This window comes from Gymnoscopelus microlampas (assembly GCF_963454915.1).
Source record: "Gymnoscopelus microlampas genome assembly, chromosome: 20".
In the NCBI taxonomy this organism is placed as follows: Eukaryota; Metazoa; Chordata; class Actinopteri; order Myctophiformes; family Myctophidae; genus Gymnoscopelus; species Gymnoscopelus microlampas.
In genome coordinates this window covers 27,475,139-27,600,921 of record NC_139957.1, presented here as the reverse complement: position 1 = coordinate 27,600,921, position 125,783 = coordinate 27,475,139, and the positions used below count along the sequence as shown (strand labels likewise).

General features: G+C 42.2%; 5 protein-coding genes and 1 long non-coding RNA gene across 9 annotated transcripts; 3 read left to right on the top strand and 3 right to left on the bottom strand.

The window, feature by feature from the left end:
* The first annotated feature begins 15,384 nt into the window (after positions 1-15,384).
* LOC311035890 (xaa-Arg dipeptidase-like) lies at positions 15,385-19,341 on the top strand. Of its 2 annotated transcripts, none has more exons than XM_084044362.1 (7): positions 15,385-15,691; positions 16,060-16,208; positions 16,753-16,895; positions 17,716-17,870; positions 17,980-18,106; positions 18,908-18,982; positions 19,103-19,341. In XM_084044362.1, the coding sequence occupies exons 1-7, from the start codon at positions 15,479-15,481 to the stop codon at positions 19,243-19,245; spliced, it is 1,005 nt and encodes a 334-aa protein (XP_083900488.1). In that variant the 5' UTR covers positions 15,385-15,478; the 3' UTR covers positions 19,246-19,341. The 2 variants fall into 2 exon arrangements, with proteins under 2 accessions (XP_083900488.1, XP_083900487.1); XM_084044361.1 differs by having other exon boundaries at positions 18,875-18,982.
* Positions 19,342-20,519: 1,178 nt separating this feature from the next.
* On the bottom strand, positions 20,520-41,396 carry LOC311036351 (gamma-aminobutyric acid receptor subunit rho-1; the record flags this gene model as incomplete). Its single annotated transcript, XM_084044993.1, has 10 exons — positions 20,520-20,831; positions 21,869-22,065; positions 22,574-22,726; positions 27,442-27,582; positions 28,145-28,227; positions 29,423-29,646; positions 29,892-29,959; positions 33,297-33,403; positions 33,517-33,570; positions 41,281-41,396. The coding sequence occupies 10 exons, from the start codon at positions 41,394-41,396 to the stop codon at positions 20,520-20,522; spliced, it is 1,455 nt and encodes a 484-aa protein (XP_083901119.1).
* Positions 41,397-45,664: 4,268 nt separating this feature from the next.
* Positions 45,665-67,400, top strand: tonsl (tonsoku-like, DNA repair protein). The gene is made up of 28 exons (XM_084045390.1): positions 45,665-45,968; positions 46,082-46,177; positions 47,579-47,721; positions 47,970-48,153; positions 48,613-48,742; positions 49,294-49,465; positions 49,589-49,703; positions 49,825-49,970; positions 50,197-50,349; positions 50,917-51,042; positions 51,554-51,755; positions 52,193-52,245; positions 53,321-53,410; positions 53,665-53,737; positions 53,874-54,037; positions 54,689-54,812; positions 55,466-55,695; positions 55,916-56,405; positions 56,951-57,138; positions 60,242-60,348; positions 60,581-60,737; positions 61,268-61,346; positions 61,824-62,131; positions 64,471-64,642; positions 64,911-65,086; positions 65,519-65,595; positions 65,817-65,950; positions 66,832-67,400. The coding sequence occupies exons 1-28, from the start codon at positions 45,944-45,946 to the stop codon at positions 67,023-67,025; spliced, it is 4,308 nt and encodes a 1,435-aa protein (XP_083901516.1). The 5' UTR covers positions 45,665-45,943; the 3' UTR covers positions 67,026-67,400.
* Positions 67,401-70,551: 3,151 nt separating this feature from the next.
* LOC311035764 (antimicrobial peptide NK-lysin-like) lies at positions 70,552-81,226 on the bottom strand. Of its 3 annotated transcripts, none has more exons than XM_084044186.1 (5): positions 81,136-81,226; positions 79,424-79,482; positions 71,535-71,624; positions 70,831-70,991; positions 70,552-70,734 (listed from the first exon to the last, which is right to left on the bottom strand). In XM_084044186.1, exons 1-5 carry the CDS (start codon positions 81,182-81,184, stop codon positions 70,704-70,706), a joined length of 390 nt encoding a protein of 129 aa, XP_083900312.1. In that variant the 5' UTR covers positions 81,185-81,226; the 3' UTR covers positions 70,552-70,703. The 3 variants fall into 3 exon arrangements, with proteins under 3 accessions (XP_083900312.1, XP_083900313.1, XP_083900314.1); XM_084044187.1 differs by lacking the exon at positions 79,424-79,482 and adding an exon at positions 72,590-72,648 and having other exon boundaries at positions 81,136-81,202; XM_084044188.1 differs by lacking the exons at positions 70,552-70,734; positions 70,831-70,991; positions 71,535-71,624 and adding exons at positions 77,343-77,548; positions 77,641-77,795; positions 78,181-78,276.
* A 4,796-nt stretch (positions 81,227-86,022) lies between these two features.
* Positions 86,023-91,861, top strand: LOC311036242. The gene is made up of 3 exons (XR_014599824.1): positions 86,023-86,240; positions 88,035-88,100; positions 90,018-91,861. It is a non-coding gene; the product is annotated as an uncharacterized lncRNA (long non-coding RNA).
* Positions 91,862-114,267: 22,406 nt separating this feature from the next.
* LOC311035765 (antimicrobial peptide NK-lysin-like) lies at positions 114,268-122,565 on the bottom strand. The gene is made up of 5 exons (XM_084044189.1): positions 122,494-122,565; positions 122,170-122,228; positions 121,515-121,604; positions 120,991-121,145; positions 114,268-114,489 (listed from the first exon to the last, which is right to left on the bottom strand). The coding sequence occupies exons 1-5, from the start codon at positions 122,540-122,542 to the stop codon at positions 114,459-114,461; spliced, it is 384 nt and encodes a 127-aa protein (XP_083900315.1). The 5' UTR covers positions 122,543-122,565; the 3' UTR covers positions 114,268-114,458.
* Positions 122,566-125,783: the final 3,218 nt, after the last annotated feature.

The following is a 125,783-nucleotide window of genomic DNA, read 5'->3' as shown; positions in this document are numbered from 1 at the left end:
CATTTTTTTTAATGTCCTATTTTTCAGGAGTGTTGACAGATGGTGATTAATTTGGAGTGACTCATTTGTGTTAGACTCAGCCATAAAACATCATAGTGCATGTGTTGTAGGATATAAATACATCTTTGCTGTCAGTTATTTTTATTGTTACAGGCTATGCTTAATTAAAGTAAATTCTTGCTGCACATAACTTGGTATTGTGACCTTTGAAATATAAATCAATATATATCACGCTCAAATCCGCTTTCTAACAATGTAGGTTGAATTCTTAAAACAATTTGAATGAGTCTATTTTAAATGAATAAATGTTGCTTGCATTTATTTATTTAACCATGATCTCCGTGGATATATGCACACAGCAGCAGAGTGTAAAGTTAGTTATTTTATGCAGTCATGGAGACAAAGGTATTGGAGATCCTGAGAGAGCTGACATTAGAACAGACTCTAGTGGTGTCTGGCTGTCTCTGATATGCTTGTGTTGAGGGAATGAAAGGCAGGTATGTGGTTCCTGCACTGTCTGTACAGAGTGCATGGACCTCTGACTTAGACCTTCTGCACATATAATAGCTACTACCTTTAAAACACATTTGAAATCTGAGTCATAGCAGCAAATAATTCACAATAATAACAGCACATCGGCACATTCACAATAATACAGCTTTGAAATCTAAATCACACAGAGGTGCTGAATGAGCATGCTGGATTTAATATTCAGTTTTTAATTAATATTTAATTTAATTACGGTATATGTTGGGTGATTTTTCGGGTCTTTTTTCTCTCCCTCCCTATCATGTGCATTGTCACACACACATACACAGCTCTGATATATACAGGTATAGCTGTGAACATCTCATCCTACATGCCATTACTTTTCAATTTCATGAACAATTGACTAGACTAGCAATAATGTCAATGACATTACAGAGTTTACTTATACTCTGGCAAAGGACTTGCAAAGTGAGTGTGGGGTAGCGAAAACCCGATACTTACATTCTGAATCACAACCATTGTTATACAAACATAACTGACCAAAGGAATGAACAATCAGACCTTGAAGTCTAGGCCTACAGTCAGAGACATTTTTTGAATGTTCATTTTTATTCTTTTTCATATTCACACAAAACAGACAAGTAGAACAACAATCAAAACCATACAAACAACAAATCAATCCCTCCATTCCTCCCCTTCCCTCACAAAGAGAAAACAACAAAACCAAAACAACCAAAAGAAAGCAACAAAGCATACAGTACACAGCAGACACAGACAACAACACTGAAACAACTAGACAAAAAGAACAGAAAGAAGCTAAAATTAAAGGCCAATAGGGGAATACAGAAGATTAAATTAACCATACAACTGCTCATTTGCAAGTTATTAGGTTCTGCAACACTGGGCCCCATATTCCATAGAATTTTACCAGGCTACCAGTTCGAACCTCAGTCTTTCTGAATGTGAATGAGTCCAGTTTCTACAGCCTCAGAATGCATATCTTGGCACTAGTCATACCATAACTGTTGGGGTTGAGTCTTCCCATTTAGACCTGATTCCAAAAACGCCTTCTAAATCCTGACCTACGTTTTCTGAAAAAAATCTAATATTTATTCAAAAATTACGAAAAAAGGGTCCCGGTCTATATGGGTTAAGAACAGTGTATTGTCCAAGCAAGGTCAGGTGTTATGTGAATGTCAAGCACAGTATGATTGGAATATAAGAGATACAGTGGTTATACAGATTTTGTCCAGAAAAGATGGGCTAAAGTACCGTGCTTACATCTACTACACACTGGTGATAGAGCAGGAAAGATTCTATGCAGTTTGACCCTTTGAGTAGTATAAACTGTGTATTACTGTGTAAACCTTGTATTGGATCAGTTGCAATCTGGCATTAACAGAGCTTGACTTAATACCTGCCAAAGCACCATCCCAGAAATTATCATCTAGCTCCTCCTCCCAGGCTGGTTTTATGCGAGATATGTTATTGTTTAAACTACAAAAAAAAATACCCACAAAATCTGAAACCACATTTCTTTATTCTGGACGATTCAGCATAGCAGTAATTTATTTAGGTTGTGATTCAAATGACTAAAAAAAAGTGCCCTTTGGGTGTTTGGTCTCTTCCTCCCTGAAAGCCCCCCACACACCTGCACCCACACCCCGCCAACCCACATAACCCCACCCCTCCTTACCCCCTCATCTTCCAAGCAGTTCCTACGTGAAAGACCCCCTACCCCCTACCCCCACATACCCACCCCCACACATGCACCCGCCCACCCCGCCAACCCCCATACCCCCACCCCTCCTTACGCCCTCATCTTCCAAGCAGTTCTTACGTGAAAGACCCCCATACCATTGACAGAAATCTGAGAGACAGATGGAGAGGGGTAGACAATGAATTTGTATGAGAGAGACAGGGAGACTGACAGACAGTAGAGACGATGTACAACTGGTAATCACATGGTTTATGTTTGTAGTCAGAAATTTCACTGCATAGATTGCTGTTATGCCTCCTGGCAGAGATTTGTGCTCTACTGAGCACACGTACCTTTCTAGTACTATTTATTTTCCTTCCAGTCACAAAGCCTGTTCCCTACATCTATGTTGCTCCCATTTCAGACCATCTAGTTCACATTCACACCTTATTTTCTCTCTTTTACAGACAGACAGACAGACAGACAGACAAACGCACGGACGCGTACACGCACGCACGCACGCACACACACGTCCTAGTGTACCATGTAGTGTCAGTTCCTGAATTATAGTGGTGTGATGTAACAGTTTAGTTCTGGTTACATCTGCTCTGTGTAGTAAGGTAGGTTCAAGAGAGTGAGGAAAGAACGACGAGTGAAATATTCCAGAAGTGCAAAATACTGCAAAGCACATCTGTGTTGTAACGGATTACCACCGTCAGGGTCAGTGGATTTGGTAGAACCTCCTTCATGCACCATTTGAGCATATAAAAAAAACACTTTTTGTATCACCAGTGGCTGTGAACAACTGTCGCGATCACAAAGACTTAGCAGGTGCTTCAGTGAACGCTCACTAGGGCAAGCACTGTACAAAAGACGCCAATGGCATGCATTATCAAGTGCAGAGCAATGGTGGGGGGTGAGTGGTGGGGGTAAGGGATAGTATTAACCTTGGACCAAGACTGACAGAGATTTATTTTTTTATTGATTCTGACATTGTGTATACAAATGTCAGAATCGATCAAAAAGAAATCTCTGTCCGTCTTGGTCCAAGGCTAGCGTACTATCTGAAAAGCAGATCTGCGTATAAGATAGATCTTAAATCATGGCTTCATTTAAATACTAATTGAGCTTGGATAAACTTATCCCCTGGCGGGACTGTTCCTTGGCTGCAGATGGCTCACTTTGGTGTGCCTCTGTAAGTCGCTTGTCCTATGTGTATTGTGTACTGTTCTTAACTGTATTTATTTGTGTGTTTTATGATTGTTTGTATAGTCTGTAATGTGTTGTATGTCTCATAGTGGCTTAGAAAAGATCACCAGCACTCACTTGATCCTTTTAGAATTTCTTTTTTTTGCAGCAGATAATACACGACGGACATTTCGGCCAGTGGCCTTCCTCAGTGTGAATGAAACATTTCAGACATAGATGTCACTGTAGGCTATGTGTGTCACTTATAAAGGGGACCTAGGTGACTCGCACAAAGTGATCCGAGTGAAAATACATGTCCGGTTGTCATATCATAGTTATAGAACAACATAATAATATCACACATTTTTCTCACAATTTTGGAAAAAACAGTCTGTGCGAGTTCCTAGAGAACCCCTATATAAAAGACAGATTCAGTTTATTTTTTTGAATACAAAATTGTATGCAAAGAACAAAGACACAGTTTAAATATACCAAAGTATACACAGTATAAAAATAGAGACGCATAATCCCTTATTTGAATATTTAAAAAAACACAGCATACCAACTTATTACACTGGCACAACTTATTACATGTATCAAGTTCTAGCTCTATTAATGCACCATATTATTCTGATTTATGAAGGCCAAATTTGATTTATAAAAAACAGCCAAGCAACAGTTCCTCATTGAGCCCTTTAGGGTATTCGGTTTGTAAGGTGTGTATCCACCAAGCCTCTCTCTGTAAAATAAATCTCTCTCGAGTCTCGATCCCCGCCTCTTTTTAAAGGCTGTACTGCCTCTATACTCTGGAACCTTAATGAGCAGACGTCGTCAACAACACAATATTTTTTTGATATATATGTAACAATAATGACACAAAAGGCACAAAAAGAAGAACATTGAGTGTATAAAAAACTAAACGGTTCACACCCCTCACTGTTATACAGGACCTCAGCATTTTTACAAAGGGAAACTAAGATTTTACCAGTCAGTCATCATCAGCTATAGCTGCATTCTTCAAGTGAGCACTGGCCAACTCACCCATGAAATTCTGTACATAATTCGAACCCCTCCATGCCTTGCAGTGTCACTGACTGACAGCCAGAAAAGCTTTTACCCTCACACCCATCTCCATGGCTTCTGAAACTGACTGTTGCGAATTTAGTGGACCCTCGATGTGGTCCTAAGAGTAATCCTTTATTATGGGTGGTGAGTGGTGGTGATTCGGTTTGAAGCGTTCATCTGTAGGCTAAGCAAGCAGCGAGCTCGGAGAACATGATGACACCAAGGCAGTTCTGAAGTTTATTAAACACATAGAGAATATATGAAGCATTGGTTATATTATTGTTAGGTGGTAAACTAACAAGAAAGCTTAAATTATTCTGAAAATGGTCCCTTAGGACACAGAGAGATAAAGGAAAGCAATATTCACTTCCCCAACAGTGAAGAATCCAGATAACTCAGTAAATTCTTTCTTTCTTTCTTTCTTTCTTTCTTTCTTTCTTTCTTTCTTTCTTTCTTTCTTTCTTTCTTTCTTTCTTTCTTTCTTTCTTTCGTTCTTCTAGATGTGTCTAAAACGAGACCCCACACTTTTATCAGTAATGTCACATGAAGGGCCATTTATTTCAGATGACTCCACCCTCCTCTCAAAACATCACAGTGGGAACTGCTAGAATCAATTTATTGATTGATTGCCACAGAGATCATAAACACCCCAGTGGCAGCCAGCCACATATAATCAGGCTAAGCTTGGGGGTAGAAATTATTCATTCAATTTACACCTATAGTCTGGCATTAGCAGTTCCCAGCTTGTGGCATAATTGACGGCAGGCTACAGCAACTGTGAAGATAATTTATTGTGAGCACCATATTTCAATAACATCACAATATTGTGTCATCCCCGATTGGAATTCTCGTACCCGGACACCCAATATTAATTAAACAATAAAAGTGTTTACACATGGCAATTTGTGAGGGCCTCTGTCCCAGGTCCCTCAGTGTCATACTGACATTGTGACCCTTTGCAACAGCAGGTTTATTATTATTATTATTATTATTATTATTACACTTCAGCAGAAAATCCAACTCTCCACCCATGATTCTACTTATTGAATCATGAATTATTGGGCGGTCAGTGCCAACCTATCAGGAGACTGAACAGCTGAACTCAGTGCTGCAATAAGCAAACTGATGCAAGGCAAGTCTACCTGAGTGCAACATACTTGGCTCTGCGAGTTCTTCTCGTCTTGTTTCCGGAGATCCAAGCTCCCCAAGACCTGGCTGCTGTCATCATAGCCCAGCTGAACGGCTATGACAGATTACCTGTAATTCACCATTATGCTGGTTCAAAGTAGTACAGCAAATGTACTACAAACTTGTTATGTTTCCAGCCTTTCCTTGTTAATTCACATCAATGTGACATTTTCTAAACAGCACTCATGCTGCTTTCTGGCCGTTCTGAAGAAAAGTTAAGCCAACTCATGATAGGGAGAGATGAAAAGAGATAACACAATCGTTTGAATTTTGTTGCTAATGCAGGCCATCCAATCTCTATACGCCTAAAATGAGAGCTGTGTCCAGGTTCTGAGCAGTAAGTTAGATTCGTACCCGGTCAGGGTTGGGCGTCAGCCAGGGCTGCGCCATGTCACCTATCCTCTTTGTGATATTCATGGACAGGATTTCGAGGTAGAGCCTTGGAGGGGAGGGTTTGTGGATCGTGAGCTGAGCATTGCATTACTGCTTTTCGCAGGTTTACACCTGATGGCTGCGGCCTTCAGCACTCACTGGATTAGCTGGCAGCCGAGTGGTATGAGGATCAGCATCTCTAAAGAAGAGAAGAGGTGTTTATTTGTCACTCACTCATACAGGTTCAAGCAGCTAAATATTGGTGTGACATGGTCTGCAAGACTGTGCGACAACAGCAACACAATATACAAGATAATAAGAATAATACTGGACTGTAATAGAATAAAAGAAAGAAAGAAATAAGAACAATAAAGGATAAAAACAAAAATAGGTTTAACACTTTAAGAATAGCACACACTCTTTAACCACTTGGACCCTAGTGTCCCTATTATGGGTGAACATAGCAAAAGTAGCAGTTATACAAGCTCACAATGCTCAGAATGTAAATTGATCTGACCTTGTGTCCACACCAGACTTTAACACATGAAAACACAGTCATGTACTAGTGTGACACTATGCACATAATGGATATTCTGTATTTCTGATGCCATATTCAGAAGCTGTTTCACAAATAGTACATTTATCACTTCCCACTTGGCGCATCACTCCCCTGGGTCCTCTGCGATACATACGCCAATTTGTGAAGTAGAGTGGTCCCACTTTACTATCGGTCGGATCTGCGGTTCTGGACTACCGGATCTCCATTATGCCTATATATGGGCGTATTGGATGGATTGGCGGTTCTGGACAACCGCCTAACCGCCAAACTCAACATCGGGCACGGTCAGACGGTTCTCAAGATACGGGAACTACAGACAGACACACGGACAGAGATTTCCACATATTTATAGTAGGATTATTATTGTCCCTCTGGTAATGGTACTATAGCTCTGCAGATAGCTACTGTATTTTGTTATTTTATACAACAAAATATTTCAGAGTTACAAGCGGGGGAGAATAGAAAGGAAGAATGCAGTTTCATTATTAGGTATCAGGAATCAGGTATGTCACCATGGAAACTCTGCTTCACCACAAATACAAGGTCACCTTGTATCTACAGTAGCTTTCACAAATGTTTGTACGCGTGCATGTATGTATGTGCATGTAAACTCCCTAGAAACGGCAATAGACATTATTGTAGGTTTTAATAATATTGCATCAGTAAGGCAGTGGGTGGATGTTCTGCGTGATTTTATGATCAGTTTTTATTTGCTTCGTGTCTGCCTATATTAGGCCTGGTAGTTAACTGAACCCATTGACTCATCATGATTTTATATTAGGTTTAATATAATCTCACAAGCTAGATTGCTTTTCTGTTTACTGGTGGTGTGTGACAGTTTGTCTGTCCGTATGCTCTGCTGCTTTCATTCAACAGTGCATAGAGCCAGAAAGTCAGCGACGTGTTTCCACTATAAGCCTGGCACACCATTATCACACTGTTGCAGGCATTAAGCCTGTATGTAATGCTTTGTCGCATGACTGTGTCAATCCTTGTATAACTGGTTTTCGACAAGCGATGCCATAGCGCGACAAAGCCTAAATTAGTCTTTAGTGATGGCTGGATGATTGGCCTTGGCAATGGTTCCAGCACTAGGAATATTATATATATATATATATATATATATATATATATATATATATATATATATATATATATATATATATATATATGGTGTATAGGGTAGGCAAGTGTATGTGCTTCACATTTCATACACAAAGGCAATTGAAAGTTCTTTACATAAGGCATGAAAAGTCATTTAGAAAGAAAGATACAAAATTAATTTAAATTATTGTTTTCCTTACTCTGACTTTTACTTTACTGTCATTCATCAGGATTATTGTAGTCAGTAGGACCATTTATCCTACTGTTCCCTACATGTGGAGGGGTCCCTGTGAATTCCCAACCCCTGAATAGAGCTTGTGTATGCCTATTTCCTCCTTCCTAATTTTCTTCCTCCTCCCTTTGACTACAATATCGCACTTAAAAATGCATTTGTTGTAATATGCTACTGATTGATTGATTGAATACTTTTAACAAGTTTTCTAACAGATAGTACAGTCAACTTTATGCGAAAAGGATAACACAAAAAGCCCCAGGGTCTTGTTTCCATTGTGGTCCATTGTACTCAAGTCATCAGTAATACATATAATACATACAATACATATCGGTAAGAACCTCAGTAGCATCCGAAGGTATATTTACAGAGAAAGGAGTTGTGGGAGGGCGGGGGACAGAGGATGCCACTGCCAAGGTGTTCAAAGGGGTTCTGCTAAGCCCAATTGTATTTTAAGGCTTGCCATTCTTTTAGGTCAGTTTTGAGCTATAGGTTTGTCACTCAGCAACTGCATCGTCCAGCCTAACATTACTAATGCCATTTTATATCAGCTGGGCGTTTGCTACTTGGTTTTTCTCAGTCACGGGTTCACCAAAGTTCAATCCTCATCAGTCAAATTCAAATCCACGTCCACGAGTGAGGTCAAAGGTGGTGACCAACCGCCACAGCCTGAGAGTTCATTGTTAAGTTGTGATTGATTAATGTACATGTCAAAAAAGGAACACCTGTTCCTACAATGAAATCAGCATATTATCTTTTCTTATTAAGCCCAAATGTCTCTCATCATCATGAAAATGATGAGAAATGTTTGCCTTGCCTTGTGCATGTGTGCATGCGTGCGTGCGTGTGTGTGCGTGTGCGTGTGCGTGTGCGTGTGCGTGTGTGTGTGCGTGTGCGTGTGCGTGTGTGTGTGTGTGTGTGTGTGTGTGTGTGTGTGTGTGTGTGTCCCTCTCCCTCTCTCTCTAGTGTTTATAGCATCAGAAATGGGCGTTTGAATTATCTCGCTGATGTATGAGTTACGGGAGTTCAGGGAATGTTCTATAATAAACCGATGCTGCATGTCCACAACATCACACACTCCAGAACATTATTGAACTGCGAACTACACTTTTATTTGCCAAAAGAATAGACACAATAGGTAAAGGGCCTCATCTGACACATGTATGTGCCTACCTTATTTTGTATCAAGCTGTTGTTATGAAGCTATTCCTTTCAGTAACCACTGATTACAGGAAATTCACTTCACAATGGGTTTCCATTTTAATCAGCTAGTGAATAGAAGCCTGTGGTGAAGATCATTTTGTCTTAGCATCCTGTGAAACCAGTCCAATTTTGGAATTAGTCTGAAGCCTGATTTGTATTGGGTCTTACGACAGAGCATAAATTAGGCATGGGCCATATTAACTTCCTTGTGGGTGGGGAAGGGGGTAAAACTGCTGTCAGTAACATTAACTGTCTAGTGTCTGCTGTGATTCAGACAATAATGGCTTGCCAAACGGAGCAATATGAACACTTAGAGAACCCATCTAAGTCTGTATCAAATATGTACAAGTACAGAGTTAGCTGTTTATGATTTGTTTTATGATTGAGTGAATAATAATGGTTTGATCCATACTCCTTTTGAATAATTTAATCTGAATTAATAAGAAGCTGTTAAATAATGACTTGAATGATTTTTCAATAAATCGAGAAACTGTTTCATAAAGGTCTGTTTATTTAGTACATCATGCCATTCCATACAAAAGATTTTCAGCCGTCCGGCCTTCATATCAGTGTGACACAATGATCTGATGTGTCTGAGCTGTGATTGGCATATGTGTAGTTTGCTGTGATTAGTCTTCATTTGTGGTGACTGTGACTAGACCAATGATGTTCTAGACGGCTGGCCCCTTCAGTGCACGGCTGGCCCCTTCATCACACTTTACTTTGACAAAAGATATTTTCCTACTGAGAAGTCAGTTCAACCCCCTGATGCACCCACAGTTTCACCCACCACTCATGACCACCACTTGATGTTGACTGTGTGGAATGAGGCAGATAGAGGGGGCATACATCAGAATACTTAAAACCCAGTAGAAAAACAAAGCCATGACAAGAATTTATTCTGCTGTCTCCAATACATTACAATATTATTCAAATGTGTCAGTTGGGGTTTAATTGTTATGCTCCTTGTGCATTTCAGTGCACAACAGGACACTAGAGTCTCTCGTCTTAGGGAAGAATATTAAGTATGTTCATTACTCAGGAGTAGCGATGAATCTGAAAGAGCCATGGTAATCACAACACCAAACATCAAGGACATGGAAGTCTCCTATAAGTTCCCGTGGGAGAGCTTCCAATTAACACTCAAGCTTTCACCCTGACATGGTGAATGGCTTGAGTACAAAGACAGACAGACAGATAGAGAAAGATAGAAACCAAGAGTAAGTAGAGAGACTGAGAAAGAGGATGGGGCCTCAGTATGCTGAAATGAGAGAAAAACTGTTTTGTTGTGACTGTTACCGTAAGCCTTAATTTGAGCCCTTTATCTGAACATTGTGCATGGCCTTATACAGTGGTTGTTGTGAAATATGTATGAAGTGTGTATCATTTGGGGACTGTGTGTGAGAAATGGGGGGGGGGGATCAAAATAATTACATAGAACGGGCTGGGACGCTAAAGAAATGTGATGACTATATGGTGGTGGTGGTGACATATTTAGATTTCAAAAAGAAATGTGTGCATGCATTGTCTCATGTTTGTAAATAATGCTGTTAACGTAATAACAGCAGGGGTTCCATCTGGATCTCAGACTTCCTGAGGCCAGTCATGTGTCTATGATGTATGACTCCATATTTGGGCAAGATTTCAGGCCAATCAGACTGCCAATGACATCCAATTTAAAACTTAAGTTAATGTAAATTTAAAAAAAGGAAACACAGTCCTCTTAAGGGATGCAGGGATGCAGTTCTTTTGAATTTGTGTCCCTTTAGCTTAGCTGTTTTAGTCATATGTCATACTTACTCTTCCTGCAATTGTAGCAGAGGAAAATACTATGGGATTGAAATGAGCAAACATGATGTCTGTGGAATAACCACAACAACATTCTGAGATGTGGTGGTTGTTGAAAAATAGCATTTCACTGTTGTAAAAGGCTTTCAATTAATTTTGTTTTATTCTCAGTGTGTGTGCTGTGTGTTCTCACACACCTTTCACCCACCCCTGATGATTCCAACTAGTGTGGTGTTTAGGGGACTTCTCATGCTCCCCTGTTCCACAGACGATCAATTCACCTGGCTGTTGACAAAGAGACAACTGTATGGGAGAATTACAGCTTTGTCAACTGCTAGGGTGTGGAGAAACAAAATCAGATGTCACAGAATGTCAAACTGTATATTGTATATACATACAATATAAGTGTAAGAGTAAGGAAACTTTACAGATGGATATGATATAGTTCAGGTTTTTGTTCAGTAGAAGATCACATGCATATTCCTGGAATCTTAAAATAGTGTTGTTGCTTTTCGTTCCAGTAAAGAGTCTATTATTTCATAGCCTTCTCCAACACGTAACACATAAAGCTACCATATGGGCAAATGGAGTAGAATAAACCCTCCGAGAAGCAAAGATGCAGAAAAACACGCATAACCTGAGGTGTTAATATATTCCAGCTCAAAGAGAAAAGCCATGCCATGGAGTGCACTGATGTGACATAATTGACAGGGAAGGAGATGTCAATTTGCACATGCAAGCAAACACACACTCTCAACTCAACTCCATTCCACGCTCTTTCTCTCTCTTTCTCCGACACGCGCACGCGCGCGCACACACACACACACACACACACACACACACACACACACACACACACACACACACACACACACACACACACACACACACACACACACACACACACACACACACACACACACACACACACACACACACACACACACACACACACACACGCGCGCGAAAAGCCCTGTAGGGTATATCATCCAAATACCAAGCAAACTGCTTGTTGTGGGAAATCATGCCTTGAGGGGTGTTTTCTTTCCGGGTCCCCTACATGGCTGTTCCTCCTTTAATAGTGGTGGTGACAGGTCAGATCAGGCATGGCGGACACATTGTCAGTTCTCCTCAGCCGACTGGAACCTCATGTTTAAAATGAGGCACATCAGCCGTGTGTCTGGGTTTGTGCACAAACTATCTGACTTGAGGTTAAGGGTGGAGGTGAGCCACAAACACACATAGATAAATATGTTCATACAAATATCGACATAAACGCACGCCCGCCTGCAGTCATGCACACACAAACATGTCCATTATAATGGACTGGTCACTGAACACTTGATGCTCTCTAGCATCTCTCTGACTCAGGTTCTTCAATGTCTGCACTGCAGCAGGAAGCTACTTGAAATGTGTGTGTGTGTGTGTGTGTGTGTGTGTGTGTGTGTGTGTGTGTGTGTGTGTGTGTGTGTGTGTGTGTGTGTGTGTGTGTGTGTGTGTGTGTGTGTGTGTGTGTGTGTGTGTGTGTGTGTGTGTGTGTCTGTTTCATCTCCCATTACAAAGAGAGAGGAACATCCATTTGTTGTAACTGTCAAGGCACCATTCCTAAGGGACATACTCTTGTTGTGATGCCTTCATTTGCATATTATAGCTCTCTGATTTCTCTCTGGCTTGGTGCTATCACCCTGATAAATCACCTTGGTGAAAGATCACGTTTTCATCTCATGGGATACTTAAAATATTGAATGTTTGCAAAGCGCATGCGTGATGTGCTGAGAGATACATCATGGAACAGATATATTATATGATGCATCACATGTGATTGATATTTGTCATTTAAAGCTTTCCAGTGTAACCCATGTGGTTTTCAGCAGCACCCGTATTTTCATTTCAGACTTCTACCTCACTCCATGTACTGTAAGTTCAAAAGATATTTAGATCACTAGTGAAACACTGACACCTTGAGACCGGTTAAGCTGTGACTCAAAATAATTAATTAAATGTGTGTGTTTAAACCAACCACAGAATGTAACTATACATGCTGTCTATTAGCAAACCTCTGCAACATAATAAATAAAGCTATTATCATGTGGGTTCAGCCTTCCTGTACCTGAATGTCACAGCCGAAAATAGAGGCAGATCTGAATCGAAAACAAAAGTGTACTAACTATCTACTAAGAAGTGCTGTCTTCAAGTTCTCTGTTTGTGCAAGTGTTGGCTGAAAAAGTCAAAAACCGGATGAGTCGTGTGAAATAAACCACATGCTCACAACGCAAATCCCTGAATAAGATAATAGTCAATGCATGAGTGACTCCCTTCGATGTCACTTAATTGACACACAATGGACAGTGGCTTCAGTGAAGCGTAAACTAAGCTGACAGACAGGCCATGTCAGCTTGGTGACAGCTTGCTTGGTGCTGTTCGACAACATGTCCTCTTGTGAGTGACAGCGACCCCCCAATTAACCTCAAGCACATACAGGGACAGACACACGTGTATGCACAAATCCTGTCATGAACAACACACTACAAACAAGCACAGGCAAAAAGAAAGCACATGCACAGGTAGAGACAAACTCTCTTCTTTCTCTTATACATGTCTCCCAGCCCAACCTCTCTCTTTCTCTGTCACTCACTCACTCAATCTCTCTCTCGTGCATGCGCGCACACACACACACACACACACACACACACACACACACACACACACACACACACACGCGCGCGCGTGCGCATGCGCATGCACACGCAGTCACACACACACACACACACACACACACACACACACACACACACACACACACACACACACACACACACACACACACACACACACACACACACACACACACACACACACACAGGGTATGTGACAGCTGTGGACTCTTGTCCGCATTCATATGGCACTAATTGAGCTTGTTCCACTTCTAGGTCAGATCTCAGTTCTCAGAGTTCATCCTGAGTGATTGTTTGTTGTGTGAATACTGTCAATTCAATGGCCATGAAAAGATGATTGCAGGGGCAATCTGAGCCTTATATATTTATTTATTTTACTATTCATACATTCGTGGTTCGTTTTATTGACTGCAAGATGAATGTTGGTAGTTATTATTTTACAAACAACAAAAGACCCAATCTTGAAAAAGATAGGATTTTTTAAATTTGTAACACTGAAACTTGTATTGATTTTTGACATTAGGTATATCAACAATTGTTGCAAATGAGTATAAAATAAATTATTGGATTTTATGTATTGAGCCATGCTCTCAAATTATCAATGGTGCTCGTGACACATGGGAGAAAAACACTCTGGCACCCTCTATTGTGTTAGCAGAGAAATTAACATATTATATGGAATAGAAGCAATCATCACCCACCACCTTCCTTGCAACCATCTCCTCTATGATTATTTAAATCACATAGGCCTGGTGAAAGGCTTATACATTATCCCAATAAAGTATATCATAAAGCGAATGCTTCAGAGTTATACTGTCTGTTTTGATTTAACATAATCTCCCACACAATTGGCCCATGTTAATGTTAATATAGGCAACACCGTGCGCTCCCAGCCAGCAGAGGGCGATCAGCCTACGTACCCATATTCAATTATTTTCAGTCTCTTATTTTGTTCATTCTGTGTGGTGTTGCTATGACAACAGAATTTCCGTCGGGATCAATAAAGGTCTGTCTGTCATCACTTGGCTGTCCTATCCTTTGGTCCTATTCTATTCTGTCCTGTCTTGTTGTAGCCCTGAAAAATTACATATCTTCTCGTGGGACAGTCATGGATACACTTCAACCTGGTGTTTGCAAAATCTCCATTTGCGGCCCGTGCATCTACATAAACGTTCAGATTTCAAATATAAAGTGCTTACCCATGGCCACGGATGTAACAATTATGTATGGGCCCTCAGAAGTACCCGTATCTTCCGTATTGTTCAATAAAAAGCATTTGAATCCGATTGATGGCCATTTCCTTCGTATTTTTGCCATATGCTTTCAACAACGCAACCCTATCGGCTGGGAGGTGTATTGCACCCTGATACAAAACTCTGACAAAATGGCCACCGACCGGATTAAAATGTTTATTTTATTTTATTGAACAATACGGAAGATACAGGTACATCTGAGGGCCCGTACCGAATTTCAACATCCGTGGCCATGGGGTAAGCACTTTATATTTGAAATCTGAACGTATATGTAGATGTAGCCTACGGGCCAAAAAGAGAGTAAGTGCAAACACCAGGTTGAAGTTCATCCATCGTGTATCCATGGTTTGGCTGGTCTTGTAGCAGCAGGGACATACGTTTTTTCAACTACTTCCGTCCTGGTCCCACTGGTTGCAGACAGCCCAACGGTATATTCCCATCATCAATCATCAACCACGTCTACTCCAACAGGGCACCATGCAATCTAAGGCCATGAAAAACAACCTCCAGCTCTGCATAGACAACCTCCACAGCATGTTGTTCGAGTTAAGTCGAGACCTGTGGAGCTGTCCAGAACTCGCATACCAGGAGAGACAAGCTCACGATAGACTCGTGAGATTCTTCTCCACGGACGATCATGCTTGGACTGTCGAAAGTCACTATATGCTGGAAACTGCCTTTCGAGCCACCTGGGGTCCGTTTGGTGGGAAAGAGGGAGACGGGGTTTTGAACGTCGCGTTCCTGTGCGAGTACGACGCGTTGCCAGGCATCGGGCACGCCTGTGGGCACAACCTGATAGCTGAAGTGGGCGCTGCAGGTGCACTGGGGCTCACATATGCATTAGAAAAAGAAGGACATTTTCCTGTTCGTGTAAAGGTAGCCTACTTATTGTAGTTGTTAGAAGAAAACAACTTTTTGTTTTTGTTTTAAACAACACACGCACGCGTGCGCGCGCACACACACACACACACACACACACACACACACACACACACACACACACACACACACACACACACACACACACACACACAGTGGTGGAAAACATATTACATTTTTAAAAGTATCAATAGTGCGATGTAGAAATACTCTATTACAAGTAAAAGTCTTGTATTCAGAATTGACTTGAGTAAAAGTACAAAAGTATTGGCATCAAAATGTGCTTAAAGTACCAAAAGCAGAAAGTACTCATTATGCAGAATGTCCCCATTTCTTTTTGATACATAAACCATGTCGTCCTGCAGGTAACAGTCCTGGGTACTCCTGCAGAAGAGAGCATAGGAGGGAAGATTGACCTGATAAAGGCAGGAGCCTTCAGAGACATAGACCTGGTGTTCATGGCTCACCCAGCTCAGCAGGATGTTGCCTTCCTGCCTTGTACTTCAATCATAGAGTAAGTAGATTTAGAAATGACTTTGTTTACTGTGTCAACATGCATTTCTCGACAAGGTTTTTTTGTGCTAGAGATGTTGGCTGATTGGTGGCGCTAAAGGAAAAGCCACATACATTCAATAGGGTTACAAGTAAGTACAATCTGCCCATCCCATTAGGTGATGTGTGCAAATTTGACATTTTGACCTGAGGGTGGTACTAGAGTCAAGCTCATGAGGCCAATCAGTTGGGGGCTGGGGGGGGGGGGGTCATCCTCTCAGGATCATGAAGGTGCACAGCAAATTCCATGGAAATACAGCCAGTCATTTTCAAGATGTGTTGTTTGGGAACAAATTGGAGGACAGACATTGCCGCTAGGGCTGAAAATGCACTGCGATGCACCCCACAGTATATGGATGCACCGCATTACTTGATTGAAAATCAGTTATTTATGGAGACACGCCGACACTGGCGTGTGACAAAGTATAAAATCAGGCTTATGGTTTTGCCATTCTTCCAGTCGACCCTAAAAGCTGTTTTTTCTTTTCTTTTTTAATCTTGTGTAGCGTGACTGTAAAGTACCACGGGAAAGCATCCCACGCAGCTGCCTACCCTTGGGAGGGAGTGAATGCTTTGGATGCTGCTGTGTTGGCCTACAACAACCTTTCTGTCCTCAGGCAGCAGCTCAAACCTAATTGGAAACTCCACGGTGAGGAGAGAGCAGGCGCATTTGAAGTTCTAGTTATTATAGTAGGGATGATCAGGTAAAGGTGCCTACTGTAGAATAAATACAACATCAGTTTATGGTGCCTTCAGTCACTGTGGTCTTTACCTCTTACCTCTTTTCACAAGCTTTTAGTTAAAGGCAAGACCACTTTGGTAGAGGTTTGGTTTGTGTATTTACCTTGCCATGGTGTAACTCCAGCAGTGGACAAGAAATCAAAAATAATTTCTCCATTGATTAGAAATTGATAATTCAAAATATGCTCCTCATTGACTTACATTGATCACTGAAACAGCTCTCAAAGTCACTCTTTTAGCACATAAACAAACGCAAGTTGACTCAGACAATATAGAGCATCACAAAATGTTTTTGTAATAGAAATGTTAACTTCCTGTTTTTCCTGATTTTTATTAAGAAGACACGGACTGGATCCCCGGATCCGGATCTTCAAATAGTAAAATCAGCAGGAAGTTGACATTTTTATTAAAAAAATAAACAGTACTGGGTTTGGTGATGTTCCATATTGTCTGAATCAGCTTTGTTTGTGTTTGTTTATGTGCTAAAATAGTGACTGTGAAAATGAGAGCTGTTCTACCGTACAATGTAAGTCAATGAGGAGCATATTTTGAATTATCAATCTCTAATGAATGGAGCAATTATTTTTGATTTCTTGTCCACCTTGGAGTTACTTCATGGCAAGGTAAATACACAACCCAAACCTCAACCAAAGTGGTCTTGCCCTTTAAGCAACATTATCATAATTTACAGTATCCTTTGCTATTGCATGTTTGCTTTTCTTCACTAGGCATCATCAAACATGGAGGGGTGGTGCCCAATATTATCCCTGACTACACTGAGATGGTGTTCTACCTCCGCACACCATTCATGAAGGAACTTTCTGATCTTAAGGCCAAAGCTGAATCATGCTTCAGGTCAGCCGCTATGGCAACTGGTTGTGAAGTACGTATGCATGTATGTATGTATGCTTCAAAACTGTGCTCTTGCTTCATAATGTTAGCTGTTTTGCGCTCTGTCTATCTAACTGATAATTATCTAATAATATCATTAGGTGGAGATAACCTACCCAAACCCTGCCTACTCTAATATCTTACCCAATGTCACCCTGGCAAACCTCTATGAAAACAATGGGAAGGCGTTGGGAATTGAGTTTCAGGAAGAACCAAATGACTTCTGTGGTAGGTATAAACAAAAAAAAGTGTCCTTGAGCAGTGAAGTACACATAGCAATTCAATTCAGTACATCTGCAAAGATGCAGGACCAATAGATTTAGAACTACTTTTGTAAATATATGTTTTGTGTGTGTGTATGAACTGTGTTGATAAGTGTTTGTTGATATTGATTTGTTTATTTATTTAACAGGAACTAAACTGTTGCACCAGAGCCATGTAGCTAATTTGCATCTTTTATTGTATTTACTGCTAGCTGTCAGGGGTGGATTTATGTATGGGCGACATGGGCAGCTAGGGCGTGATGTCTTAAGTCAAGTCTTAAGACCTGGTACATAAGAGGCGCAAAATAGGGCCCTTACAGTACGTCTCTCCAGAGTCCCCACTGGAAGCACAAGGTATTGGGAGCAAGGGGGCACCTATCAAATAGCATACTGTACCTATGACTTAATACAATACTAAATCGATACGAAAAAAAGTTCTAAGATATCGTGTCTAGTTTAGGAAAAAGAGGAAAGAAGAGGAGAAATACATAAAATATAAAGGTATGCAGTAATGCAGCTATGTAATCTCTTATTCTCGCCCAGGGCAAGCTAGAACCGCCACTGCTGGCTGTGCGACAAATTGCCCTTTGGGAGTAAGAAAGCTTACCATGACCTTGACCATGACACTGTAATGAGTGTTCAAGGACTGAAATGTAGATATTTTTGACAGGTTGCACAATGTCATCCAATTCCAACCAATATTCCTGTTGCATTCATAATAATTATCTTGCAGGTTCCACTGACTTTGGTAATGTATCGTTTGTAGTACCTGGTATCCATCCCTTCTTCTACATTGGTTCAGATGCACTGAATCACACTGAGGACTACACCAAAGCAGCTGGTAAGTTACATAATGTACACATTTGTTATTTTTGGAACAGGTGTGTTCATTCGCTTAGCTTTTTTCCCCCTCCTTTCCAGCCCAGCAACTTTATGCATTTTCATACTCTTTTTCCTCCAGGAGCTGAAAAGGCTCAGTTATACACCCTGAGGACCGCCAAAGCCCTGGCTATGACAGCTGTGGATGTTCTGTGCTGCCCTGATCTACTTCTGAAGGTGAGAGACGACTTCAATCAAGCTAAAATGAAGCAAGAGGTGAAATGACAGAAAGCCAGTGATATGGCTCTGTATTATTTATAATCAATTACTGTAAATTCAGTATCAGTTTATGGCCACGCCCTGATTTACTCAAATGTTTTGATATATAGACATTAATCTACATGCTTATCCAACTCCAGGCACAGGATTGTAACCTAGAGGCATACTGTACCTCAAGTTTATTTCTAAAATGTAAATGTGCTTGCATGCAGGGAGTGTTGCATATAAATAATGCTGGTGCCACTGTTCCATGGACACTGCTAATAAGTCCTAATTAAATACATATCACCTTTTCAGAAAACATCACATTTATTACATAAGGTTACATAAATTCTCTTTTTTCGGGGGTAGTACTTAAATTCTCATATAACCTGTAAACCCGAAGTGAAAGGCAATCTGCCAGAAGATATTTGTGTATTAAGCTGAAAAATACATTGTAAAAACTAACAGCTACGTATTAGGCTACAGTGAACCTAAATGCACTAAACAGAGATGAGCTTCAGTTTTATAAAAAAAAAAAATCTATGTATAAGTGAATAATGGTATATTCCTGTGTACTAATTAAAACTTCATTTGTCATTTCACACTAAAGTGGTACAGTGGCCTGACGGCAAAATAATTGCATTGATACAAAGATCACTCGAAATTGATAACACCTACTGAATGATACAGTACTGTTGAGGTTGAGTATTACCTGACCATCAGGTTTTGAGATTTCTGTTCGGATCTCAATGTATGAGATCCACATCGCCAGTAAAAGGTAACGTGCACAGGCAGCATTTAAAAACAAAAGTTAAGTGTCGTTGTACACTGTTGGGCATAATGCTCTCTGCTGTTTGTTTTGAGAATCACTGCACGTAGACCTGATGGACAATGTAGCATGTACAGAATTATATGTCCATGTCTGTGATATAGCCTTTAGGACAATCCCAGGCAACGATGTCCACCTGTATTTCCATTTCCAAAATATTTACAACCACAAATTGAATGGTTTGACGGAGTGCCAAAGCCAATGACGTCGACGAAACTAATGTGTCAAATGTTTCTTGAACACATTATTGAAGATCATGTTTAGTGATCGGTTTTAAGTGGCTGGGTCAACAAGGCAATTGTCCCTTTATGTCTCATGAGCAGTCTCTTTGTTTCCGTTGCCTCTCAGAAAAACATTGTGAGTATGCAATGTCATCTCTGTTGCCTTCCACATAGTCGCTGGAGTTCCACTGTGCATTGCAGTGTCTGAAACAGACAAGACTCCTCTAGACATTCTCCTGGACCCAGGGTTACGAATAGATGGACCAGTAGATTATATTAAAAAGTACATATGCACTTGGAAACATCCATCGTGAGTACTTGTCTATAGCATGGGTATCTATCCAAATGTTCACATAGCCCCTGGATGGCTTGACTTGACAGGCGATCTGGGCGATCTGGGGGTCATTCAATGCCACCTGGGCCAACATTCTCTCCTGGCGGCCACCGTTCTCTGGCATCCCATAATTCCCTGTGTTGTTGATGTCCATGGCGCCATATCCTGTGATTCGGGGATCCATCATCATCTCGTCAGGGTTGCCGATGCCACATGTACACGGCAGCTGTTAGAGAAGGCAGGTACAAAAACGGACAGTCAGGAATTAAAAAGGACTCCAAAAATGTATGAATTCCTATTTCATAAAATGAAATAAGAATGTGTTCATTTGTTGGATAGTACACTTTGTGTGTTTAAATACATTTGGCATGTTATGAAACATTTGCACTGGGGAATGGTCCTAAAGCCTAATTTATACTTGGGTGCGCATCTTATACTTGGTTGAGCATCATATTGCACACCGAAAAAGCTCACAACACTTCGCAGCAGCACTGTTTTCGGTGCGCGACACCGGCACACAAATAAATATAAATCCAGCTTAAGGGAATTTGGGCAATTTGGTTCCATATTCCACAAACATTTGGCAGAGGAAGAAAACATGAAACAGGTTTGACAGCAATGTATTGCACAATATTTAATCCTAAAATAACTCCATATTCCAAGCGCATATGAAAGAAAACTATATTTATATTTAGTTTCCTGTCTCCCTACTATTCAGAGGGCTTAAAACACAAGTACAGGTTTGTTGCTGAATTAATCAGGGTTTGGTAAGTCTCTTAAAATTGGAGAATTCTGCAGCAAATTTCAAGTGATCAATTAGCAAATTCCAGGACTTTGCTGTTTGCTCCTTTTCACAGAATAAGCTGTCTGAGCAAAAGATTTTTTTAACAAAATGTAACTTTACATTTGCTACTGGAAGCTTCTCTAGTGCAACCTTTTAGCTCGAGAACCAAGAAATGTGATGTCTCCTTGGGACCCAAGCGAATGAAAATAGCCGATCTTCCTCACGATGCGATGTGTTGTGAGCTTGCAGATCTGCTATTTTCACTACTTCTTTCATTTTATGGAATTTCTTTCATTTTGATTTCTTTTTTTAATGTTTTGAAATGCGTATAATAATTGTACTGAAACAAAAAAAAAATAGCAGGATTATTTACTCACTACCCATAAAAATCGATCCCATTGTTTGGGAAACTGCTCTAGTAGTGGATCTATCTGCTGCAGCTTTATGAACAGTCATAGGGGACATTAAATGGTACTTACTCTCTCCCTTAGTTTCCTCTCTTTCCTCTCCTGTACAGTGGAGAGGTAGTTGACTGCTGCGTACTCGATCACCGACAGGAAGACAAAGACAAAACTGACCCAGAGGTAGATGTCCACCGCTTTGATGTAGGACACACGAGGCATGGAGGCATTGACGCCAGTGATGATGGTGGACATGGTCAGCACTGTAGTGATACCTGAACAGGACAATAAAGGATAATAACAGAGTAATAGCTTAGTTGTACTGCTGTCTGATACAACACATATCCAGCCTTTATTCGCCCTGGGAGAGGTAGCGTTAAAAGGATAGTGATAAGCATGTGCCGATTGGTCACTTACCTTATCAGCACTAGGAAAAATACAGCTGCAGACTAAGAAAAAATACGACTTTCACATACCTTTTAAAATATTACTGTTATATTATCATTCATATCTTTAGTGTTTTGCCAATTATTTGGGGCCCACTTGCAATATCCTCACGGCACACTAGGTTGAGAACCACTGGCTTATCTACAGATGTTTTTTTGGCTTTCATGCCTTTATTGATAGGATAGTAGTCTGACAGGAAATGGGGAGAGAGATGGGGAGTGACATGCAGCAAAGGCCGTCGGGATTGGTACTCGAACCCGCGACACTCTGTCAGGCTACTTTGGAGCCTAGGTGCCTGGACCGCTATACCAGTGGTCCAGGCCACCACTGGCTTACCTAACGGGACCCTGGCAGGGACAGCCCTGCGATCGATCCAGAAGGAGACCCATGATAACATGACCATCAGTGTGGCAGGGAAGTACGTCTGTAGCAGGAAGAAGAAGATGTGTCGTCGCAGGGTGAAATGGATGTACAGTCGATTGTACCAGCCTAGAGAGAGAGGAAACCACAAATTAGTATGCACAGAACACTAGATGTAGACTACTAATCAATTATATATACTTTTATTTATAGTTCATCGTACGGCCAAAATGTCAGATTTATTTTTGTATAATTTAAAACAAAATGTAGGAAATGAAAAACATAAAGGGGATATTTACTCGCAACCCATAAAAATGGACCCGCCGCGACCCACAAATGGGTCCCGACCCACTGTTTGGGAACCACTGATCTAAAAGATGGATGGAAAATCCAAACGGGCCCAAGCTTGCAGATTTGGCCACTTGTAAATCCTTGCCTCAAATATCCCACGCCGTAATAACAATAAAAGGCAGCTCAGCTTTTAGCATTTATTTCTGCCATATCAATGACATAATGTTGATTATGTCAGTCATCTCCAAATTTTGCCAAGGTGTCAGCTTGAACTGACCCCACTAACTTCCATTATCAATTTTAATATTTCAAAAATCTATGTGAAAAGAAAAGCCAAAACAATTGAAGAAATGTGGCGCTGATTGGCCTAGTGGTTTGGCGAGATTAACTCCAGACAAACAGACACACAAAAAGATACACTCACAGACAGACCCTCTTACAGACGGCTAGCCTTTTATAGAGCCACGCCATAAATTCCAGTCAAATCTGCTGATGCCTGAAAGCATCTGTCACAGATATCAGAGAGGTTTGTATAAATCTTCGATAATCTAGCTTTACTGAAATGGATGCTATGAAATAGTTTGACTTCAATGAGGCTAAGCCTTCCACAAGAGGAGGATGAGTTTATCGCATTTAATGCATCGTCCCACCATCGGAAAAAGCGATACCCAGTTAAGGAGTATGGGTAAACTTTATTGTCTCAGAAGGGAAATGTGTTTGCTGCAGTCCATTGCTTCACATGAAAAACATCACAAAACATAAAAGAGACATTTGAATATACATTTAACATTTACAACATGATGGCTTAAAAAAAGAAACTGTAAGAATTAAAGTGCTAAGTGCTTCTTGCCCATTGCTCTATGCACTAAGATTTAGCTTTAGAGTTCTGCAGCTTAAAGGTAGGGTAAGTGATATTTTTGGGTTAAAACAAAAAGTATTTTGTTAAAAGGGTAAAATACTATATTCTGATAGTAATCATTGCTATAGAGTGTTTGTTCAGCAACAGGAGTCTCCCCGTCTCTCCAGCTCTTTGATAAACAGAAAATACATTTTCTGGTAGGTGTCAAAATCTCAGCCAATCAGGAGAAAGTACCCATTTTAACATTCATTTTTATAGTGTTCCAGTTCCAATTTTGCCTGCTCATTTCTTAGTGTCATCACTTCCAATTTCACTTAATTAATCTATATCCTGATTGAGTTCTCTATCCTGATTGGATAAAATTGGAAATGAAACTGAAACTGAAACGAAAATGCATTTTCTGTTTTATAAAGAGCTGGAGAGACAAGGAGACTCCTTTTACTGAACAAACACTCTATAGCAATGAGTACTATCAGAATATAGAGCTATTTAACACTTATTTTAACCAAAGAAAATCACTTACCCTACCTTTAAGTAGTTCATTTTAACGTCTACTCTGGCTTTTGTGTGCACCCCAGACAGTTTTTAAGTTGCTTGATTCAATATTTAGATATTTGATATTCTTTTATCTAACACACACCCATCCTATATCCATTGTCTGGTTCTGGTGAATATCAAATATAATGGTGAATGTCAAATATCTAAATATCTAATCTAGCAACTATTAACTAACTATTATAACTAATCTAAAAACTATCTGGGGTGTGCATAAAAGCCAGAGTAGACGTTAACATGACCCCAGAAGTGTTTTAAAGTGAAATACCCCTTTAATAGAGTCTGGAACAATGATAGCTTCAAGCAGTTTGATTTGCATTTTGGCACATGGAGTCTTTCTGAGGGCAGATGTGTGTTTGTATTCAGAGGGGATGTTGATGTTATTTTTGTTTCTTGTTTCATGACTGCCTGCTCATACATGCTCTGTATGGGCTCATAGTCTTCTTCCCTTTTACCTTAGCTGTTTTGTGCAGGGTTGTAAGCCTGCTTTTCAATTGCTTTAGGTTTCCAAACCATTCTGTAATTCTGTATCTATATTCTCTATGATTGCCCGGTAGAACATCAACATGATCTATGAGATCATCGATGAGAAGGAAGGTCTCTGTGGCAATCTATTATACAGAGTATTAATGTGTGTTTTCCAGCGAAGAAGGTTGTCTATGGGGACACCAAAGTATTTATACAAGGACACCTGAATGATTGTCTGGTTTTTGATGGCCACTGTCTCATGGTCAGTCACTTGCCTTGAATCAAAAACAATTTCCTGTGTTTTGTGTCACCATGGTACACAGAAGGGTCCATGCATCTTTGTGGAAAAGGCTCAAAACTATGAGCAAATCTTATAATATGATTATAAATTATAATTATGCCTTGTGGCTCCCCTGTATGGCTGTATTTGATCTCTGACAGCTTCGCGTTGACCTTCACTTTTTGTGTCCTATTAGTTAAAAAAGAATAAAACCATCTAATCTGAGTAGTGTTAACACTCATCTCCTTAAGCTTCTCTAAAAGCAGTTAAGGTTTCACAGTATTAAATGCTGAACTAAAATCAACTATAATCAATAAACGGTTCAGCCAGCTGTAAGAAATTAAAGTGCAAAAGTGCTAAGTGCTTATTTATTGCACATTGCTCTATTGCTCTAAGATTTAGAATTAGTTCAGCAGCTTAATAGAGGCTGGAACAAATGATAGCTTAAAGCGGTTTAATTTGGCACACAGAGTCTTCTTCCTGAGGGCATAGGTTCATATTCAGTGAAGAGGAAATGTTGAGTGTCTGTAATGATTTTTGTTGCTTGTTTCATGACTGCCTGCTACATGCTATGTATGTGCTCATAATCTTCTTCCCTATATTACCTTCATATATGTAGCTGTTTTGTCTATGCTGGTAAGCCTGCTTTTCAGTTGCATTGGTGCATTGCAGGTTTCTGAACCATGCTGTAATTCTATATCTACTATGTACGGTATGTTCTCTAGGATTGCCCGGACTGCTCACACCATACAAGCGTTTAACCGGGGTAGGTTTAACACTCATGTCCTTAAGCTTCTTTTAAAGCAGGTAAGGTTTCACAGTATAATTATGCTCAACTAAAATCAGCACTTCAGTCTCCCAACCCGTCTTGATCTTATGAAGAGCAGGGGGAGTCAGTCACTGCTGATAAAAGATAACATGGAAGAAATACGACCTTTTGAATCAGTAACTGCAAGGTGTTGGATTTAGCAAAGTTCCCAGTGCTGAAGGTTGAATGTGGAATGTAATTGTTCAAAGCTAGTAACCAGGCAGTGACTGGTGTCTGGTGACCCAGACAGGATAGGCCTTGTCTGTGCTGTTCAGCAAATATTGACTCCATCTTGGCTGGTTGAAAGAATTGATTTACAGATAGGTATAGTGGCAGAGAAGTCTAGCCAAACTAGCCAAACAGAGAAGTCCAGCCAAACTGGAGCAGTGCTGTCTAGGTTTAAATGGATGTGCTACACACCAGAGATTTTATGTATGAGGGTGGCAAGAGTTAGCTTCTAGCGGAATCCAGTTAATATCTGTATCCGAGGTTCAGCACTATTTTATGCATGTTAGCTGCCCAGTAATATGAGAGAAAATCTGGTAATAAAAAAGAACATGAAAAATGTATGTCTGGGCATCTTACAGTACAGTGTATTTATTTTATTGGTAGAGTGCAAAAATATCTTATTCAAGTGTTATACAATTACATTCTTTCTTAGCTTGATTGTGTTTTTTCCAATAATCTATATTCAGCGATACCATCCCACATGTTTGGGGACAGGGACATCTAATCTCTCAAGACAGATTCTGTCAGCAGCACTGCCCTAAACATGTAGTGTTGTTGTTAGTAGGATTAAACACAGAAGCACCCGGGAGGAAGTGGACTAAGAAAGGGGAGTAGCCAAACCGAGTTCCTGTTTCTACACTAAAAACAAAGGAAAAGAAATATGATTTTTTTCCTTTTTTTGTTTACCGAATTCATGTTTGGGGATCTGGGTTGGGAAAGCCTAGAACCTACTGTATAGTGCACGTGGACACAATTCAAAGTAATAGGTCAACAGAAAAGAACCGCGTCCATTGAGTTCAACAGAGAAGTGGCGCCCTGTTCTCTCGTTCTTTTCGGTTCCTCAAGCTACATACAGTAAGCGAGCTATCATGGTTGTGACTTCACTGTTGTTTTAGACTGCACACATTCCCATATTTGGAACATAACTTTAGGGCTGCAACTATTGATTATTTTCGTAGCGATTATTCTATCTTCTATCTACTTTTTGGATTAGTCAAATATAATGGCTGATTCACCACTTACGCTCTATTTTATACTTAATTGTACAACAGTGTTGCACAAAAAAGCATTTTGCATGCTGTGAAGTGTTGTGAGCTTGTAGATCTGCTATTTGAACGTATTTTGGGTATTTTTGAACACTTTAAAAGAAATTTAAAAAATATCCCCCAAAATCCATTATTTTATTCAAATCTATTACTTTTTGTTAATAATTGATTAAATCAATTAGTTGGATTTACTGTTGCACCCCTAGATCATTTGAACGTGAATTAGATGCTCTGACAGAGTTTAATTAAAATGGTTAAATGATTACACCCATTCATTTGCATTGAGGAATTGCCTGTGTTGCAAAATACCTGTGCTGCTGTAAAATGCAAGCTTTGTGGTGGTGTGGAACTTCTGGATGAGGAACTGGGATAGAGATATCCTTTCATCTGTGTTCAAAGACTCATTGCCCTTCTTCCAGTAGAGCATTAGGTCATCGTCAGTGTACGCATCTGGAGGGAAAACACACAAATACACTAGTTAGTACAACTGACGTAACTACTTAGTAATTTTTTATATTTAGTCATATTTAGTCATTAGACCAGTGGTTTTCAACCTTTTTCATGCCGAAGACCCCTAAATTGATATACATTTGGCCACGGACCCCCATCTGAAAATGTTTTGTGCCAGGGACCCCCAGAAGCAAATTTTAGTTAATTTTTTTTCGCTATATATATTCAAGGATATGCACACATTTTCAAGATTTTTCAAAAATAGCAGATCTACAAGCTTGTATATCTGCTATTTTTGAATAGCCAAAGCTAAGTGGTTAAAATGATTGTGACGATATGTTAACTAATTTCTGTGGGGACCCCCTGGTACCCCCCCAAGAGCCACTGGTGGTCCCCAGACCACTGGTTGAACACCACTGCATTAGACTGTTGTCATGTGGCTCACGCAACCTGGATATTTTAGATTGCGTTTTTTTTATCAGAACAGATTTATCTCTGACAAACAAAAGTGTTTGGTAGTTGTTGAAAATGACTTATAAATACATTGATCAATTAGACTCACAGCTCTCTATCTCCAGTGAGCAGGTCTGTGTGTCGAGGGGGAAGCGGCTAAGGTCCATGTTGCACATGGCAGTGACAGTGACCCTATAGGGACAAAAAATACAATTTATAATTGACAATGCTTTTATCCAGAGTGACTTACAAAGTGCAAGATCGGACGGAGTAAGACGCATGAAATGTAGAGGTGAGCCTACTACAGTAGGATAGCAGGTAGACATCAAACCTAGCATCTGTCAGCATACATCTATATAAATAATCTACATTGCATACATACAGTACCAGAATAATGGTTAGACATAAAGACAATATACTGTAGTATTTGATCAATTACAATCTTATTGTGTGATGTATTGTCCATGAAAAGGACTAGTGAGGGACTGAGGGTAAATTAATTCCAAAATCTTTAATTGGATTACTTCATGAGGCTGAATAGAATAGAAATAAAGTGAATGGTAGTATAATAAACAAATGGAGCTTTGTTTTTGTTTTGATTTTGAGTCAGTCCCTCCTAGGGCAAACAGTGATGTGCCAAAGCTTAGACATTCTCTACATACACATACCATGTCTATCTGGCACAGTCATTGGCTTCAAACTGATGTCACAGAATTCTTATTGGACAAAATATAAATTCTACTTGTGTTGGCTGACCTTTCGCCTGTTGTGACAGTAGATGTTGCTTTGTCATGTCAACCTTATAGAAGCAGAATGTATAAGTACATAGTAAAATCATCTGTGTTAATTTATCCATATTCCTATATACAGCCTAATCCCCCTCTTTTCATGTTGAATTTCTGTATCCGCTTTTAGCCGTTAGATTTCTAAGTTGTTAATGTTATATTTGCATCCTTTTCAATTGTGATTTGTTTTCCTCGCTTTTTGCTTTTAATGTGTAATTTTTCTGTGCAGCACTTTGTGAATTCTGTTTAGAAAGGTGCTGTATAATTAAAGTTATTATGATTATTATTATTAGTAGTAGTATTAGTAACCAAGTACATTTGTACGCTCTTGTACGCTCTCAGAGTTAAATGAACACTGGGTTTTACTGTACTCACACCTCAATCAGCATATATGTGAAATGCCTTCTCTATATTATCTTGCAAAATGTATATTCTAAAAATTACCACAACAGAGTAAAATGGCTTCATCTAAAAAATCATTTGTTTCAGTGCTATTTAAAGAAAAGGAACACGATGACACGGTTGTTTCCGCTACAAAGAGGAGCATATATCACTGCTGCTTGTCTGACTGTGAAGCATGATAAAGAAGGTTGATCTTCTACCTGAGGCTGTAGAGCACGTTGCCGTCAGGGTACACCCTCAGCATGACGTTGTCTGTGGTGGTGTCATGGATAAAGGACCTCTTGGAGTGAACAAAGAACATATCAGGAACCCAGATTTTCTTAGCTAGCCTGCTGTCGAAGGTCATGCTCTGGTTGTTGGTGCTGGGGAACGCCAGGCGCTCGTCCTTCCAGTAGTGACGCAGATAAAGTGTCATAGTGAAGTCCTACACAGGAAACAAAAGCAGGACAAAGACGTTGATGAAGATCAGAGGTATAAAGCCCAATTTATACTTTGTTGTACGGTGTACGAAAATTGCTGATCTACAAACTCACAAGCTTGTAGATCTGTTATTTTTGGTGTGCGAAACCTTGTACGATGGAGCATAAATAAGTAATTGTTTGAAAGATATCCAGTCTGGTACCACACTGGTACAGTAAAATATAACTACTGTGTAATAAAAACACTTACCATATCCACCTCAGAGATGGTATCAAGACTTTCAACCTGAACATCTACCCCAACAGGAATCGGAGGCCCTGAAATTGAATAGAGTCAAATTAAAGCGTATACATCTTAATATAATTATGTAAAATATGCAGAAATATAATTTCTTTGCATAAACATTAGCTGAATGTCTGCCCCTCATAACACCGATTGTGGTAAAAGTAAGAACGGATGATTCAATGCAGTGACAGGCTACAGTATTATACAGTTTTTGGAGACTGTATTGTGTGTCCAAAAGAACAGTGCGTTGCACAAATTTAGCACTGTTTTTGCTGGCTGGCTAGCTGGGATTCTACTCCTGACCTATTTCAGCCTTTTCTGCGCTGCATTATCCTGCAGTTGTACAGAAATACAATTAGGTCACAATGGATCAAAGTTGATGACGCGGCGGATGACACACAGCTCTCCTTTTTTTTTATATCCGTCAGATTCAAATTGCCAATGGTGTAGCATCAGGTTAGGTTTGCTCAGATTGTGACTGTCCTAATTGCAGATTTACCTAGTTTTCATTTAGCTTGCATGCACAATAGTCCTTGATTATATTTAATTCAAAATGCAAATAAAGATATAGACAGATAATAGATGACAAGTGAGATCATATCCCAATACGGTCATCTTCTATAGTAAAAAATGCTTGAGTTTTTTGTTTTGATTCATCAAGAGCCATAATCCTAGAATCTAAACAGCCACCATCAAATCCCTGTACTGGAAACACTCAGTGGTGGAAAGTAACTAAGTACATTTTCTTAACATTGACTGCCTAGATCGAGTTAACTCGATATTACCGTTTCATCACTTGCCTGCCAAGATCGAGATAACTCGATTTTAGCAAAAAAAATATTTTTCAATTTTCTTTTTTTTTTTATTATTATTTTTATTTTTATTTTACCCAAAGACCAAGGAGATATGAATTTTCGAAGATCTTTACTCTCATCCACTTCCTTGTTAACTTAAAACTTTAAAATTTTGTATCTCGGCTCCTGAGTACTTTTTTTTTTCCAATGAAAATCTCTGGCAGAAGACTGCAAAAAATCTGAAATAATTCTGGCAGTCAATGTGTTGTTAAGTACTGTACTTAAGTACAATTTTGAGGTATTTGTACTTTACTTGAGTATTTCCAATTTCCAATAGTTTTACTTCTACTCCACTACATCTCAGAGGCAAATATTGTACTTTTACTCCACTACAATTATTTGAAAACTAGTTACTAGTTACTTATCAGATATAAATTGTAATATTATAAAACATACATTAACCACTTTAGCCCTATTTTATATTAATGATAATAATAATAATAATAATAAAGCTTTATTTATATAGCACCTTTCGAAACAAAGTTACAAAGTGCTTCACATATATAAAATACATCATACAGTAGGAGAGAAGAAAAATATGAAAACATTTAAAAGCAAAAACAGAAAAAAGAAATTATGCAGCAATACAGTTGGACACAGTGGGTAAAAGTCTTTAGGTAATAAAAGCGACTCTATATAAGTGGGTTTTCAGGAGAGCTTTGAACCGGGGCACAGACTCTGCAAGCCTGATCTCTAAGGTGAAGGTAATTAATACAATTTTAAAATCAATTCTGAAAGTGGTTGGGAGCCAGTGTAGGGATGCTAGAATTGGTGAAATATGATCGTACTTTCTAGTGCCGGTCAGGACCCGGGCGGCAGCGTTCTGGACCAGTTGTAACCGTTGAATTGATTTGTTAGAAAGACAGGAATATAGGGAGTTACAGTAGTCAAGGCGTGAATAGATGAATGCATGAATTACTTTAGTTAAAACGGGGGTGGATAGGAAGGGCTTGATTTTCACAATGTTTCTGAGATGGTAGAAGGATATCTGAATGACCTTTTTTACATGGCCTTCAAAATTGAGGTCAGGATCAAGGGTGACCCCTTGATCCTGACGGATCAAGGGGTCCTTACGGAGGGCTTCAGGTTTGGAGCTAAAGAGTCCAGGTTTAGACCCAGCAGGGCTCTTTGCTCGGTCGGATTTAGAGTCATTCAGCTGTAGGAAATTGTCACGCATCCAGAGTTTGATGTCAGCTAGGCATGCGTGAAGTTTGGGTATGCTGGAGGAGTCGTTTGGCCTGATGGGCTATACATAGGCTAATTGAAAATAGCCGGGTTGTGAGCTGTTGTGCCAACACTTTGGTACTTTTACTCAAGTACATTTTTAATTCCGGACTTTTACTTGTAATAGAGCATTGGTACTTTTACTTAAGTAAAACATTTGAGTACTTTTTCCACCACTGGAAACACTGGAGTACTGTAGAAACGCTGTATCCACTCTGTTTATAGACTCTAGCTCTGCCTTCTAGCAGTGGTGGGAAAAGTACTCACATTTTTTCAATGTAGAAACACTCTTACAAGTGAAAGTCTGGTAAGCTAAATTTACTTGAGTAGAAGTACAAAAGCATTGGCATCACAATATACTTAAAGAACCAAAAGTAAAAATACTGTGTGGAATGTCCCATTTCACAAGTTCAAAATGTATAAAGAATCTTTTGAATATAGCCGATCTACAAGCATCGCAACAAGCTTGTAGATCTGAAAATATATACGGCTGAAGTGATTAGTGTGTTTTGTGATAATAATTCAAATCTACAAAGTAACTAGTAACTAAAGTTGTCATATAATTGTAATGCAGTAGAAGTACAATATTTTCCTCTGAGATGTAGTGGGGTAGAAGTAAAAGTATTGGAAATTGTAAATACTGAAGAAAGTAAAAATACCTCAAAATTGTGCTTAAGTACAGTACTTGAGTACATGTACTTAGTTACTTTACACCACTGCCTTCTAGTGTGGCAAACACATCACAGCTTGCAAGAATGGCGTCACTAAGTTGTCCAATCTCATCTCATAAGACCATTTGCACTGAACCAGTGACCAGGGGCGGTCATAGCTGAGTGGTTAGTGAGCCCGCCTAGGGAGCTAGAGGCCCTGGTTGCCCCAGGTTTGATTCCAGGCCATCCCAGCATATGTGTCGATGAAATGAAATTTGTCCCTGAGCAAGACTCTTAACCCCTAATTGCTCACAGGTTCTCATTGGAAACAAGACCGCAAGGACTTTCATGAACGACCTGTTAAAAGGAATTATGCTTATACCACTATAGATAAATCATGTCCGGCTGGTCTTGAAGACTGATCAAGAAGACCTATCTATGTTTCTATGATGAAAAGAGGTTTTTATTAACTATATGTTTGTAAACTACATTCAAAACTCTCTCCAGGTTAAGTAAACCAAAATAAACAGTAGAATTCAACAGAGTGAATCAATAATGAATTGCCAGAATCGTTATGTTTATTCATATAAAAATAAAGTTATACATTGATAAAACGTGTGAGAAGTTAGTGGTTTACTGACCTCCAAATGCTGGTCTCATGGTAAAATCATGGTCGTCTATTCTTAGAAGCTGCTCAGAATTCGTCATTGGAGATTTTGTCATGTCTGGGCTTCGTTTAAAAATGGGGCTGTTGAAAGAGAAAGGAGAACTGTTATTGAACTGAGTCAGCACTTATACGTCGGAACTGTGTATTCGTTTTATTAATTCATTATTATTTTCTTTTTTCTAAACAAACCTAACCTTCCAGACTTTTGGCCTCCTCCACCCTCCATTCTCGAGGTCTCTCTTCTTGACCTGCTAATTAAAATTGTCTGTATTATAAAAAAACAACTTTAAATAATTGAGAGTAAATACTCGAAAATGCACATTTTCCTGTTTTATTTCTGATTGGGCTATTTTATTTTATCTTAAAAAAATAGCAAATGTCCCCATTTTAGTCATATGCCAATTCCCCCAGTCCCTGTCACTGCCAACACCTACTGATGGTCAGGTGGCGAGGCCGGATGTGCCTTTAGATTTTGTGACAACACATTATTATTTAGATTCACTATATCAGTACTTTGCGCTCATTTGTACAGAGGCAAATTGTATGTCCTAAGAAAATATATTTAAACCATTTTGTGTCCCTATTTTGGGGATGTCATCATGATGTGCTGTGAGCTTTTGGATTCCTATCTTCGCTATTTTATAAAGTTGTGGAAAGTATGAAATAGGGCTTAAGTGGTTCAACTTTAGTATTAATAATTAAAACTAAACGTTTACAGAGGGATAAGAGTTATGTCAACGTGCTGTAGAGGCTTTTTTGCACAGGTGAATAGATGAATACAGGTGTGTCTTGAGATTTTGACTTGCCCTTTGGCGTGCCTTAGGCATAAAACGTTTGAAAACCACTGCCGTAGACAACCGCATCTTCTCCGATACACATGGAGTCACCAGCTGCTTCTTTTCACCTGACCGTGTTCCCACCCACGAACACGGCCAATTGTGTTCGCTGAAGCGGCTGGCAAAGCTGGGGGCACTGAGGAGGAATTGAACCCCGGTCTACCCCCTGCGCCCCGGACACCCCAGGCTACGCTGTGGCTCTAAAAAAGGCGAGAACTGTCTGTCTGTCTGGGGTTTTTTTTTCTGTCTGTCCTAGTCAAGTCTCACAAACCACTGTACCAATCAGCACCACATTTCTTTACACTGCCAGTAGGCCAAGGCAGTACCTCCACATCATATGTTTTGAAGTATTTAACTTTCATTTTATAATAATGCAGTCAACGATACTTGAATCGTTGAATTTAGATGTCACCAGATGTATCAGTAGTCAGATCGTCTGGCTACACGAGACTACAGCCACAATGTTTTTAGACCCTGTCTTGTTTTGGATTTTTTTTAGAGCAGTCACTTCCTAAGGATCATCCAGTTGCATCATGGACATTTTATCCATAAATCACATAAAGGGCATACTGTAATAGACAGGAGGGATTTCAGAAAAAAGGCCTTCTATAAGGAGGTTAGAGGCATTTGGGGGTAAAAGTTGGGAACAAGGCCATTTTACATAATTCAAGGGTGCTGAATCAGAAAAACACGGTTCCCAAGCAAAATTCTTAGTGCTTAACCTCCTAATTTGCATATCAAAATGGCTGCCGATTTTGAAGTATTTCTTAAATAACTCTAACAAAGCAATCAAATCTGACAAATAAAGTGTATATATTTATATTCTGAGGGTCAGACAATGTGTGGAAGGTATTTATAATGTAATATATGTAAATAAATGTAAATAATGTAAATAAATATGCAAATTAGAGGCCACTATTACAGAAAACGGTTTCATACTTAAAGTGATTCATCCGCATCCCCCTTATTTTATTTTATTTCTACTTATCTGTATTTTTACCATCCTTAAGACATCTAAAATACATATTTAGATCATGGAAAAATCCTGGTACATTTGGCCCCTGATGACCAAAAAATAAATTGCCCCCATGTATAACTCACCCCCAGAATGAGTTAGAGCCACAGAACTGGTACTGATAACTGAACACAAACTACTTTCAACACAACTATATAGAGTGGGATGGGGATGGCTATAGGTACACTTAGACGGCCAACAGGGACTAGCTGAAATGTATTAAGCCCCGCCCCTCTGTGTTCCTATTGGCTGGGCTTTAAACAGCCATAACTCCAATTCCCAGCATCGAAAACCTATGAAACTTCCTAGATGCGCTTAGACGGCCAACAGGGAAAGGCTGAAAGTTTAAGCTATGTAGCCTAACTTTTCAGTTGATTGCCATACAGGCTTGTGTCCCCCCCCCACCCCCGATGGGCCCTGCCTAGTACAGCCTAGTCCAGCCTATTACTGCCTAGTCCTAGGACTAGGCTAGACCTGGGTGTACTAGGCTTTACTGTACTAGACTCTGCTGGGCTCTAGTAGTCTGTTTTCAGCTCTAGCAGGCTTTGCTAGGCTGTACTTGGCTTTATTAGGCTATAGAAGGCAGTACTTTACTTTGGCCTACACATGTTCATGCAAAACTATTGGTGGTGCACACACAAACTATTGCCCGTGTACACAGTGGTTAATCCCAATGGTCTGAGTATCTACAGGGCTGACAAGGGACTAGCACAGCCTAGTTCAACCTAATAGAGCCTAGTACAACCTAGTCTTAACTAGTCCAGTCTGTTCCATGCTAGTATAGCCTATATCGCCGTCCCCTAGTCTGTTCCATCAAAAGGCTGGACTAGGCTAGACCTGGGTGTACTAGGCTTTGATGTTGTAGTCTCTACTGGTCTCTAATAGACTGTTTTAAATTCCAGTAGGCTGTGCTGGTCTGTACAATGCTATATTAGGCTGTACAAGGCAGATCTGTACTATGGTCTACAAAGGTTCATGCAAAACTATTGATCGTGCACACACAAGCTATTGCCCGTGTTCACAGTGGTTAGTCCCAATGGTCTGAGTATCTACAGGGCTGACAAGAGCCTAGCACAGCCTAATAGAGCCTAGTATAGTCTAGTACATCCTAATCTATCCTAGTCCAGCCTTATCAGTCCTAGCATAGCCTTGTACCCCCTCCCCTATTCTGTTCTCCCAAAAGGCTGGACTACTGTGTGTACTACTGTAGGTTGTACTATACTAGACTCTACTGGTCTATAATAGGCTGTTTTAAGCTCTAGTAGGCTGTGCTAGGCTGTACTAGGCTCTATTAGGCTGTGCAAGGCAGATCTGTACTATGGTCTACAAAGGTTCATGCAAAACTATTGCTCGTGCACACACAAGCTATTGCCCGTGTACACAGTGGTTAGTCCCTATGGGTTGAGGATCTACAGGGCTGACAAGAGCATAGTACAGCCTAATATAGCCTATTAGAGTCTAGTACAGCCTAGTACAGCCTCATCTATCCTAGTCCAGCCTTATCAGTCCTAGCATAGCCTGGTACCCCCTCCCCTATTATGTTCTCCCACCAGGCTGGACTAGGCTAGACCTGGGTGTACTAGGTTTTACTGTACTAGTCTCTGCTGGGCTCTAATGGTCTGCTTTCAGCTCTAGCAGCCGTTGCTAGGCTTTACTGGGCTCTATTAGGCTATAGAAGGCAGTACTTTACTTTGGCCTACATATGTTCATGCAAAACTATTTCTTGTGCACACACAAGCTATTGCCCGTGTACACAGTGGTTAGTCCCTATGGGTTGAGGATCTACAGGGCGGACAAGAGCCTAGTACAGCCTAATAGAGCCTATTAGAGTCTAGTACAGCCTATTACAACCTAGTCTAGCCTAGTCCGGCCTGTTCCATGCTAGTATAGCCTATACCACCCTCCCCTAGTCTGTTCTCCCAAAAGGCTGGACTAGTCTTGGATGTACTAGGCTGTACAGTACTAGACTCTACTGGTCTCTAATAGGCTTTTTAGCGGCTCTAGCCGCTCTATACCTGACTTTGTCCGTGTGCGTCAACGTTCTGATTGGTCAGGTGCGTCAACAAAGTGTCAAGCTTCACGCGACACATGGCTATAAACACATTATAAACACATATCAATGACAAAATGTATCAAAGGCGCCGCTACCTTCACACAGGGTGTGATTTTTTAATCTCTAGTAGGCTTTGCTAGGCTGTACTAGGCTATATTAGGCTGTACAAGGCAGATCTGTACTATGGTCTACAAAGGTTCATGCAAAACTATTGCTCGTGCACACACAAGCTATGGCCTGTGTACACAGTGGTTAGTCCCTATGGTCTGAGTATCTACAGGGCTGACAAGGGACTAGTAAAGCCTAATAGAGAGTATTAGAGTCTAGTACAACCTACTCTAGCCTAGTCCAACCTGTTCCATGCTAGTATAGCCTATAGAAATGATTTCATGTGCATGCCATAAGCAATGCACAACACGTCGTTGCAAATGCCGGAAATCTGGGTTACGATGCACAGCCATGTGTGCATGTCAGTAACGGAGTGATGATCAACCTCCTTGTATGAATGTGGTCTAGTGTCTAGACTTTCGTTCAACAATGGCCAATACAGTATCTTTATAGAGTACTAAACCGTTATCTGTTATGGGGGCCGCTATTTTGCATATTTCGGAGTAGGCTGATTATTATATTATATTATATTATCATATTATATTACTTACAAATTCTTTACTCACATTGTAGAAAATGTATATAGACACTTCATTTGTCAATTTTGCTTGCCTGGCCACAGAGTTATTGAAGATAAAGGTGCGAATTTGCCAATTTGGCAGCCATTCAAATATGCAGATTAGAAGGTCAAAAACTAAACATTTAGCATGGGGAAAAAGTATGTATTTTAGATGTCCTAAGGATGGCAAAAATACAGATAATTAGGAACAAAATAAGGGGGATGCACCTTTTGCACCGTTTGAGTACTACGGTACATCATTTTATGTAATGGTGGCCTCTAATTTGCATATTTATTTACATTTATTACATTACAAATATCTTCCACACATTGTATGACCCTCAGAACATAAATATATACACTTTATTTGTCAGATTTGCTTGCTTTGTTATAGAGTTGTTTAAGAAATACTTCAAAATCGGCAGCCATTTTGATATGCAAATTAGGAGGTTAAGCACTAAGAATTTTGCTTGGGAACCATGTTTTTCTGATTCAGCACCCTTGAATTATGTAAAATGGCCTGGTTCCCGACTTTTACCCCCAAATGCCTCTAACAATCACATATTTCAGAAATCCCACCGGTCTATAAGAGCATTTTCCAAAACACATCTTATTTTGAGGAAAGCCAGCCCTACTCTCATGTCAGTGTTCCCGAGGGCTATATCTGTATACTAGCCTTTTAGAGAATATTATCCAGGTCACAACAGATAGATTTTTCAAGTGTCCAAAAACACTAAAACGGATTAATGGCGTAGTAGAGTGTGTTGTGACAGACAAGGCCACACAGCCTTGTGGCAGCCACCAGAATTGTGCATGAAGGACAGATCAGAAAGACATGAGAGACAGAGAGAGAGGGAGAAATAGGTGAGACAAACTAACAGGGATTGGACACAAAGAAAAAAACAGACGGAGTGACAGACAATTGGAGTTTGTTAGATGCTGGCTGCTGTGTTTAGATGGGCAATGACTGCTACTGCTCTCTGCTCATCCAGCAGCTGGTTCCTAATCCTCTTGGCAGAAATGCCCCAATCCCCTCACTCTTTGCCTACGCCACACAACAAACTGCCTGTCTGTCTGTTCATTCATTGGTCCCTCTGACCTGTCTCTCCTCTACTACAATGCTGCAGCTTTGTATGGTGAGGTGACTAGAGCATTGCAGGGACTCTTTCAAAGTTAATGGTTTGTCGCAGCAGCCAACCACAGAGACATTAATGCCTCCAGCTGCATTATTGTGATTCGCTTTGCAAATACAAAGCAAAATGTGTTTTTCATTGTTAGGCTTTAGATAGACAAATCCACGGCTCGTGAATAAAAGTAAAGCCTGAACACTAGGGGTTTCCTTAAGATTCTTGTTGATGATGTATCAATCTGATGCAAAAAAAGAACATAAACACAAATAAAGCATTAACCTTCTTGGACTCTCTTCATGTCTGCTTTCCTTACAAAGACTCTTCTCCCTATTTGCCTTCATAGTATGCTTTTTGCCCAGAAGAAGAATTGAATTAGTGTCTGTAATATGATGTAAATTTCCACAACACATCCACTGGATTTTCTTTACAAGAGGATTGCAATTTCACGGCCCAAGCAGAGGGCTAGGGAAATGGGACACACAGAGAAAAGGATATGGTCCTTATATGAATATATATGGAAGCATTTGATTTGGAGAAAAATAAATGTAGCTTAAGTAAACTTCAGCTTTGCATTCTCAGAATGATTGTTGTGTCTCTACACAGATATTAGGCTGATGTTGAATGGCTTCAGTTTGTGCAGATTTGATAGCAAGTGCTAGAAACAAGTCAAAATGCACTGCACTACACCCATGGTTATTGTTTAACAATGAGCAGTGAAGTTTGACACAAATGATCGGTTGTTCCCATATTTTTCACAGATAGTTTCAGTCTTACTCCACTTATATGTACTTAATGGTAATCTTAATCATCACCTGTCTGAGATTATCACTTTAAGTGACTCCAATTTAACTGTACCTTGTTGTAATAATACACTATCCCTGTTAACACAGATGTCTGTCAGTATTCAGGTGGGTCTTTTTTATGTCTCTTTGCAGCCGTTACACATTCTGACAGTTGGTGTAGTCCGTGGTAAGCAGTGGGGATACATTCTGTTGATTTCATCGAAAGAGATGAGAATCTTAATTGCGAATAGATTTCTGGTCGTTTCTTTCCTCTGATCTATAAATAGCTGGTGCTGTAGCTGCTGTTATGAGAATGATACTGTGTCTAAAAGAGAAATGGCAGGGGGATTATGATATGAAAGGGTTTGTGGAATACATTAAGTGGGCACAAATCACTCAAAGCTGATAGTGATGCTAAAGGCATACAGCGCCCTAGCCTACTTTGCTTGCATGGGAGAAGAAGAAAATCCAAATCCAATTTATCACCTTCATCAAGGGTGTGACTTCTTCACACAGTAGGATATAGTGGGATTCTATGTTTAGATTGATATTAACATTACAGCATTTTTATCCAACAGGGATGTGAAAGGGACATCATAGAAAAGGAGTGTACTCTATGTAGGTTATCATGGACTTACTGTATGTGACAACATTTCTGCAGATATGTTTAAGACCCCATAAACTGCAACTGGCGCACATATCCTATAGCAAAAATACAATCTCCTATAGGGAACTTTCTGATGCAATGTAACTCTTATTTGTTTGAAAATCAACTGATTCATTAGGGCATATAATTGACAGTGTAATGAAAGTTCAGGAGACCAATAAGTTGCTATTTAACATGCAGCCAATTTTCAGGCTGCATATTCATTCATTACAAAACTTTACTCCATGAAGAAAAACCTGCATCACCCTCTACCGTCTACCCTAATCAGTTTTGATGTAAACATCAACAGAATCAATAATTTATCAAATATAACATATGACCCACTGATCTAATTTAGCTCAGCCCATGAGCCCAGCTCATATTTTGACCCATAGGGTCATAAACAAGAAAGCAATTAGCAACTAGCCACCACAAAACAACATTAACCACTTCCTCCACCGTAAAATAAATAAAAAATAACAAATCCATTCCTACTGGACCAGTAACATGGCAAGAACACAGCATTTTCCAATAGCACATAGATAGATGTGGGGATTTAGGTCTCCCTCTCTCCTTTCCAATCTGCTGTCTGAATCAGAGGGGGGGTGTAGATGACCCACGAAACACTGGAAAACAACATGTAAACCTCCTAACAGCAATAGTGACACAATTCAATCCTTCTGGGGAAATACCTTGTGCAATTGAGATCCAAATCGGTATCCAACATGTCATTTAGGAAAATGTCATATGTGCCATTATGATCATGTGATCGTGGAGAATTGTATTACGCTATTCATTTTTTTAAATATTCCACATCATATGAGATTACCTGCTTTGTTTGTAGGTCTCCAGTTTATGACCGCGTGTTTGGGGGGATTTTCCGGCTGCCCCTACAAACCAGATGCAGAACAGCATAAGAACAGCATCCAACTGCATGGTGCACATTCCCCAGAAGACGGACCTCTCCTATCAGTCAAAATCTGCTGCCAACTTGGACCGACAGCACTCTGCGTTCCTGAGACATTCTCTTCAGCACCAGGGGCCGATGAGAAGGGAGAGGGCGCGCCCGCAACTGCAGAAGCAACTCTCCCACTGTAGACTATTCTATGGCCTGACTGAAAAACATCCCACGGTGCTTAATCTCCACAGAGGGAAAAGCAATTTTGACTAAAGCCATAAATCCTTGAGCGTCAGATGGTACAGATTTGATCCCTCCAGTGGAGGATGTGCCTGCCTCCCTGTGCTGTGCTGTGCTCATATATCCTGCACTCTGATGTGTGCTCTACTCTGCTCTGTACCGCCCATAGGAACACCATTTCTCAAAATGATGCAGCATGCTCATTTGTGAGGTCAGTGGTTTGGAGCAGCAGAATCCCACCGGCACAATCCCACGGGCAAAGTGCGTGTGTGATGATGTGGGTGGCTTCTTAGATCATTTTTACCCATAATGGTAGTGTTTTATCTAGCCGTGTCAAAATGCCTCTGTTCACAACTGTCCACACTCTGACAGCATCACGTTTCTTCACAGTAGTTGATGTTGGTATAACATAATATTTATCATCATCATCATCATCATCAGCATCATAAACTGTATTTATATAGCACAAAGCAAGTAAAATGAAAGCAATAATCAAAGGTGGGGGGGCATGTTATGCGTTAATTCTTTTTTGATAGGAGAGTATAGAGATACAGGAAACTTAGGGCGGGGAGAGGGGAGACACCTTAGACATGACAAGAGTTGGATTTGAAGGGTCCTTGTGACTCACAAGGAGCATGACGGTCAGTGCACTGGCTGAGCCACCACGCTCCCCAAGCCAAGACATTCCAGAGTGCTCATTCCTGCAGTATTTATTGAGCACTTATGGCAGTTTGTGAAAGATCTGAGACCTTGAGATGGCTTTTTCAACTGAGATCGCACCATCATCACAATGATGGAAGGTCTTGATGATCACTTTATAATAGCCAGTGACATTGGAGCTGAACAGACCTACAGTTTACAGTTTACAGTTTACAGTTTAGGCATTTAGCAAACGCTCTTAATCCAGAGCGATTTACAGTAAGCAAGGATTCAAGATAATATATCATAATACATCATAATACACATAATACATCAAACGCATAAAAATAGTAATTTAATAATAAAGTAATACATAGTAAACCAATAATCTAATAATAACTAATACATATACGAAAACCAAGAACCTATCATCAGCCTACATTGAAACTATACACACTATAGGATGCCAGGCCAACAATGACCTGGCATCTGTCTACATAACATGGTATCTAAGTTACATTTTAGCCTTTGCATAATCCTGCAAGGTCGTCAAGGCTAGGGCAAGTGCTACGGGCTGAGATGGAGTCTGAAGAGGTGAGTCTTCAGATTACGGCTGAAGATTGGGAGTGAGGCTGCAGTTCTAATTGCAATGGGGAGTTCATTCCATAGTTTGGGAGCCAGGAGGGAGAAGAGTCTGGGACTTGTGGAGCGTTGTCCCGGATATTTTAGCGAAGGTTCTGTCAGCTTTCTGTCAGGAGGGTTGGAGGCTTTGAAGATACAGGGGTGCCATACCTTTAGTTGCTTTGTAGGCCAATGTCAGTGTTTTGTACTCTGTGCGGGCAGTAACTGGGAGCCAATGGAGGGAGCGGAGAAGGGGGTGACGTTGGCTGGTTGAAGACCAAGCGTGCTGCTGCATTCTGGATCATTTGGAGAGGCTTAAGTGCACATGCCGGGAGGCCGGTAAGGAGAGCGTTACAATAGTCAAGTTTTGATATGACTGATGCCCGGATAAGGAGCTGGGCTGACTCCTGGGTGAGGAAGGGTCTAATCCTTCGAATGTTATAGAGTGTGAACCTACAAGATCGAGTGACCGCTAGATAACAGACCAAGGCTATACTAGAAAGCAACCCCACAACAGAGAAAGCTTTTATGATAATTTACTGACTTGGCCCCTTTAGTCTCCTCAGATAAAGATCCATATCCTACTGTACATTAATGACAGCAACAAAGACGATACAAGTAAAACTCAGGTGTTTGTAATTAAGATGTTCCCTCTGCTTGAGCATACAGGCGATATTACAATAAATAGTGTATAAATAAATGTGTTGAATATCCTGTGATGTTTTCTACTTAGCCTGTTGACACATTTATTAAAAATATCTAAAGTTTTAATTCCACTATTCTAATTCACTGTAAATTCTGGGCCTGGAAACTATGAAGCCATTGTTGTTTGTACAAGCATTCAATGTGGATATTTTGGATATGAGCTAAATCTGAACTCAGTCAAAGTATGAAATTGATTTAGGCTACCTTTAGTGAGATTTTGCTGTTAAAATTTCACCTGATCAGCAAAAGACACTGGCTGACATGGTTGATTTATACTTTATTGTATGACTGAGTTGCACGCAGAAAACAGTGAAGTATAAACCAGGCTTTATTCTGTATTTATTTATTTTTACTTGGAACTCAAACACTTTATTGCCAGTAGTCCTATGGGTAACCGGAACGCTCAACCCAAAACACACTCGCCCCCAACGGCAGACCAGTCGTCCCGCTTGGCGCAGAACGCTCGCCTCCTGCGGGGGACCACTCGCCCCACTTGGCGCAGAACAGACTACAGCCCTTTATATTAACTAAAGAAGTAGGCTAGTTAGGCAAAACACTGTTACAACGATGGAGGCACACCGTCTGAAGTGAACTTGGGCCACGAGAGGCACCGCCGAGCAAGCTCAGACGAGCGAGTCGGCGTGCCGAACATTGCGAAGTGCGCTTAATGCCGCCGCTGGAGTCGGACCCATCAGGTACTTCAGTCCACCAGAACCTACTCGGCCACGTTTGGTTCTTGTAGCCAGAAATATCTGGTCCAACCATTCCGAGGTCGCCGGATTTGACTGGGGGGAGTGGACTTTAGTGGCCAGAAATACGTGAGTCCGACCGTTCCGAGGTCGCCGGAGGTCGCTGGAGTTTTGGGGCGAGCTTTATTGTATTCGTCCTATGTAGGACATACAGGAATTGGAGAAACATTAGGCAGGGGCGGATCTAGGATCTTTCTAAATCAGGGGCCACAAAGCGGTCTTAATTTACACAAAGGCCCGATATTGTGTGTGTGTGTGTGTGTGTGTGTGTGTGTGTGTGTGTGTGTGTGTGTGTGTGTGTGTGTGTGTGTGTGTGGGTGTGGGTGTGGAGTTATATCGGGTCGTGTTTTACACACTTTCCTGCGTGAAGTGTAAATTTATCATCTGACTACAGTTCAAGTTTATAGCAGACACCCAATCCAAAAGGACATACAGTAGGCTAGACTACTATTACACCAGTCACTTCACATGTTGACATAAATCAGACCATAAACTGTACCCACAAAATAGCCTAATGTTAATATACTCACCTGTGTCAGAGGAAAATTAAAATACATTGATTGAGCTAGAGATGTTGAGCACATGAACTGGAACAGGTCCACTAAAATGTACATACAAAAATGAATTATTTCAGTTAAGAAGAAAAGAAAAGGCATCTCACCTAGTCAAAAGACTAAATCACGTTTCCTGTGGGGCCATTATATTAGAATAGGACATAAACTGTGTTTATTATGACCAAGTGCGACCTCTGGTGGTTACACACCACCAGAGGTTTTTCCCCACAAATATCCCTTACAAAGATGGCGCTTTCAGCATGACATCCGTATGACATGAAGCACCAGTAGCCAATGAGAGCAGCGTTGCCATGTTCGCTTATTATAAGCGACTTTGGGCTTATTTTTCTTTTTGTTAAAGTTGCTTGAAAAAATTGGTAGTTGCGGTTTTTTGGGGCTTGTTTCTAAAGTGTAGTTGCTTATTTGGGCTTGCTTCCTAATGTTGTTCAAACCAGTGGTTCTTAAACATGTTCATGGCAAGGAAGGACCCCCCCAGATTAACATGTATTTGTCCACAGACCGTCCATCTGAACTTCTGAACATGATTTTGTGCCAGGGACCCCCATATAAGATTTGCCTTGTTAAAATGTTTACAAAATTGCCTCTTTTTCCTCAGGATTTTCTTTCCGCCCCCTTTTTTAATTGCAGATCTACAAGGCACAAGCTCACATAAAGACGCTTCTTTTGGGCATGTTTTCATAGACCGGTTGCTTATTTCTTTCGCAAAATCTGGCAACACTGATGGAGAGGCATCAGAGCTTTCATTGGCCTACGCTTTCCTGGCGGTTCATTGCAAAGACAGTTTGCGGAAGATATTAGACAATGTAACGTAACAGATAGTCATTTGATGGTTATTGGGGACTTTTGACTACGATCGATCGCGTATATACAAATGTCATCGAGGTCGTTGGGACACGTTCAGATGTGTTTGGTAAACTGTTCGTGGGAATGTGGTATTAGTGTCATTTTATTTTAGTTGTCTGCTTTAGCAAACTGTAGCAACTATAGCCAGCAGTAGTCAGCCCACTGAGCCCAGGCCTGATCCGGTGTCATAATTCATAATTCGCATTAGTCAAAAGTTGAAACATGGGCACTTCACGGGAGATAAAGCGTAAGTGTAAAACTATTACTTTGACGATCTTTGATCAGTTGTATCCTTTGTTTGTTATAAGTTGTCTTGTCAATGGCAATATACTTTGATCGTTGCTTCTGTTTTATGAACAGAGTTGCAGAAAGCCAAGATCAAAGCCCAGAGCAATAACAACCTGAAAGAAGAGGCCAACATCTGCAATCAACTGGGGGAGCTGCTGTCCAGAAATGGTAATTCTAAGATTGACAGTCAAGTATTAATACCAAACGTCCCACTTTAAAGAGGGATACAGGTCTAGTGGGCACATAAACATTGTGGGCACCACAAATTGATTATTTTTTCACCCTAAATGTAAAAAAAGAAAGAATAAAATGTATGCTTTGGAATACATTCTACATGATGATCAGACACAGTGAGTTAATGTTTGGTAACATCGCATAGCCAAGCTTTACAGTACAAACTGTATAAAGCATGGTTTCTAGTAGCCCTGAAACATACAAGCGTCATGTGAACCATGGCTAGGTTTCTAGTCCGAAGAATCAGGTCCGAATGAACCAGTGTGATCCGTTCTAGAGCCGCCTGCTAGATAGATGGATACCTTTTATTGATCCCACTGGGGAATTTCAGTCACCCAAAGCCAAAGGCAGCACAGGTGTTAAGAGTTACAACGTTACAGATGCAGAGTAAGGAAAGTACTGTCAGATACAGTAATACAAAGTTAAGAAATAACAATAAGAAGTACCATCAATAACAGTATACACCTATACAACTACCCTGCACTATGCAGAAAAACAACAACACCACCAGGTTAGGTTACAGTGCCCTCACAGTATCCCACCCTGAACAAACTAAAAGGTGTCTAGACAAACTATGCAACCAGTACTGTATCTGGAAATTACCTCCACCATGGGTTCCCACTGCAGATTTCAGATGGAATTCAGTGTTTCCTGAACTATCTCCTGTTTCTGATGTACAAGTACACCCCCAGCCATGATGTACAAGTACACCCCCTGGACATGATGCTAGTATGTCGCAGGGACAAACCTCCAATCCAGCTCTTGATGCTGAATGGCAAGCAGCGAGGCATTGGATCCCATTTTTATAGTCTTTGGTATGACCCTGCCGGGGAATTTAACATCGACCTCCCAATCTCAGGGTGGACACTCTAACCACAAGGCCACTGAGCTGGTATTTTGAGATATTAACAGGTGTAATAAACTCTTAGTTTTATGTTAACCTTACCTTATTTTCAGCATAAAACCCTATTGTAAGAAAGCATTGGAAATCTGGTGAGGGAACTCATTTCGAACCCACTTCTGGGTTTTAGAATGACAAACTAGCCTTTACCAGTTTGCATCCACAGAGAGAATCTGTGGATATGGAAACGGTCTCTGTGTGTGTGTGTGTGTGTGTGTGTGTGTGTGTGTGTGTGCATGTATGTGTATGTGGAAATTACCTGATACAGTTTCAGAGCAGGCAGGCTCTAGACCAGTTGGCAGTCTTTAAAAATGGAACGGTAACCACTAACCAGGCTTTCCACGGTACCGGAAAGCCTGGTGTCGTGAGGTTACCAAACTAACTAAATATGGATTATTGATCCTGTGCAACACTGTCTGACTCTCCTATCCCAGGAGACTATGAGGCTGCCATTGAGGAACACCAGCAGGAGTTGTCTCTCTCAGAGGTGCTAAACGATGTGATTGGAAGAGCTGTTGCCAATCGCAAAATAGGAGAATGCTTCGCTGAAATGGGAAACATTGAAGCTGCTTTGAAGGTGAGTCAATTGTCCTTTTAAGATGCTTGGAGGATTTCTTTCTACCAATATATTTGACCTGTTGACCTGTTCAAACTTTTAATTATATACATTTTGGAAATGTACTGTAGCTGTCAAACTTGCTGTCTTCATTTGCTGTAGAATGACAACCAGACCAGCAGTATGCCCTCTATATTATGCAGAGAACAACTCATATAATGATGTAAGGATGCTTAGAATGTTCATGTGTTGATTCCATGCGTCTCCAGCACCAGAGATGTCACCTGGACCTGGCTCGCTCCGTCAGGGATCACGCTGAGGAGCAGAGAGCTTTGGCCACCATTGGTCGAACCTTCCTCTTTCGCTTTGAGTCAGACCAATCAAGGAGCAGTTTAGAGCAGGCCGAGGATGCATTCACAAAGAGCCAGAAGATTGTGGAGGAACGACTGGAAGGTGTGTTTGTGTGTAATCGTTTGTCCAGAAGGAGTCCTTCGAAGTGGCATGTTCAAGCTACAATGCAGGGCTTTTTTTATGGAATAAAACACGTTAACCAATCTACCGTATATGGTAGAATATGTTAATACAATATAACTAGTACATCTGCAGTTGCCAAGTCTCCTTACTCTTCCATTGCGAAATGTTGACCCTTGTGTCGGGTTGGACAGCTACTCGTTAAGTTATTTGAAGCAATGTAGTTTTTGTAGTTCAGACATTGCAATTACCTCTTAATGAGTCGGGAGGGAGAGACAACGAACATAAAACTTAACAGATAGTAGCTTTAATAAATTCAGTGACATTTTAAACTATTTTTGGACGGCTCGTCTTCTTGTGTGTGCTGTATCACAAGGCTTACTCGTAAATATGTTAGTTATTCACAGTAAGGAACCTATACCCATACCTAATCTCTTATAGGAACTGTGCCAAGCCGGGAACTGAGTGAGATGAGGGCACGTCTGTTCCTCAACCTTGGTTTGGTCTGTGATCATCTGGGGCAACCCCAACGCTGCAGTGAATTTATCGGACGTAGTGTCTACATCGCAAAGTAAGAGCATACGTAACCACTTTCGGCCTGGCAACAGTGAAAAAAATGTAAACATAATAAAAGAAAAAAATGCAGTTACAATTTTCGGTGCGCAACTGAGTCATACAATAAGTTTCCACACTTTGTGAACTTTTAGATTTCCGCTATTCGCCTATCTGAAATATTTGAGACACATGAAAATATGTGACATACATGCAAATATTTAATCACATAATTATCTAACCTGACTATATAATATATAACATTACTATATTAAATATATATATTTTTTAAATGCAATAAAATCTAGAAGCTCACAATGTGTTTTTGCTATTCGTATGACATGCTTGTAAACATTCACATTGATCACATGCCGCAGTCCCTTTTATTGATTGATTGATTGAATACTTTATTAGTCAGAAATGTAAACAGCACAAGGTACAGTCAGACGTTAAGGCTAAAAGGATAACACAAAAATATCCTGGGGACTTGTTTCCTTGGTGCCAAATGCATTTTTTAAAATGCATTTTCGCCCCATGCAATGACTTTTACCTTCTTTCTACACTTTGAAGAAGGGACAATTTACTGGAGGATCTTTACCGTGCCAACTTCAACCTGGGTAACATCTATTTCCGTAACGGGAAGCATTCCAATGCTGTGCGGAGTCTGGAAAGGGCCAAGGAGTGTACAAGGAAGAATAAAGATAAGTTCAGTGAGAGCGAGTGCTTCCACTGCATTGGCAAGGTGAGAAAAAACTATGAATATGAGACATATTTAATAATTATCTTGCCAAATAGATATCCTATTGTGTAGGGGTTTTGCTTAAAATATCACAGAGTTGATGTAGTTGTGTGTGTGTGTGTGTAGGTCCAGTTGTCCCTGGGTGATTTTACAGCTGCAAGAGGTTCACTGAAGCAGGCCCTCCGGCTAGGCTCCCAGCAGCCTGTGGACAGACAGGCAGTGAAGAAGGTTTTTAAATATGGTGAGAGAGACATATTGGCTATGGGTTTATTTGGTGAAACGTTTACTGTCCAACAATGTTGCTAGGCACCCATTCATGTGTTCATTAAGGACTCTGTAATTGTGCTGCAATAATTCCCTAGCGGACCGTGGCTGCCAGTTAGAAGAAGAGTTTGGGGAGGATCTGCGACGGATTTCCCATGAGGCTGTGGGGCTAGCAGAGCAACTGGGAGATCTCTATTGTAAAGTGGGCTGCTACAGTAAAGCCCTGGATTCATACAGAGCTCAGGTGAGAGAAATGTTTATCAAACTGACACTTAACTACAATTTGTTCTGACACTAAATCCAATAATGTTTGTTTTTAGTGTAGGAGTTCTTGATTAAACCCTCAGTAAATCTTTTCCCCAGACACTGGGATTGTAGTTACTTTAATGAATGACAGAACGGTATAAAATCACAACTAAATAACCCATTCGCTGTCGTGATAAATAACATAAAGGTATTTTGTTGCACAGCTGTCCAGCGCGGAGGCACTTGGAAAGCCAGCCAGAGAGCTGGCTGTCATCCATGTGTCCCTGGCTGCTACTTACACAGACCTGAGACAGCATGACAAGGCTATACATCACTACAGGCAGGAGCTGGCCTTACGACAGGGAAGACCCACTGAGGTACAGTATGGGTTCAATATCTGGATTAGGCAGTATGAAGAGTTATATGGCTTCTTTGGTATCATGATTCTTCTTTTCACTAGTAAACACCACACCTTCAAACAATACATAGATTTGAGTTGGGGTTATTGAATATGAATTAGATGGTGCAATTGGGTGAAATAGAAAGAGGGGATGGAGGGGAGAGAAGGGAAGAGGGGATGAAAGGGTGAGATGGGAAGAGAGGATGAAGGGCGGAGGGGGAATGAGGGCCAGGATGGAATGAAGGGATAAGGGGATGAAGGGGGTAAGAACAGATGAAGGGGTGAGGGTGGATGGAGGGACTGATGGGTGTGGGGATGAAGGGATGTTTGGAGAGGGGATGACAGGGCAGCCTCAATGAGCTATTTGTTCAATATCTGGATTAGGAGGCTGCACAAGGTCTGAAATACAGGAAGTATGAAGTATTGTACTGCTTCTTTTGTATAGGGATAATTATTTTGGAGTGCTACACTTCTCATTCTTCACTCTCCATACTCATACACGTATATATGCAACTTTTGTAAATTTTTCTTGTGTCTTTATCAGGAGTGTAGCACATGGCTGAACATTGCAGCATCCCAGGAGGAGAGTAGCCATGCCTTGGAGGATCTAGACAACAGCTATAGTACTGCTCTATCCTGTGCCCAGAGAGCTGGGCAGGCCAGACTACAGGTGAGGGTTTACGATAACCAGGAAACTTGACTTCCTTTATCCTTACTAGGACTGCTAATCTATCTTAGCGATTATTCCATTGATTACTTTTTCCATTTATTAGTCAGATAATTGAGAAATGTTCTTTAGATAATTTGTAAAAGAAAATTATACATCAACAAATCAAAAACAAAACTGTTCTAATAGATTGTTTATACTTGACTAAAGCGATTAGTATGATTAACCACTTAAGCCTTATTTTATACATTTTTTGTACAACAGTGTCGCAAAAATAGATAGCAAAAATAGTAAATCTAAGTACAAGCTCAGTAACTCACCAAGTGTCGCATTGTGATGTGTTGCAAGCATGTAGATCGTCTATTTTGCTATTATGCTTTTTTTGAACAGGCAGAATTTTCAAATTTGTATTCAAATTGATCATAATTTTTCATAATCAATTACTTTGTTTAGTTCTATTAACTGTTACACCCCTAATCATTACCCATATCTCTCCCGGTGCCACCAACTACAGAAGCGTGTGCTGAGGCTGTGGCTGGCCACTCAGAGACGTGCTGGCTCGTCGCAGGCTGATGACACGGAGGCCAGGCTGCAGGAGCTGTGTGCCTCAGAGGGTTGGGGGGCTGATGGGAGTGAGGGGGAGGAGGAGAATGAAGAGGAAGAGATGGAGAACAGTGAACCGTTGGTGGATAGTGACATCCAGCTGTCAGATTCAGGTGAGACCGCCATGTCACAGACCTGTTAAAAACACCTGAGCCCTATACAGGATCATCTAAAAAAAATGTTTTTGTCAAAAACTTTTCCCCCCACGTTTTCTTTCTATAATATTTGTCTTAGATGATACTGTATATTTCGTAAGACAAATAGTGAAAATAGCCAATCTAAACAAGTTTATTAAAAAAATAAATACCTAGCAGATCTGATCTACATGCTCGCTGGTTGTGAGCTTTGTAGGTACCCAAAATAAGGATGCCTGGTTTAATGCGGTTAACTGTGCGTGTCTAAAGCAGGTGCATGAACCATAGCCTTCTGTCTGTCTTTCTGTCATGTCTTGAGTTGTGTTAAGGTAATTTATTGGATTCCATTCCACTCATTGTTTCTGTGTTTGGAAGTCGTCACACCTGGCTTACGTAGTTTTTCCTTTGATTCCTAGATGATGAATTTGGAGATGACAAGATGGTGTCCGGAAGGAGGAGGGCAGGCAGGGTAAGAGTCTAGAGTAAACTGATTCATCACTGACTGGTAAACATTGTATACCGAATATCCTTCTGACTCATTGGCAAAATCAGAGCTCAGAAACACTTCATTGGCCAACGTAGGACGTACAGTCACACAAGTCTTTCCCTTGAAAGAAATGGCATATTTCCGACTGAAATGTCAACTTCCGAGCGACGAAAGGTGTTGTGGGACGAAGTATGCATTAAGCCTCAATATCATGGCCCCATGAAACTATAGACTACATACACTTCCCTTAAGTTGTGATGATGCTGCTTGGCATCTTTATTCTAGAGCTGAGCCAGGTTGTCTGCTGGCACAATTCTATGTCAAATATATGTATGTAGTCAATTTCCAAAAGGAATAATTTTATTATTTCAATTTGTGTCTTACACCACTGGTTCTCAACATTTGGTCCGGGAACCCCCAGAGGTCCTGGAGAGGGTTCCAGGGGGTCCCTAGCTAAATGATTGATACAGTAGGTAGGTACCAAATGGACCGTTACGGTCTGTAAATTTCTCTGTAAAACACTCAGGATTAGTTTAGATTGGAGTCCCAGTGATAATAAATTGTATCAAATAGGGGTGGAAATTAAAATCGGTTCATAGATTAATTGCGAGGCTCTCATGGACATGGATACATTTTTTTCATCATATTGCTAATTGCATAGAGCAGCAGCCAGATTTTGGTTGGTTATCACAAAAGGACTTGTTTATTTTCTTGTTGGTTTTCTGCAATTGTTGATGTTGGCAAATATAACCTTCCAGTTGACAGTGACACATCTCTTCCATTTGTTTTTATTATCAATAAAATATAATGGGAGTCAATTAATCGCAATAAATCGCAATAATCGAAATATAATTGAATCGTAGCCCTCTGAATCGGAATAGAATCGTCAGGTACCTAGCGATTTCTGCCCCTAGTATCAAATGGGGTGTGTGGTCAAATGCATATCAAACTAGGGGTCCTTGAAATTTAAAAGGTTGATAATTACTGGCTTACTCTCTGACACTGATTCTTTTTTTGCCCTTTTTCTTCTTTTCTCCTTACTTATGATCACCCCCAGTGGAACAAGAGGAATGACAAAGGAGAGACATCTCTCCATAGAGCTTGTATCGATGGCAACCTGAAACAAGCCCAGTATCTGGTGGAACAGGTGAACAATAAGAGCTTCATAATGTAACATTGTAAAGCTTTCATGGTCAACTATTATAGAGCATGTAATGACATGCCTACAATAGAAACATCAGATTCAAAGTTGTTACAATTACTGTTTATGCCATAATTGTAAACTTAAGTCATAATTGTACATTTAAGTGATAATTGGTGGTGGCGTTTCACACCCTCAGTTATGATGGCTGAAGTGGCTAATGTTAATGTGCCTCTTTTCCGTCTTCTAACGTATGCCAGGGTCACCCAGTCAACCCCAGGGACTACTGTGGTTGGACTCCTCTGCATGAGGCCTGCAACCATGGCCACAATGGTACGCAGTTCAACTTGATTGTAGTTGATCCTTTCTTTATTCAGTTTCTAAAACTGCATTATATAGTGAGATTTGTGAGACCAAAGACTGTTGGGGGCCATGTTTATGTCTTGCTCTGTCTCTCTTTCTCCATCAGAGATTGTTGAGTTGTTGGTAGCACGTGGTGCTAACATCAATGACCCTGGAGGTCCTCTATGTGAGGGGGTGACTCCTCTCCATGACGCCCTCGCTTGTGGACATTTCCGGGTGGCCAGACTGCTGGTGGAATGCGGGGCGTCAGTCACCGTATGCAACTCCAAGGTGTGTGTTTTAGTACCGAGATAATGGGCTACTAGAGAGGCGCTCGGGTGGCTCAAGGGTAAAGTACCTACCCACCACTGCAGAGTCTAGGGGTTGATATTTGTCACTGCATGTACTCCTATGGTCTGTGATGGCGCCTGTCATCGGTGAATGTTGAGCGGGAGGAGTATGATGAAGGCTCTAGGTCCTCCCAGTGGGGGCTCCTCACTGGCAGGTGAGCAACAACAGCAGTAGCAAGCAGTGACATAATAATGAATTCAACTCAATTTGGGTGAAAAAGGAGTCAAAATAATTGTCTACTCTAAAAAGAAAAGAAAAAAAGAATGGGCTGCAGCTATCGATAATTTTCTTAGCGATGATTTTATCGATCACATTTAGATTTATTGAGAAGCGTGTTTTTTGGAAGGAAAAAAAGTGTATTTCAACGCCTAATTCAGACTAATCTTTATAGATTAGTCTGATGAACCATTTAAGCCCTGTTTTATACTTGTTATACATCAGTGTCATGCAAAAAGTCTGACAATAGCTGATCTACAAGCCCACAGCTTGTAGATCTGCTATTTTTTCGATTCAATTGATTGGTTGCACCCCTATATGCTAATGTTTTTGTATCTGTCTCTTGCCTTTCCCTCCTCCTTCTCCTCCTCTCAGGGTGAGACTCCCTTAGACTCTCTTCACCATTGGAAGAGAACGTACAACCGAGAACTGGACCAGGATACCAGACAGGAGTGCTCAGCTACAGAGAGACTGCTGAGGAAGGCGCTGGCAGGGGGCGGTGAGGCTTCTATGTCATTGTCTCATAGCAATATGACAGGAAACCACCTTTTTTTCCGTTGCATGACATGCTGTTTACCAGCCGCGAACCCATTCAAAAGTGTTATTTCTAACAGCAGGGAATCCTTGAATGCAATCTGTATTCGCTTGCGTAGCAGATATTTATTCTCCACAAATGCAGCACTTTGCATCATCCAAATTCACCCTTGCTCTGCCCCATTTCACATGGCTCAAAGCCAAAATGTGCTGAAATGTGCAAAGTAATATTTGCCTTAGAAAGTAGGTCAACTAGCATCAGCAGTGTGGGCAGTTTACCACATAGACAAGTAGCACCTGCAAACTAGCTGAATGCCTAGGGCACATAACAACATGGGCTCTAATGCCTGACAGCGAGCCCTTGGTTTGATTCCCGGCTGGTGTCACTCTCACTCTCTCGAAACTTTATACCTAGCAAATAAAGTCTCTGAAAAAGACCCTCAGAAAAGAATGTAACAGCATTTGGTTGGTGGCTACTAGTATTAACTTGCCACCGATTTACAGGAGCCAGCAACTATCCACACAGGTTTTGCCTGCTGTAATACAGTGAATTGCACTTTCATATCTGTCTCACAGATATACATATAAACACATTTTGTGTTTATCTGTCTACTTCAGTAGCTGCTGCTCCAGCTCCAGCCAAGCCATTTGATGCCCTGCAGGATAGCCAGCTGTTTGACGCTGAGAATTCAGAACCACTGCTACCCAGCGAGGGCCGTTCCCTAAACCCTGAATGGACAAGGCTGTCAGAGGGGAGTGCAGTACCGCCCAGCCCCACACGGAGGCAGTATAATGGCTCAGCACAGCGCCCTCGAGTCAGAGGGACAGGGGCTGCAGTTCTTTATGGGGTAAGCAGTTCAGTTACACTGGTGTGGCTTATAAGCCAGTTTCTGACCAATGTTTTTCACCTGTGATCACAGACTCGCCACAAACAAATCAATTAAAGAGATAATTGTCATCCATTCAACAATAATTGTGGTAACATAAAAGATGACATTACATTTTTCAATAAACACATACGCATACATACATACACATACATAATACAAAAATAATGTCTCTCTTCAGAATGACAGCAGCTCCTCAGATGACAGTGATTGTTCAGAAAGTCCTCTCCGTCCTGTTCGGCCAAGGCAACGTTTCCCACCACCGCCAAGTCAAAAGGAAGCACCTCCTTCCCAGGAAACCACCTCGAACCACAGCACCAGCAGAGAAAGTATCAGGGAGGCTCCTGAGGCCTCCGTCTTGGCTAGGGAGGAGTACCACAGCGCAATCCGAAGGCTCGGCAGTGCCAAGACGCTCCATTCTCAGAGTCTATTGCAGCCCCTGTTCAGCAGCACCCCTGCAGTTTCATCCAGTGGAACATCTGCACTGATACCAGAGGAGGAGTACATGATAGACGACTGGTTGGAGGATGATGTGGGGAACGTTCAGCCAAAGAAGAGGAGGAGAGTTAGCTCGGAGCAGAATGGGATGAGGGCAGAGGGGGGCGCCTCCATGACTATTGCACCTAGAGCTCCAACCAGACACACTGCAAACTCAGCAGTAGCAACCAGAGGTGAGTGTTCACTCATATCAGAATGGCCGCCAAACACACAAGCCCACATCTGTGGTATTGTTTAGTCAGTCCTGAGGCATCAGTCCATTCTGCGGACATGTTTTTCTAAAAAGGAATATGTTGTCAGTATCCCTCCACCCATGATGTTTAATGTTTTGTGTTGTTGTGTGAGCTTCTCAGTGACTTTATTTCATTAATTTATAGTAGGGCTGCATTTATTTCTTGGTGATTATTCTATCAATTACTTTTTCGATTAAACCAGGAGTACGTTTTTGTGTATATTTTGAAAAATGTTTATATATCATCGGGTCAACTTAAGCATTATTTTATACACGCATAACACATATATGTTTTCCTATAATGCTATGCCCAAAATAACATTATTAATCAATTATTTTATTAAATTATCGATTACTTTTTAAATAATTTATTAAATGGATGAGTTTAATACTGTGATTAACTATTGCACTCCTAATGTACAGTTTTGCCTCACAAATTTGTTTATTTTATACTTAACCCGCATTCTCCTCCTGCTGTTTTCACAGTCCCATCGCCCTCCAGCAGGGGTCTCTCTCTTAAAAATAATCGCCAGGTCAAGATGACTCAGTTGTCTGGAATGGTTCGGTTGGGGAGACGAGAGGTCACCAGATCACATAGCCCGACCATAACTGATGACGATGACTTTCAACGTTACACGCCCTCCCCACCACCACCCCAAATATACACTATGCAGGTGAGAAGCTCTAAAAGATTATCTCCTTGATTCTCCTAATTGTGTTGCCATTTAAACCATCTCTGTTAAAATGCTCTCAACAGTAGTACCCTAGTACTATAAATATGAGGTGGACAGCAGCGTGTTAGGTTGGTAAAAAACAAACAAGTAAAAACACAAAATAAATCATCTATCCCTCCTTTAATAAAGTAATGACACAATCTGACTTCAAGTGTTTAATGCAGATTTTTCATATGGATTACAAAGACGATAAATACACCAGAACAGACTTCCCCCTTTCCCACATTGGAATGTGCAACTGTCCTTATATCTTCTTCATGTTTCTGCTCGTGCTCATGTCTTGGTGCCTACTCATTTACCTGTTCTCCAGATCTTGTGTGAGTTGGCAGTAGCCTGGCATGGCCGGACTAATATCACTGGCTGATTCAGTACAGTACATATATGTATTGTACAACACGGTAAACAGACTCAATTAATAGTGGACACACTATGGACACAATGTCCATAGGGGGTTGTGGTTCTACAGCATACAATCTAACAGATCTATGGTTTGCCTAAAGTATGCAATTATGTATGCGTCTATTGTATTGCAAATGTACTATTTTGTCATAAAGTCGTTTAGACTTTTATTATATATACTGTATGTATATATACCGTAATTTTCGCACTATAAGCCGCACCTGAATATAAGCCGCAGCAGCTAAATTGAATGATTTGTACATATATAAGCCGCACTGGACTATAAGCCGCGGGTGTAAAATCCCTAGATTTAGGAGGTCCCCTAGTGGCCGTTAGCTATAAAAATCCATAGATAAGCCGCACCGTTATATAAGCCGCAGGGTCGAAAAATGGGAAAAAAGTTGCGGCTTATAGTCCGAAATTTACGGTATCGGTATATATATGTGTGTGTGTGTGTGTGTGTGTGTGTGTGTGTGTGTGTGTGTGTGTGTGTGTGTGTGTGTGTGTGTGTGTGTGTGTGTGTGTGTGTGTGTGTGTGTGTGTGTGTGTGTGTGTGTGTGTGTGTGTGTGTGTGTGTGTGTGTGTGTGTGTGTGTGTACATTTACCATACCTAAAGTTACCATCATGAGAGAACACTGGAGCAGCTCGGTCTACTTTGACATTTCAATGTTACTACATCTTCCAGAGTCATGAAGGGCAAAAGCTGATAAGGCATTGAAATACACATGAGTAGTAGCTGTAGTACCTGCAGTATCACTGTTTTGTACATCTCTTTCTTAACGAAAGCTTGGAGTGGAGGCTGCAAGTTCTTGTAGGTCCAGATCACAACCCAGTATGTTCTAAATTCAAATACTTTTTTTTGTCTGTTTAGATTTGGATAACTTATGAGCATTTGCCATTAATTTGTACTTTATTTGCTTATTCTACTTAAATTTTATGGTCTAACTAAATTAATCACATCGAATAATCCAAATAGTATTCAAAAGACTAATCGATTATGAAAAGAATCAGTTGTTGCAGTCCTATTTTGAATTTGCTATTAAGCTCCCTCCTAATGCTCTGTGATTTCACGTTGAGTAAAGTCATGTCATGCTGTAATTCTTTCTGAGACTGTAAAGTCTTCTCTCATAGAAGTTAATTAAATTATCTTATTTAAAGCTGCAATCCATAACCTTTATTTCTTCAAACCCGAGTCTCTGCATTGAGAGACCACATTTCTAACGCTCAGCCAGGAGTCAGTCTCCGCTTGGCATGGGCAGATATTGCGCTTAGGAGCTTCAGGAAGTACGTCTTGTCAACGAGTGGGTGTCTTACCCGATGTCAGATTCTACGTTTCTCAATGGAAGAGTAGGGAGACCACCACCAACCACTGCAGAGTATATTAACATACTCTACTACAGATTGGTTAAAATAGCAATTTATTGATTTAAATAAGTAACGGATTGCAGCTTTAATAAAAGGCTGGCTGTAGTTACAGCACCACTTTGGGCTTCATTACTGGAATGTGTAGTTGCAGCACCACTATGGGCTTCATTACTGGAATGTGTAGTTGCAGCACCACTATGGGCTTCATTACTGGAATGTGTAGTTGCAGCACCACTATGGGCTTCATTACTGGAATGTGTAGTTGCAGCACCACTATGGGCTTCATTACTGGAATGTGTAGTTGCAGCACCACTATGGGCTTCATTACTGGAATGTGTAGTTGCAGCACCACTATGGGCTTCATTACTGGAATGTGTAGTTGCAGCACCACTATGGGCTTCATTACTGGAATGTGTAGTTGCAGCACCACTATGGGCTTCATTACTGGAATGTGTAGTTGCAGCACCACTATGGGCTTCATTAATGGAATGTGTAGTTGCAGCACCACTATGGGCTTCATTACTGGAATGTGTAGTTGCAGCACCACTATGGGCTTCATTACTGGAATGTGTAGTTGCAGAACCACTATGGGCTTCATTACTGGAATGTGTAGTTGCAGCACCACTATGGGCTTCATTACTGGAATGTGTAGTTGCAGCACCACTATGGGCTTCATTACTGGAATGTGTAGTTGCAGCACCACTATGGGCTTCATTACTGGAATGTGTAGTTGCAGCACCACTATGGGCTTCATTACTGGAATGTGTAGTTGCAGCACCACTATGGGCTTCATTACTGGAATGTGTAGTTGCAGCACCACTATGGGCTTCATTACTGGAATGTGTAGTTGCAGCACCACTATGGGCTTCATTACTGGAATGTGTAGTTGCAGAACCACTATGGGCTTCATTACTGGAATGTGTAGTTGCAGCACCACTATGGGCTTCATTACTGGAATGTGTAGTTGCAGCACCACTATGGGCTTCATTAATGGAATGTGTAGTTGCCCAGCACCACTATGGGCTTCATTAATGGAATGTCATTTGTCAAGAGTCTGTCCTCATTCTTGATTAAATCAGACGGTGATGAATGTGGCGGAAGATGAGATTTGAAAAAGGTCGTTCATCTCTTTACATGACTGGTGCAGCAATACCATCAGTTTTCTCCAGTACTGTCGTGTGACCGCATGTACTGTATTTTACATGCACTTCTTGCACAAAACAAGGCCAGTTGAAATGTGTTAAGTGTGTGTGTTAATCACATTTCTGTAATTCTGTAGGTTCCAGCTCCAACATTGGTCACTCCAATGGCCACATCAATGCCTCCTCCCATCAGAATGAGGGTCAGGGTTAAAGAAGATGTGTTTCTCATTCCTGTTCCACAAAGGTTGGTATAAATCTGTCTCCATGACTTAATGGTGCAGTTGGTTGTTCTCAGAAACTGTGAAACTGTGAAATCAATTGTTTTGTCGCATTCTACTTTTACCACAAAGGCATTATTGATGTGGTTACAAACTAAAGACACAAATGTTTGATTTTGATATGACTGGTTTTAATATCAAGATATAATAAGCATTAATGCATACATGTAGATGTTATCGTATTCCATTGTGTTCCAGCGAGGCAGACTCTTGCACTGTGGCGTGGCTGTGTGAGCAGGCAGCCCAGAGGTTCTACCAGAAGTGCGGCCTCCAGCCTCGCCTCTCCCTGCAGAAAGAAGGTGCTCTTCTTTCACCTCAGGACCTTCTGTTGGCTGTCTTGCACACCAATGAAGAGGTGAGTCCATGCATGTTTGGATGCTCGTTAATCACCCGTTTACAATAGGCAGCACACATTTGAAAAAGTGGAGCCAATCAATTTGTCACAGTACAGCGCTAGACCTGTAAGACCAGACCCAATGACGGTCGGTGACCTTTGTATATACATTGTTAATTATCCTGTTAACTCCAGTAATGGTACCAAATAACTGGATAGCTAACCTAGCACTGTTGGCCAACATTAAGATGATCAATCAAATACCAAGCCTCACTCACTCTGAGTAACGGACAGCTTAAGTTAATGTTACAGTCACTGGCTAATGTTACAGCATCAATGCATGTGGTGTCCATCTGTTTGAACAAAGCATCAGCTAACATCAAAAATAATGTTTTTCCTATGGTTTACTTTCAAAATGAGTGCGAACGGGTTATGGCGGTAATTCATAATAACATTCCTTTTACAGGTTAGATTAATAAACCCATCATACTCTCCATCTTGAATTTTGAAGTGAAGAATGGAATTGTCATTTTAAATTCTCTAATGTTCAGGTCCTGGCTGAAGTGTGCTCTTGGGTTCTTCCACCACTTCCTGAGCGCTACAAGAAGGCCTGTCACAGCCTGGCAGTCGGTGAGGAATATACACACACACACACACACACACACACACACACACACACACACACACACACACACACACACACACACACACACACACACACTATACTTTTGAGTACATACACATTTTAGGGTGGCATTGAAAATGGACAGGAAATTGCAGATCTACAAGTTCACAATGCAACGCAGTGTGACGTGGTGACTTGTAGATCTGTTTTTGTTCGGTGCACAACACCAGCACGCAACTAAGTATGAATCGGGTATAACCCTAACTACTAAATGTCTTAGACCCAACTTCTAAATGCCTAATCTTAACTCCTACCTGAATCTTCTTCTAATTGTATTTCTAACTCGACAAATATTTTTTAACCATAAAGGGAAAAAAATGAAAATGGTCCTCACAATGTCTGTTTCACAAGTATATTAATACAAGAACACACATAAACATGCACTCTTTTATGACCCATGATGTGTCTGTTCATCCCGGCAGATGAGAACAAGCGTGTGTCCCGCCTGTGTGAGGTGCAGGACGGGAGCCCCTCTGTTTCAGTGTGTGGCCTGGGCCTTCCCACAGCGTCCCTCAACCCTCTGCTACGGGCCCTCAAACTGCAGGACAGCCTCACCGAGCTGCGTCTGTCTGGCAACCGGCTCCACGATGACCTCCTCTCTGAACTGGCTGACACCGTGGTCACCATGCCTCGGCTCCGCCTACTAGACGTCTCCTCCAATCACATCACGGGAGAGGGGCTGCAGAAAGCGGTGGATGTCTTAAAAGGGCGTACCTCCCCTCCGTTTCCGGTACGGTCGCTGGCTGGATGAGTTGGTTCTTATTTTGTATGGCTTCATTCTCCTTCTTTGTCAGTGAGCGTTAGCATGAATGAGGCAGTTGATGACAAAGCTGCACAATGAGCAGTTCTGCAGATAGGCTGGTTATTGAATATCCACACAGTCAATATGCATAGTGTGCCATGTCTTCTCTCTCTATCTCTATCTCTATATATAAAATTCACAAAAGACATAGACATACCCTTAACAAAAACTAAAAAGACAAACAAATAGGGAGTTCCATCAACACCAGTTGTTCAATACAATAAAAACATAGCCAGCCACATAGTGTGCCATGTTTAACAAACCTTAATTGATTGATTTAGCTTTGACACATTTATTTATTCCCTATAGTGGTATAAGCTAAATGAGTGTGGTTCCTCATTGCGGAAGTACCTCCTCCACCAATATTTTTTAACATATGTTTTATACTTTTATATTTAAGTCAATGGGGCTCTAATCGGACTGAAACCTTGACCAAATTTGGAGTCATACATCACAGATACTGTATGAGACGACTGACGTCGCAGGCTGGCCACATGACATCTGAGCTGACGTCTGAGCCATTTCGTTCCCATGCACTGTAGATCCTGAAATCCACATTTTTGAAGTACAAACATAGGCAAAGCGGCTAAAGTAGTGCTCTGCAAAATCAAACGACTAATCCTAACCTTACAGCATGTTAGATAAATGAAGAAGTAGAAGCACTTATTTGTGTCTGGGCAGAAGAGGGCTTTCAGCGGCAGTTGAACATGACAATTCAATGTGCATTTTGCGTGCAGCCAAACAGTCAAGAGAAACTATAACAAGATCAGAGACCACAACAGGATAAGTGGTGCGAACAGGAAAATGACTGAATAGTTTAACGTACTGGTGCATTGATGTGAATTTGTCACTAAAGATCACAGCTCCTGGCTCCACCTTGTTGGTGCCTAAACACAACGATCATTTCCCCTCCTTGTGTACTGCTGAGATGTGATACCATTGTGGTGAGCTTAGGTGTGAGTAGCTCATTTTCCTTTTCTGCTTTCAAATTTATATCTTTTGTAAGAAGTATGTGAAAGGTCAGTCAGTCCTGACCTACTGGCAATAACATATTTAAATCACTTACCATTAATGAATAGCCCTATTCTAAATAAACAACACATAAATCAATGATCATTTTTATGTGTTAAATCATTTAGTCTGTATTTTGTTAAATAAATACATACGCTAATGTTCAAAGTGTTTGCTGATAGTGTGTGTGTGTGTGTGTGTGTGTGTGTGTGTGTGTGTGTGAGAATGTTTTGCATTAAGCTTTAGAATGACTTTGACAGCAACTAAGTGGGTTATACAACTTTAGCATGCTCTACTTATTTGGAAAAACATCTTTTATGTCACCATGACTCGCCCAGGGAAGGAAAATGCTTCAGTACTGGAGCTTCTGTCACTGCGCCCTGCTATGACATCAATCCATTTTGTGTTGGTATTTTGTTAAATTAATTCATATAAGCTATAAATGTAAATATATAAAACTCTACCGACAACAGCTGTCAAAAGGCACTAGACTAGGTGTTGTGCGTGCCTCTGATTCACCAGCATGCAATGTAAATGCACTCATGGAGGCGACTTTGTTTGGTTCTGTGAAAAAAAGCCAAGCTGGCATAAAATGAGAGCTGAAATACAGATCTGTGTTTCACCCTTTTAGAGCATAGTCAGTCATAATGGGGACATGGTTAACAATAATAGGTGTCAAAAGGGGGGGTTGTATTTTTATATGAAAAGTCCAATCTTAATGATTTCCTGTCAAATTAAATGGATCTCTGGATCCACATAGAAATATGGCTCCATTGTGGATCTCAGACTTGGCTCCAATGTAGATCTCGGATTTCATGTGACCGGCCTATGACAGCCTGTGACATCAGTTACAGCAATGTAAAATTTTGTTCATGCGGAAATGCTATTCCTGATTGGCTAACCCAACCCTGAACTTCGGCTGAGCTTTGCACCACGTTTGTACGATTTGCACATTTAAGTGGCGGCGTGTGAGAAAATGTGGGATAAGCCGGATACTAAATTACTAGTAGGCCCGCACTCTTTGGGCTAGTTGGGCTGCAACATTTTTAGAGACAAACATGTACAAGTGGCATTCATTTCATTAAACAATTTTACTTATTTTGTAAAGCCGTTGTGTAAAAGTTGTTTTGTAAAATACGATATTATAGATCATTATTGTTATGAATTTCAATTTGAGATGACTGTCATTCTATCTCAGCATCTCTGTGTTGCTCATTGAATTGCTTATTTTCCCTGGTTTTCCCTGGTTTCCCCAGTATTTGGAGGAACTGGACCTTGGCATGAACCCACTTGGCGACGGTGTGTCTGAATGTCTGTCCTGTCTGCTGAACTACTGCCCCCTGCTGGCTAAGCTGTCCCTCCAGGCCTGTGGCCTGACCGCTCGGTTCCTGCAGCAGCATCGTCTACTGCTCGCCCGCGCCCTAGCAGGTGATGCTTAGCGAGGGGCGAGGCCATTGAAAAGCCCACATGAGATTTATTGTGACACTTTGCTGCACATGCTCTTTTATTATACTTGTACTTTCTAAAAATGTCAACCTTGAAAATCCTTTACATCACCAATGAATAGGCTAAACAACTGTGCTAGGTTATCAAAGACATCTATATAATATGACTCAAAGTACCCATATTGTAAACAATAGATTGTGACCCTAATTGGCAGAAACATAAACACATGCATCTTTCCTCTCTCTGACAGGCACAGGCCACTTGAAACAGGTGTGTCTATCCCATAATGCCCTGGGCTCCACAGGCTTTGAGCTGGTGCTGAAAACATTGCCCCTCTTTTGTCTCACGCATCTGGACCTGTCCGCTGTTCGAACTGGGCCTGGTGATCACCCCGCACTGGAACACCTCACTAAAATGTTCTCCCAGGTATACAGACACACACTCCTACTGGAACACCTCAGTAAAGTCTTCTATGTCTACAGACACGTGTTTTACACACGTGCACATGTCCACAATGAGTTGTACACTGCATTGGAGCACCTAACGACCATGGCTTGGTATAAGCAAGGTTAATTGCATCTAAGTGTTACCCAATGCAAATTGGGTTTACAAGATATGCATGAATCATACAATGACAGATATCATACATGTTACACTGTATAGGCTATACTTCTGTATTTTATTTCTGCTGTGTGTTTCTGCTACTGTAAGTTGAGTCACTGACGGCGGTACTCGTTCCTTTTTAAAGCATACTTGGCCAAAAATCGGATTCGTTCTCATTCTGCATGCAGTGGATATTCATGATCCAGATATGCAAGTGTGCTCATCAGTCAATGTGGCACATTGCTTCACTTGCAGGAAGAAGAATGCACGCTGACCCACTTGAGCTTGGCAGGAAATGGTCTTACTGACACCAGTGTAGCCACGCTGGCCAGGTACAGTACTGTACATCCTCAGTCTCCATAGTAGTTTGAGTAAAATAATTGCACTTTAGCAGAGTCATGCAAGAGTGCTGATTAACTGTTCAGGGGTTTTCCATACCAGGAGAATACACTAAAATTAGCACAGACCCAACAGAGCCTTTTTAATTCTACTGTTAACTAAATTTTCATTATCCTGGTGTCTGTACTTCCACCACTCTCGTCTGTCCCTCCAGGTGTCTTCCTGTCTGTCCGTCTCTTGTGTCTTTGAATCTGTCAGGAAATCCATCTGTGACGTCAGCAGGGCTCAACAGCATTTTAATGGCTCTTAGTGAAGCACGTCGACCCTTGACCCATCTAAACCTTCAAGGTAAGGGTTTACTTAAGTTGGTCCTGCTCCTGCCGTCCAGCGGATGTGTCAGTTTAGTTTTTTCTGAGGTTTTACTTGGTGCCTCTACCACCAGACCATAGTACGGCTGAAACAGTTAATCAAACTAATCAATGTAATCAGTTATAAACAATCAGTTTTTGGAAAAGAAACAATTAGAAGATTTGGTTATTTTTTTGTGAAGGTTACAGGAGTGTATTTGGTGTGTAATTCAAAAATGTGAGCTTATCATAGGTTGTAGGGGCGTTAGCGTTCATGCGGCTAACACCATTGACATCCTGTGTTCAAGGGCTTCTGGAAAAAGCTTAACTTTTCTGTTTCTCGTAACTTCAGCTGCACATGTAAGGAGGAGGGGCCGTCCATTATTAAACACATGGGGGATTTTATCATAGGTAGTAGTCGTAGGGGCGCTAGCGTTCATGTGGCTAACACATTGACATCCTTTATTCAAGGGCTTCTGGAAACAACTTAGCTTTTCTGTTCAGTTGCACATGTAAGAGGAGGGACAGTCCATTATTGAACACATGGGGGATTTCTTTCTGTGTCCCAGACTATTAGTGATCCTGTCTAGGCTTGAATACTTATTGATACTGTGATATCTACAGATAAAGTTCAATTGAATACACATCATAAATGGGATGTGCAGTCCACTAAGGCTGCGAAAGTTAATTGGACTTTCGTGCCTATTCGTTGATGTATGAGAAAAAAGTGCTGCTTTCCTAGTTATGATTGAACAAGTGCTCAATATAATAATTGCTAAGAAAATAATTGATAGTTGCAGCTTTTGACCATAGTTCAAAGTAAACTACAAAAATGTTTTGTATGCTGTATGATTTCCTTGACCGTTCCCATACTGCGTCCAGGTTGCCAAATATCCGGTCCCTGGAACAGTGCAAGCCTGGATGATTTGTCGGAGCAGGTCAGGGACCTCCGACTCTGCTCCCAGGGTCTCAATAAACTTGATCGCCAGGCCTTACATCAATGCTGGGACCGTGGCCATTCGCAAGGATGCTTCCTTGACCGCAACACCAAGTGCCTCCTCTCTGCGGCCCCGTGATTGAAAGGATGACACTTCAAACTTTCAGTAGAATGCGGTAACACTAAAATATTTATTATATTCACCTCTCTTTGTCGTCACAGAATCTTGTGGGACACCTGTAATGTCACAGATAATAAAGACACATGCTGTTTTGTTTTAGATAGGGTTTCTTTTGCAGTGTTGCTGCACAGACTCATGACAGTTTGAGATTTCATCATTACTTGACTGAAATTTCTAGTGAAATGGCATCCAATGACAGTCTGTAACATGTATGTGCTGTGTGTTAATGTATATACGTTATATGTGGAGGTCTATATGGATCCATGTTTTTTGTCTATTGTGATAGCTTATGTTTTTTTCTATAAAGAAGAAATTGATTAAAGTGGTCATTTGAAGTTACATTTTGCTATTTCTTCTCACTGGGTACATTTTCCGTGGGAAACTATTGTAGTATATACACATCAACCACAACATCCACATCCTTTTTTAGCGAATGCATCAACGTCTTTATTGTGGTTCTCATTTCATGTTTCGTCTTCGTTTCGGTTTTTAGAAAGCCCTATATGTGCCAGTGTGGTTGCTTCATTGTGAGAGAAATAGAATATAGCCTCCCTGGAGACTGATTTTAATGCATGTAGGCGGTGCAAGATTTACATTAATGACCATTACAAAGTTTAACTGGATGCCACAATCAACTGTTGTTCATTACAGTTTACATTTTAGGCATTTAACAGACGCTCTTATCCAGAGCGATGAAGGTGCAATTTCATAGGAACTACATTTATTTATTTTTCCTGTGTACCCCGAAAAATCCCTGGCATTACCTGTACCCCATCTGAGAAACACTGCTGTAGAAGAAATATACTACTTGCCTTCAGTGTTTTTCAGTGAGAGACAATATTGGGTCCTTCCTTCCTTGACTTGATGCCCTAAGCCAGCGATTCCCAACCTGTGGGCATTGAGGATATTGTAAGCCCCCCAAAATAACACTTAAGATTTTAATGAATGAATGCAAACCACTCATCTTACCACTTACTCCGCTGCAAGAGGTAAAATAAAAGTGCGGTGTGAGCGCGCCCTTAAATGAACGTCTACCAATTTATTTTTGTATGCCGGCAGGTAACTCGAAAAAAGGTTGTTAAGTATGTCTTAATGCCTGGATATCTTGAACTGTATGGACGTAAAAGCTCCTTCAAATAAGAAGGATAACTAGAAAAAGTGCTCCTCGGAGCACAGGTCTCCGCTAGGTCAGGTACGTTATTCTGGCCTCCTGGTGGCGCTATAATAGGCCAATGTGAAAAGGGTGCCATTTATTCTTAGGTCTTTCACGGCAATCAGACACTGCATTCATGATTTGAGGCATTTTGTTCCAAAAATGCGTTTTGCTAAATTAGACCTGCTGGTGGCGCTATAACAGGCCAATGTGAAAAGGGTTGCATTTCTTCCTCGGCCTAGTGGGAATGTGTGTGTGAAATTTCACGGAAATCGCAAGCTGCATGCATAGTTTGAGGCATTTTGTTCAAAACGGACCAATCCTGCAAACTTTGGAAGCCAACCATAGGCAATCAGGATGGAATATGGGAAATCGGACAGATCCGTGTTGATCTCATGACTATAGAGATACTGTGTACCGATTTGCATGACATTTGGATAAAATCTGTAGGAGTAATGTAAAAAAATGTGTTTTGCACAAATCGGCCTCCTGGTGGCGCTATAACAGGCCCATGTGAAAAAATTGGGGCAGAGGTTCTGAATTGGCATCCAGGGAGTGTGTGTGCACAGTTTCGGAGCGAACGGACCAACGGTGCCGGAGATTAGCTGGTAACACACAGACAGGACACACGGACACACGGACGGACGGAAGGACGGACGGAGGGTAAAACATACTCTCTCGCCATGCCTTTCGGCCTGGCGGAGACAATTAAAGTAAATGCATTTAAAAACAGAAAGCAACCAATGAAAATGTCTCCTATCATGAGGAGATAACCAATTGAGCATATACAGAACACAGTGATGCGTACAGGACACCCGAGTACAAATCTACAGATATTATTTTAGACTACATTTAATGAATGAAGATGTGTCTCAGAGGTGTTCTGATAAATTATGTCACCATAATCAATGATAAGAAGTAGAAGCTGCTGAACAATGTGTTTTCTTATTTGAAAAGTAAAACAATTTAGTGATCTATACATTAATCTGAGACTATTGTTTGCTTTACTCCTAACAGAATCAATATGAGGCTTAAAAGAAATTCAGACCTAAGTATTTGAATGTCTCCACTGTTTTAAGTGGAGACCCATCTGTAAAATAAATAGTCAATTCAGAGGATGTACTGTACGATTAAGAAAGTACCGAGTACCAAACAACATGCTGCACGACTTCTGCTTGTTTAATATAAGATTATTATTTAAAAGCCATTGTTGAACCAAATCAAAGTCAGTTTGCAAGGAGCTTTGAATTTTAGATATATCAGAATCAGATGTATAAATAGCAGTGTCATCAGCATATGACATGTATGGAGCAATTGGTGCATATTTTGGGAAGATCATTAATGAAAATGGAAAAAAGTAAAGGACCTAAGATCGATCATTGTGGTACACCTTTTTCTACAACCATGAAGTCCGATTTAACATAATTAAAAGAAACACACTGACGAAGATTATGAAGGTAAGAACTAAACCAAAGTGATGCCTGTCGAGAAAGGCCAAAATCATAAAGTTTATCCAAAATAAGTTAATAATCAACTAAACTCAATAAAAATAGATATAAACATTTACTGTTATCTAAAGAGGAGTATACATCATCTGAAAATGTAACAATAGCAGAAGTAGTGGAGAAATTGGAACGAAAACCTGATTGAAATGGGGATAAAATATTGAGATCATTAATATATTTAGATAATTTAGATATTAAAAGTTAATCGTTCCATGGTGTGAATACTGTCTAAGAATGTTAGCTGATCACAATCTTTCTTATTCTGATTGAAATGGGCTTCATGGTATACTGTATTTACAATACAAAGAATCATTGGAACAAACAAACCCTCAGTCATTGGAAGGGAAATGTCAGTTTGACATGATTTTAAAAGAAAATAGCTAGATTCAGGTGAGAAAGTATTGCCCACAGCAACCCAATATTCATTTAGAACAATATATGTTTTTTCCTGTGTGTGTGTGTGGGTGTCCGTCTCTCTGTCTCTGAACAGCTAATCTCTGGCACCGCTGGACCAATCAGCGTGAAATTTGGCACACACACTCCCTGTAAGCCAAGGAAGAACTTCTGCCCCACATTTTTCTAATCGACCTCATTGTGCCGCTATAACAGGCCGCTTCATTTTTGGTCTATAACTCCACTGTAACAAACCACTCTAAAGGATAAATGATCACCATCAAACCCATATGTATTATACAGTATACAGTAGGTAATAATGTAATGACATGAACTTCCATAATAACCTCAAACAAAAAATTGCAACAGGAATTTATTGATTTCATTTGAAGCTGAAGGAAGGAAGGCACAGGAGCATCTCGGACATTTTTTAATAGCAGGGTGCAAGTAAAAAAGAGCATGAGAACATTTCAATACATCTTCATCAGGTCATGATAATTTGAATTGTGTTCTCAGATCAGCTGATAAATAACCAGAGTTATTCATAGTTCTGGCTATCTCATGTTGTGGACCCAGGAAGCTTCTTTAGTAGCTCAGGTCCAAAAGCTCCTTTTTCCTAAAATATACACAACAGATAGTAGGTGAACAAAATACATAAAAAATACTAATAATTTTAAACCCCAATGACAAAATCCCATTTTTCACAACTTACGTGCACATCTTGACGTTGACACAGATGGTCTCCACAGCATCATCTGCAGCAAGCTCATCTACCAGCTTTAGGAAGTACTTGTGGACATATTCCCTGCATATTCTTTTTCCAATTCCAAGTGGGATTTTGTCACAGATGCGATGGAGCTTTTGTGTCAGCTTCTGTAATGGAAATGTTCAAAAGTCCAGATAAATAGAATGGTCCATTTTATTATCAAAGACGTCTCTACAACAGTGGTTCTCAAAGTGGGGTCCAGGAACCCTCAGGGTTCCCAGAGGGGGTTCCTGTAACTCTGAGAGTGGACACATGGACACATGGACACATGTGTACACATGCACACATAAATGTCATCATGATTTGAGTGCGTGGGGATCTCATTCTAAATAAGCCTTTGTGCTTTTATGAGCGATCCAGTTTAGAGGACCTTTGTATTGTGAATTGTACTTCCATGTACTGTTTCCATGTCTTTCTAAATAAAGTATTCAATCAATCAATCAAATGGAACCAAATGGACCCGGGTCCATGTGGTTCCATGTGTACCATTTGGTTCCATCTGTACGCTCTTGGAGTTATGGGGTCCTTACTACTCTACAACATAAGAACCATGGTGATGCCCATGAAGGATCAAACTGTAGATGTTCGTCCATCCTGCAGTGTCTTCAACAGCAGATATAACATAATTGAGGTTGTGTCATGGTGTTTACCTCTACATTGCTGGGAGAGGCAGATTGTTTCACTTCCTCCAGAACAAACTTGCAGATCTTGCATTTGCCGAACAACATTGGATCGCCCGGCTGGAAATTAAAGTAGCATAGAATGGTGCAGTAGTAATGTTTAGTTCAGCCATTTCCTACTGTTAAGATAATCATTTAGATTATGATTACAAAGTGGATGGAAACATATGCAATATGTTTTTTGTGTGTCTTTTTTATACCTTTCGTACACAATGTTCACTGTATAAAAACGCACCAAAAGAAAAGCTCAGCAGTAGTTCAACCAAAAAAACAACTTATTTTCTATCAATCACACAAAAAATGACTTTTTAGCTATTGGCTATTGTTGGGGCGGTGTAACCGCCCCCTATAAGTGAGTTTTGGACACTGACCAATCCTGCACCGTGATTGGCTAATAGTCTACAACGCAGTCTACAACCCTAACCCTTCCACAGTCAATGCAAATCTATACTTTTGCAAAGTCAGCCAATCACATTACAGCTAGTGTCATCAGCACTAGCTGTAATGTGATTGGCTGACTTTGCAAATTCAGGACTGTGATTGGCTAGCGAAACACATGACACATATGCAGCCCTATGAATAGCAGTATGGACTTAAAAAAAAGTCAATTATCCTTTTTCTTAAGTGAGTCATGTTGTGATGACCACACACCGCCCACTTCACACTGGGTGTGATTTTTTTAGCTTCAATCACACACCCCACAAATTCATGGAGATTATTTTATTTTTTGTCGCATTCCTGAGCCAATAATTATGACGGTTGGCTGGTCAGTAGGAGACTCAACTGAGTCTCAATTGAGCTGTTCAAATTATTGGCTTAGACAAAAACTAAAAACTCTCCATAAATTCAAGGCTTCATGGGGTGTGTAATTGATAGAAAATATGTAATGTTTTGGGTGAACTACTCCTTTAAGCTATTAAAACAATAGTTGTATAGTGTGGTTATAATATGTCTCCATGAATCAATATTCCTTTTGCATCATATGTGTTGTTGTTTTGTTAATTTAATTTAATCATTTCATTTACCAGGCTCCCATCTGCTGAAGTGTCCTCTTCCTCAAGGTCATCATGGCCAATCGTCATGGCTGTGCAGAACAAAAGAAAAAAAGGAAAGCTGTAAAAGTTAGACCCATAGATACTACAACGTTTTACAATTAGGCACACAGTCCCACACCTGTGTAATTTCCTAATGTAACATGCAAAATGATACATTTATAAAAGGACAGTAGTCTGCAATGGCAACATGACCTATCTATCAAGCCAACTGTAGCTGATAGAGCACCACATATTCATAATATGCTGTTTAATATCTAAAGAAAACTCTAAATCATAAATTCTAACATAAGAAAACCATACCTGAACACATCATCAACAGAGTACTGTCAAGCAGGACCCAAGCCATCTTCATGGTTGCAGCAATGTGGTGAATTGATTATGAGGGTCTGAGCATTTCTGGTCTCAAAACACCTTTTATATTAAGCAGAACTGAGGAAACGGATACAGAGAGAGGAGTGGGGCGGGGGGGGGGGGTGATCTAATAACTTTTTTTGTATCATATTTGGTTCTGTAGAGAAGCCCACCATGACATGAGTCACGTATCACCATGACACGAGTCACGTATTCAAGAGGGTGTATTTGTCACTCACTCAGACATGCAGCGAAATTGGTGTGGTATATTCTGCAAGATAATATTTCAATGTTTTAACAGGTTTTTAGGTTTATATACAAGACATCACCTTCATACTCCACAAACACACACACAGACCCACATAAAACACACACATATGGAATCAAGACTGTTCTGATTACACACACACACGGTGCCCAGGGGTATAACAAGCCAAATATACTGTAAGGAACAAAAGTAAAAATATCAACAAGATTATAATCTTGAGGGGAAAACAGACGATCCGGCCACTCAGTAAAGTAAAATGGAGGAAACAGCCTTTATTAAAACAAGGCGACTGCCAACATGTTTTGACCTTGACAGGTCTTCATCACCCCATTGTGAGCTTGTAGATCAGTTATTTTAGCTATTTTTTAAATATCTAGAACATGATAGTGAGAGTGGTTAAGTCTGTCTGTGGGTTTTATAAATATTTAACCGATGAAAAGAGCTTGTGACTCAATGATTATGAAATCTATTGGAACACAGGCACACAGGTTCTTTTTTCCATTAATTGAAAAGTATCCGGTTTCAGCCTGACTGTAGCCTCGATCTCCAGGCTTTTATTTTCCTTCGCGTTTTTCTCAAAAATAAGAGCCTGGACCAGCCTGTTGACGAGCCTAAAGGCGACTATTTAGAGTTCTCAACGAGCCTGAAAATTAAGGCCCGGCCCTAACTGGGCCGACCCAAACAATTATCATAATGTTAGGCCCGAAACCCCCACCCCCCAAAAAAATAAAATAAATAAAAGATACATATATATTTTTTTTCATGGAACCCAAGGCTCGGACCGGCCCGACTAATTAGCATACATTTTCGTCCCGGCCGAGGCCGAAAACGTCGGGTCGAGTTTGGGCAGAATTTGAGAACTCAAGTGAAAGTCATCAGTTAATAAAAATACACATACTCATAGGGCCCCATAAGAAAAAAAATTGTTAAAAACTTTCAAAAGTATTCATAAATTGTCAAAGATATTTCAAGCTTCTTAAAAACAGAGATCAAGTATTTGAACTCATGGGATCTATGGATCATGTATAGAGTGTCTTTACACAGAGAGCTATTGAACTTGGTCCTCATACAAGCTAAATTAATTCATCACAAAAAAGCCAGAGGCTTGTTTCCATTGTATTGTGCTCAACACTGCTCCATAAACAATCCAGGCAAGATATACCTGTACATAAAAACTAAAATAAATTCAACTGCATAGTTAAAGCAGGAGGGAAACTATTTTAGAGCAGGTAGCATGGTAGGTCACTGTGTTAAGACACTGTCTACCTGATCCAAAGGCAGTGGGTTCAAATCCTCCTGCTTCTTTACTGTGTGTAGGCCTACTATGTTTTGAAGACTAACATTCAGAAACGACACTTAAAGGTTTCATGACATTCAGTTTTACACACATTAAAAGTCTTTGTCGTGGTCCTTCAAACGTGTATAAAAAGTTTCAACTGAAAATTCCACTCCAGTGAACCATTGCAGGTGTTTTTCTCTCACATTTCTAAAGCCTTTTCAACTGCAATGTCAAAAGTAATCTTTGCCTGTGGGTGTCACTGTTGAGGGATTTTGCCTGTCAATCATCGCCTCCGCTCCACCCCTCCAAAGGAAAGGATAGGGGAGGGTGGGATTAAGTGACTATGACATTGGGCCAATCCCAGATTACTTTTCCGCCTGGGCTCCACAGGCTTTGAGCTGGTGCTGAAAACACTGCCCCTCTTTTGTCTCACGCATCTGGACCTGTCCGCTGTTCGAACTGGGCCTGGTGATCACCCCGCATTGGAACACCTCACTAAAATGTTCTCCCAGGTATACAGACACACACTCCTACTGGAACACCTCAGTAAAGTCTTCTATGTCTACAGACACATGTTTTACACATGTCCACAATGAGTTGTACACTGCATTGGAGCACTTAACGATCATGGCTTGAGTAAAATAATTGCACTTTAGCAGAGTCATGCAAGAGTGCTGATTAATTTTTCAGCGGTTTATCCTGCTGCCTGTACTTCCACCGCTCTTGTCTGTCCCTCCAGGTGCCTTCCTGTCTGTCCGTCTCTTGTGTCTTTGAACCTGTCAGGAAATCCATCTGTGACGTCAGCAGGGCTCAACAGCATTTTAATGGCTCTTAGTGAAGCACGTCGACCCTTGACCCATCTAAACCTTCAAGGTAAGGCTTTACTTTAGTTGGTCCTGCACCTGCCGTCCAGCGGATGTGCCAGTTTATTTTTTTCTGAGGCTTTACTTGGTGCCTCTACCAGACCATAGTACGGCTGAAACAGTTAATCAAACTAATCAATGTAATCAGTTATAAACAATCAGTTTTTGGAAAATAAACAATTAGAAGATTTGGTTCTTTTTTTGGGGCTGGTGAAGGTTACAGGAGTGCATTTGGTGTGTAATAATAATACAAAAATGTGAGCTTATCATAGGTCGTAGGGGCGCTAGCGTTCATGCGGCTAACACCATTGACATCCTGTGTTCTAGGGCTTCTGGAAAAAGCTTAACTTTTCTGTTTCTCGTAACTTCAGCTGCACATGCAAGGAGGAGGGGCCGTCCGTTATTAAATTACGATTTCATAGGAACAGATATGAACCCTAGTCAACCAGCAACCTAAGTTATTTTATGAACGTGGAGTACATGTATTTATTTTTTCTGAGTACCCCGAAAAATCCCTGCCATTACTAGTACGCCATCTGAGAAACACTGCTGTAGAAGATACTCCACATTACTTGTCTTGAGTGTTTTTCAGTGAGAGACAATATTGGGTCCTTCCTTCCTTCCTTGACTTGATGCCCTAAGCCAGTGATTCCAAACCTGTGGGCATTGAGGATATTGTAAGTGGGCCCCCCAAAATAACACTTAAGATTTTAATGAATGAATGCAAACCACTCATCTTACCACTTATGGGTTGGCCACGAAGATTTTCAAGATTTTCAAGTGGGCCCTGATGCAGAAAAGGTTGTGCTATTGCTTCTCCAGGTTTTTCTGACAACATCACAGAATTTTTTTTAGCACTGTGTATTTTATCATAAAATATATACATAAAAAAACTTTCAAATACTGTCCATAATGGTCAAAAATTATAGCACATTTGCTTTTTAAATTTACTTGATGCTGACATTTTTGTGTTATCGACAGTATCTGACATTGTGCATTTGCCTATTCAGAGGCAAATGCCCCAGTGACCCAGTGGTTTCAGCTCCTTGTACTTCTCTCCCAGGATCCACTCATGTCTCTTCTGCTCATGACTTGCTTCCTTTAGGTCCTAAAGTTTAGGAGTTTCATGCATACTAAAAAAATAAAAATAGAACCTACTAATTTACTGTTATCTAAAGAGGAGTATACATCATCTGAGAATTTAACAAGAGCAGTAGTAGTGGAGAAATTGGAATGAAAACCTGATTGAAATGGGGATAAAATGTTGAGATCATTAATAGATAATTTAGATAATAAAAGTTAATAGTTCCATGATGTGAATACTGTCTAAGAACGTTAGCTGATCACAATCTTTCTTATTCTGATTGAAATGGCTTCATGGTATATTTACAATACATTTATGGACAAATAATCATTGGAACAAACAAACCCTCGGTCATTGGAAGGGAAATGTCAGTTTGATATGATTTTAAAAGAAAATAGCTAGATTCAGGTGAGAAAGTATTGCCCACAGCAACCCAATATTAATTTTAACAATATATGCTTTTGCCTGTGTGTCTGTGTGGGTGTCCGTCTCTCTGTCTCTGAACAGCTAATCTCTGGCACCGCTGGACCAATCAGTGTGATACTTGGCCCGCACACCCTGTAAACCAAGGAAGAACCTCTGCCCCACATTTTTATAATCTACCTCACTCATTGTGCCGCTATAACAGGCCGCTTCATTTTTTGGTCTTTAACTCCACTGTAACAAACCACTGTAAAGGATAAATGATCACCATCAAACCCATATATATTATACAGTATAGGTAATTTAATGACATGAACTTCCATAATAACCTCAAACAAAAAATTGCAACAGGAATTTATTGATTTCATTTGAATCATACATAATACTCATACATTGAAATCAGGTAAAGCTGACAGAATTGTAATTGTTAGGAAGGAAGGCACTGGAGCATCTCGGACAGTTAGACTTTTTAATAGCAGGGTGCAAGTAAAAAAGAGTGTGACAACATTTCAATGTCAATACATCTTCATCAGGTCATGATCATTTGAATTGTGTTCTCAGATCAGCTGATTAATAACCAGAGTTATTCATAGTTCTGGCTATCTCATGTTGTGGACCCAGGAAGCTTCTTCAGTAGCTCAGGTCCAAAAGCTCCTTTGGCCTAAAATATACACAACAGGTAGGTGAACAAAATACATAAAATACTAATACATGTAAACACTAGTGACAAAATCCCATTTTTTCACAACTTACTTGCACATCTTGATGTTGACACAGATGGTCTCCACACCATCATCTGCCTTAAGCTCCTCTGCCAGCTTTAGGAAGTACTTGTGGACATATTTCTTGCATATGCTTTTTCCAAATGGGATTTTGCCACAGATGTGATGGAGCTTTTGTGTCACCTTCTGTAATAGAAATGTTCAAAAGTACAGATAAATAGAAATGTCCATTTTATTATCAAAGACGTCTCTACAACAGTGGTTCTCAAAGTGGGGCCCAGGGACCCTCAGAGTTCCCAGAGGGGGTTCCTGTAACTCTGAATGTACACATGAAACCACATGGACCCAGGTCCATGTGGTTTCATGTGTACCATTTGGTTCCATTTGTACGCTCTTGGAGTTATGGGGGTCCTTAAAATGTAAAAGTCTGTGAACCACTGCTCTACAACATAAGAACCATGGTGATGCCCAAGGATCAAACTGTAGATGTTTCCTCCTGTTTCCTCCTTTCCATCCTGCAGTATCTTGAACAGCAGATATAACATAATTGAGGTTGTGTCATGGTGTTTACCTCTCCATTGTTGGTATCCACATCTTGTTTCACTTTCTTCAGAACCCACTTGCAGATCTTGCATTTAATTTTGCCTGTAAACATTGGATCACCCGGCTGGAAATGAAAGTAGCATAGAATGTTACAGTAGTAATGTTTAGTTCCGCCATTTCCTACTGTTAAGATAATCATTTAGATTATGATTACAAGGTGGATGGAAACATATGCAATTTTTTATACCTTTCGGACACAATGTTCACTGTATAAAAACGCATCAAAAGAGAAGCTCAGCAGTAGTTCACCCAAAAAATAACTTATTTTCTATCAATCACACACCCCATGAAGCCTTGAATTCATGGAGATTTTGTATTTGTCGCATTCCTGAGCCAATAATTTGATGACGGGGTCGGGGTGGCTGGTCAGTAGGAGACTCAATTGAGTCTCAATTGACCTGTTCATCAAATTATTGGCTCAGGAATGCGACAAAAACAAAACAATCTCCATGAATTCAATGCTTCATGGGGTGTGTAATTGATAGAAAATATGTAATTCTTTGGGTGAACTACTCCTTTAAGCTGTTAAAACACTTGTAATGTGTGGTTATAATATGTCTCCATGAATCAATATTCCTTTTGCATATGGGTCTAATGTGTTTTTAGCGGTGCCAGCCACTCTACATTTGACTCTGTTTGTGTGTCCGTCCGTCCGTCCGTCCGTCCGTCCGTTATGTCCGTCCGTATGTTTGAACACGGCAAAGAAGCAACACATGCGCCACTTCAACACTTGACGTCCGTATGTCCGTCCATATGTTATGTCCGTCCGTTTGAGCACGGCATTTAAACAGCTATAACTCCAGTTCGCAGCATGCTACGGAGTACAAATTTTGTACATGGACTAAAACCACCAATAGGCACGAACTGAAATTAATTAAGCCCCGCCCCCTCTGTCTTCCTATTGGCTGGGCTTTAAACAGCCGTAAGTCCAGTTTGCAGCATGCCACCAAGTCCAAATTTGGTATGTGGACTTAGATCACCAATAGGGACGAACTGTAATTACTTAAGCCCCACCCCCTCTGTCTGCCCATTGGCTGGGCTTTAAACAGCCATTATTCCAGTTTGCAGCATGCTACCAAGTACAAATTTGGTAAGTGGACTCAGACCACCAATAGGGACAAACTGAAATTAGTTAAGCCCCGCCCCAAAGGCACCGCTTCCTTCACACAGGGTGTGATTTTTTTTATATATAATTTAATAATTTATTTTACCAGGCTCCCATCTGCTGAAGTTTCCTCTTCCTCAAGATCATCATGGCCAATCGTCATGGCTGTGCAGACCAAAAGAAAAAAAGGAAAGCTGTAAAAGTTAGACCCACAGAGACTACAACATCTTACAACTAGACGCGTCGCAATTCAGGGAAATTGCAGAGTATGGTTGCGCCGACGCGGGTCGCGGCCGCCGGGACTCGAGCAATACGCTGGGAGGAATACCGTCGGAGGCTGCGCCAATTACATTGTCACGTCACTCCTGAGATCGCTTGCATTTCATTTTGAGAGGATTGATCCCCCCAAAATAAGGTTTTTGCATCAAACGGTCACATTTTGCGCATTTGTGGCGCCCCCCTATGGATCAAAGTGGAAATGCTTTTGGGGATTTGTTGAGTAAACCACCCTTGACATGTGATTCAAATGTGGGATTAATTGGACGTTTCGTTTGTGAATTTTGGCCTTTTTCGTAAAAGGGCCGGGCCCCTTCCGCTAACTTTGGAAGCCATTTACGGACGAACGGTAATGACTATCAAAATTCCGCTTGGAGATGTTTATCGCATTGATCCATAGATCATGTGTACCGATTTTTGTGAAATTTGGACAAAATCTGTAGGAGGAGGAGCTAAAAGTGTGTTTTAAAGAAAATTCAAAGTGGCGGAAAATCTATCCAGACGGAAATGGGCGTGACCTATATGGGGAGATGCGTCGTGACCCAAGGAATCCAGGGAAAAAAACATTTTGATTTTACGACCTACGGTTCAAGAGTTATAGGCCAAAACGTAAAGTGGGCTGTTATAGCGCCACCATTTGGCCGACTGGTATGATTATTTTTTAAATAATTTTGCAATAAATTATGAACCTCCCCTCCAAGTCTTGTAACTCTAGCCCTTACAGTTTCCGAGAAAAAAATACTTGAATGGGAGTTTTTGCAATTCCCATTAAAGTGGATGGGGAAATTTAATGCACTAATAAATCAATATAAAAAATCTATCTAGACACAAATGGGCGTGGCCTATATGTGGAGTTGCGTAATGACCCAAGGAATCCAGGGAAAAAGACATTTTAATTTTACGACCTACGGTTCAAGAGTTATAGGCCAAAAGGTAAAGTGGGCTGTTATAGCGCCACCATGAGGCCGAATGGTGTAATATGTGTTTAAATAATTTGGCAATAAACTATGAACCTTCCCTCAAAGTCTTGTAACTCTAGCCCTTACCGTTTCCGAGAAAAAAATATTTGAATGGGAGTTTTTTCATTTTCCCATTAAAGTGGATGGGGACATTTAATGCACTAATAAATCAATATCAATTAAACTATGCAACCAATCTCTTAAAAATACAAGTGCACGATTCCCGGTGAAGCCGGTCATTTTGACATATGCCACTAAATTAGGAAAAATAAACTGTGGGAGGAGTAGCAGCCCGAAATAAAGTTTATCTAGAAATAAATAAATAAATAAATAAATAAAGTAGGTGGAGAACAATAGTCTGGTTGCCCATTCGGGCAACCACACTAATTAGGCAGACAGTCCCACACCTGTGTAATGTCCTAATGTAACATGCAAAATTATACATTTATAAAAGCCCAGTAGTCTGCAATGGCAACATGATCTATCTATCAAGCCAACTGTAGCAGATAGAGCACCACATCATATGCTGTTAAATATGTAAAGAAAACTCTAAATCATAAATTCTAACATAGGAAAAGCATACCTGAACACATCAACAGAGTACTGGCAAGCAGGACCCAAGCCATCTTCATGGTTGCAGCAATGTGGTGAATTGAATTATGAGAGTCTGAGCATTTCTGGTCTCAAAACACCTTTTATATGAAGCAGAACTGTGGTGTTAACACCTTTGCAAACAGATACAGAGAGAGAGTGGGGGGGGGGGGGGTGATCTCATCACTCAACACATTACATTTGGTTCTGTAGAGAAGACCACCCATCATGACACGAGTCACGTATTGAAGAGGGTTTATTTGTCACGAGTCACATATTGAAGAGGGTTTATTTGTCACTCACTCATACATGCAGCTAAATGTTGGTGGGGCATATTCTGCAAGACTGTGTTACAGCAATACAATACAACAAGATAATATTTCAATGTTTTAACAGCTTTTTAGGTTTATATACAAGACATCGCCTTCATACTCCACAAACACACACACACACACACACACACACACACACACACACACACACACACACACACACACACACACACACACACACACACACACACACAGACCCACATAAAACACACACATATGGAATCAAGACTGTTCTGATTACACACACACAGTGCCCAGCGGTATAAAAAGCGAAATATACTGTAAGGAACAAAAGTAAAAATATCAGCAAGATTCTTGAGGGGAAAACAGACGATCCTGGCACTCAATAGTAAAATTATGGAAACAGCCTTTAGTAAAACAAGGCGACTGCCAACATGTTTTGACCTTGACAGGTCTTCATCACCCCATTGTGAGCTTTTGTGAGCCATTGTGATCAGTTATTTTAGCTATTTTTTTAATATTTAACCGATGAAAAGTGTTTGTGACTCAATGATTATGGAATCTATTGGAACACAGGCACAGAGGTTCTTTTTCAATTTCTTGAAGCCTGACGGCGACTATATTAGAGTCAACCATTACCATAATGTTAGCCCCCCCCCCCCCCCCCCCCCCAAAAAAAGAGATATATACATATATATATATAGTTATTTATTTTTCATGGAAGCCAAGGCGCGGCCCGGCCCGACTAATTAGCATACATTTACATCCAGGCCCGGCCCGAAAACATCGGGTCGAGTTCGGGCAGAATTTGAGAACTCTAAGTGAAAGTCATCAGTTAATAAAAATACACATACTCATAAGGCCCCATAAGAAAAATGTGTGTTAAAAACTTCCAAAAGTATTAATAAATTGTCAAAGAAATGTCAAGCTTCTTCAAAATATAGATCAAACATTTGTTGGATATGAACCCAGGACCTATGGATCATGTATAGAGTGTCTTTACACAGAGAGCTATTGAACTTCTCGTGTGAAGCTAAATGAATTCAAAAAGGGAGGTGCCATAGGGCAGCGGATAGTTGTTGGGCACCTCTGTGGTCTTTGGCAAACACCACACGGCGACCAGGGGGACAGGTTCAATTCCAACCCCTGCAAGCAAGGTTACAGGTTTGTGCAGCCTAAGGCACCGCGGCCATAGCGTGGCACCGAGTGCCACACTATGAGCTTGTCGATCTGCTATTTTTGAAAAATCTTGAAAATGTGTGCATATCTTGTCATATCATATATAGATACATTTTTAAATATATATAAATGTTTTTAGGGGTACTTGGCATGAGTCTTGGGACTCAAGACCCAAAAGAAAAATTTGATGTCTCCCCGGGACAAGTTCCATGTGGATCTTGTTTTTTTTTTCAGGACTTTCAAAAAGCGTTAAGCATTGGTTCTCATCCTTGGGGGGGTTCCAGGGGGTCCCCAGCTAAATGTTATTATTAAATATGGCTCTTATATTACTACTTCTAACTTTTTAATGGATCCTCTGTAAGTAAAGCCTGATAAAAGTGTCAAACTCCCGAAATCCACCAGAATACTGGAAATTACATGTACTCTGTTAAAAGTTTCCTGGGGGGGGGGGGCCAGCGTGCAACTGGGAAAAAATCTCCTGCTATCGGATATCGGATGGTCTGAGGTTGGCAGGTATGGGGAAACTAGTGCAGTATATAGACATCACCCACATCCTTTTTTAGCAGATGCATCAACATCTTTATTGCGGTTCTCATTTCATGTTTCATTTTTGTTTCGGTTTTTAGAGAAGCTTATATGTGCCAGTGTGTTTGCTTCATTGTGAGGGAAATAGAATACTGGCCCTGGAGATTTCATATACAGTAACTGCCATGAACCCTAGTCAACCAGCAGCGTAAGTTAATAACCTCAAACAAAATAAATCAGCAGGAATTTATTGATTTCATTTTAGAAATATATTTTCTTAGTTCTAGGCTAGTTTTAATTTACACTTGTGTACCTTTTGTTTTGTAGTGACGTCTGAGTGTTTCCTGTTTGCTGCTACCTGTCTTGTCTCACCATGTCATTTGCAAATGTTGTTCACCTGTGTCTTGTTTAGCCCTAGCCAATCGTGTGTTGATTGTCCATAGATAACCACCTGTGTCTCCAATGTGTTTCTGTTTGCCCTTCACTGCCAGTCTGTTTGTTATATGTGGTTGTCTGTGAGTATCTTAGTGTTTGATCTAGTCTCCTTGATTCGGTGTATGTAGGCTTTCTTCTTGTGCTTTTACAAGTGAAACTTGCAAGTGCCCTCCTCTAGTCCTTCTTGTGCTCCTTGTGTACTCTGTTTTTTGTCATAATAAAAACAAGAAAACTCCTTGTATCTGAACTAATCTGCCTTGGTCTTTCTGTCCTGCACCCCCTCCTGACTCGCATAGTGACAGCAGTCTTCATTACTTTTGGAGTCTCTCTTTCTCCCCTCTCACATTGTGGCTTGTTTGTCTTTCATTTTGCATCCATCATCCAACTCCTTACTTCTAAGACATTTTAATTTCAATAACCCCCATATCTCTGAGAGCGTACAAATGGACCATTAGGGGTCCATTTGGTTCCATTTTGTACACTCTCGGGAGTTACAGAAATGTAAGGGGACATTCAGAACCCCCTCAAGAAACCATGAGGGTCCCCTGGACCCCACTTTGAAAACCACTGCTTTACACGCATCCACTACAGATTCTGCAGACTAACTCACTCATAAACAATTAGTTAATTAGCCTTTGTCTTTATATTCATAATCAATTCTGTGTTTAGTGTATTGCTCTTATTTTGTTTGAACTCTGAGCCAGGTTCACACTCTTGATTAAAACGGCTAGTTTTGGTCTTCTGAAATTGATAAATGACTAACCTGCGAGGTTAAAGTCACAAAGTGAGGGTGGGGGCCGCTAGTTGCCCATGTATGCTCTAACTGCACCACTGTGGTTTCTGTCTACTGTCTACTGTCTTGTATGCTCTTCAGCAGTGGTGGGAGAAGTAAAGCCCAGCATCCCTATTCTGGGGGCGAACATTCGTCAAAAATAACAGATTTACAAGCGCACAACGTGTCAACGTGTTGTGAGCTTGTAGATTGACAATTATTAGTGAAGAGATTTGGTGTAGGTGGTAACAAGGCAAGCGGGAAAGTAAAGTTACAACTTTACTAAGAATAGAGGGTTTAAGTGAAAATATCAATTAATACCACAATGTAGAAATATACTGTGCATCTAAATTCTAAAAGGATAAGTATTTCCTCCCCATCTGAATGTTTCATGTCTCTGTGGCTCAAGAGATGTGTCACTGTTTATGAACCAAAGATTTTAAGGTTCAGAGCTCCTAACCCTGCAAGGCCCAGTGTGATCGCACGATCACATGTATGTTTTATAAAGAAATGAGTTTAAATCATTTTTCTTTTCTGTTTTTTATTTTTTTCACCTCTAAATCCTCATTGGGTCCTATTGTTTAGTCTTACAATGCCATTGGCCAGGATATTTGCATATAAATACCCCCCACAGAGCCAGGAATCATCACAACTCGAAAATAATCTGGGCCTTGCAGGGCTAAAGAACATTTTCACTGTCCATCCTAATTCATTCATGCATGTGGGCCGGTAGAAATATATGGTTTAAGTATTACGTTCTCTTTTGTATTATCCATACCTGTTGGCTCAAGAGATAAACACAGGGTTTGAAAGCGAAAGGTTTGGGGTTCAAAGCTCCTGAAGAACATTTTCACTGGCCATCTAACTTCTAAAAGGCGGCTGAAGAATGACGTTCCCAATTGTAACTTCCATGCCAGCGTGGCTCAAGCGATAAACACAGGGTCTGAAAGCAGAAGGTTTAGGGTTCAAGGCTCCTGAAGAACATTTTCACTGTCCATCTAAATTCTAAAAGGCGGGTTAAGGATGACGTTCCCAATTGTACTTTCCATGCCAGCGTGGCTCAAGAGTTAAACACAGGGTCTGAAAATAGAAGGTTTGGGGATCAAGGCTCCTGAAGAACATTTTCACTGTAATTCTGATTGGATCTCTTCTCCATTCGTCCCGCCCTAACATTTTCGTCTCGTCTAATTCGTTGACTAACGTGTCCATTACATTTTCGTCTCCCCATTGGCTTAAAAGGGGGTCTTAAAAGGGGGGAAGTGTGATGGACAGCCAGGACAGCCAATGACACTCAGGTGTCGACACTTTTCACTCGGGTGTCGACTAGGACTAGTGCTGTTTACAGAGCCGCTCGCTAGCGCATGCGGCTAAAAATGAAAACAAAACAGAACATTGTATTAAATTGCAATAGAGGATTGTGATTTTACATGTTTAATTATTCCACAGTTGTCCTGTATATTATCACAATCTTATGAAAAATACTGGTTAGTACAACCCAGTTACACCACTTGACAGTGTTGTTTCTACAGTCATATTCTACTCTTTATACCAAGCTCGTGGAAGCAATGTCATTGGGCATCCAGGTGTCAATCAACTCTAGTCAACATAGCAGGTTCTGACAGGGGGTGTGACTAAAAAAGCAGGAAGGAAGACAGTCTGAGAGTGAGAGAAACAGGTGAAAACAGAGATGTCTGTTAAAATCTGGAAAATGAAGAGCTAGGGATTAATATCAGTGTGGATATATCAGCATGTTTGTGTGTTTGGAGCTGGGTTTTCACTCAGTATTTCTACCATAACCAGCTGACAATAATAACAAGTTGGGCTGTGGCTGGTCAACTAACACACTAGCCTGGAGGAGAGTAGATTGTGTGAGACATTTCAACACGTTTCTGAGTGAGTATGGACGCTATCTGAGAACTGTAATGACATGGACATTTAGTTAAAGTATAGGACCTTTATAGCCCTAGAAGGCTGTGATACATTTAGTTGACACAGGAGGGCATAGGAGTGATGTGTGACTTTGTATATGGAATACATGGAATGAATGTAATATCACAGCCATTGCAGGACTAGGACCTTCAATAGTGTTGTGGTGTTTTGGATAGTGTGCTTCAGGACCTGCTACCAAAGCTGTTACAGTAGAGGCGCTCAGGACTTGTCACTGCATACCAGAGGATCCAAGTGGACACAGACAGACAGGTGCGGTACTGGGTTATCCAGACCAGCACACAGACAGACAGGTGGGGTACTGTACTGGGTTCTTCAGCACACAGACAGGTGGGGTACTGGGTTCTTCAGCACACAGACAGACAGGTGGGGCACTGGGTTCTTCAGCACACAGACGGGTGGGGTAGTGGGTTCTCCAGCTCATCTTGTTGGGAAACTGTTTGCAGCAGCTGTCTAAAGTTTTCAGTTCAAAGGAACTGAGAGACAATACTTTCATTGAGGATTTCAGATTTCAACTCCGACAAGCCTTCAGGACATAAATAAATTTGGTTTGTGAAGCTAACTGTTTAAAATGTTCCTTTGGACTGGATGGGTCCTTCATGTTAGAATCATTTAGAAATGAAAGCAGAGTGATCCACTGCTTCTTTCTCTTTTTCATCTGTGATTGATTGATAGGCCTGTCACAATAATGATATAATCGGCGTCATCGTTTCCATGTTGCAAAATGTTCCTATATTTTCAAACGTTTTCAAAAGTAGTGGAACTAGCTGATCTATAAGTGTAACAGAGTTAAAAGTTCATTTAGAATTTGTCCACTATTGAGCAGCACCAGCCAATATTTGTTGGTTGGTTCAAACTAATGTTTATACTGTGGTATTCTGGTGCACTGCATATCGCACTGTATGTCCTAGTGTAGCCCTAGAATGTCTGTGATCTTACATACATTTCAAGTATTCCAAATACACAGTCATAGATCCCCCTCGTAGGCGCGCTGTGTAGTGACGATCTGCGCGGCCGTAAAAGTGCTCTAAACTCCGTCTGTACTCACCCAATAATTAATTCCTAAGACTTGGAGTCATTTTTTGTCCTCTAGTGTCATATCCATTTGAAAGTTCTGGCAGAAAACGTGTGTTTAGTCAAATATCTGCACTTTTCCACGAGCTTCACACGGACGACTGTCTGGATGCGCTAGGGGGGCGCGACTTGAGTGACGGACCCACACAAGTAAATGGGTCCGTCACTCAAGTCAGCCCCCCTAGCGCACCCAGACAGTCTTAGGAATTAATTATTGGGTGAGTACAGACGGAGTTTAGAGCACTTTTACGGCCGCGCAGATCGTCACTACACAGCGCGCCTACGAGGGGGATCTATGACTGTGTATTTGGAATACTTGAAATGTATGTAAGATCACAGACATTCTAGGGCTAGTCCTAGTGGTGTTGCTGTAGCTGCCTCAGTGGATTTCTGGTCTGCTGAGGGTAAGCGGTGCTCTTAAAACACAGTGATATATTTTTATGATTTTGCCATGAAAAACAGTTCATTTCAGATGTAAGTTGAAGCACACAGTGCTTAATTATTTTATGACGTTGGGTCATTATGAGGATATCATTCTGAGTGCAATTAACCCTGTTGTAAACGTCTTTTGTTTCATCACATTGGGACTAGTGATGACGTCATTCAGTGTTGTTCTTTTTCCGCGAAAATGAAATGAATGTACTTTTTGTTTTGTGTTGCACACAGAAAGTCTTGATGATATGCAGTGCCCATCCAAAGACAAATATTGTGTTATTTGTCTGTTTCCTACAGGTATGTGCAATATATAATGTACCAATTGTATAACAGTTGTTTTCATTGAATGTTCTGGCTGGTAGTTTTTCTGTAAACTCAATGTTGAGTCCAGTATGCTGCAATGGCATTGTTACTTAACTACTCTATTTAAGAGTATATTAAAAAAACACTATTAGATAGAAGTTTCTGTTATTGGTCAGGGAAACAGTATTAGATAGAGGTTTCTGTTATTGGTCAGGCTAAAATAAAAGAGTGGATTCCTGGTCTGCTGAGGAAAGTCTTGATGATATGCAGTGCCCATCCAAAGACAAATATTGTGTTATTTGTCTGTTTCCTACAGAATAAACTGTCAAACGTGGTTCCTGGTCTCATCCTTGCCTACCAAGTGGTATCCGTTACATAAGCTCACAACGCATCGCAATGCAACACGTTGTTGTGAGCTTGTAGATTACGGCTATATCACTACTTTTTTAAAAACATAATTTTTAAGATAAAATGATTAAATATGGCCTATTTTGGCCATAGTATATTATTTATTTAAATTATTGTTATCATTCATTTTGTCGTATATTTAAAGGTAGGGTTACTCCTCGGATTCTCCCACCCATTTTGCCAGCCTAGGCTGGCTCAGGGTGGAAGACAGGGTTAAACAACTAAAAATGGGAATGGCCTTCAAAATTGTAAATGAAAATTTGCCCGATATGCCCCCTATTCCCGCATATCTGAGTAAATACCTCCAAAAGGTTAGTGACACCCACAGTCACAATACCAGAGGGAGCGTTAACAACAATTTGGTACCACCCACCCATAAAACAAACATGGGCAAATTCTCCTTCTACAGCACTGCCACCCAGGATTGGAATGGTCTAACCCCATCCCTCAAAAAATGCAGTTCGCTGGGCTCATTCAAAAGAGCCTTAAAAAATCACCTTTCAGGAGGCCAAAAGAGGAGGTAGTACCATTTTCCTGTTAGACAGCCGACCCCCCCCCCCCCCCCCTGTTCTTGTACATATCTTTCCCCCCTTTTTTTATTTCTTTTGTTGTATATAGTGTTTTATTTTTATTTTATTTTTATTTTCTTTGTGTAATGATATTCGAACTGTGGTGCCACTTTATATGTCTATGAATTGAATACCAAGGCCCTCATTGGAAACAAGTCCGCAAGGACTTTTATGAACGGACCTGTTAGACAAAGTATTTTAAATGTAAATGTGTTGTTTTACATTTTTTTTGCCTAATAAAATATTCAATCAATATTCAATCAAAAGTGATATTTTTGGGTTAAAACAAAAAGTATTTTGTTAAAAGGTTAAAATACTATATTCTGATAGTAATCATTGCTATAGAGTGTTTTTTCAGTAACAGGAGTCTCCCTGTCTCTCCAGCTCTTTAATAAACAGAAAATACATTTTTTGGTAGGTGTCAAAATCTCAGCCAATCAGGAGAAAGTACCCATTTTTAAGCTTAATTTGTATAGTGTTCCAGTTCCAATTTTGTCTGCTCATTTCTTAGTGTCATCACTTCCAATTTCACTTGTTTAACCTGTATCCTGATAGAGTTCTCTGTCCTGGTTGGATAAAATTGGAAATGAAACTGAAACTGAAACAAAAATGCATTTTCTGTTTAATAAAGAGGTGGAGAGACAAGCAGACTCCTTTTACTGAAGAAACACTCATAGCAATGAGTACTATCAGAATATAGAGCTATTTAACACTTATTTTAACCAAAGCAAATCACTTACCCTACCTTTAACTATATTGAAGAAAGTTATAACTTAGCATTTCAACTTTTAATAACTCCCCCATTCTCTCTCTCTCTCTCTCTCTCTCTCTCTCTCTCTCTCTCTCTCTCTCTCTCTCTCTCTCTCTCTCTCTCTCTCTCTCTCTCTCTCTCTCTCTCTCTCTCTCTCTCTCTCTCTCTCTCTCTCACACACAGAGCTGCTCCAGTCGTCTCCAGGTGATGACTTCACAGCGGAGTCTGGCATACCGTCATGTGGTTCTAGAACGCCGGATGGCTCCATCTTGCCCCCCTGCCCACCCATCACCCCCCACCTGCCCGCCCATCCCCCCCAGGCCTGGAGCAGAGTGTTTGCTGTCATCCTGTACGCCGAGTTCCTGAAAGAGCTGGCGGCCATCGCCCAGGAGCACAGCGTAGTGCCGGACCACTCATCGCTTCAACCCCAAATTTCACTGTTCTGGGGGGAACGTTCACCAGAAATAGCTGATGTCCAAGCTCATGACACGTCAAAATGTGACGCGTTGTGAGCTTGGAGATCAGCTATTTCTGACAAAGAGATTTGGTGTAGTACAGTACAGTTGCTGTACAGTTGCAACTCAGATCCGTTTCACTGTGTATATCGAGGGTTTAAGTGGTTAACCTGGTATTCTCCTGGTGTAATCACTGACAGGTTGGATCTGTCAGTGCCAGCAGTACCAGAGGTCCTGGTAGGATATAACGCCAGCAGTAGCCTACATGAGGTCCTGGTAGGACATAGAACCAGCAGTAGGCTACTAGAGGTACTGTGTCAAAGAAACATTGCCAGGATGGATAAACTAGCTGTCTTGGGAATTGAAAAAGATAGTAGACCCGTAGGAGCCAGATTGCTCAGATAGAGCAATCTGGAGCAATTACTGCCGCGGAGACATCACATTTCTCTTTTGGGCCTAGTGTCCCAAAAGAGAAATTTGATGTCTCCGCGGGAGCCTCTGTCTCGACTCAAGACCCTAAAGAGAAATTTGATGTCTCCCCGGAATCATACGAGGAAGTAAAATGTATAATAAGCAAGGAAACATGGCAGCAATAAATGGATCCAGGGAGAAAGCATGGCAAAGTATTGCCGACAAATTAAATGCACAAGTCGTCCAAAAATATATACAATGTATATACAAGTTCATAAATATATAATTCAGTTAGGCTTAAACATGAGGAATGTATGGTGAATATTGGAATTATCGCCTACTAATCTACAATACGATAGCCTATTATATGCGCCATGCATCCAACCAATATGTCTGAGTCTGTGCTCAGGAATGTGTCAAAAACTAAAAAATCTCCATGAATTCAAAGCTTCATGGAGTGTATAATTGATAGAAAATAAGTATTTCTTGGGAGAACAATTCTTTAAATTGTCTTGTTCAAGGACACTTTGACACATTGCTGAGGCCTGGGATCGAACCTGAGATTTTCGGCGTGACAGGCAGGCTCTCTAACCATTCAGCTATGGCCACATCATCAGCAGTGATTCTAAGGCAGTTCTACTCTGTAACAGTAAAGGGGTTTCAGGGAAAACCAGCAAAATGAGGAATGATATAATAAAAGACTGTCTTGCTAATAAAGCGTCATGTCTCTCATTTTCTACAATGTATTTGATATTACCTTTATATTATTTAATAAATTATGCATTTCATCCTCTATATATTGTCCAGCAACCTTTATGATAAAGGTGAAAAACGATAGTAAACCCGTAGGAGCCAGATTGCTCAGATGCCAAGGATCTTGTATTGGGATTCAATCCCATGATCTTGTGGTCTGAAGTCAAGAGCTCTTCCAACAGAGCTAACACTGACCTTCGTACATTGGCATTACATGAACGTGATGGGTCATTCCACCAAATTAATTAAAGCCATTTGGCTCATGCACTTTACAAGTGGGCTTATTGTCAGCAACAGCCAAGAACACAGGAGTCTATCCCTATTACAGCACTAGACCCCAGGGAGACAGACACATGCTGATTTGCCATTTCCAGGATTTGATTTCCAGGATTTGAGTCTTGAGTCCCAAGACTCAAGACCCAAAAGAGTCTTGAGTCGAACGCATTAGATCCAAGTAGACATCAAATTTCTCTTTTGGGCCTTAAGTCCCAAGACTCAAAGGCCCAAAAGAGAAATTTGATGTCTACTTGGATCTAATGCGTTCGCAGGAGTAATTGGTTCGACTCAAGACTCTATTGGGTCTTGAGTCGAACCAATTACTTAATATTTTGGACACAGCTGGTTTCTGCCCGACAGCACAGATATACAGTACTACTGTCAGGACTTGACTGTGACAAACATATTTCCCTGTGTGATTATGAATATGTAGGGGAAGAAAACTGATTATTTGTATTGATAATTTATCATTTGTATATAAACGCAATGAGATTATTCTAATGATGCTTAATCTCTAAATATATTATTTTGTGACAGTGTGAATACCAGACGGGTACATTTTTGTATTTAACTGAATAAATTGTTCAGTTTGATTACAAATCATATTTATAGCCTTATACAGTTTCCATACTGTTAGCTGATAAATAAAGATGTTCCCTTAATTGTGTCTTGTGTCTCTTTGTGATTACAGTTGGTTGATGACCAATTATTGTATTTAGTCATGTTTAATTATTGGGTTATTACTCCATCAATTGTTCTGTTTTTGTTGCTTAATCATTTTAAATAACGGTCACCTTATTTTAACTGAAGCGTTTGTTGTTCCCTTCAGATTGTTGTGTTGACATCCGTCACATCTTAAATAAACAGCTTTTAAAAAGAAGTTTCGTGTATGTGTGTTTGGGGTATGTTTGATTGAGTGTTTAACCCTCTTTTTGGACAGACTGACTAAAAAGACTAAAAACTGCTGTTTGGACGCCATCTAGTGTCCATCAGCAGACACTACATCTGTCTGAGGATATGGGTGTAAAATGTATTTCAGATCTCCCGGTGGAAAAGTGACGCATGTGCTTACTCTCTATTGATTTTATCCCACTGTTAGGGTTGTTTTATATATATTTGTTTAAGACTTACAGTAGGCTGCCATGTCCCACTGGAATACAGTGACTGATATGAATTAATAATATACTGGGACCATACGTAAAATGAAGAATACCTTGTGATGTCAGTGACATTTTATTACAAATGAAAATAAAAATAAGAAACAGTGCAGTAACAATACGTTTTCATATAGCAGCAATTTTGCATGTACAATATAAATATAAATATATTGTCTGTCGCGCGGACACCTCATTATGGCCAAAACTGTAGGGGTGTTTTTTTGGGGACGAGCGTTCCGCAAAAAAAGATAAGCAAACTCAGAAACAGGCTAATGACTAGCCTCAGTTAACAGGCTGAACCCGCTGAGGCTGCGTAATGCTATCTACAAAGATGGTTAATAAATCAAGATACGCATCTCCAGTTTACCTCCCGTTTCTGCGTGACGTAGGTGGACTCCAACTTGCTTCCGGTCTCCTACGTCAGGCAGAAACGGGAGGTAAACTGGAGTTGCGTATCTTGATTTATTAACCATCTTTGTAGATAGCATTACGCAGCCTCAGCGGGTTCAGCCTGTTAACTGAGGCTAGTCATTAGCCTGTTTCTGAGTTTGCTTATCTTTTTTTGCGGAACGCTCGTCCCAAAAACACACCCCTTACCGCTGCGGGTAACGGCGAACAGGCCTTATGTAATCAAATTTATTTACATCAGTGTGTTCATGTAGTTTATCAATGTTTAATGAGATAATGTCATAAAAATCCACCGTAGACTTGGCATATTTTTATTGATGTAGCCTAGTATAGTGTGACATTTGCTCAATTTGTGATTTTGGGGGTCCTCTGCCAAATACATATTAATTTGGGGACTTGACATGAAAATGTTTAAGAATCATCATATTGGCTGAAAGCTGAATGGGTAAAGGTTGGAATCCCAGCCCTGACAATGTGTCGAGATGTCCTTGAGCAAGACACTCAACCAAGATGAAATCGGTTTAAGTATATTCCATCATTGTTATCATCATCATCATCCTTATCTATGGGGCAGGCACATTATTAATTATGAATTCCACTTAAAAGACCCCTTAATTAGGAAATCGCCTCTCTCTCTCTGTGTCTATGTCAGGAATTGTAAACCTGGTGCCAAAAAAGTACTCAGAAAACATAATCCAGGCTTTATCTGGCAGAGATAAATACATTTTTTTTTTTTGGCTCTCAAGGAACAATATAAACTAAAACTACAAAATATTCATGAACACAAGTGTAAGAAAATCAACCATTGTACAAAGGTAGAAAATAATCTGGTTAGGAAAAAGCCCAAAATATACATTTTGGAAATACAAAACACAACACACTCTTACATGCAATGATCAACAATAAATCAAAAAGCAAATTATAGGAAAATAAACATTAAATCCTAGATTAAATTAATCTAATATTAGTTCAGGTTCCGATGACATGCTTGATTTATTAGCTTTTGCTGTATTCATGTATAACAATTTATGTTAAATCATCTTTTAATTCAGGTTATGATTTTGTCAAAATGTAATTTATACGGAGTGAACATTTCGAATCATAGTAAGTCTAAATGGCGTGGCCCAGTTCAACTGGGACAACAAAGGAGTGATGTTCAGCCAATTATACCTGTAGTGTTAAAAAGAATAGTGTTGTACAATAACTAACACTGAGTAAACACACATTTAATTAACAAACAAAAAAAAACATTTACAACTACGTTACCAATAATTTAAGAACAAAATCATTCTGAGGCCTGTCAGCATCGCCTCATTTCCAGCACAGCATAGCAGCGATTCTTTATTCTTTCATCGTTGGTTTGAAAAACCAACTGTTAAATCCAAACTGTTCAACAAAACACTGTTAAAAAGCTACGGCTTTGTTGCCTGACCCTTAAGACAAGCACTGTATGACAGAAATGATGCATTATCAATTTAAAACGGTTGATGCGTGCAGAAGGCTAGTATGAAGAACTGACTTCAGTTCTACCACTGCAATGTACAGCAGTATACACAGGTGAATATAACATCTGCTACAGATGTAGAAAAATCCTGAGATAAAAACAAATGAACCCATACAGATGATTCTACTTCACTGCAAGGATCCACAAATAAATTATGACAGAGTAATTCATTATTGTAACAACTGCAATACAGACAAACATAAATATAAAATTGTGTAAGAGTCTACAGTGGGATATTGTTTGTTCAATACGCCCTCCAAATAAAGAAAACACATCCTGAGGTTAAAAGCAATTTCATGCCTGATTTATATTGTACAATGGCGTCACATGGTTAAAATAGACAATCTACAAGCTCACAAACGCTTCACATCTGTGACGCATTGTGAGCTTGTACATCTTCTATTTTCTGTGCGAAACATCTTTCCCTTGCATGGCGGCTCCATCTCCGGCTTGAAATTCTGATGACCTTTTCATTTTGACCGTACAGTCACTGTAAACCGTTCTTTGAAAGAGATGCAAGTAAACATCTTTCACATGAGTGACTGGTGCAGTGCTAGGTTTCTAGACACAGAATTACAATTATTCAGACAAGCAATTACTGAAGCGGATTGGATGTTTTCCTTACATGAACAATGTTTAGAAAATGGGCACATTATTATCAGTGGTGGAAAGTAACTAAGTACATTCCTGTACTTAAGAGTACAATTGAGGTATTTGTACTTTACTTGAATATTTCCAATTTCCAATACTTTTACTCCGCTACATCTCAGAGGCAAATATTGTACTTTTACTCCACTACAATTATTTGAAAACTTTAGTTACTAGTTACTTTGCAGGTATAAATTATGACATTATAAAACATACATTAACCACTTTAGCCCTATTTTATACCCAGGCTATTTGAAAATGCGATGCGACGCGTTGTGAGCTCGTAGATCTGCTATTTTCAAATATTTTAGTACTTTTACTTTTATTAGTATTTTGAATACTGGACTTTTACTTGTAACAGAGTATTTCTATATTGCAGTATTGGTACTTTTACTTAAAGTAAAACATTTGAGTACTTTTTCCACCACTGATTATTATGGTCCCCATCTCCAGTGCTCAGCCCCCAATTATTTTTCATCCTATACGCTGGACATGGCAACTCTTAGTTCTGGAACTATAAACTTTCTCTAGTGGCTTGTTTTAGGAACTCAAGTGTAAAGTATTGTAAAAAATATAATTTGGTAATTAGAAATCCATTTTCAAAAATATATTTTAGCTACTGACAATATATATTCTCCCACAATATATTTTTCTTCAAGTCAACTTCAGCTAAAATCACAGGTTTACAAGTGTAAAAAAGTAGGTGAAATTCTTTGTCGTGCAAGCTTCCATCTTTAGGATGTTTATATTTGGCTGTAATTTGAAACATTCAATATGTATCGTGTCCAAAACTGTTACTTTTCAAAAATAGAAAAAAAAAGCTTGAAACGCGACGCAAACTTTTGATACTTTTGTGTGACGCTGTAGTATGATCAAGTAGGGCATTGATTTATGAAAAAGCACAAAAAGTTAGAATATGGAGAGGTTTCTGACCGACAGCGTCAGAAACGTATATATTTTAAATTTGAGACGGTAACATGGGACTAGTAGATGCAGGACTGGGACAGTAGCTCCTGGTAGTGCAGTCCACTAGCTAGAGAGCGAGCCATGCGTCGTGAGGTATGCTTCATGTCTCTAGCTGCTCGGATGGCCCGGTCAAGGGAGGTGCTCAGGGAACTCGTATGACCCCTCGCCTCCTTGCGACCCCTGACACCTGAGGGTGCTCCTCCACTGCTGTTCTAGGGCACACGCAGGGCCTCCAGAGTCCATATCTTGATCACAGGACTGGGGTAAAACCTGAGTGGAAAAGGGATTCGATGTCATGACCGGATATTAACCAAATGAACCCTAGCGTCCCTATTCTGCGGTGAACATTTGGTGAAAATAGCCGATCCCCAAGCTCACAATGTGTCGAGAGGCGTGTCGTCACAAGTTCACAACGCGTCGTGTACGTTGTGAGCTTGTAGAGGGAAAAAATTATGGGAGACAATAACGTTTTTGCTATTTGACCCTGGGAGACAACTATTTATAGTGCTTATGGGACTTTTAATGCACAATTAGCTCACTATGAAATGGTTGAATGTTATTAGAAATTGTCAGAAACAGTGTTCATTTCATTTATGTTTCATTTAAAAAACGTCACAAGAGCAGATATATGACAAATTTGGCAACATGGCAACCTACAGGTATATTTTTGGGAAATGTTGTTACTACAACTTATTATTTATTATTACTGATTCGCTCTTTTTTTTTAACTGAGCAAAAGTTGTCTCATTCATAAAACATTCTCATGCATTAAAGTTTTGCCCCATCAGCATTTCAGAGGGTGGCCTTGTTTCTGCACTGAGGGGGGATTTCCTTAAGACTGACTTCAGAGAAAGGTTGTGGATGAAATCAATCTAATGGGTGCTTTATCATGTGTCTGGGGGAGTGGGTGTGTGTTTACTCACAGAACTGTCGCCGGGCACACTGGCACACACTGCACCATCGGCACACTGCCCAGCACAGGGGGCCCGGGCCGGGCGCTGGCACGTAAGCCCCTCTTACATAGAACAGTGGTTCTCAAACTTTGTCAGGTCAAGTACCCCTAAATGAATGTGTATTTGGAAGCGGACCCCCATCTGAAAAGATTTTCAGATGTGGTGTTAAAAATGTAAAAAACATTGTCTTTTAAATAAATGTATTTAGGGCCCTGGGGGTCCCCGGACCCCACTTTGAGAACCCCTGCATTAGAGGTGGCATTGGTGCAGAGGCATTTTTGACATCTTGGCGGAGATTTATACATTCTGCCACACACACATGGTTCAATACATGCACAGGGACAAATAAAGACGTACTCTAGACAGGAAGCACAACCAACCCCTGGACTCTCTGTGTACTTCATTAGATCTCCATTTAATTTCCTTTTTCATCATTGTACATCTATGTATACATTCCTGGAACCTGTGTGTGTGTGTGTGTGTGTGTGTGTGTGTGTGTGTGTGTGTGTGTGTGTGTGTGTGTGTGTGTGTGTGTGTGTGTGTGTGTGTGTGTGTGTGTGTGTGTGCGTGCGTGCGTGCGTGCGTGCGTGCGTGCGTGCGTGCGTGCGTGCGTGCGTGCGTGCGTGCGTGCGTGCGTGCGTGTTTGTCTCTCTTGGCTATAACTTGGGCACTGTCCGACCGACTGACTTTAAACTTGGCTTGCGTGTCACCGATGACCCAGGGATGTATCCCATTTATGCCCATGTAGGTCATCAACTGTCAGCAGTTTCTGATGACATCAGGGATCCTTGTATCTCCATATGTGTAGATTGGTTGTATCGTACTGTTACAACGGGTAAAGCGGGTACTCAAGTTCAACAAGTACGACGGGTTTTCATAGGGGGGGCATGCATTCCCAACTTGCATCGTTCCCGACATGCATCGTTCTTGAGTACTGTAGGCACCCCTTAATAAATAACCCATTTATTGTGCTATACGTAACATACAGGGTACTCTTTTTTTTTGGCAGGGTACTTTGCTTTATCTCAGAGCGAGCGACAGAGCGAGAGAGAGACAAAAACAAACAGACAGACAGCAATAAAGACAGAAAGCAAAACATCATATGCACAACTATTATACAGACAGACAATAATAATAATAATAGCTTACGTGCTGAGTGTTCATGGTGGTGTGTTGTACACTGTGGACATACACTCCCTCTTCTATCAGGTTCATCTACTGGTTCATTTACACCTGCAGAAAGGCCAGGATGTTGCCCTGTAAGTCAGAGATATGCATGGACAAGAAGTTGGAAAGAAGACAAAAGCTGGGTATATTCAACCCCTTAAAATCCCATTTAATCACAGTGCATACATGCGTATGTACAACACTTTATAAAGTAATTAAGTTAGCTAACAAAGTGACCCTGCCCCATCCGCTTCTAGGTTAAACATGTCCTGAAAAAGGACCCTTTGGATGAATAGGTTGTCGTCTCTCCCCACTGTGCACTGTGCTTGGCCTTCGGCCATGCTGTAGTTTGTTGGACAGATTAATATTCTTACTGTGTTGTGCTCTGCTCCTCCTGGGTGTGTTGTAATGGCTACAGGGTACAGCAGGGGACACAAGGAATGGTCTGGGGAACTGGGATTGTGGGGTAGAATGATCAAGCTCGGAATATGCAAGTCGTTGCAAGTAGTTGCATATTGCAAGGAGTTGCTTTGGTGTGGACTGGTCTTTAACTCATCCAGTGCCATCGACGTCGCCGACGTCCGTTTTAGAACCCGTCCAGAACCCAATATAACGTGATCCAAAGATTTGGTTTACTTATTACTTAAAAATCCTGTATCTCGGCTCCTGTGTACTTTTTTTTTGTATTTATGTATTTATTTATGTATCTTTGACCAAGACCTTTTTGCGGAAGCACAGTGAAACCCTCTGTGATTAGCAACCATCAGGGGATCGATCATACTGGAGATAAATATTCTGTGACTACTTTGAATTTTCTGGCACTGGGCAAACACAGCCAGAAATAAGTCTGGCACTGAATGAGTTAAACACACCTTGAATTATAACACGCTTGCCAGCTTGCATCAACTGATGGTGGATTATGTTATTTCCTAATCAAACACATTAGCTGTTGAGTTTTTACAATAATTTAGGTCTTAACATTCAAATAATTAGTGGCTATAAGGTTGTCAGACAGTGTGGTATTACACCCATACGTAAACTTCTCTCTGATTATCTGAAATGAGTTTAACTCATTATATATATCATTCATGGCACGCAGCATATCACATTCATGAACAATTATATGCTGAGCCAAATAGTTATCAACTACATTCTGTTTTTTAACTGTTCAACTGTTCTTTATTGACACAAATGCATATTGAATGAAATGTGTGTGTGCGTGTGCGTGTGTGTTGGGAGGGAGGAGAGCAGATATAATTATTACAGAAAAACAAAATCAATAATAAATTAATTAATAACATGTCCAATTAACCATACAACTAAAATAACATTATGAGTGTATAGAACCTGCTTTTAATCTCAAATAGTGTCGTTTTGTGGGCTCTTGTCCTTTGATAACACTCAGGCAGGGTGTGTTATTAGGGTTAAATTCTTACCCTCTGGTAACAGATCGCCTCAACAATGGATCCACACTGAGGTCAAACAAAAAGGTCATAGGTCACAAACCGATGCACACAGTGATATTTATAATCCATTCATTTCACTGGGGCTCTTTTACAGCAGTAGAATAATGATCAGATCCTACAGCCATAGACAGAGCAGCCAGAGTGGTCACACTGGGGCCCGTGGGTTAGATTATTATAGTTTAGTGGCCATGTTGGGTCACTACGGCCCTTTATGAGTGATTCAGATTGCACCTCTAACTGTGTTCAAATAAGTTAACAACTAACATTAAGTGTGTGTGTGTGTGTGTGTGTGTGTGTGTGTGTGTGTGTGTGTGTGTGTGTGTGTGTGTGTGTGTGTGTGTGTGTGTGTGTGTGTGTGTGTGTGTGTGTGTGTGTGTGTGTGTAAGCTATAAAAACTACATACAGTATGTCCTTAACAGCCTGCACTGGGGCCATAACGCTACACCACTGATAAATATCATCACAATCAACCAATAGTGAGGAGTAAGGATAAAATCCTAGATTAGTGACATTAAAATGTAGGCATTTAGCAGACTCTTATCCAGGGCGACTTACATTAAGCAAGGTAAACACAGTACATAGAATGCAGAGAGACATTGTAGTGGTTAAGGTACAGTGCTACATAGCAACATCTAAAATGACACAGATGCTTTTCTCGGTTTTAATGGGTTAACCACTTGAACCCTATAGCATCCCTATTCTGGTGGAAATATTTGCCGTAAAATAGCCGATCTATACTCACAACGCATCGCAGAGATTTGGTGTAGAGGGAAAAATGAACAGAACAGAACAGTTCTGAAAATAAGTTTTGAGGGTTTATTTCACTTTCAAAAAACCTTTTGGTCATTTTATCGTCTACTCAGGCTTTTGTGAGCCCCCCAGACAGTTTTTAAGTTGCTCGATTCAGTATTTAGATATTTGATATTCATTTTATCAGATGCTGTACCACCCTTTACCCTTCCTATACAAACCCATTGTAACTTCAAACTCCATTATAACCATGTTAAATTCATCGAAAACACCCGTCCTTGGTTCTGGTGACTCATACCGCCCCCTAATACGTGAGGGGGCCGTGTTTTTTCAATTACTTTTTTCATTTACTTTAATATTTTTTGGGGAAAATGAAAAAAATAAAATACAATAAAAAAATAAAATAAAATAAATGAAAACATTTATCCGAAAAACACGGCCCCCTCGCGTATTAGGAGGGCAGGGTGAGTCACCAGAACCAAGGACGGGTGTTTTCGATGAATCTAACATGGAGTTTGAAGTTACAATGGGTTTGTATAGGAAGGGTAAAGGGTGGTACAGCATCTGATAAAATGAATATCAAATATCTAAATACTGAATCAAGCAACTTAAAAACTGTCTGGTGGGCTCACAAAAGCCTGAGTAGACGATAAAATATCCAAAACTTTTGTTGAAAGTGAAATATCCCTTTAAGTGGTTAAATGTCTGAAAAAACACATTAACATGAATCCAACACAACACTGATGACAGTGCTGTCAAACATGTCTATGAAATCTATGAGAAAGTTTGATCTGCGACACATTTTTATCTTTACTTTGAAACTATACCAGGTAAACACTGAACCTATAGCATCTGTCTAAATAACATGCCATCTAAATTAAAATGTTAACATTGTGGTCAAGAAAAACAAGCCTAAGTAACAAACTCATGAGAACAAATGACCGACAGAATGTGAAGGGTCTAACACACTCTCTTCACCTCTAGGCTAGTGTGTTAATCCAGTGGTTCTCAACCTTTTCAGGCCGTGCCCCCAAAATAAACATATTTGAACTGGGGACCGCCCAAAATATATATATTTTTTGTTATCAATTGTTTTTATTATATCGAAAGTACAATCACGTTTTTAAATGAATACATTTTTCAACAACAAAAACAAGATACAAACAACTTAAAACAGAAACAATAATAATAAAAATAAAAATAAACCCACCCACCCCTCCCCGGACCAACAATGTCTCAAAATGTAAGGATCAAACACCATGCCTATACCTGTGCAAGGTCATAACACTGTTATACAACACTTAAACCAAGTCTTTAATCTTATCTGCAACGTTAGACCACATATCAATGTTCTTCTCACTTGCTCCATGCAACCTTGCCGTTGACAGTTCTAAATAAACAATATCTAAAAAAGTTAAAGCCCATTGGCGAAAAGTTAGAGTATGAGGAGGTTTCCACCTTGTAGCTACCATTTTCTTTGCAGCTGTTAAGCCAGCAAAGAAGATGCGCTTATGTGTGCAGTTCAGTTGTAGCCGGGACACATCATTTAATATAAATACCGATGGAGAAGGTGTAATATTAGCTCCCAAAAGTAATGACAATTTAGCAGCAACCATACTCCAAAAAGAGGAAACATTTGGACATTCCCAGACCATGTGAAAAAAGGTACCAATAACATTTGGATTACAAAATGTGCAGTTGGGGCTATTTATAAACCTCATAGCACATAATCTACGGGGAGTCAAATATGTACGGTGAACAAAATTTAAATGAATCTGTTGATGATCTGGATTCCTAGAAGACAGCAATATATTAGACCAAACTGTGTCCCAATCAAAATCAGGCTCCAAATTCCCTATATCATTTCTCCATAGAGTATCCACAGCTAGGGACCCATAATTAGATTCTAATAAAAAAACATACAATGCGGAAACAAGGCCTCTTGACCTACTAACGTCACAGATGAGTCGCCCAAAATATTTGAACACGGAACCCCCACCCTGATAAGCATTTGGAATTGTAGAAGTTGAGGCATTACATTTATTTTGACTCAGTTCCACAGATAAATATTGTGAAAATAATAGATCTACAAGCTCACAACGCCTCGCAACCCGAGTTTGACTCGGTTCCACAGATAAATATTGGGAAAATAGCAGATCTACAAGCTCACAACGCCTCGCAACGAGAGACGTTGTGAGCTTGTAGATTGGCTATTTTCTTTTTTTTTGCTTCTTTCTTATATTATTTGACAATTTGGCCAATGTTTGACCAGTTTTTAAAGTATAGTTTGTTGATTAATTTTGATGGAGTAATGGTCTTTTTCTTTTCTTTCTTTCTTTTTTTTGGTATTAAAAAGGCCTTAAAAGTCCTTAAATTGACACTTCACTGTCATCTGGGGACCCCCCAAAAAATCATCCCGACCCACAGGTTGAGAACCACTGTGGTAGTTGAAGCCACAGCTCACTTTGTAGTTACTAATGTCAGCTGGTTATGGTGGAAATACTGAGTGAAGGTGTATGGGGAGAGTGAAGTGCTAAGGGCTGAGGATGAGACTGAAGAGGTGAGTCTTCAGATTACGGCAGAAGTTTGGGAGTGATTCTGCAGTTCTAACTGCAATGGGGAGTTCGTTCCACAGTTTAGGAGCCAGAAGGGAGAAGAGTCTGGGACATGTGGAGCGTTGTTCCGGATGTTTTAGCGAAGGTTCTGTTAGCTGATCTGAGTGAGTGGGAGGGGTTATAGGGTTGAATCAGGCTTTGAAGGTATGGGGGGCTATGACTTTGGTTGCTTTGTAGGCCAGCATCAGTGTTTTGTACTCTGAGCGGGCAGTAACTGGGAGCCATTGGAGGGAGTGAAGGGGAAAAAAACTTTTGCTGGTTCATCAAAACCAGGCATGCCTTATTTGCTGGGGCTTAAGTGCACATGCCGGGAGGCCAGTAAGGAGCGAGTTGTTACAGTAGTCAAGCTTTGATATGACTGAGATCTGGATAAGGAACTGGGCTGACTTCTGGGTGAGGAAGGGTCTGATCCTTCGAATGTTGTGTAAACCTACAGGATCGAGTGACCGCTGCAATGTGTGCCTAGAATGAGAGCTGACTGTCCAGGACAACACCAAAGGTTCTTGACCGTTTGAAAAGAAGCCAGCAGGGAGTTGTCTATGGAAACAGTGAGATCCTGTGCGGGGCAGGACTTACCTGGGAAGAAGAGAAGCTCGGTCTTGGATTCAGCTTGAGGTGGTGAGAAGACAAGACATCCACTGTGAGTGACAGGGGTGGAAAAAGAAAAACTGTTTTAGTGTTTTAACGGTTATAATCAACCAACAGTAAAAAAGTATAAGGATCAGATCCGAGATCAGTGACTATGGCTGTCACAATCATGAAATTCCACTTGACGATTAATTGTCATACTGTACAAATAATTGCGATTAACAATTTAATTGTTAATTGTCTTTTTTCTGGAATATATAAATTAAATTTATGTTTAGCTTTTATAGGCTTTGCAAACAAAAATTGCATATGGCAAATAACTTAAATATACGACAAAATGAATGATAACAATAATTAAAATAAATAATATACTATGGCCAAAATAGGCCATATTTTAATAATTTTATCTTAAAAATTATGTTTTTTAAAAAGTAGTGATTATAGCCGATCTACAAGATCAGCTAGTTCCACTACTTTTGAAAACGTTTGAAAATATAGGAACATTTTGCAACATGGAAACGATGACGCCGATTATATCATTATTGTGACAGGCCTATCAATCAATCACAGATGAAAAAGAGAAAGAAGCAGTGGATCACTCTGTGACGGTGGCCAGGTTGTCACATGTAACTTGCCACTTCTTTTTAGAATGCTGACACTCTTTACTTTGTCTCAATAATAAATAAATAACAATACACATTAAACTCACAACAATAAAATATCAGTTGCACGGTAAAGTGCGGGGTGCGTAATTACTGTGAGAATAATACTGTTTGTTAGGTACTGCAAGACTACGCCACCTTTTTATTTAAGAGGTAGGGTCCTCTGTAACACTCTTTCTTAGGCTATTCACAGGTTCGAGTTTACCCAGGTAAGTACAATACTTTTAAATGAGAACAACACTTCAACACATATCCCTTGGAGAAAGCTGGACGGAAACAGGTTTGTATAAAAAGGTAATCTATTTTATTAAGCTAATACAGTGGCGTCTATAAGCCATAAAATATTGAAAAGCATAAACAAAATATAACACTAATTCTAAAACCTCAACCTCCTAATGCGCCCACTAACTAACTAAAATACAGGAATACAGACAATCACCAAACACTAAAAACAGACAGGGCTTGTGCAAACTATAGCAAATAAATAATGAATTTAGCGTTAAAGTGCCAACTATTACTGAAGCAGTAAAGTGCCAAGTGCCAATTCAATTGCTATATGTCATATACTCATCACGGTTCAATGCAAAAGGTGGGAATGTCCTTATATGGGGTTTAACTGGAGCGGGGGTTTAGGCCAGGAATCACTGCCTCTTCTTGTCTTCGTGCGTATTGCCTGCAATCATAGAAACTAGAACCAGTTCATCTGTTCAGGTATATTTCACATATGAGGTTTAGGACCGTGGGTTTATAAAGGTAACGTTGCATAGAAGGACACTTACTCGCCCGCCAGACTGTACGTCTGGCTTTGAGGGTGTGAAGCGCGCAACGTTATCGCCACTGGACCTCTCCTCCGTTCCTTGGTTCGTCTGTCTGTCCTCCCCGTCTCTGCTGCTACTGCGCCGTCTGCTCACCATCCGCTGCTGGTGGCTTGGTACGTGCCGCGATCACTGTATTCCCCACCTCTGCTCCGTGGTATGTCTGCTCCTCCTGTGCACAACCGTCCCTTCTGGCTGTCACTTCCACACTGCCCTGTATGCCTGTCTCTCTGCTGTCCAAGTGGCTCGCGCTCACTTTTGAATAAGGTGGGCCACACCCTACTCCGCCCTCATTCGCTCTGCCACCAGCGTGACCTGGGGATATTGGCCGTCCGCTGTCACAAGGCCAATGTCACACAGCCTATAGGGGAGTCCAATGTCAAGTGGCTCGGGGACCGGGGGGAAATACATTGTCAACCATAAAACATGCAGTGCAGAAATATAGTTAAGAGAATGATGTTTTTAAGTGCGTAATACAGGTTTTTCATCATCAATAAAAAATGTTACAATTTGGTTTCACCCCCCTGCTTTGACCCTGTCACATCCCCCCCCACTTTTCCGTTGCCAGTCCCTGCAACTGTCCCTAATCATGTCCATACCTCTGGGGTGGCTGGCCTATATTTGCTCTTCCCGAGCGCCGTGGCTCATCTGGTGCTCTCGGGACGGAGAGAAACCCATAATACTGCGGCGTTGTTGCTTCTACCTGCTCGGGCTGCACTACAGCTGGGGGGTCCTCGTGGGGCGACCTGGGGGCTACACACACTTTCAACGCATTTCTATGTATGGTCTTTTCTCGCCCCCCCTTCTCGGGTCTGACTCGGTACACCAACCCCGTAGCTCCCACCTGTTCCATCACTGCGTAAGGCTCGGGGTCCCACCACGTACTCAATTTCCCCTGGCCATCTCTCTTCCTATTTCGAATCCACACTCTCTCTCCTGGTAATAGGGGTGTAATACCGGCCCTACGGTCATAAACCTGCTTTCTCCTCTTGGCCGTTTCTCCCATCCTCTCCCCTGCGGTCCTATAAGCTGTCGCCATTCTCTGTTGGTGGTCCTGTACCCAGCCACCCACTCCCATGCGCTCTTGCGCTGACTGCACTCCTAACTGGACATCTATAGGGCGCCTCAAATGTCGGCCAAACATTAAGTAGGCGGGGGCATAACCCGTAGCACTATGGATCGTGTTGTTATAAGCATGAACTAACTCGGGTAAGTGCTCATTCCATCTTCCTTGTTTATCAGTGTCTAGTGATCGCAACATGTTCAGTAATGTCTGATTAAATCGTTCCACTCCACCGTTCCCAGCCGGGTGGTACGGAGTGGTGCGACTTTTTGCAATACCATAAGTCTGACATAAATGGTGCATTAACTCGGACTCGAAGTTGGGGCCTCGATCTGAGTGGAACCGGGCCGGACAGCCGAACGGCTGGATAATATGCGTCCATAACGCACGGACAGTGGTGTGCGCAGTCTGGTCTCGGGTGGCAATAGCCCAACTATAACGGGTGAATAAGTCAGTAGCTACCAGAATGTTTTGCCACGCATCAGCAGGCCTACCTAATGTGAGGAAATCAATGGCTATTACTTCTAGTGGATATGAGACTTCAAAGGGTTGTAAGGGGGCCCGAGGCTCTGACCTGTTCCTCTGCAGGCTGCAGGCGACACAACCCTGTTGTAACTGACGCACCGCTCCCTCCATGCCTGGCCAATAGAACCGACGTCGCAGCTGGGCCAAGGTCCTCTCCAACCCAGCATGCGCCGCGGCCGTGTGGATTCCTCTCCATACCTCCTCTCTGCGTGAACCTGGACAAATGATCTGTGAGTATTGTTCTTTGGTATAAGGATCGGTCACCTTCCTATATAACACATGATTTCGTATAATCAGTTTGTTCCACTGGCGTAACAGTTGTCGCGCTCCCCGAGTCCAATTCTTCCTCTCCACCATATTAGGGGCTCTCCCCCGTTCCACGCACCTCTTCACCACCTGCACATCTGGATCCCGATCCTGCGTCTCTCTCCACTCATCCTCCCGGGCTGCTGGCGTCGATTGTACAGCCGCCACATCTACAGGCTGCACTGGGAACCGCGATAGGGCATCAGCGTTGGCGTTGTTTTTGCCCGGTCGATACTTGATGTCGAAAGTAAACGACGCAAGTTGAGCAGCCCACCGTTGTTCCACAGCTCCCAATCTAGCCGTTTGGAGATGCGCAACAGGGTTATTGTCCGTGAATATTGTGAATCGAGCGCCAGTGAGATAATCTTTAAACTTCTCGGTCACGGCCCATTTAAGGGCCAAAAGCTCCAATTTGAACGAGCTATAATTTGCGTCATTCTGCTCGGTCGGGTGGAGACTGCGGCTTGCATAAGCTATTACACGTTCGTGACCGTCTTGGACCTGGGCTAGAACCGCTCCCAACCCACGGCCACTCGCATCAGTGTAAACCACAAAAGGCTGTGTATAATCCGCATACGCTAACACCGGGGCTTGTGTGAGGGCACTCTTTAACGCATCAAACGCCCGCTGGCACTCCGAAGTCCACTCGACTTTACACTGGTGGGATTTTACGTCATTTGGGATTCCTATCAATAAGTTGTTTAAGGGTCGTGCTATAGCAGCAAAAGAGGACACGAAACGCCTATAGTAACCCGCTAGACCTAGAAACGCGCGGACCTCGCGGACCGTTGAGGGTGGTGTCCAGTCCCGCACTGCCACCACTTTCTCCGGATCGGGCCGCACTCCCTCTTTGTCCACGACATGGCCCAGAAATTGCACTTCCCTCCGCAGAAGTTTGCATTTGTCTAACCGCAGCTTCAGTCCATGTCTCCACAGGCGTTGGAAGACGAGCTCGAGGTGCTGTAGATGAGAGGAGAAGTCAGGTGAATATACTATAATGTCATCAAGATATACCAGCAAGGATTCTGTCACCTGACCACTCAGACACTGCTGCATCAGCCTCTGGAACGTCGCGGGCGCATTACAAAGCCCGAACGGCATGCGTTGAAACTCGAACAGGCCCAGCGGGGTCGTAAAGGCGGTCTTCTCCCGGTCCCGGGGATCCATTCCTACTTGCCAATACCCGCTGGCCAGGTCTAACGTGGAGAACCATTGCGCCTTCGTCAGGCTGGTGAGCGTCTCTTCTATCCTGGGTAGGGGGAAGGCGTCCTTGTGCGTCACGGGGTTAAGTTTCCTGTAGTCGACGCAGAACCTCCAGCTGCCATCTTTCTTCTTGACCAGTACGATAGGTGCCGCCCACGGACTGCAACTCTCCTTGATGACTCCCTTCTCCAGCATCTCATTCAGGAGGGTCTTCATCTCCCGGTACATGGAGGGCGGCAACGGCCGGTGTCGCTCTCGTATGGGTGCCGCGTCTCGGGTCGGTATCTGGTGTTGCACGACGTCCGTCCGTCCGAAATCCTCGTCATGGATGGCGAACACCTTCTTCCACCGACACAACATCTCGTGTAACTCTCTCTTCTGCGCCTCCGGCAGGTCATCACGCTCCGTCAACACTTCCATCTCTTCGGGCAGGGTCTTCAGTGGTCCATCATCTTCCACACTGATTACGGCCACTTCCACCTCTCCGTCGGTCCCCAGGGACAGGCTCAGGTCCCTGCCGCCTCGGACATCCGCTTCTTCCACCGGGTACAGCCTCCCCAGCTTCTGGTGGCGGTCCAGGACCAGACTATATGCGTGTGGGTTGCACACTCGTATGGGAACACGTCCGTGGCGCACCGTGACGAGGGCACGGGCCACTCCCAAATCTTTTCCATCCGGCAAGGCTTCCATCAAGGCCTCGTAGTCCGCTCCATTTGGTCCTCTCCAAGCGCGGCCCCAGATCATCACTTCACTCTGCGCGGGGATTCGAATCTTCCGCCGGCCGACCGGCCACACATAACCGATGGACCCATCTTCGTTCGTCACTGCCTCCACCCTCCTACAGGTGGCGAATGCGTCCTTCCACAGCGTCCTTCCCTGCTGACATGGAAACACAGGCCTCCCAGGCCATTTAAAGAGGGCATGCCATACAGCGTTCACGACATTCATCCCAATAATCAGCGGTTGAGTACAATGTTCATCTTTCACGATTACAACTCCTCTCCCTGGGATCTTCATTCCCTCCAGCTCTAGGTCCAATATGGCATAGCCAGTGTACGGTAAGTCAAGACCATTAGCGGCGCGTAATTTAAAAACAAGGGGCCCATTTCCCAACGTTAGGTGTGAGAACTTTTCCTCAAATAAGCTTTGCTGCATTAATGTGACTTGTGACCCAGTATCCAGTAACCCCCTTAAGTGGACTCCTCCCATAGTGATCCCAATAGTCGGACAGTCCCCAATAAACACTTCATTAGCCCTTGATCTGGCGAGTGCGCGCTGCACCCCTGTCTCCCGGACCTCGGCGACAGGGCGTACTAGTTTAAATGATTGGGGTCAGATTTACAAAAGCGAGCAATGTGCCCAGACTGCCTACAGCTCCTACAGATCGGCCTACCTCCCTCATCCCACTCGTTGCGTTGGTACGGCTCCCGGCGTCGTTCAGATGGAGGCGAACCGCGAGGTCGTGTATCGGTGGTGTTGGGTCGAAGGAGCGGTCTGATCTCTTTCATGAGCTCCTGCGTAAACCCCTGCATTTGCGATTTGACGTCTTCCATAATCTCCTGTTTCAGTTTCTCTCTCCATTCAGATTCCTGTGAGGGTGTTGGGATAGAGACAGGTTTAACAGCATGGCACAAGATTTCAGCAGTCCCTTCTCTTCTATGTTCAGTGTCTAGTAGGAAGGCCTCATTTTTTAGGGCGGCGAAGTCTTCTGTGGGGTTTCGACGGGCATATATTCTTAAGGCTTGACCCAGAGGGCCTTCAGACAGTCCTACAAGTAACTGCTCTCGCAGAATGGCATCGGAGGGAGCGGTGTCTGGGTCGAGCCGCCGCAGCCCGCAGAACAACTCTCTAAGCCTCAAAATATAAGCCTGCACACTTTCGCCTGCGCGTTGCGCACAGCCATAGAACAAGGCACGAGCTTGGGAAGCAGAAACAGATGTTTTATACAACGTGTCTAAACATTTAAAGACTTTGGCCACTGTATTGCGATCTTCCTTGTCAATTACACTAATTTGTCGCTTAGCTTCCTCAGTAAGGGTCTGTACTACAAAAGCAACTTTTTTCTCCTCTGTTAAATCCTGAGTGCCCAATAATCCTTTAATCTGTTCTCTCCATTCCCTGTATTTCTCCTCACCTTCTATGCCCGAAAACTTAGGTAGCCACGGTGCCCCTGGATACACTGGCATCATCATCATTACTTTCTTGATTCAACCAAACAAAACAAAACAAAAAGCAGCAAAACAGCAAAATTTCAATACAGTTTCTCTTAGGGATTTTGTGTTGTTCTCTACCCAGTCCTGCCGCGCTACGCCAAATATGTGACGGTGGCCAGGTTGTCACATGTAACTTGCCACTTCTTTTTAGAATGCTGACACTCTTTACTTTGTCTCAATAATAAATAAATAACAATACACATTAAACTCACAACAATAAAATATCAGTTGCACGGTAAAGTGCGGGGTGCGTAATTACTGTGAGAATAATACTGTTTGTTAGGTACTGCAAGACTACGCCACCTTTTTATTTAAGAGGTAGGGTCCTCTGTAACACTCTTTCTTAGGCTATTCACAGGTTCGAGTTTACCCAGGTAAGTACAATACTTTTAAATGAGAACAACACTTCAACACATATCCCTTGGAGAAAGCTGGACGGAAACAGGTTTGTATAAAAAGGTAATCTATTTTATTAAGCTAATACAGTGGCGTCTATAAGCCATAAAATATTGAAAAGCATAAACAAAATATAACACTAATTCTAAAACCTCAACCTCCTAATGCGCCCACTAACTAACTAAAATACAGGAATACAGACAATCACCAAACACTAAAAACAGACAGGGCTTGTGCAAACTATAGCAAATAAATAATGAATTTAGCGTTAAAGTGCCAACTATTACTGAAGCAGTAAAGTGCCAAGTGCCAATTCAATTGCTATATGTCATATACTCATCACGGTTCAATGCAAAAGGTGGGAATGTCCTTATATGGGGTTTAACTGGAGCGGGGGTTTAGGCCAGGAATCACTGCCTCTTCTTGTCTTCGTGCGTATTGCCTGCAATCATAGAAACTAGAACCAGTTCATCTGTTCAGGTATATTTCACATATGAGGTTTAGGACCGTGGGTTTATAAAGGTAACGTTGCATAGAAGGACACTTACTCGCCCGCCAGACTGTACGTCTGGCTTTGAGGGTGTGAAGCGCGCAACGTTATCGCCACTGGACCTCTCCTCCGTTCCTTGGTTCGTCTGTCTGTCCTCCCCGTCTCTGCTGCTACTGCGCCGTCTGCTCACCATCCGCTGCTGGTGGCTTGGTACGTGCCGCGATCACTGTATTCCCCACCTCTGCTCCGTGGTATGTCTGCTCCTCCTGTGCACAACCGTCCCTTCTGGCTGTCACTTCCACACTGCCCTGTATGCCTGTCTCTCTGCTGTCCAAGTGGCTCGCGCTCACTTTTGAATAAGGTGGGCCACACCCTACTCCGCCCTCATTCGCTCTGCCACCAGCGTGACCTGGGGATATTGGCCGTCCGCTGTCACAAGGCCAATGTCACACAGCCTATAGGGGAGTCCAATGTCAAGTGGCTCGGGGACCGGGGGGAAATACATTGTCAACCATAAAACATGCAGTGCAGAAATATAGTTAAGAGAATGATGTTTTTAAGTGCGTAATACAGGTTTTTCATCATCAATAAAAAATGTTACAATTTGGTTTCACCCCCCTGCTTTGACCCTGTCACAACTCTGCTTTCATTTCTAAATGATTCTAACAGTTAGCTTCACAGTTAGCTTCACAAACCACATTTATTTTTGTCCTGAAGGCTTGTCAGAGTTGAAATCTGAAATCGTCAATGAAAGTACTGTCTCTCAGTTCGTTTGAACTGAAAACTTTAGACAGCTGCTGCAAACAGTTTCCCAACAAGATGAGCTGGAGAACCCACTACCCCACCCGTCTGTGTGCTGAAGAACCCAGTGCCCCACCTGTCTGTCTGTGTGCTGAAGAACCCAGTACCACACCTGTCTGTGTGCTGAAGAACCCAGTACAGTACCCCACCTGTCTGTCTGTGTGCTGGTCTGGATAACCCAGTACCGCACCTGTCTGTGTCCACTTGGATCCTCTGGTATGCAGTGACAAGTCCTGAGCGCCTCTACTGTAACAGCTTTGGTAGCAGGTCCTGAAGCACACTATCCAAAACACCACAACACTATTGAAGGTCCTAGTCCTGCAATGGCTGTGATATTACATTCATTCCATGTATTCCATATACAAAGTCACACATCACTCCTATGCCCTCCTGTGTCAATTAAATGTATCACAGCCTTCTAGGACTATAAAGGTCCTATACTTTAACTAACTGTTGGGGCCGGACTGGGACCAAAATTCAGCCCTGGCATTTTGGTCCGGACTTTCACTTCACTGAGCCAGCCCAGCCCTGCACATGAACTCTGCGGCCGCACTGAGGCGCCTGCTGGAAAGCATCTCAGCCCAAAGATTAACGTAACTAATAATTGGGCTGCGCGACTCGGATATGACCGTAATAACCCTAAAACATTTTTAAAAATATTTTTTTATCGTGTACTCACACCGGTACGCCAAATGGCCAGTCCCCATTACAGTTCTCAGATAGCGTCCATACTCACTCAGAAACATGTTGAAATGTCTCACACAATCTCTTCTCCTCCAGGCTAGTGTGTTAGTTGACTGCTGGTTATGGTAGAAATACTGAGTGAAAACCCAGCTCCAACACACAAACATGCTGATATATCCTATCCACACTGATATTAATCCCTAGCTCTTCATTTTCCAGATTTTAACAGACATCTCTGTTTTCACCTGTTTCTCTCACTCTCAGACTGTCTTCCTTCCTGTTTTTTTTAGTCCCACCCCCTGTCAGAACCTGCTATGTTGACTAGAGTTGATTGACACCTGGATGCCCAATGACATTGCTTCCACGAGCTTGGTTGCGAACGCGGAAGGAAGCCGCGCCTCCGCCCAACTCGGCTCGGCTTGTGTGTGTCTCTGTGTAGTCTGTGTGCAGTATGTGTGCAGCCGCGCCCCCATGTGACTCACGCTCTCATTGGCTCGCGCCCCCATGTGACTCAAAACTCCGTCACTGAAATATAGCAGCTGCACTACCTGTGTGCAGCCGCCAGACAGAGTGCGCCAGTGTTCACTACTACAGTGTGGCTGAAATATAGAACTGCGTTCGCTTCCAGCGTTCGCGCGTCTTACTTGTATAAATGTAAAATATATCTGACCTGTGTCTATTTCACAAAAGCAGAATAGGGGTTAAGCCTGGATTTAACACATATCCTGGCTTAATTTGGCCAGGATTAGCGATGAATCGGTTTCATGAAAGCTGAATTATTTTTGCCAGATTCATAGGCGGAGTTTCACATTAGTCCTGGGGGGGGCACATGCACGGGACACATGCACGCGCGCATGGGTCCCTCCCGCGCGTGCGCGCGAAGAGTCTATTTAATGACTAAGATATGACAATAACGGATTTGTATTTTGATGACATTAAACATCCCTCTGTTTGCTCTCAAATCAAAGAGCAAATCTGGGTGCAGAGAAAAAATATGTTTTTTAACAATAACTGTTGTGTTTTCTTGTTGTGTTCCTTGTTTCTTAGTTATACTTGGTGTTTTACAATAAACAGTTGTGTTTCTTTACATAATATACATAATACTCATACATTGAAATCAGGTAAAGCTGACAGAATTTTAATTGTTAGGAAGGAAGGCACAGGAGCATCTCGGACAGTTAGACTTTTTAATAGCAGGATGCAGGTAAAAAAGAGCATTTCGATGCATTTCATGTCAATACAGCTTCATCGGGTCATGATCATTTGAATTGTGTTCTCAGATCATCTGATTAATAACCAGAGTTATTCATAGTTCTGGCTATCTCATGTTGTGGACCCAGGAAGCTTCTTCAGTAGCTCAGGTCCAAAAGCTCATGTGGCCTAAAATATACACAAATGCAGTTGTATATAACAACGCAAGTTCAGGAGTGGAGACCTCCCTCTGCTTATCACAGCCACTCCCCGTCCTCCATCGCTTCCCTGTCTACCACACTACCTTCACTCACTAGCCACTCCCCTTTCATAATCACCCCTATCCACTACACCTGCCTCCACTCACCTCAGCCAATCCTCGTTGCAATCACCACAGTATAAATACAGCTGCGATCTCTCAACCCCTGTTTGTTCTGCTCCACAACAGACCAAACATGGGTCGTGAGTACTGCGCTTGTAGATCGGCTCTTCCTGCCTTTCATCGCTTTCAAGTTCGTTGACTACATTATTCTTTCGATAAGAACTTCATTTAAAGTCCATTTATCAAGTACCAGTAATCCGTCGAGCGAGCTTCTAATGTAGATCGGCTACTTCCGCTATTGTCTACCGAACGCCCCAGACGACAAGCTCCTCCGAACAACACCTCCAGCCATCATCACCATACAGGAGAGTGAACTTTATTTGTCATTTCAATACTTTGCTACTGTTTCAGTCCTTAAGCATCACATTCTCGCATTGATTCGTTCTATGCCTTAACATCCTAGTTCACTTCGAGGAGTCTCCTCCTCCTTGCTGGTCGATGTCCCAGAGTCAAGCCACTCAACGGAGGTCAAGCAGACCTGTTCGCCGTCTACACAGTGCACCTGCACGCCGCAGGACACTCCCGTCCCCCCTCATCGGCAGGTTTGTATAGATGCTTGGGCCGCTTCCCTCCCTCTCCCTCCCTGCCCCCCCCCATTCGACGGGCACCGCCCGCCCTCCACATTCGACCGGCGCCGAGCGCCCCCACTCGGATCGGCACAGCGTGTCGATTCTTTCCAAGGACGGGCGCAGCGCGCCCTCCCCCCCCCCTCAGCGGGTACTGCGTGTCCCTCCCCAGGCGACGGGCACCGCCCGCCCTCCACATTCGACGGGCGCCGAGCGCCCCCCCCGCGGATCGGCACAGCATGCCGATTCTTTCCAAGGACGGGCGCAGCGTGCTCTCCTCCCCCCTCAACGGGCACCGCATGCCCCCCCCTATTCGACGGGCACCGCCTGCCCCCCACATTCGACCGGCGCCGAGCGCCATCTTCCCCCCTCCCTCGGGACTGCACAGCATGCATCCTCCGTTCCCGGACCGGCGCCGTGCGCCTCCCTCCCTTCCCCCTTTCCTCCCACCCCCCCCCCAACCCCCACAGGCAGGCTCGCCCCGCCTCGCCTCCCTCCAACGTCCACCCCCCCCTCTCTTCTCTCCCTTCTACCTCTCAAGCACGGCGGGTGCCTAGTGCCCCGCAACCTCTATTCCCCCCCGCCTTCCCACCCTCTTTGCACGGCGGGTGCCTAGTGCCCCGTAACCTCTATTCCCCCCCGCCTTCCCACCCTCTTTGCACGGCGGGTGCCTAGTGCCCCGTAACCTCTATTCCCCCCCGCCTTCCCACCCTCTTTGCACGGCGGGTGCCTAGTGCCCCGCAACCTCTATTCCCCCCCCCCGCCTTCCCACCCTCTTTGCACGACGGGTGCCCAGCGCCCCGCAACCTCTATTCCCCCCCCCCGCCTTCCCACCCTCTTTGCACGACGGGTGCCTAGTGCCCCGCAACCTCTATTCCCCCCCCCGCCTTCCCACCCTCCTTGCACGGCGGGTGCCCAGTGCCCCGCAACCTCTACTCTCCCCCCCCCCCGCTCTCCCCTCCCGGCAGGCCCGCCCCACCTTGCCTCCCTCAAACGTCTTCCCTCCCTCCCCCCCCGGCAGGCTCACCCCGCCTCGCCTCCCTCCAACGTCCACGTCCCCCCCTCTCGTCCGTCCCTTCTACCTCTCAAGCACGGCGGGTGCCCAGCGCCCCGCAACCTCTGTCCCCCCTCCCCCCGCCTCCCCCCCCGGCAGGCTTCCCCCGCCTCGCCTCCCTCCAATGTCTACGCCCCCCCCCCTCTGCCTTCCCCCCTCCCTCTCAAGCACGGCGGGTGCCTAGTGCCCCGCACCTCTACTCTCCCCCCCCCCCGCTCTCCCTCCAAAAACGTCTCCCCCCCTCCTCCCCCCCGCCTCGCCTCCCTCCAACGTCTACGTCCCCCTCCTCCCTTCTCTCCCTTCTACCTCTCAAGCTCGGCGGGTGCCTAGTGCCCCACCCACTCTATTCTCCCCCCCCTCCCCCCGCACGTCAGACGCCTCACCCCCACCCGGACCCATCACCTCCGGGATTCTTCCAAGCATCTGACGCCACACATCCACGCCCATCCGGACCCGCCACCTCCAGGCCATCCTCCAAGCAGCCTACGATGCTCGCCCGCCTGGACTCACCACCTTAAAGTTCCCCTCAAGTAACTCACGCCCACCTGGACCCGTCACCTCCACGTTTCCCCTAAGCAACCCACGCCCACCCGGACCCGCCACCTCCAGGCCATCCTCCAAGCAGCCTACGATGCTCGCCCGCCTGGACTCACCACCTTCAAGTTCCCCTCAAGTAACTCACGCCCACCTGGACCCGTCACCTCCAGGCTTCCCCTAAGCAACCCACGCCCACCTGGACCCGTCACCCCCAGGCTTCCCCTAAGCAACCCACGCCCACCTGGACCCGCCACCTCCAGGTTTCCCCTAAGCAACCCACGCCCACCCGGACCCGCCACCTCAAGGCCATCCTCCAAGCAGCCTACACCGTTTCCTCAAGCAACGTTCGTCCCACGACCACCCCACCATCGGGTTCCCCCAAGTCCACGTCTCACGCTGCACGCTCACCCGAACCCGTCACCTCCAGTCATCCTTCGAGCATTCACGTTCCACAGCAAACTGGGCCCGTCACCCCCAGGTCATGCTGCAAGCAGCAAACACACTACCCCACGAGCACGCAGGCAGGTGCCCACCACACCTCGCCACTTCCACCCCCCTCCCTCGGATCAGCGCCGTGCGCCTTCTCCTCCCTCGGATCAGCGCCGTGCGCCGACTCCTCCCCCGGACCGGCACAGCACGCCTCCTCCCGACGCCTCGCGTCTCCCTCACCACCTCCCTCGGATCGGCGCGGATCACCGCCGCGTGCCGCCTCCTCCCCCCGACCGGCACACCACGCCTCCTCCCGACGCCTTGCGTCTCCCTCGGACTGGCAAAGCACGGCCTCCTCCCGACGCCATGCTTCTCCCTCACCTCATCCCTCGGATCGGCGCCGTGCGCCTCCTCCTCCCTCCACCGGCTCCGTGCGCCTCGACCGGCGCCGTGCGCCTCCTCCCGCCTCGGACCAGCGCCCCCTCCCTCGGATCGGCGCCAGATGCCTCCTCCTCCTTCGGATTGGCGCTGCGCGCCGCCTCCTCCCCCAGACCAGCTCAGCAAGCCTCCCCCCGCCGCCTTGCGTCCCCCTCGGACTGGCAAAGCACACCCTCCTCCAGACGCCATGCGTCTCCCTCGGACCGGCATCGCACGCCCTCCTCCCCCGGATCGGCGCCGTGCGCCTCCTCCTCCCTTGGATGAGCGCCGTGCGCCAACTCCTCCCTCGGATCGGCGCAGCACGCCCGACAGCACGTGTCTCCCTCCCCTCCGCCCTCGGATCAGCGGCATGCGCCTCCTCCTCCCCCGGACCGGTACAGCACGCTTCCTTCCGATGCCTCGCATCTCCTTCAGCCCTCGGATCACCGCTGCGCGCCGCCTCCTCCCCCGGACCGGCACAGCACGCCTCCTCCCGACGCCTTGCGTCTCCCTCGGACTGGCATAGCACGCCCTGCTCTCTCGACCGGCGCCGTGCGCCTCCTCCTCCCTCGACCGGCTCCGCACGCCTCGACCGGCGCCGTGCGCCCCCTCCTCCCTCTGACCAGAGCCTCCTCCCTCGGATCGGCGCCAGATGCCTCCTCCTCCCTCGACCGGCTCCACGCGCCTCGACCGGCTCCGTGCGCCCCGACCGGCGCCGTGCGCCTCCTCCTCCCCCAGACCGGCTCAGCACGCCTCCTCCGGCCGCTTGCGTCTCCCTCGGACCGGCATAGCACGCCCTCCTCCCTCGGACCGGCGCCGTGCGCATCCTCCTCCCTCGACCGGCTCCGCACGCCTCGACCGGCGCCGTGCGCCCCCTCCTCCCTCTGACCAGAGCCTCCTCCCTCGGATCGGCGCCAGATGCCTCCTCCTCCCTCGGATTGGCACAGCACGCCGTCCTCCCGACGCGTCTCTCTCCGCTCCTTCCTTGGATCGGCGCCGCGTGCCTCCCTCTCCCTCGGACCGGCGCCGTGCGCCTCCCCCTCCCTCGGACCGGCGCCATGCGCCTCCTCATCCCTCGGACCGGCGCCGTGCGCCTCCTCCTCCTCCCTCGGATCGCCGCAGCACGCAGTCCTCTCGACGCCATGCGTCTCTATCCGCTCCTTCCTCGGATTGGCGCTGCGCGCCTCCTCCTCCCTCGGATCGGCCACGAGCGCCTCCATCGGCGCCGTACCTTTCCCTTCCCTCGGACCGGCGATGTGCGCCTCCTCTCGCTACTCCCTCGGACCGGCACAGCACGCCCTCCTGCCGCTCCTCCCTCGGACCGGCTCCATGCGCCTCCCTTCCTCCCCCCCAACCAACCACCCCCCCCCCCCCCCCCCCCCCTCAGCCCATTGCATCCCGGCGCCGAGCGCTCCCTCCTCCCTCAGGGCGACCGGTTCGCCTCCACCTGGTCCCCGAGTTCAACACCTTAATCCACTCCGCCCATCAACCGCAGTCCGCGATTTACCCAATAGCCTTCGCAGTGCCTTTTTGGGGCCATGAATGGTCGCAAAGAAGCGTCCTAATCTCCTAGGCCAACACAGCCACAATCGACCCTATCAATAAAGGTCGTTCAAACTCCCCCGATATCACATCATACCTCCATCGTCCCGTTCGGGCCTCCGTCACCCCCCAGTCAAAACTCCGAACAGCCTGCACGGAACGCCCCCAAGCAATTTCACACCAACACAGGCTTCACCTTCCACTGATGGCATTCTCACGTACCTCATTCTCAGCTGATCAACGGATCATCCCTCAGCCCCATCTCTCACCCCAGCCTGTCCGACACGTTCCACGAATCCCTCACCTTCACCCTCAAGCGTATCAATCCGATCAACAGGTGCATTCATCCACCACGCATCACGTTCAGATCGACTCGCCCCCGTCCATTCCAAACGCATCCTCCGCCGTACCCCTTGATACATTCCTCAATGCCGCACCTCAAGACCAGAGACGATCTCTGCCGAATCGTCAAAGAGACTGCCTCCGCCAAATCTTAACCCCCTTGCATTCAACCTCGCCCCTACTCCTGCCACTCCTCCTGCCTGGCGTTCCCCCACCACGTCCTACAAGTCCCGCAGTTCGCATAGTTTTGCATCCCCGGTCGATGGTCCTCCCAAGCCTACCACATTTACGACAGAACCAAATTCCACGACATCCGTAACGCCCATCTCTACCCAGGACGACCGTAACGTGTTGCATAATCTCCAGCCTGTCCGCCCCGGAAGGGGGTCCCCTCTCTCGTGATCCTTCCCGAGGTTTCTTCCTTTTCCCTTCACCCAGCCTAGCGGGAGTTTTCCTCGCCCGATTGAGGGTCCAAGGACAGGGGGGATCATGCGACACGGTGCCCGAGCTAAAGACATTCGGTCTCCACCTCCTGGCCATCCACGTCTTCGAACTAGCTCTTTTGGGGACAGTGACAGAGCCTAGACGACCGACCGCTCCCCGAGTAGAGCAACGATGGCCGTCAGCTCCCGAGACACTCCCCAACTTGCACTCTGCGTCACCCCACCATGGGTTCCTCATCCAGTCCCACGTCCATCTCATTTTGTTTCAATAAATCGTTAAACTTAAGCAGAGGTGTGGTCTCTTACTAGTGAAATGCAGTTGTATATAACAACGCAAGTTCAGGAGTGGAGACCTCCCTCTGCTTATCACAGCCACTCCCCGTCCTCCATCGCTTCCCTGTCTACCACACTACCTTCACTCACTAGCCACTCCCCTTTCATAATCACCCCTATCCACTACACCTGCCTCCACTCACCTCAGCCAATCCTCGTTGCAATCACCACAGTATAAATACAGCTGCGATCTCTCAACCCCTGTTTGTTCTGCTCCACAACAGACCAAACATGGGTCGTGAGTACTGCGCTTGTAGATCGGCTCTTCCTGCCTTTCATCGCTTTCAAGTTCGTCCTCCGCCACCCCAACCTCCTCCTTCCCCCTCGATTCTCGCTCTTCTCCCTTCTGTCTCTACTTCTCCAGGAATCCAGGGGGGACAGTGACAGAGCCTAGACGACCGACCGCTCCCCGAGTAGAGCAACGATGGCCGTCAGCTCCCGAGACACTCCCCAACTTGCACTCTGCGTCACCCCACCATGGGTTCCTCATCCAGTCCCACGTCCATCTCATTTTGTTTCAATAAATCGTTAAACTTAAGCAGAGGTGTGGTCTCTTACTAGTGAACAGATAGTACGTGAACAAATGACATAAAAATACTAATACATGTAAACACTAGTGACAAAATCGCATTTTTCACAACTTACTTGCACATCTTGATGTTGACACAGATGGTCATCACACCATCATTTGCCTTAAGCTCCAGTACCAGCTTTAGGAAGTACTCGTGGACATATGTCTTGCATATCTTTCCTCCAAATGGGATTTTGCCACAGATGTGATGGAGCTCTTGTGTCAGCTTCTGTAATGGAAATGTTCAAAAGTCCAGATAAATAGAAATGTCCATTTTATTATCAAAGATGTCTCTACAACAGTGGTTCTCAAAGTGGGGTCCAGGAACCCTCAGGGTTCCCAGAGGGGGTGCCTGTAACTCTGAGTGTACACATGTAACCACATGGACCCAGGTCCATGTGGTTTCATGTGTACCATTTGGTTCCATTTGTACACTCTTGGAGTTATGGGGGTCCTTAAAATGTAAAAGTCTGTGAACCACTACTCTACAACATAAGAACCATGGTGATGCCCAAGGATCAAACTGTAGATGTTCATCCATCCTGCAGTATCTTGAACAGCAGATATAACATAATTGAGGTTGTGTCATGGTGTTTACCTCTACATTGCTGGTATCAATGACATCTTGTTTCACTTTATTCAGAGCCCACGTGCAGATCTTGCAAGTGGTAAACATTGGATCACCCGGCTGGAAATGAAAGTAGCATAGAATGTTACAGTAGTAATGTTTAGTTCTGCCATTTCCTACTGTTAAGATAATCATTTAGAGTATGATTGCAATTTTTTATACCTTTCGGACACAATGTTCACTGTATAAAAACGCATTAAAAGAGAAGCTCAGCAGTAGTTCACCCAAAAAATAACTTATTTTCTATCAATCACACACCCCATGAAGCCTTGAATTCATGGAGATTCTTTTTGTATTTGTCGCATTCCTGAGCCAATAATTTGATGACGGAGTCGGGGTGGCTGGTCAGTAGGAGACTCAATTGAGTCTCAATTGAGCTGTTCATCAAATTATTGGCTCAGGAATGCGACAAAAATGAAACAATCTCCATTAATTCAATGCTTCATGGGGTGTGCAATTGATAGAAAATATGTAATTTTTTGGGTGAACTACTCCTTTAAGCTGTTAAAACACTAGTTGTAATGTGTGGTTATAATATGTCTCCATGAATCAATATTCTTTTTGCATATGGGTCATATGTGTGTTTTTTTTAAATATATATATATCATTTAATCATTTCATTTACCAGGCTCCCATCTGCTGAAGTTTCCTCTTTCTCAAGGTCATCATGGCCAATCGTCATGGCTGTGCAGACCAAAAGAAAAAAAGGAAAGCTGTAAAAGTTAGACCCACAGAGACTACAACATCTTACAATTAGGCACACAGTCCCACACCTGTGTAATTTCCTAATGTAACATGCAAAATTGTACATTTATAAAAGCACAGTAGTCTGCAATGGCAACATGACCTATCTATCAAGCCAACTGTAGCTGATAGAGCACCACATAATATGCTGTTAAATATCTAAAGAAAACTCTAAATCATAAATTCGAACATAGGAAAAGCATACCTGAACACGTCAACAGAGTACCGGCAAGCAGGACCCAAGCCATCTTCATGGTTGCAGCAATGTGGTGAATTGAATTATGAGAGTCTGAGCATTTCTGGTCTCAAAACACCTTTTATAAGAAGCAGAACTGTGTTGTTAACACCCATCATGACACAATTCACGTATTGAGGAGGGTTTATTTGTCATGAGTCACGTATTGAAGAGGGTTTATTTGTCACTCACTCATACATGCAGCTAAATGTTGGTGTGGCATATTCTGCAAGACTGTGCTACAGCAATACAATACAACAAGATAATATTTCAATGTTTTAATATGTTTTTAGGTTTATATACAAGACATCACCTTCATACTCCACAAACACACACACACACACACACACACACACACACACACACACACACACACACACACACACACACACACACACACACACACACACACACACACACACACACACACAGACCCACATAAAACACACACATATGGAATCAAGACTGTTCTGATTACACACACACACACAGTGCCCAGCGGTATAAAAAGCTAAATATACTATAAGGAACAAAAGTAAAAATATCAACAAGATTCTTGAGGGGAAAACAGACGATCCCGGCACTCAATAGTAAAATTAAGAAAACAGCCTTTATTAAAACAAGGCGACTGCCAACATGACAGGTCTTCATCACCCCATTGTGAGCTTTTGTGAGCCATTGTGATCAGTTATTTTAGCTATTTTTTTAATATTTAGAAAATGATAGTGAGAGTGGTTAAGTCTCTCTGTTTTATAAATATTTAACCGAAGAAAAGAGTTTGTGACTCAATGATTATGGAATCTATTGGAACACAGGCACACAGGTTCTTTTTTCAATTTCTTGAAAAGTATCCGGTTTCAGCCTGACGGCGACTATATTAGAGTCAACGAGCCTGCAAATTAAGCGACCGAAACAATTACCATAGGCCCGAACCCCCCCCCCCCAAAAAAATAAATAAATAAATAAATAAAATATATATATACATATGTATATATATGTTATTTATTTTTCATGGAACCCAAGGCTCGGCCCGGCCCGACTAATTAGCATACATTTACATCCAGGTCCGGCCCGAAAACGTCGGGTCGAGTTCAGGCAGAATTTGAGAACTCTAAGTGAAAGTCATCAGTTAATAAAAATACACATACTCATAAGCAGAGGTGGACGAAGTACTCGACCCCAGTACTTGAGTAAGAGTACAGATACTCCTGAGTCAAATTTACTCCACTATAAGTAAAAGTAGCTCAGTCAAAATGTTACTCAAGTAAGAGTAAAAAATGCATTGCTTTTAAATATACTTAAGTATTCCAAAGTACATGCTTTGAAAAATACTTAAAGTACAAGTAAAAGTAAAAGTAGAAGTACATTTCTTAATTTTGATATCAATGAATTGCTGTAATGTTTTCACAATGAATTTATAGGACCTTGTAACTCTTGTTTCAGAAAAGTACTGTAACTCTCTGAAACCACCTGCACTGCATGCACTGATGTGCTTGCTTGTAGACGTTATACAAAGCCTTCAGAAACATCTATAAAAACATAGAAATGACTAAGGAACCAGAACTAAATACTTTTACTCCTATACACCCATACAAGATGTAACAAAGCGGCGAGCGGAGGGGGAAGCCAGAAACACGGCTAGTGTGAGAGCAGAAGTTACGCCAATTGCATTTTACGGAAGAAAAAAAACAGCCAACCTAAAGGCCAAACCGCACCAATGCAACTAGTCGCAACTCCTTGCAACAAAACTGTTTTAAGGTCAACCACACCAATGCAACTCCTTGCAACTGCCATTGCGGTTAATGGTTGCAAGTAGTTGCATTTTGCAAGTAGTTGCATGTTGCAAGGAGTTGCATGGCGAAACATTGTTGCTTAACGCTTTCAAAAAGCGTTAAGCATTGGTTCTCATCCTTGGGGGGGTTCCAGGGGGTCCCCAGCTAAATGTTATTATTAAATATGGCTCTTATATTACTACTTCTAACTTTTTAATGGATCCTATGTAAGTAAAGCCTGATTGATTGATTGATTGATTGATGTACTTTATTTAGTGAGACATGAGAACAGTACATGACAGTACATAACAGTACATGGAAGTACAAATTCGCAATACAAGGTCTACTAAACTGGATAGCTCAGTTAAGCACGTAGCTTGTTTAAGATGAGATCCCCACGCACACAAATCATGATGACATATAAGAGACAGACAGATATACACACTACTATACAGAATGTCATACAATCAGTTTACAGGTTACTGGTATGAAGAGTGAAAAATATGTACAAAAAAAAAAGAAAGAGAGAGGGGGGGGGGGGTAGGTTAGGTTAGGACATGGGGTAGGTTAGGACTTGGACAGGGGCCATTTTTGAATTGCAGCCTCCTGAAGGTGTATCTTTAGGGCATTTTTGAAAGTGAGTAGGGTTTTACACTCCTTTACTCCTTTTGGTAGGGCATTCCACATTTTAGATGAATAGCATGAGAAAGAGTCCATTCCCTTTGTTGTGCCAAATCTGGGTTGAACATGGTTTGTGGAGCTGCCTCTGGTGTTATGATCATGGACTTGATTAACATTTTGGAAGTATTTTGACAAATACAGGGGGATCCCAATGTTGTGGTGTATCTTGAAGACCAGGCCCATAGCAAGTTGCTGTACTCTGTCCTCAACCCTAAGCCATCCAATCCTAGCAAAATGATCAGGGGTTAGATGGGTTTTGTAATTGAGGCCAAGAAGTAGCCTTACAAGTTTGTTTTGGGATGTTTGGAGCCTTGTTTTTAGGGCCTTGGAGGTGTTGTGATACCATGAAGTGCATGCATAATCATAATGACCTTAATGACCATAATGACCATAATGACCTTGTATAAAAGTGTCAAACTCCCAAAATCCACCAGAATACTGGAAATTACATGTACTCTATTAAAAGTTTCCTGGGGGGGGGGCCAGCGTGCACCTGGGAAAAAATCTCCTGCTATCGGATATCGGATGGTCTGAGGTTGGCAGGTATGGGGAAACTAGTGCAGTATATAGACATCACCCACATCCTTTTTTAGCAGATGCATCAACATCTTCTTGTGGTTCTCATTTCATGTTTCATTTTTGTTTCGGTTTTTAGAGAAGCTTATATGTGCCAGTGTGTTTGCTTCATTGTGAGGGAAATATACTGGCCCTGGAGATTTCATATACAGTAACTGCCATGAACCCTAGTCAACCAGCAACGTAAGTTAATAACCTCAAACAAAATAAATCAGCAGGAATTTATTGATT

What these genes read in the sequence shown, in the direction of transcription:
- LOC311035890 (XM_084044361.1), top strand. Translation starts at nt 15,479, where the DNA reads ATGCTGGAAACTGCCTTTCGAGCCACCTGGGGTCCGTTTGGTGGGAAA. An exon ending in CTATGGCAACTGGTTGTGAA is followed by an intron (nt 17,871 to 17,979) that starts GTACGTATGCAT and finishes TAATATCATTAG; the next exon opens with GTGGAGATAACCTACCCAAA. An exon ending in GGACTACACCAAAGCAGCTG is followed by an intron (nt 18,983 to 19,102) that starts GTAAGTTACATA and finishes TTTTTCCTCCAG; the next exon opens with GAGCTGAAAAGGCTCAGTTA.
- tonsl (XM_084045390.1), top strand. Translation starts at nt 45,944, where the DNA reads ATGGGCACTTCACGGGAGATAAAGC. An exon ending in TGGATTCATACAGAGCTCAG is followed by an intron (nt 49,971 to 50,196) that starts GTGAGAGAAATG and finishes TTTGTTGCACAG; the next exon opens with CTGTCCAGCGCGGAGGCACT. An exon ending in GCTCGCCCGCGCCCTAGCAG is followed by an intron (nt 64,643 to 64,910) that starts GTGATGCTTAGC and finishes TCTCTCTGACAG; the next exon opens with GCACAGGCCACTTGAAACAG.
- LOC311035764 (XM_084044186.1), bottom strand. Translation starts at nt 81,184, where the DNA reads ATGAAGATGGCTTGGGTCCTGCTTGCCAGTACTCTGTTGATGTGTTCA. An exon ending in CTTCAGCAGATGGGAGCCTG is followed by an intron (nt 71,625 to 79,423) that starts GTAAAATAAATT and finishes TTTAATTTCCAG; the next exon opens with CCGGGCGATCCAATGTTGTT. An exon ending in CCTCTCCCAGCAATGTAGAG is followed by an intron (nt 70,992 to 71,534) that starts GTAAACACCATG and finishes TTTCCATTACAG; the next exon opens with AAGCTGACACAAAAGCTCCA.
- LOC311035765 (XM_084044189.1), bottom strand. Translation starts at nt 122,542, where the DNA reads ATGAAGATGGCTTGGGTCCTGCTTGCCGGTACTCTGTTGACGTGTTCA. An exon ending in CTTCAGCAGATGGGAGCCTG is followed by an intron (nt 121,605 to 122,169) that starts GTAAATGAAATG and finishes TTTCATTTCCAG; the next exon opens with CCGGGTGATCCAATGTTTAC. An exon ending in GTCAACATCAAGATGTGCAA is followed by an intron (nt 114,490 to 120,990) that starts GTAAGTTGTGAA and finishes TGTATATTTTAG; the next exon opens with GCCACATGAGCTTTTGGACC.